This window comes from Nilaparvata lugens, chromosome 8 (assembly GCF_014356525.2).
Source record: "Nilaparvata lugens isolate BPH chromosome 8, ASM1435652v1, whole genome shotgun sequence".
In the NCBI taxonomy this organism is placed as follows: Eukaryota; Metazoa; Arthropoda; class Insecta; order Hemiptera; family Delphacidae; genus Nilaparvata; species Nilaparvata lugens.
The window spans coordinates 37,755,108-37,899,286 of NC_052511.1; the positions used below are offsets into that span (position 1 = coordinate 37,755,108).

Sequence of the window (144,179 nt, forward strand, 5' to 3'; positions counted from 1 at the left end):
GCAAGGAAAGTAAAAATGTGAGATTCTCTTCAAACTGTCATCAACTCTCATAAATAACATCAATGCTTGCCATTTGAATATTACTGACAGATTGAAATGAATCTGAGTGTATATAGTGTAAGTGTATACTGTCACAGACCGCAGTGACTCTATGTCAGCAGCTTCCTATTCATTAACACTAATGCTCCCCAGTCAACCAATGCTGACAGCTTGAAATGAATCTGAGTGTTGCAGAGTGTTTCAGAAGTAGTGTCGAACATTCTAGGGTATTGTTCCTGGATGATAGGAGACTACAAATGTCGTATTTGAAGTGACCAAAACTCAGCGGTTATCCTTATAGCTGCCATTTTGTTTTTATACGAAATGATGCATTGATCTGAAATTTGACATGAATATTTATGCTATAAAGACGCAAGTTTAAAAAATAAAATGAAAAATTTTCGATGTAAATTTTCAAAATGGCGGCCATTTTAAATTTTTGATTGCAAATTTATTTATTATTTATTATTTATTCGTAATATAATTACAAATCATATGAATATGATCGGGATAGAACAACAGGCATAGCCCATAACTATTCTGTTCCCAATTTTGATATATAATAAAATGTCCGAAAAAATAGGTTATGTTCTTACTGAGGAAATTTAAAGTTCAAAGTTCTGTCCAAGAATATATATTAGCTAGAAATTTTGAATTTAGAATTCCACGAAAAACCGTTCAGTTTACAGAAAATTTACAAGAGTCAAAAAAGTTAGAATATTTTATCAAGATTTCAAGGATACCTCATTTATTGAGATTGGTCAGAGAATAACAAATAAATTATTTTCGTATTGCATGCATGACCACTTTTCACAATTTAAACATCAATATCATATTTTTAATTCCAATTGTATTTAAGATGAAGCTTTGAAACTCGGTATGGCTCCAATTCAGATGATTTTACAATGTTTTTCAGATGATCTTCTTTGTTCATGATCATGCATGCTGTACGAAAATAATTAATTTCTCTGTTATTGTCCGATCAATCTTAATAAATAAGGTATTCTTGAAATCTTGATAAAATTTTCTAACTTTTTTGCCTCTTGTAAATTTTCTGTAAACTGGGCGGTTCTCGTGAAATTTTCAATCAAAAATTTAAAAAGTTTTGAAAATTTACGGTACATCGAACATGTTTCATTTCATTTTTCAAAGTTGAGTCTTCATAGCATAAATATTCATGCCAAATTTCAGATCAATACATTATTTCGTTCTTGAAATAAAAATTATTAAGTGAAAAAAAACAAAATGGCAGCTATAAGGATAACCGCTGAGTTTTGGACACTTAAAATACGACATTTGTAGACTCCCATCATCCAGGAAAAATACCCTAAAATGTTCGACACTACTTCTGAAACACTCTGTATAGTGTATGTGTGTACTGTCACAGACCGCAGTGACTCTATGTCAGCAGCTTCCTATTCATTAACACTAATGCTTCCTATTCAACAAATGCTGACAGCTTGAAATGAATCTCAGGGTATAGTGTATGTGTATACTGTCACAGACCGCAGTGAATTCATGTTGTTAGCTTTCCATTTATGAATGCTTCCCATTCAATTAATACTGACATTTTAAAGTGAACCTGAGAGTAATGTATGTGAGTGTGTATGTGTGTACTGTCACAGTGACTTATGTGAGCGTGTGCATATATTTGAATGCGTGGTGGTAAGTTAGGTTAGTTCGGCGTATTTATTTATAGTATGGCGTTCACCTGCACGCCAAACAGAATAATGAGTGGAGGGCGAATTATCGGCCAATTATGCGAGTCGGTCGTCGGTGTGTTGTAGACTGCTTGCTTTCTGCCCACACACACACACACACACACACACACACACACACACACACACACACACACACACACACACACACACACACACACACACCACACACACACACACTCTTGCCTACCACAAGGTTGATTAACCAGATAATGATCATCGACTGTGAGGCTGTGTCGCCGAACGGTGAAGGGCGAATACTAAGGTCCCTTTTTCACTTTTGTGTAGTTGAGAAGTTGATATTGTGGTAATTATTCATATTAAATTGAGTATTTTTATTTAATAAGGTAAAATCAGCAAAGAAAACTTCCTTGACTACAATGAGGTTGATTAACCAGGTAATGATCATCGACTGTGAGGCTGTGTCACCGAGCTGTTTGAAAGTGAAGAGAATATTGAGGTGTTGAATGGATTTCGAAAAAAGTTGTTACCAAGATCGAATGGGCAGAGAGAAAACTACCTTGAGTAACAGATGGAAACAAATTGGAAGTTGCATTTGTTCAAATGCTAATTAATAAACTATTATTATTGAACGAAATTCTCAATTAAATGCTGTAAATCACCCCGAAGACTTCTGCTACTCCAAATATTGACAACAGGGTAAACAGCTAGATGAAAATTCGATGAGTCCCGATGAATCCCGGGCTGACAAATAATTTTTTCCTACAGATACCTTGAAAAGTGACCATTTCTGCACCGATTCACTTTTACAGTGAATTTTTTCCGCTCTAGTGCGCAAAGTATTACTTTGCATACTCCAGATTTGCAGCATGACAACGCAAAATAGTTAGTAGGTTATATGGAGCACCAGTGCAGGAGAATCAAAATTAAGTTTGTAACACTGACTGTGGTATAGTGAGGTCCACGTTATAATATTTTTGCAGTGGAGAACGGTATTTCCTTGCCATTATGTGCCTTGATTAATTTAATTATTACTATTCAATTTTAAATAAATTAAGGTTTTTATTTACACAGAAAAACATTTGATGGATTTCAGGGAATTTTACCCATAATTACCCACTTTTCATATTCAATGGTGACTGTAGAAAAAATTTAATGTGAAATACGTGCGCAAAGTTCGTTTGCTGCACTCAAGAAACCATTATTCCGCACTCGCCTACGGCTCTTGCGTAAACGTTTCTTTCGGTGCAGCAAACTGTCACTTTGCGCACTAGTTGCACAAATAACTATTGTATAGTAGCGCTCATCGAATTTCCATCTAGCTGTTTACCCTGTTGTCAATATTTGCAGTAGCAGAAGTCTTCGGGGTGATTTACAGCATTTTATTGAGAATTTCGTTCAATAATAATCACCTTGAGTAAGCTGATTGATCAGAATGTGATCATCGACTGCGAGGTTTTTTCGCTTTGAAGTAAGGAAGATACTGATGAAGAATCTATTTATGTATTTATACAATATGCTGATTTCCACTGAGTCTAACAAGACCCATAGTGATAGAAAACAAAATAGCACTATACATGGTTAAATAAATAATAATAATACAGTATAAATGTGGATAACTCCAAATAAAAAGATAGATATAGAGAAAATAAAAGAAGAAGAATGATTATAAAAAAGGTAGAACATGTAATACAAATACAATTTTTTTTGACCAATACTTGCCATTATAAAAACTTTTTGAGATATACAAGGAACTTCAATTGCTGAGACCTACTTCACACAGGACATTCCAAAATAGAAATCATTAGTTACCTGTATTATGCTTATTCCGCTAATACAGTGCTTCTTAAGCATTAAGATACAGGCTCCTGATCATAATCCTCGAAAAGTACCAGAAAATATTAATACTGAAACTTTCTTTGCAATGGCAAAAGTAAAAATGTAGTATACCTATCCTATACCCTATGGTATTCTTTTTCTTTGTATTTTTCTTCTTCTGTTACATTTTCCTGGATATTATTTTTGTTCTTATCCTTATTTTTCACTTGTTCTTTTCATTTTATTTGTTGATTGTCTTGTACATAAATATCAATATAAATAACATACTTCCTGTTTTCATGAATAGTGTGTCCAGACATGATGGGATAATTTACGCATTTGTTTATTATGTCACTCAGTTTTGTAATATTATATCATAGTGTAGCTATGTAGTTCAGCTTCAGTTGAATTTCATCTGTGTTGCTTCAATGTAGGTTCATTTGGATCTTGATTTGTGGTAGATTTCCATATAGAAAAAAACTACTTGATATTGTCAAAACCACTGATTTATAAGAAGAATCTAGAATATAGTTTTGGCTTTTACATCATTATCAATCTCTAGTAAACTCTAGTTTATTGGAACTAGAACTACTGTAATGTACCAGAATGGTGAGTAACAACAGAAACCATATCATATCTCAAATTATTTTAATAAATTGGTGGTTATGACAATGTCAGCTCATTTTCATTCAATGGCAGAAATCATTTTAATGATCAGGTTTGCTTACTGTATGCAGTATTACGTTCCTCCTCTTAGTATCAGGTTTTTCTTGTGGTGGCTTATTTGTAATATAATCACTCTAATAACTATAGTGAGGTCCACGTTATAATGACAGTGGATGAAGATAGAAGAATAGCGATGCCGATTCTCTGCATTGATTAATTATATTTCTACACTGTCAAAAACATAATTGACATCGTTGTGGACCTAGAAAAGGATAGTAATACCGGCTTCGTCGAATGATTGACAAGGATACCAAAACCAAAGTTGATCAAATACTGTCATTATAACATGGACCTCACTATAACATGCAATACATATCAGAATAATGATTATCATTATATAATTACCAAATATGAAAATAACAGAATTTTTACAAATAGGCCAGTATTGAAATATGTTCCAAACAATAAGCATCATTGGCGTAGAAAGCACATAAGCTTCCGTGAAGACACCGGGGGTGATGATAATATGGAGTATAGAATAACCCTCACCAAAGGATAGCTCAAATTTTTTTTTAAATACCTTCAATCTGGTGCAATTTTCCCTCTACATTTTCCCGTAAAAATTACCCTCTTTGGTGCAATTCTATTTCAAAAACTAATATCTCAATCAAGATTTTTGTGAAAAACCTACCCACTAGATGGGAATTATTATTTCGATTTTCCCTTGATAAGCATAAGCTCATTCAACATAATAGCCTAAGCTTAGTTTCAACTTGATTCGCAAATTTTCCCAAAGTTTTCAAGACCAAAACCAAAATTTGGGGGGGATAAAAAGGTATTCCTAAATATTGGGGGGACGTGTCCCCCTTTTCCCGGTAGAAGCGACACCCTTGATCCACAATAAAGTATTATTAAAAATCAACACAAGAATAGACAGCCATTGCATAGTGCACCTCAACTCCACCATTTTATTCCCCCCGATCAAAAAACTCAATCGGATCGAGAAATTTAAATTGCAATGGCGTCAGTGTTCACCCCACCCCAAAAAACGGTCCCCTTCCGACCCACCATTGGTGTATAGCTCTATCCGAATCAGAATGGTCGTCTGCGATTGGTGGAGAGCTTGGTCGACCGAAGGGGAGCTGAAAATGTTGTTGAGCGAGAGTACGGGTGGCCCCTTTTTGGGCCGCGTTTTGCCCCTTGTGTGGTCCCCTCGTATTAATTGATAAATGGGTAGCTCGCGACAGCAGAGCGCTCTATCGGCGCGTGGCTGACACGAGTCTCAGTCGAGGGTGGCCGAAGATGGCCGTAGGTTGCCGAAGACACCCGAAGGAAGCACGTGCTACTGCTTGTGTGGTCCCCGTAGCAGGTGGAAGGTGACCACGTGGCTGTTGTGCGTTTCACTTCATTCTGGCAGCGTTGATTGAATGGGGAACATCAACGTTATTCATCCAGATTGCTGACAAATTGAAGACAATCTCTAAAACTGGCAGCATTGTTTGAATGGGAAGCATTGTTGTTATCCATAAGGAATGCTGACAGTTTGAAGTGAATTTCACTGTATGTTGTTGCAGCTGCTCTTTCAAAGCGGGATTTTTAAAGATGGGGTGGTTTTTAAAGATGTTATCGATTGTGATTTGTGAAGAATGCACGAGGATCCAAGATGTATATTGAGAGATGGTGTTTTGAGATGTTATAGGGTGGAACAAGGGTGTATGCTCATAGGCGCCGACTCCATGGGGCCCAAGGGGCTCGAGCCCCCCCAAAAATTTAGTTGAGGGGGCGGAGCCCCCCCAATAATTTGTTGAGAAGGATAATTACATTTTGCTTGTAAGTTTAAAGCATCGCGTGATACGCTACTATAAACTCTTTAAACAGTACTAAACCAATTACTCTCAACACAATGTCATACTGTGTTGTGCTTTTACGAACTTAATACGATGTAAAACTGAGTAAGTTTAGCCAAAGAGATGAGTGTTGAAGCATGAGGGTAAGGGGAGTCATAGATAGTTATAAGAATTTGGAACTGTGCTGCGACGCGAACCACTGTTATTGTTATTGTCTACTTGTTATTGTTATTGTCTAGAAGGCGTAGAGGGCGACGACCCGGTAAGTCAAACAACCCACCCCTCCCCGCACACTCATGCCAAAAATTGCGCCACTGCTCCTGCACTCACTCTAGCAGTGTGTCCAGCCGTAGTACATTTTGCGAGGGATATTTTGATAATTAGTACTTAATTTTTCCCGGGCTGGACACACTGCATTCTAGTCTGTCTTGTGTTGTGTAGTTGTGATAGTTGGCTAGTTGCTTCTTGCTTGTCAAGTGAGTTATGACACGGTCGCGTTCGCGTATAACCTAATTTCATGTGTTGACGTGTTGTTAGGGCTGCAATTGTTAGAATTGTGCACAGTATGTAGTGTTTTTAGAGTAAGTGTTTATTTTGTCGGCTTCTGCATTAGTGATTTTTTTTGTAGCCTATAATGGATAAATTCATCACTAAGAAGCCTCGCATTGACACTGCAACCCCGGCAAATGTCGAAACAACTGCTTCAACATCAGGCGTGAGCTTTTCACAGCAAAATACAAAACCTAATGACAAGCCTATTGGAGGAAGATCGTTCCAGAAGTCTTGGGTGACTAAATATAAATGGTTACAATATGACGCAACAATGGATAAAGTTTTTTGTCAGACCTGCAAAGAGGCAGAGGCCAAGGGCCTTCTCCAATTGACTACCAAGAAAGAAGATGCGTTTACTACTGTTGGTTTTTCTAACTGGAAAAAGGGATTGGACAAATTTCGTACTCATGAAAATACGTCTGTGCATAAGGAAGGAGTTTTAAAACTTTCATCTTTAGCAAAACCAAGTGTAGCCGCTCAATTAAATGATCAATTGAACAGTGACATGAAGAAAGCCCGTTTGGCTCTTGAAATTATTTTTACAACAGTTAAGTACCTTTGCCGGCAAGGTTTGGCCATAAGAGGACATGAAGATATTAACTCAAATTTTTTGCAATTGCTAGAACTTAGGAAAAAAGACGTTCCTGAGTTAAAAGACTGGTTGGGGCGTTCTGGGTATAAATGGATCTCACATGACGTTCAAAATGAGATAATTGATATATTGGGCAAATCTGTTGTGCGCTCAGTGCTAGATAAAATCAAGAATAGTGAACACTTTTCAATTATTGTGGACGAAACAAGTGATATATCGATTCATGAGCAAGTGTCATTTTGTGTTCGAACTGTAAGTGACGATTTAATAATCAATGAAGACTTTATTGGTTTATATGAGACTCCTAATACCGAAGCACAAACTCTTTTCAAAATTGTTAAGGACATTTTTGCGCGGCTTAATTTACCTATTGAAAAATTGAGAGGACAGTGCTATGATGGAGCGGCAAACATGAGAGGAAGATTTAAAGGCCTGCAAAAGTTACTTTTGGATATTCAGCCCCAGGCACACTACGTGCACTGTACAGCCCATAGTTTGAACTTAGCAGTGCAGGACAGCCTTTCTTGCCTCCCATGCATGAGGGATGTTATGGCCTTAGCCAAAGATCTAATAAATACAGTTAAGGAATCTAACAAAAGAATCAATTTATTTAGAACATACGCCTCGAAAGTGAAAATGATCAAGCCAATCTTCGACCACTTTGCCCGACCCGATGGACAATGCGAGCTTCAAGTATACAGAGGATTTTGAAAAACTATGAAGATCTCCTACAGTTTTTTGAGATATTTTCCTCAACAGACAAAACTGAAGCAGGTTATAAATGTGCGGGTTTTCTTGAATCTATGATACTGTTCAGGACTTATTTATTTTTGAATTTATATTGCCATGTAATGAACGTAGTAGAAGAAGTTAACGAAAACATTCAGAGCCCTCATCTAAGTGTAACTGAAGTGGAAGGCATGTTTAAAGGATTGATTAGCATTTTAGATGATAAGCGAGATGGCTTTGAGGAGTTTTGGAAGTCGTGCTTAAAAAACAAATTTTCACAAGTAGAAGAGCCTGTGATTCCAAGGAAACGGCGCGTTCCAAATAGATATGAAAACGACGGAGCCAGCTCACCACATAACTTCAACACCCCAAAGGACTACTTCAAAGCTCTCTACATCGAGGTGTGTGAAACGGTGCGATCTTGCATCAAAGAACGCTTTGAGTCCACGGGCTTGTCGCGGCTCGTTGCGGTCGAAAAAGAGTTTTTGAGTGTGTTAGTGGCGAACGAAGAAGGTTCAAGTTTCGAACAGTCGAAAGATTTTTTTAAAAATGACCTGGATGTTGAAAGGTTGCAAATACATCTAAACATGTTAGCCGATATTAATAGGCAAAATAATTTAAAAATGAAATCAATGCGTGATGTAAGGAAATATCTTTCACAAGAGCCAGCCATTAGAAAAATGCTGTCAGAAGTGGTTAAAGTGATCAAGCTTCTTCAAGTAGTGCCAATTTCGTCGGCAACGGCAGAACGCTCTTTTAGTGCACTCCGTCGACTGAAGACGTATCTGAGATCAACAATGGGACAGAAACGGCTGAACAATTTAGCAGTCCTTCACGCCCACCGTGATGTCCTGGACGAAGTTCACTTGAGCACGGTGATGAACGAGTTTATAAGCAGCAATGAACTCAGAAGGCATACTTTTTCAATGGTATAAGGAGAAGGACATTGGCCAATCAATGGATATGTATGTAAGTTAAACTGAATTAAATACAGTAATTATTTTATTCTTCATACTCTCTGTATTTTAAGTAAGTAGACCTAGGCTTTTTATCTTCTGAAAATTTGGCTTTTCGAGTAATATTAGATATTCTTTATGCTATTTTTAGTTCATTAATTTTGCTCATTTTTATTTTATTTTAGTGTGAAAGAGTAAAATGTGATTTGTTTCTGCCTATATTCTTTATACTGCATAATTAAATACAGCGTTTTAGGTCTTATAAATTCAAAATTGGTCCATGATTTAGGGACATTGGCCAACCAATCAATATGTATATATACATATTGGGTTAAATACAGTAATTTATTCTTCATACTCTCTGTATTTTTAATAAATAGAAAGAAGTAAGCTTTTTTCTTCCATAAATTTGACTTTTTGAAAAATATTTTATACCAGTAGTTAAATAAAGCATTTCTAGGCCTTATAAATTTAAAAAAAATTTGTTGGGGGGGGGGGTTGGCGGACCACCCGGTTAGGGCCCCCCCAATAATTTTGACAAGTCGGCGCCTATGTGTATGCTTCATTGAGGTTTGGGGGGAAGAATGTCCATACCTATACCGTACCGGTAATCATAAAAGTTCTGGTTGCCTATGGCTAATGTAACACTTATTAGAGTATCCACTCTTAACACAGAAAAAATGAAATTGTTAATTGTTATCATTTTATCAAAGTGTCTGTCTCATCGATAAAATATAGAAATATATTCACCGTCCAGTTCTTGAAAAAATTTTAAGTTCTGTGATAAAGTAATGGCACAGGGCTTACACACTCTGTAGACATTTGAAATTAGCACATAAAACTTATTTATTGTGATTTTCTGGAGTTAGGAAGTCATTTTCAATAGAGTCGTTATCCTGTATTGCTGGACATTTTGAATAAATTGGGATGTAACAAGTCCAGGAGCTTATAACTTAGAACTTTTAGTGCTCAGCAGTATCTAATTTAACACTATGAATTACCAGTGAATGAAATTGGTGATCTTTTAAGGACAATAAAATAGAATGAGTGAGAATACACATTTATTTTTGGGCAATTTCTATCTAAATTTGGGAAAAGAACAGTTTTGGGCTTTAAGCCTGTTGTTCCTCCCCCAATCATTCATAGTTGCATGTGAGTGATATTGTAATCTATGTATCAATGTATAAATAAATAAATAAATAAATAAATAAAATGAATATTCTATTAGACTACAATATGATCAACTAATAATAATCTATATACTACTAATTTTTAAAACTAATAATATAGGCTAACATACAGTTGAATCAACCTGATTCCGAAATAAAAATATTATGAATAAATGAATATTTGTCATTGTCTTCATAAATGGTACGCATGAATCTATAATTAATTTAATCATTTTGAAAACTATGTTACACTTAAGCTATCTACTGAAATAAATCTTCAAAGAGCAAATACACTTTTGTAAGAGACAGGAAATAGTTCTGCTATTTTTTGCAAATTGAAATTTAGTCATTTTTCGTGGATCCTAGAGATGTCTGTGACATAGGTTCAATCCTTAATACAATTTTTTGTTAATAGAAAGTTGAATGAAAAAGACTAAGAAATTGTCAAAAACCACAGATTTATTGAGACTTAGAAAGACCGGTTTCGGTTATTACACCATTGTCAATCTCTGATAAACCTGATTGCTTGACTTATCTCTGATTGATTATTATTGCTATTTATTGTTGTGTTTTCAAACTTCTTGATATTCCATAACATTGCATGAGGTCAATATGAAATTAGAATTTATAATCATAGACTGATAAACGTTTCTAATCTAGTGATTTACATACTTAATTTAACTTTCCAATGATTTGAAATCCCTCTGAAACTAAAGGTTCATCCATCTCTATATCAATAGAAAAATTATAGTCTAAACAAACATACCTTCTAAACTATAGCCTACTTAAACTCACTTGTAATATACTAGAACTCAATTTTTTATTTTTATTTATTTATTTACGATATAATGACACTGATGTAATAACATTGGTGGATTAAATAATAAGGTAGTCCTTGTGCTGTTTTCCTTCCAAATTTAGATGGTGACACTAGTGCAAGATAAGGTTAGTCTTTCACGTGTACAATCTCTATACAATTTTAGTACAAAATAAAAATGAAAACTATAAATTTTGAATTTTAATAGCTTAAATTGATGAATTAATAAGAAATATGCCACTCAATTACCACTTGAAACGATATAATTTTGAGTTATTTACGAAATTTTGAAATAATGAAGGAAACACACTTCAATTGAACAAATATATAATATCAAATTCACATTAATCCTCCTTCCAATAAAATGAGAGTTGAAAATTTATTGTTAATAATTATTCATATTCAGAATGTGCAATATCTAGCTGGTGTTCATAAATAATAGGCTTCTAATTATTAAAAAATATAGGTAACAAAAATAATATGATATGAAACTTCGTTCAATAAAATCAGAGGTGTAAATTTATTAAGTTTATTAATTAAATTTATTAATTTATAGTTTCATATCATATTATTTTTGTTACCTATATTTTTCAGAAGATTATTCAGAATGTGCAATATATAGCTGGTGTTCATAAAAAAAGGCCTCTAATTATTAAAAAATATAACACAAATAATATGATATGAAAGGAAATATTGCAGAGAGCTTGAAGCTAAAAGAATAAAACTGGAAAATAATAAATGCTCTTATCTCTAATTCAAGTTAAAGTTTCCTTGCCAGTTCAGGCAAACTCTTTGAGACAAAATACCGAATTCCTCTATCATGAGCTAGCTGAAAGAGAAAGTTCATTGTGCTCAAATGAGTCTCAGTTTGAAGGTAGAGTGAGACGGAGATATGATATAGATACCGGTAATCTGGTTTTAATCTGATCCCTCTCTGTTGAGCGCACTACTCAGTCTCATGGTCGCCTGCATACTTCAAAAATTTGTCAATCTGCGGTCGAAAAATTGGAGAATGCTACTTTGTTGCAGTTAATATAATCAAGTAAGGATATCTTCGCCTTTATCGAAAGATAGTTAACAATGGGTCAGACAAACATCACACAGTATTTATTATGAATATAATTTTTCACTTGCAAATATTTTTCTTTCAATTTGATTCTGCGCATTCGCTGGTCAATGCTTAGCAAGTCAACAAATAGATGGCATTATTCTTGAAATTTCTTAATCCAACCTTATATGCAGCTATTAATTCACCAAAGGTTTACAGTTTTTATACTGTTAATGAAATCCCAAGTAGGTGCTTGTGAATATTAATAATATTATTGAAGCTCACAGCTTATTACAGTCCTCAGAATATTTAACATCAGGAGATCCCTGGCCACTAGTTATAGAATTTGAAAACGTCATAATTTAAAACACGTCTAGTATGTACTATTAAATAATCAAATGAGTTATTGAATAATAACACATAAGTTGTATTGTACGCTTGTACTCCTTATACTTGAGAATCAGTTTATTTAGAAGTAATTATAATGTTCAATGCTCATGGTAAACATCAGTTTTATTATAAATAAAAATAGAAATCTAAGAATTTATTTAATGTTATTTTATTTATTGAAAAATAAATAAAAGATTTCTATTTTTATTTTAAAACAAGAGTAGCCCTAAAGAATAATACAATGAGTTTTATTTTCACAAATTCTCATTCATAAGTGTTTTTATCAATGTATAAAACTGGTAGAGTGAAATAAAAATAACGTAATATATACAAATTTTATTGTATTTATAAGTATTTATTCATTTCTCTTCCTTGTATAATATCATGAAAAACCAATCCAAAAACTGGGAAGATGAGTATAATATATCTATATATTTAGGCCTAATACACAACATCACCACTCTTCTTAATAGGATACACTTAGATTTTTAAAAAATTTTAAATTAAATTAAAAAAAACTTTTTTCAAATTATAGAATGTTTTTCAAGGGACCAGACAAAAATTTCAAATTATCAAGTTTCAAATTAGCGAGAGTTGACTGTAACAAGAGAAATTTATGTACAAATCCTGAGAGGATGAGATTGTGATAACATGATCATTTAATACAAATCCTAGGAGAATAAAAATATAAACAACCTGATAAAAGAAAACAGAATTCAGGTACAGAACCTACAGTATTTTGATTATATGACTCCATTGGCACCGAATCTATTATAGACCTAATTAACTGAGAAATTCGATCAAATAAATCAGTATTTGTTGATTAATGAAACAGATTTTACTAAAAATAATCAAATAGGATTTAATACATTGTTGATGTATTTATTCATATTTTTTATTTATTTTTATTCATATACAAATTCAATCCAGGTAAAAACAACAGGCATTCGCCCAAAACTGCTCTAAACCTTAATTTGGAATACACGGTCTAGAGATTATGTAAAAATGATAACTCAATTCGCTCACTATTTTGAGTCCAAAAAAATGTATCTCCTTCAGAATCGTGATATAATATATAAAATGTAGATGTATATAATGGAATGGTAAGCTACCTATTTTTTTTCTCTATTATTGTACTTAGAACATTTGATATTATTGAATGAAAAAAGAGTCTGTTGAGTTTATCAGAGATTGACAATGGTGTAATAACCGAAACCGGTCTTTCTAATTATCAATAAATCAGTGGTTTTTTGACAATTTCTTAGTCTTTTTCATTCAATATGAATAATTACCACAATATCAACTTCTCAACTACACAAAAAGCATTTGATATTAGTTTTTGTATCCAAAAAATGAATCTACTACAATTTTGAATTTATCAGATTACGGTAATCAATTTCAAAATACAAATCCAAACAAAAATTTTCTTTCACAATAATTGTGATACATATAAAATGTAGATGAATATAATGGAATAATAAGCTAGGTACCTATCTTTTCTCTATGAGTGTATTTAGAACATTTGATATTGGTTTGAGCCCCCGTCCCTGATAAAGGATCAGAAGATGCTACATAACGGTCCGAAATGGGCTTTACGCCTTGCCTGGCATGGCTGTGAATTGGTGTTGCCGCTTCTCTGCCCTCTGCCTCCCTGCCACCCTGCCTGGTGTGGAAGGTGGATTTTAGATGAACCGCGGACGCACCGATCAAGAAGAAAAAGAGAGATGAAGAAGAGTGGTGATTAGGTGGGAGGAAGAGAGCCTCTAATAAGAACAAAACGAACAAGACAGAAAAAAAGAATGAACCTAGGTGTTAGCTTGAAAGAGACAGACCTCAGACCGTGAGAAGAATCATCTCTTGCTCACAGCCAACTTTGATTTTCTCTCTCTACTCTCTCTCATCGGGCCACTTTCTCTCTCCCACGATACTTCTCATTCTTTGTGATCTCTCCTTCTCTGCTCATTCTTCCTCTCTATCACACCTATGTACATACAGCATCCTCGAAATTGTGCACCTCTACTTCCTATCGGGTTTCTTTGTTCTTCTTATGGCCATCAGTCGACCGTCGAAGGTTCATTTAACATTTTTGTAAATAGTTCTAGAACAAATAGAAAAAAGGAATATTGGAAATAGCGGACGAATTAGGGGAAGAGACAAATGAGACATGAGAGTTAACTCTGATCATACTCTATTAATTCATACAATGAGTACATCATTAAAATGATAGGGTGAGAAAAAATAAGGTAACCTTGAGCTATTCCTCTCCCAAATTTAGATAAGGTTACACATAGTCCGAAATAGGTTAAGTCTTGTAGTTGTTCACTTCACAAAATTTTCAGTCCTTAATTATTTTCACAACGTAGATTTTTAAATTTAGATGCCTCAAAACCAAACATAGAAGAAATATTTCACATTATTATCATTAAAATAGGAAATATTCACATATTAAAGAAATAATTTCGCAGGACCAAAAGATTATCAAAACTATCAAATTTCATAATGACTGATGATATTAAATCAGGTCTACCCTTTGCATGAGTTGGACGATTTTATTTATGTAACAAACAATACTGATGTGAAACCATTGATTGATAAAATACTAAGGAAATTCTTGTGTTATTTTTTCATCCAACTTTAGGTAATGACAGAGTTTAGATGACAGATTATATTAGAAATGACATGAGTAAAGGATATATTATATATTTGACATTTATGTGAAGAAGTTAGTTCTAAATAAAATGCAAATAACTTATTTAAGATTAAGAAAAAAATTACCATAAAGCTGCGTTTACACCAAAGTTATTAACAAAATGTTTATTTTTCCGTCCTTTATTGGATTGAACATAACTTATCATAAACATGATGTGCATATGTGTTTGTCAAGCTTCGTTTAATAGAATCGTCCGTCAAGCTCCGTCTTATAGAATCTATAAGGGCGGAAAAATGAACATTTTGTTAATAACTTTGGTGTAAACGCAGCTTTAGTCACTATCTCCGTAAATAGTTTACGAAGGTAGTGCTTTAGTCAACTCATCAAGGCCTATAATGCATGATGTTATTTTATCACCCTTCACATGAGTTAGAAGATGATATAAGATGTTATGAGTGAAGAACTTAGCTTACATTCAATATTCACTTTTCGTTTTAGGGCTAGTGATTATTGAAACAACTAAAAATGATCAAGTACCCTTCATTTTATTACACATTTTCAAAAGAGCCATTTTCAAGTGTGAATTTAAAAATTTAAATAAACTAAGTTACACTTGAAAATGACTTTCGAAGAGTTGAAACTATAGTTATGTTGTAATATTATGAAGGGTATTTGGCAATTTGTATTGTGTTTCCTACATTTAATATTTATGAATAGTTTGTTGTAGTAGAACAAAATGGTCTGATATGACGAATTGTACTGTATTCATTTTACATTGTCTCTTTTGAATGTAAGATTTTTAAATTCTGAAGTATCACATGCTGTGCGGGCTCTGCTCGATTATACAGCTTTATGTGACAAAAATTAAACTAAACTCAACTATGGAAAAAAATAAACTGATGTGAAAGATGAAGCGGACGATTTAAAAAAATACAATTTCAGCATGAGTCAACCTTAGCGATCATGTAATAAATAATTTTATTTTTTCAATCTTTTCTTAACGTAAGTTGGATTTTTTTTATGAATAATTTATAGAGAATTTTAAACTTGTTCATATCAGACAGAAAAGACCAAATACAAATTACAAAGATAAAAATTAGGGTTGAGTCAAACATGAAGAATTAATGATTGGTGTAACTATATCATTCTTGAACAAGGGTTATAAGATTGCTCAGAAATATTAGCATGTTAAGAAAAATTTTTATTTTACATTTTGTAAAAACTTCTAGAACGAACAAATTATACTATGAAGTAAAAAAATCAATAAAAATACAAACTGAGAAAGTGAATAGCGAAAATAGTACCGTATTGTGTAAATGGATAATATAATTAGAAGATTTTTTAGATAAGCATGACTTGAAAATGTTTTCAAAAATTGAGCATGAGTCAATGCAGATTTTGCTTATACTGAATTATATGTCAAGAAATTGAACCTCATCTGTTTTAGAACAATTGAAAAATAAAATAAATTATGGAATCAAATTACAATTCAGTTGAACGAATGAATTAAGAATTGTGAAAAATAGGCGAATACGATTGAATATTACTATATTTTACTGTTCACCTTGAACTATAATATTCAATTAATAATAATTACTAAGTAAAGAATATTAAAAAGATCAGAATATTGCAATTTTGAATTTTGTGGTGGATTTCTCTACAATGTTGTTCAGAATTCAAACAATCATGAGAGATTCAACATAAAATTTAAGAAGCAAATTGAGAGAGTACATTTTTATGGAAAATTGCTTGAAATGTTTATAGAGATTCCCAATTATAGAGTACGGTATACTTGTAGTGTAATATTATTGTTCACATAGTTCAATAGTTATAGTCGTCAAATTAGGTAATAATTTTGTGAATATCTTCCTAACGTATTCTTGGAATTGGTTTTTTTAATGAATGTTAATTAAATTCATCAAATAAGGGATATATCTTCACTATTTTGAAACCTGTACTCATGTGTCCATGTTTTGTTATACCTATGCCGAGAAAAACGTTGTTGAGTGTACTCAATAATTGTTGATAATTTTTCATTTTTTTGTCCTAATAGATAAAAAAATAGATGCAACATATAAATACTGTGAACAAACTGTACACCTGTTACTACTGGACTACTATCCTTAGATTTGGTGCAAACTGCATGTAAATTACTCCTGTAGAACATTTACAGTGGATATCAATAGTTTTGAAAAATATTTTATCACCATATTGAGCTCTAGGATGTACGTTCGTCAATTGAATTTTAACGCGGTTAATAACGTCAGGAACCAATTAACAAACTGGACGAAAATGCGATTACATTTAATCACAGTTAAGTTTAATATACTTACGTGCAACCGGACCAAGGATTGTTACATTGCATATATAATCATTGAAGTAATCCTAGGCGATGTACGTAGGTAATAAAATTATACAGCAGTATTATCCATAGGCATGATGTAAACATTGCCTATAATTTTATTACCTAGGTACATTGCCTAGGATTACTTCAATGATTATATAGGAATATAATTAATACAGCAGTATTATCCATAGGGATGATGTAAACATTGCCTATAATTTTATTACCTAGGTACATCGCCTAGGATTACTTCAATGATTATATAGGAATTTAATTTGATGATTTCCTATGTTGAAATTGATTAAATAAAACTAGATGAATGATGAAATAATTTTAATATTTGAATAACAAAATATTGAACTCTGGATAAATATGAAAATAAAACTGTTACAAGAGTGATAAACAGACTATGCTAGTTAAAAATATTGCATGTGGCAATCATATGATTCGCCACAATTATTTGTATTCTTTCATATTAATTGTATATTTCTTCATTGTTTTTATCTTCATGTATTTTAAATTGTATAATGTGTTGAAAATATTGTATTGTGTGAAGGAGGCAAAATGAGTTTCAGCCTGTCTCCATTAATAAAATTATTATTATATTCGACAATAATGTATTGAAATAACAAATTGAACAGTATATTGCTACAATAAAGCCATCTGAATATTGTAGAATATAATTATGATTATAAAACGAAAATTCAAATTAATATGCAATCAACCACCCTGACGGCATCTACAACTTCAAAATGTTGGCAACAAATGAATACCTACAGTGAGGTCCACGTTATAATGGCAGAATTTGATTAACATTTGGTGTTGCTATCCTTGTCTATCATTTGTCAAAGCAGATGACGCTATCCTTTTCTAGCTCAGTTTCCAATTCCCAGGTGGTTTTGTAACAATTTAGAAATATAATTAACTAAATATTTTATGCAATTATGAAATTTATTTTTTAATGATTGAAAAATATATTTTCTTGGCGAATAAAATATAATTGATCATTTCAATCAAAAATCAAGAGCTAATATTACATCAGATATACCGGTATCACTTATCCTCTATAAAATGCAGTGGCAAGGCAGAGAACCAGCAACACTGTTCTCCTATCTTTCCCCACTGCCATTATAACGTGGACCTCACTGTAGAAGGAAATTCGATGAGATCTACTGTGTTTAAATAACTGTTTTCCCTGTTGTCAATATTTTCACTTAATCAAGATGATTGGCAGCATATTTATTTGAAATTCCCTTCAACAATAAATTTCCTAATAGCATTTGTGCAATTGCAATATCATATTAATATCCATCTGTTTTATATGACTATTGTAGAGGGGAGTTGAAACACAATAGGATATACAGAGTGAGTAATATGTATAGGAACCCTTCAATAAATTCGAGAGTGTTGTAGATATAATACTGTAACTTCCAGGATAAGTTATTGGTCAAATAATCTACCTTTTGACGTACAACTGAATTTAATCCCCTCATAAGGGGGTGACTTAGGGGTTGTAACTCAAACATTTTAAATATAAACACCCATTGTGAAGTATATCATTTTAAAGGCCTTTTAAAAACAAGGAAGATAACATCAATAAAAGTGTTCTATGATATCCGTATCCAAAATGGCAGCTGATTAAACAAGAAATATTTGATCAAGTTCAATCAGCCGCCATTTTGGATAAAAGTATCATATAACATTTTTATTTATGTCATATTTCACGTTTTGAAAAGTCCTTTAAAATAGAATAGAATAGAATAGATTTTTATTCCTTTAAGTATAAAAACTATACAATCGGAAACGTCATAATCTTATAAGCATTACAATGATAATCTTACAATGATAATAAATCTAACAGACATTCAATAATAATCACATAATAGGCAATCAAAATATACAAGTCATTAAAGTTTATAATAGTTCACACTTATTTAAGATTTACTCTAAATTCAAATTTGATCAGAAGTAGCTACTAATAGTTGCATTGCTCATGTTGAGGAATTCAGTCAATGAGTAAAGCGGATTTTCTGTCAAAAGTGTTCTCATTTGACGTTTAAACTGAGCAACAGATATTTCTCTTACAGAAAACGGAAGCTTATTGAATATTTTTATAGAAATTACTCTTGAACTGATCTGAGTTCTCCTCAGCCTGGCATATGGTACTTCAATACACTGTCTGTACCTTGTATTATGCTGGTGAAAATTCTCCCTACGTAGGAAAGAGTCAAAATTCATTTTCACTTCCATAGCTAGTAAAAATACAAATAAGCTATAAATTGTCATTATTTTCTGTTCAACAAAAATTGGCCTACAAGGTTCTAAGTAGTCTGCATTACCAACCATTCTCAAAGCCTTCTTCTGAAGGAGCAAGATTTTTTGTACATCAGTAGCACAACCCCACAATGATAAACCATATGCAAATGTACCTTGAAAGAAGGCAAAATAGGTCATTTTGAGGTAATGCTGAGGTACATATTCTTTCAATCTGCGTAAAAGATATAACACTCGGCTCAGCTTGGAACAAACGTGATCAATATGTGCGCCCCATGTCAATCCTTGATCTAGATATATCCCCAAAATCTTCACACATTTTAAATTATCTTTATCAATTTGCCTCAACCCTAGAATTATTTGTTGCGTTTTATTGCTATTAAGAAGTAGATTATTTGCCCTGAACCATATGCTCATTTCATCCTGACAGTTGGACATTTTTTCTTTTAGAGCCAGGATATCAGTATTTACAGAAAACATAGATGTGTCGTCAGCATAACAAACTACTTTAGATTTGGTACAATAATCAATATCATTCATCATTATCAGAAATAGCAAGGGTCCTAGTATTGATCCTTGTGGTACACCATGACGTACAATGCAACACTTGGAGAATTCGTTATTAACATTTACAGTCTGCCTACGATCACTCAGGTACGATTGCAACAGTTTAAGAGCTTTCCCTTGCACACCTAAATAATACAATTTTTTCAATAAAATTTCATATTGGACAACATCGAACGCTCTACTCAGGTCATACAGGACTAAACCTGCATAGTTCTTTGAATTGAAGCAGTCTAATATGTCGTCCACAATCGAGCCAACTGCATCTATGGTTGATCTACCCGCTCTGAAACCGAACTGTGCAGTGGTAAGCAGGCCGTTGCTCTCAAAGTATTCATAGAGTTGAATGGAAATGATATATTCATAAATTTTACCGAATATTGGTGGAACAGATATGGGTCTGAAGTGCTCAGGTTGTTTCTTGCAACCTTTTTTGTATTTATCATAAGCAATCAGTACTGTATTCCTTAAACCATTCAAAGCAGGTGAGAGTTGATTCCACTTTTTAACTCTATCAGAGGAAGGCTTTTTAGTTTTTATAGGGCAGAAAATTTCAAATAGATTATGGAATTCATTAAAAAATAATTGAAAATTATTCTCAGCCCTTTCGTGTATAAGAATGCTCGGCCAATGGATGGTACATAGTTGAGACAATAATTGATTGGTTCCTATAGCAGTTATTGGTCTGAAACTATAAGATTTTTCATCTTTTGAATTAGTATGCCCACTTATATTCGTATTGGATCTCACTCTGAAAGATATGGCATCGTGATCGCCCAAGACCACCGGCTCAACAGCCACCTTGAACAAACCGGGGCGCAGGTCAGTTGCAACATTGTCCAAGCAAGAATTCATTCTTGTTGTCTCAAAGTTGGTCAGATACAGATTATGAGATTTGAGAAAATTTACCAACTCGGATTTTTTAGGATCAATAGACAGTATGTTTACATTAAAATCACCTCCTATAATAAAATGATAATCCTGCGTGTATTTAGTTAAAGATATAATAAGTCTATCCAATGCATCAAGGAAAAGGTTGAAGTCACCCCTAGGTGATCTGTAGAGTGTTATGATGATAATTTTTAATTTCTTACTCCTAATAGCAACAAATTCATGGTGAATCTCTCTACTATAAGCTGATACATCAATTACTTTGAAATCATTAACAAATTTGTCTGAAATGAAAATAACAACACCTCCATTCTTGAATTTAACTCTGCAAAAGGCAGAGGTCATCACAAAACCATCTATATTGACCAGTTCCAAATGATTCTCTTTCAACCAATGCTCAGTTAAGCAGAGAATATCATAATTATTATCATTAATACTATTCATTACATTTATTTCATTTACTTTATTACCTAGACACTGTACATTGCAAAAGAATAAGGAGAGAGTAGGAGAATCAAGATCATTAAGATCATTTAAATGGAATTGTTCATTGATAGGAACTGAGAGAGACCTAAAAAACTATTTTCATTATTTGATCTAGTATCAGGATTGGAAGAATTAACAGTTCTTGAGTAAACTCTGGACGTAGGAGTGTGGAGATCGTCGCTCACTCGGTGGAAATTCAACTCTCCAAGTCGAACACTGGAAGGTGTTCCATCAAGATCAATGATGGAATGTTCTACAGCCAATGGGGTTGAAGCTGGAGTCGCGCAGTCAGGGTCTCGGACTATCACGTCCTCGTCAACACATTTATGAATTTCCATTGGCATGGAAGGAGCATGTTTCAAGAGTCCATGATTTGTCACAATATTACAGAAAGATTTTCCAAGTGAACGCTTTCCTTTCCTTCCGTAGTGCAGGCCATGTCTCGTGAAGTGATGCCTTTGCATAACGCTACTGAAATTGTTGAATATCACCGTTGAAGTTCCATTGTAAGACGATATTCTATTCGAGATCGACAGATTAGTGAAGTGAATTTCATCATTATGGTGCGGCTTATCATATCTAGAGGGTATTGCGCTGATAATGATATTAGTGTTCAACCCCGCACTCAGAATCTGATCCAATGCCTGCTGTATGGTGAGATGACCTGGCTCATAACCACAAAGTCATTCGAACCCGCCATCACAATAATATAATCAGATTTAGTTAAATCTTTCACGAACTGCAATCCATTCGCAAAAACTTGTTTCAATTGAGCTCCTGGCAGACAATAAACAAAAATTTCAAAATTAGGGTACAATCTGCTCATAAAGTTTTGCATATTTCTCCCCTGGCTATCAGCAAGGACCACAATCCGGTTTCTCTTTGATGACAAGGAGGATGATTTCATGGAATTCGGCTTCTTAGAATGAGAGTCACTTCTATGCACGTGAGCTCTCACTTTGAATCTATGCCCATCAACAGGTTGGAGTGACTCGCCATTGTTATCTTGAAGCGAAGAGAAACGATTTGATGTTTCTACACCATAGATATCAGAACTTATTGATGATCCAGACCTAAAAGTTGACTTGGGGGTCTTGAACTCTGTTGGAATAGTTTTCGTCTTTTTTAATAACAGTAACTCGTAATCCAAATTTTTAATCATGTCAGCTGCTTGCCGTGCATCTCTCTCTAAAATATTTATGATAGCATCTTTCGATGAAATTTCTAGTTTCAACTCATTGACAGTCGCATTCTCTGAATTAAGCTTTTCCTTGAGCTCTCTGATTTCAGCATCAGCCCTCTCTTCATTACAAATCGAATCATCGAAATCACACTTCCTATTCGTTTTCTCTTTTAGAAGTGATTTTTCCAGAGTCATAATTTCAGCTGCCATATCCGTTAAATTTTTTGTCAGATCGCTGTTGACTTTTATTGCAGCGTCATATTTACTCAATAATGTCGTGACAACTGGTATTAAGTCTATAACCGCCTCTATGGAAAACTTCTCCGAAATGATTTCTAAACTCGCATGTAGATTGACGGCAATCTCAATCACTGTACTGTCAATTAAGCCCTCCTTTAAATTGTTGAGATTACTCTCCATCTGATTTTTAAAAATATTACGTTTATTCCGTGACATCATTATAATACCAAGTATATATAGGAAATTATATAGAAGGGAAAATAAGTGCCTAGAGGGCTTTCAAGGCAGGATGGAAAGGTAGCCCCTGACAGAGACGGGAAAAGAGGGTGGAAAAGTGATTGAGAATCGGAATAATAACAATTGAACTATTTAACGATGACGGAAAGTTGACTATGTTTTGAAAAGGCCTTTAAAATGGTGTACAATACAATGGGTGTTTACACTTAGAATATTCAAGTTACAACCCCTAAGTCACCCCCTTATGAGGAGTTGAAATTCAGTTGTGTGTCAAAAGATAGAGCATTCGACCAATAACTTATACTGAAAGTTACAGTATTATATCTACAACAGTCTCCAATTTATTGAAGGGTTCCCATACATATGACTCACTCTGTATAAAGTAGGCCTTTTATTTTATCATAACATGAACTAGCATTAATTCAATTTTGTTTATTTACTCTATTTACACTTGAAAATGAATCTCGAAGAGTTGAAACTAGTTGTGTTGTGATAAAATAAAATGGTACTTGATTTATATTCTATTGTGTTTCAATACTTTCAGTAGACCAAGAAATAAAAGCGAGTATCATAGAGGGAAGTTGTACTGTAGCCTCGGTAGGGCCAGTAAAAAAGACTTTCCAATTCCTCAACATTAATTTATTTTACAAATAATAATATTCTACAAACTAATAGAAAAACGTTGTAATTACGCTAGTTCAGTGGGCTTGATGTCAGTACTTGTTGCAGGCGCTTGGGTGGATTTTTGGAGCAGATTTTTCGAAAACCAAGATGGCCGCTCTCTGTCCAGCTCCACAATTCGTTTTCCCTGGAAAAGGTGAGGAAATACTTATTAGTTGCAATTCAATTTACAATCTAAGGTACGGTTTCATGGGCACTTATTAAATCATATCTATATTGTTCAATCTATAGGTTTAAGGTGGGCTGTCCACTGGAACCGATTTCGTCCGAACTAGCATCGGCCGAAAACTACCGATCTCGTCCGAACAATCCCCCAACAAAGAAAGCAATAGATTTATTTTATTTATTTATTCGTGGACAGAATCACAAATCATATAAATATGATTAGGAAGGAACAACAGGCTTGGCCCAAATCTATTCCATTCCCAAATTTTGATAAATTAATAAAATGTCCAATTGATGCTCGTCCATTGCAACAGGTTCATACGGCCGTGCACGGCCGTCTCCGGCCGATCAATTTTTTGATCCGAATTGAATGGGATTTTCCGGCTCTTTCCGGCCGAACTAACTAGTCGAGCTGAGACAACTAGTGTTCCTAACCTAAACTTGTTCCACAGTCTTGTTTGTTTTTGTTTTTGGAGTTTGTGTCATAAAGATGTTTTACAAGCATTGTTTTATTTTAATGACGGCTGAAAATTTAACACATCATCATACTCTATAATTGTGTCATAGTGTTCATCCTCAAATAGCCCTCCAAAGTCAGTCATCAAACAATATCATTTCAAGTTTTTAGGATAAAATACTTCTACTTTTGTTGATATTTAGTTAATGAATAAATATTTAATGATGATTTTTGTATGATGATATGAATAAATACATGTTGATTTAAACAGTTATTTTAATGTGTTAGGGAAATTATGAGTTAATCTATTTTGTTTCTAACAACAAAAAACTAAGAGAAAAAAATTCAATGAAAAAATGTAGAAAATTGTACTGATGTGGAATTAGAAAGTGGAAATAAATTGTGTTATAATATTGATATTGTGATTGTGGAATGTAATAAATAAATAATACATAATTAGTAGGTACTTTCAAGTAGCATAATCTCATCGAAAGCCATTCGATTCATAAAATCTTACAGACTCTGTATACACACAAAGAAGAATCATTTTCCCTACTAACTAGCTTGCCACTTCACTTTCTGGTAACCAGCCAATTACTGAACTGGACTGACGAAAACGGTTCCAATGGACGACCGTATTCGGCCGAGTTGACGGCCGGCAGATTCGACCGATCCAACGGCCGAAAGGATCGGTTGAAAAAGGTTCCAGTGGATGGTTTTACTTATAACATGTTTATAAGTGTCCTAGAAACCGGGAATTAATGTTTCAAATTGTTTCGAGATAATTGGCAGGTATTGCATGCATATTGTATAAGTTACAACAAAAAGAGATTGGTTGAGACATCCCTACTTGAACATTCAGCTGTGGAAAAACTTGAAGAATTTGAACTAGCCTCGATAAACACATTTTTAGATGGTTAAACATTTTCTATGAGCAGGTCATGTGGATTACAAACTATAATATTATGATATTAAAAATGAATTGAGGATACAACATGACAATAAGGATACATATTTAAATAAAATTATTGCTCACTTGCACAAAAGCCAGTTAAATTTTAACCGTGATTACCAGGGAATCCTTTTTTTTGAAGACCCTTCTCTGTTTTGTTCATTATTGAAATTTAAAAGGCTTTTGTGCAACCCGGACAATTTGTTCAATGTAAGATAGAAATTTCTCCTTGGTCCAGAATAGCGAAGACTTCGGTTGAAACTAAATCTTCTATTGAATTATTTAATCTACAATTATCAATAATTTACGTTCCCATCCGATGGTATATTATGTCACAAAATTGTGTCTTTTCGAGAATGTCCTTATTCAAAATTATTACCAATTGATTTATAACCAAAAACGGTATTAATTTAAGATGAGGTCTTATTAGAAGTGACTAATTAGGAAATAACTTGAACGATATCATAGAGAGAAAAGGTAAAATATAAAAATATCCCATGGTTTAGGCCGTTTTCGTTCCAAATTTCATTGTTAGGTCAAGCCGATAGTCAACGTAGTTTTTCCGTCAAGCTGTGTGGCGGTGGTACTCTCGCATACTATGCCGTTTATACCCTCTCACCAGGCCAAGACAGTACAGGGCCAAGCCACACAAAGCGTTTTTTCTGGCGTTTTCAGACGAAATTATTACCAATTACCCTAAATGTAACCATAAAAGCCCTTTTTAAATGAGGTCTTATTATAAGTAACTAATTAGTCAATAACCTGAATAATATCATTGATAGAAAAGGCAACATAATAAGATATGCCATGATATCGGGCGTTTAAGTTCCAAATTTCACTGTTTGTAAATCTTCACTGTTCACACGCAGTTCTTTTTCGTGAAGCTGTGTGACGCTGGTAGCCTCTCATACTATGTAGTTCATAAACTCTCACTAGGCCAAGACAGTTAGGACCAAGCCATACGAAGCGTTTCTAGGCGTTTTCAGACGAGTCGGCAAGGCAGGAAGCTCTCCGTTTGGGTGATTATCAGCTAATTCCCGAGCGCGTATCATTGGGCCATATGAATAAAACCAGAGCATATGCTCATGAGCATGAGCATGGAGCATAAGGTTTTGCTCATGAGCATTAGGTAGAAGCAGAGACAAGCAATATAGTTGAATTTTTTTTCAAGCAATATTTTTCCTTATGCTTATCCTTTATCTATGGTAGAAGCATAAGCATTTGCTCATTTTTACATGAATAAGCTTTACCTTATGCTCCTGAACTCTGGAGCAAATGCTCACGTATTTCAAAGATTTTTCATCAGCTGATTCGCCTTAGTGGCCTTACTTTGTTTTTATAGCTCACGTAAGCGCTAAATATGCAAGTATAGACACCGCTTGTGTTTGCGTCTTCTGCTCTGTTCTCTAGTCATGAATTGAGTTTTATGTTAGTTGTTTTGAATTTTGAAATAATTGCGTAGAAAATGTTATCTCTATAATAATTTTCAGCATAATCTTATAATCTCAATAGCCTTCTTATAATCGTCTACACTCTCATCTTCTTAAATGCCTATTTCCTATTCTGTGATGGCTATCTTTATATCGGATAGGTATTTTTTGTATTTATTCTTTTGTAGGAATAATGGTGATATTATATCATGGTTGAATCTAAAAAGTTTTATAGTCCTCAACTATTGGTTGTGATCGTATCTGGCAGAGTTTCCTTTTACTCACACGAATTAGTTGAGCCATTTTACTATGAGAAAAAGGTGAAAAGCTGCTCCAGACTAGACTCACCTTTTTTTAAGCGTTTGCTTCAAAAGTTGAGCAAATGCTCTAGTTTATTCATACACTTTTGAGCATAAGCTTTTACTTTTGAGCAAATGCTCAAACTATTTTTTTGATGAGCATGAGCAAAAGGTTTTGCTCACGTTTATTCATAGAAAATGAAGCATATGCTCCATATTTTAGAAGTATAAGCAATTGCTCAACTTTATTCATATGGCCCATTGAGTTGATTGGGTTGGAGTTCGGGAATCAGCTGATTATCAGCCAATCGGAGAGCTTCCTGCCCTGCCGACTCGTCTGAAAAACAGCTTCGTGTGGTTTGGCCCTAATAATCGAAAATAGTCAAAAGTAATCGGCTTGATATAACAGTGACATTTGGAGCATAAACGCCTTATAGCATGGGATATCTTCTGATGCTATCTTTTAATAGCTTTATTATAATAATCAGATGAAAAGTTTGTTCACCTCCCAGAATTCGTTAGGCTGTTGCTCCCGTTCACCCCGATAGAGAACGACCACTTCTTTCTCCACTGGCTCCAGACCTAATTCCGCCTGCACAGCATCTTGAACTTTCTTCGTCTCATCCATCACCTTGTTGTAGCAGTGAGCTGCAAAATAGAGATATTTATTATTAAAAATAATTCACAGGATGTTTCAAGGAATCTGAATCATATAACTGTAAAAAAGGATAACCAAAGAGGGTGCACTCTTCAAGAGCAAAAAACAACTAATATGGATTAAAAATACTAATACTACGATGGATATTACTAATTATAAGTAATACAATTATTTGTTATTTAGTAATAAAATTACTGAATGGTTAGTGCTAGAATAATATTTTTTTTATAGTGAGGCCCACATTAAAATGGCAGTGGAGAAAGATAGGGGAACAGCGCTGCCGATTCTCCATCTTGCTTCTCTAGAAGGTAGCTGATACCTGTATATCTGATGTAATATCAACTGTTCATTCTTGTTTAAAATAATCAATTATATTTATTCGCTATATAATGTTCACTAGAGAAACCTATTGTTTGAAAAGGATTGAGCATCAATAATAATATCTACTGTGTGAATATTTTGAATGATTGATTATAGAAGATTACTAGTACTATTTTGTTACTTTACTTGCCCTATTAACATAGGTAAAGAAAGTATTGCTTTCCGAAAAAAATTAAGTTATCACAATTTCTAAATATTACTATACGTTTCAAAGTCCCCTGAGTCCGAAAAAGTGGTTTTTGGGTATTGGTCTGTATGTGTGTGTGTGTGGTGTGTGTGTGTGTGTGTGTGTGTGTGTGTGTGTGTGTGTGTGTGTGTGTGTGTAAGTGCGTCTGTGTACACGATATCTCATCTCCCAGTTGACGGAATGACTTGAAATTTGGAACGTAAGGTCCTTACACTATAAGGATCCGACACGAACAATTTCGATCAAATGCAATCCAAGATGGCGGCTAAAATGGCGAAAATGTTGTCAAAAACAGGATTTTTCGCGATTTTATCGAAAACGGCTCCAACGATTTTGATCAAATTTATACCTGGGATAGTCATTGATAAGCTCTATCAACTGCAACAAGTCCTATATCTGTAAAAATTTTAGGAGCTTTGCCCCATCTATGCAAAGTTTGATTTTAGATTCTCAATTATCAGCCTTCATATGCAATTTAAACAAAAAATTTCAAGTGGAAAAGATTGAGCATGAAAATCTCTGCAATTAATGTCCAACATTCCACCTAAAATTGAAAATAAGCTTGAAATCCGAGAAAATGTGATTATTAAATAGCAAACTGTTGTCAACTGTTGGTTCTATTGAATCATTAACTACGAAGAGATAGCAGACCTTGTGTGTTTCCAGCGTTATTGACCTACTAGCCGTCAGGCTCGCTTCGCTCGCCATATCCGTCTAGCCAGGGGGGTCCGCCCCCTGGACCCCCGACTGGATCGTCCAAGAATGAGATCAGCAGGCTCGCTTCGTTCGCCTGCATTTTTCATTTGAGCATTTTTATCATATGTTAGGACAATCCAGTCGGGGGTCCAGACTAAACGTCTAGCTAAACGGATATGGCGAGTAAAGCGAGCCTGACGGCTAGTAATATGATATTCCCAGGATTGAAGTAGCAGTGCCCAATCAATTTTTCCGCGATAAATGCATTTGAATCTTCAACTTGGTGCCAACCTAACTAAGTCAACTCAACAACTTAATGCCAACCTGACAAAATTATTAATTTAGTTGCCAGTTAACAACTGTTTCGAAGAGGTACTCTATCTAGATTATAGTTCTATAGTAACATATGATATGAAAATTTCAATTATAATTAAGAGATTGGGAGAAGAAGAATATACATGCTGAAAGACGAACTTTAAACCCTTAAAAAAAACCCTTAGAGTTAAAATATTGCCAAAAGATTTCTTAGTGCGCCTCTAAAGGGCCAACTGAACATACCTACCAAATTTGAACGTTTTTGGTCCGGTAGATTTTTAGTTATGCGAGTGAGTGAGTGAGTGAGTGAGTGAGTGAGTGAGTCAGTCAGTCAGTGAGTGAGTGCCATTTCGCTTTTTTATATATAGATCACCAGCTGTCTCATATCTTTGAATAGTAGAGATGCGCGAGTACACTAGCGTCAGGTGATCAATTTTCATAACGGCAAGGAAAGTTGTGTGAGTGCACCACACCAGATTTTTACTTTCCTTGCCCTATTACCATAGGTAAGGAAAGTATTGCTTTCCGAAAAAAATAAGGTACCCCAATTTCTGAATTTCGATAAGTTTTAAGGTCCCCTGAGTCCAAAAAAGTGGTTTTTGGCTATTGGTCTGTATGTGTGTGTGTGTGTGTGTGTGTGTGTGTGTGTGTGTGTGTGTGTATATGAGTGTATGTGCGTCTGTGTACACGATATCTCATCTCCCAATTAACGGAATGACTTGAAATTTGGAACTTAAGGTCCTTACACTATAAGTATCCGACACGAACAATTTCGATCAAATACGATTCAAGATGGTGGCTAAAATGGCGAAAATGTTGTCAAAAACAGGGTTTTTCGCGATTTTCTCGAAAATGGCTCCAACGATTTTGATAAAATTTATACCTAAAATAGTCATTGATAAGCTATATGAACTGCCACAAGTCCCATATCTGTAAAAATTTCAGGAGCTCCGCCCCATCTATGCAAAGTTTGATTTTAGATTCCCAATTATCAGGTCTCAGATATAATTTAAACAAAAAATTTCTAGTGGAAACGATTGAGCATGGACATCTCTTCAATTAATGTCCAGTAATATTTTCACCTAAAATTGAAAATAAGCTTGAAATTTGAGAAAATGTACTTATTCAATTGCAAACTGTTGATTCTATTAAATCATTCACTATGAAGTGATAGCGAATCTCGTGTTTATCCAGCGTTATTGACCTGTCACCAGCTGGCTCAAATCTTTGACTTGAGATGCGCGTTTACACTAGCGTCAGGTGATCAATTCTCATAACGGCAAGGAAAGTTGTGTGAGTGCGCCACACCAGATTTTTTAGATAAATAGTTGAATGCAGCTTGCTGGGAAAATTTTGTGAATCAGTAGAAAATAGAAAAAATCTGGTGTGGTACACTCACACAACTTTCCTTGCTCATATTTGAAACTACGATCAAACTTCTGTATATGTGTATAATATAATTATTGTTTTCAGAGTACTTTTTCCTTAGAGTAAATTGTGAAATACGATTATTTTTTTAGTCGTAATTTTTTTAAAGTCGTCAAAACAGCTGTTCTACAGATGAAATATCTCGACTATGTGTTATTTTTATGAACTGCTCTACCTACCTACCTCATGCACGAGAAGGAGGTTACTAAGTCCATTTCTCAAGGATGGGGAGGACCCCCCATTAGTTTCCCAGAGAGGAGAATCATGCCAGTTGATAGAGCTGATAAAAAGCTATCCATTTAATAAATTTGAAGAAAATCGTTACAGCCGTTTTCGAGAAAACCGTGAAAAACATGGTTTTTTAGTGATTATCCGCCATTTTTCTCAAAAATATTACGGAGCTCCTGCAATTTTCCCAGAGATGAGACTCATGGCAGTTGATAGGGCTTATAAATAGCTATCCATGGTATAAATTTGAAGGAAATCGTTAGAGCCGTTTTCGAGAAAACCGTGAAAAATATGTTTTTTTAGTAATTATCCGCCATTTTTCTCGAGAATATTACGCAGCTCCTGCAATTTTCCCAGAAATGAGACTTATGTCAATTGATAGGGCTCATAAATAGCTATCCATGGTATAAATTTAAAGAAAATCGTTAGAGCCGTTTTTGAGAAAATCGTGAAAAACATGGTTTTTTAGTAATTATCCGCCATTTTTTACGCCATCTTGAATTGAATTTTATTGAATTTCTTATTGTCGGGTCCTCATGGTATAAGGACCTTAAGTTTAAAATTTCAAGTCAATCGGTTAATTAGGAATGGAGTTATCGTGTTCACAGACATACACACATACACACACACACACATACACACACACACACACACACAGACCAACACCCAAAAATCATATTTTTGGACTTAGGGGACCTTGAAACGTATAGAAAACTTGAAATTGGGGTACCTTAATTTTTTTTGGAAAGCAATACTTTCCTTACCTATGGTAGTAGGGCAAGGAAAGTAAAAACAGATCTACCGACGGCTGTTGGATGACGCAATGATTATAACAGCTGATTTTTATTTCTGTGTGTGGCCAGCTAACAAATCTTCTCCCATAAGAACTACATGTAATTTTTGAAGGACCGTAGGAAAGAGTCCTGAAGTCGGATCATAAATTTGATAGGCCATAAACCTGCTCCTGAACTTACAGGAAGAATATTTATCACAGTTGGTGCCGGTTGCACAAAAGCCGGTTAAATTTTAAACCTAATTATTTCCACGAGAACTAATCAGAGAAGCCTTTAGAAAATGTCTTTTTTAAGAGAAGTCTTTTTAAAATGGTCTTCTCTGAGTGGTTCACGTGAAATTAATCAGGATTAAAATTTAACCGGCTTCTGTGCAACCGGGAATATTGAAAGAATATTTAATACTAGTTTCATCCAGTAGCGTAGCCAGGGTTTTGAAATAGGTGGTTTGATCAAAAATTTTGGGCACCCTACAGACTTTTACTAGTGGAATTTGATAGGAAGGGGAGGTGTTATCTTGGATTTTAAGGCCTCTTTTTTCGGAAGGGGGTTGTAATCTGGAAAGTCCCCCTTTGCTACGCCACTGTTTTCTGGTTTCATATATTTGTAACATTGTTAGTAGGCTAATAGGCTAATTCTAGACTATAGAATAATATATTTTTTATAGTGAGGCCCACATTAAAATGGCAGTGGAGAAAAGTAGGAGAACAACATTGCAATACAACAAAAATAATACATAAATAATTGTTGAGCTTGGTGTAACATATATATGTATATCAAGGGATCAGAATTTTGATAAATCGAAAGTGATAGGAAAATCCCGGGCTGAGTGGATGTGAGACCGTTTCTAAAGCTTTCATCACTTACAATGCCTCTCTCAAGACCCCCTTGTTCATTATTGCTGAATGCACATCAAATTCTTTGGTGGTAGAACTTTTATCAATGAAATTTACGATTTACGCTGTCAACGAATTTTCTTTACTACATAAGAGTATGATAGTATTCACTACATCTATTAGCTTTAGTTCCTCAGAGTATGTTCTACGCTGTCACAGAAGTTTTCTCCACTAAAAAAGAATCTATGGAAATAATTACTATATCTTGTAGATTTGGTTCATCAATGTGAGCCCTATTTAAATATTTTATTTATTTTCATTTTTATTCTGTTTCTTCCTTCTCTCTTCTTTCAACTTTTTCTTATTCTTCTCCACCTCCTCATCCTACATCCAAAGTATGGACCAATAGCAAAATTTCTATCAAGGGAGCCATAGAGAAAAGATAGCATAAGAAGATATCCCATGGTAAGGTGCGTTCAGACTTTCGCTCTGCTCCGCAACCGAACGTCACTCCAGCAGAGCGATTGATGATCGACCAGGGAGCAACAGTGGTTCGACCGGGGAACGCGAGAAGATCTAACATCTTCCGTAACGTTCATGATGGGTGCGTTACGGAGGGAGGTACGAGGGAGGAGCGTGCTCGGTGTGGGTTGGAAGCGCGAATATGTGTACGCAGCTATACAGGGCGTTTACGTTCCACATCTCAAGCCGATTTTTGTCAACTCAAGCACTTTCTTACTTTACTTCTTCGGTCCTGCCAACGGTCCTTTGTCCGAGGAGTCGTCACGAATTGTATTCTGGATTAGTCCAGGTGTCCTGTTGTATGTTCTTCAACATACTCCGCAGATAGCAGATTACTATTGACTAAGTTAATGTCTATTATTACTGTTTTGTTGGGGGTGAGAGTGTAAGAACGACACAGTATGTGAGACTACCAGCGTCATATAGCTTCACGAAAAAATAACTACAAGGACTATATAGGCTTGAGTTAACAGTAAAATGTGGAACTTTAAAGCCCTATACCATAGGATATCTTTTTATGCTAACCAGGACTAACGGCTTCAGTTAACAGTCAAATTTGGAACTTGAACGTCCTATAACATGGGATATCTTCTTATGATCTCTTTTCTTTATGCCGGAACCTATCAAGTTCCTATTTATACTTACTACAAAGGTGCCCAGCTTCGTAGGTATTACCGCAGGTGTTGCAGTTTAGAAGATTGGTGCGGGGTACCAGAGGCTTCCAGTGCCACTTGGGAATTCCAAACTTGCGTTGTAGACGCTTTTCGATTGTGCGACGTGACTTAGGCACTCCCCACAAAATGCCATCCTGCATCAGTTGCTCCAGGCTGGGAGCTGCGAGTCTCTCGTTTAAACATTCAGCATTGTTGGCGATTCTCAGCTCGTGGAAGTTGACTGTAATAGGAAAATCAAGATAGAAACAAAGAAAAAATGAGATAAAATAAAGATAGACAGTATAATAGAACTGGGAGAAATTAGAATGGAGAGATAATAACTTGTTTTGTCAAAAACTGGACGATTTTGTTCAGGATACACATCTATTTGTCTACCATCGCTTGTAGAAAACTAGCAATCTCTGAATCAGTCAAAACTTGCCGATTGTTGGTCATTTTGTTTAAAAACCCAAAGAAAGTGGAGTCACACGTTAATGGGCTAACGTTATAGAGTGCCGAAACGATGCATTCTTTCCCTAAAAGAGTTACGGTAATTGGTCACTGAAGAAAGCTGATAGGGCACTGCAAACGATGCAAAACTGCTATACGCGTTATTGTTGACCTTTGTCAATATACAGAGTTATGGTTTTTAAAAAAATTGTCGCGCCATGCTCGAGGGTTGATAATGTTCTAAAGATGAAAGGGTAGGTGAGGTTTTTGCTTACAAATAGCAATATATTGATATTATTCAAAATACAGTGTACAGTTATTATCGTATAAAGGTGTTATATGCAATATAACCAGTCATAACCATTTTTTATTAAGTTGCAACATGCCATAAGGAAATAATTTTTATTTTTAGGTTAATCGCATATTATGTATTTTAACATCTCAACTATTATTGAAAAAACTATAGAGTTTAGCATACAAAATTCCAAAATTATGTTAATGAGAAGTCTATTAATAACAGATTATCATTTCCAAAATTATTTACCTGGTGGAAATTGTTGATAGAACAAAATTCTCAACGTTCGTTCAAGATTTCCTAGTGTTTGCTTTATATTGGAGATAAAGAGAGATGCCATTGCAATAAACTATATTGAGAACTAATTATTATTATTTATTAACTTATTTTTAATATTAAAAAATAATTTAATCAACTGTAAAGAAATCCTTTGGATTTTGGTTCATTTTAGGTTATCTTCAACTTTCAGGTTAGATTACTGAAGATGACTAGATGGCTTATGGCTAGAATGATGAGTGAGCACGAACAGTCGAAGCATGGTACAAGGTTTCAGAGAGCTTCCTTTCTTAAAGCAGCATTGAAGAAAAAAATTCTACGTCATAGAAGTTGACCAGCTTGGAGTTTACTTGAAACATAAGTGACAAAAGTGAGATTCACGTTATCGAGTCAGCATCAGATTGACATTGGTTTGCATCTTGCATCATCCTTGCCTATCATTGATAATAATTATTATACAAGATATCAATAGATGACTAAATCTTTTTCTATCTCACCAAGTTTGCCAGCTCGTTTGTAAACTTGGGCCCGGTTGCAGAAAATTTTAACCATATTTAATCTTTATTATTATTTATTTGAGATACATATGAGAGCACAAGGATAATATCCCATAATTGCCCTCTTAACACAATAATACAAGTGAAACAATTTAAAACAATCAATTGAAACAATCTTACGAGAACCAATAAGAGGAGCCCAATTCTTAAAAAAGCACAAGCGATTGCACAAAAGCCTGAAAAATTTAAACCGTATATAATTTCACGGGAACCAATCAGAGAAGCCGTTTTTCAATGAAATTGGTGATAAACCACGATTTTAATTTTTTGTGCAACCGGGTTTAAGAGTAATTTTCACCATATTTACGTTGAGATTTCGTTTAGTAATCTCCAGTTAACACTAACTGATGATTTTAACGAAAAAATTACGAATTCCATTCTACCAGTGAAAGCATGTAAAGAGTAATGCAGCATTTACTACAACAGATGGATTATAGAAGAGGAAATTATTGAATTCTACATTCAGGTTCAAAAAATTCCATCGCATCCATCCTTTCACACTTCATATAGTTCTAGATGATATATGGCAATAAGCTTGTTATTGATTTTGCACTAATAATACATAATATAACATAATAATACCATGACTGCAAAACAAAATATTGAAAACATATAGAAATAGACAAAGCTTCTCCAGACATCTGTGTAATGCATGCAATGAATAATCCACTTGTCAGCTGATTCATTATGAATAATTCTATATTCTGATAAATTCTATCTTCAGAGTAGATGATATTTATAGTGATATTGGAGTATGGAGGAATTCCTTTTCTTTTCATATTATCCTTAAAATGCAAAATTTCAAAAAAACTTGTGTATACATCCACGCACAGTTGAGAAAGGAATATCCATGCCAAATCTCATCGAAATCTATCAACGCGTTTGGCCGTAATCATGTTACATACATGAATTCATACAGACAAAAGAAAATCCAAGTTTAAACACTCACTACGTTCGGTCAATGGTGGTTATTATTGTTCACTTTCCGAAGAACTATAAAATGTCAACTCTGTATTCAAGCAATTTTAGAACTTGGGTACGCTCACAGACACAGTGCGCTTTAAAGCAGTTTCTTTGTAGAAGGTTGGCAATCCTTATTAGAAAAAAATGCAGCTGCAAGGCATCGAAGAAAGAAAGGAAGAAATAAAATTAGTGTCAGTGTCAGTCTGCCAGTGTTAACGAAGTGTCAGAAGCCCATTTGAAAATTTTACTTTTCATTTTTTAAGTTTAATTTTCAATTAGTGCGTGTCCAGCTTGTACCTCTAAATTGCTGAAACTCAATCCTTATTTGTAAGTATTTTTATAATTTTATATAATATTACTCTTGTCTAATAAGAGAAAGCTCTCATTGTAATTTCAAGGTTATGTCGTTATTGTGTAATTTTACAATTTAGTACAATCAGCGTATTTGTTGTAATCAAATTTGAATATTGGTTTGTAGTTGAATAATTAAATACTGCACAGTAGTCTAGGCACTGTACACGCATATTTGTATAACTAATAATTGATGTCATCTATTAGTGTTGCTAGCATTCGTACAATATGGCTTATAACTAGAGACCCCCTGGGTTGAAAAACTTGCTCATAAACTGTTGTATTGATTTCTGAAATCCGCAACTTGTAAATATACTGAGGTAATTAGAATTATTATGGAAACAACTAAATATCTCTTTAACAAGTAGGCTATTATATGACAGTAGGTTTTATGAGGATCCTATTCCAATTAAAAAAAAAAACTACTTTCTGTCGCTTCAAAACTTTTGTCCGCTAGGCTATCTTCATAATGGATTCAACTTAATTTTTTTTAAATAAAGGATTTCTAAAGAATATGGCGAAACCCGCACATCAATATTTCAAACTCTGTTTCACTGTTTCAACATCTAAATATACAAAAAAATTAAATAAATAAGTACCTACATTGAATAATAAAGTGTTGGTGAACATTAATAGCTTCTACTCACAAATTAAAAACTGAACAAAAAATTTGTCATAGCAAATTTTTCAACGTCATAGCAACTGCTATCACCAGTTGTAATTATTAATTACGTGTAGGCTATGTTACAAAAAGGCAGAAAGACGTTAACGAAAGCGAGTTAAGTTACTATAGAACTTATAAATTAAATATGTTTTATATCATTCAGCTGAAATCATGTGTCGACGCATGAAGTCTGACAGTCTGTGTGATATCTCCCAAATAGCATTAGCTTTGTTTAATGAATGGAAATATTACAGAAATAGCATGCAATTAATTATAGCTGACTAAATGATCAATCAGAACATTTTTTTCTCATGCACTTTCAATGTTAGCCTATCTTTAAATCCTGAAAAAGGACAAAGGAGTGAATCAATTTTGTTGTCCAACGAACTTGACCTGTAAAAAGGTTTAAAGAATACGTGTTCAAAATTTGAATCTGATTGATCTATCCTCTAAATTTATTGTAGAACATAATTATGAAAAGACGGTCAACGACTTTGGGCTTCAGTAAGTCAAAGGTGAGAACTCGCTAACGCTAGTTCAATTAATAAGTTATCTTTTAGGGTGTTCCTTACAATATGGGTAATAATAATATCATTCTTTGTTATGAACTATAAATGATGGTAGTCCTAGGTATCGTTTATTATTCATGCCAGTTCAATAGCTTTTCTAGAAATATTCAATTGTAAATACTGCAGTAACGCATCTAAAGCCTACTTCAATATCACATTCGTTTTTTTTTGAGGGCGATGTCAAAATACAAGCTCTAGAGATGAGCGTAGTTAATGAACGGAGAAGATAAAGGGGTATGATTGGGGATGAATAGATCTATTTATTATTTATTTATTTATAAAAAAAATAGTTATATAAAAGAATAATAATTGAGAAACAGAAAACATTACCTGCTTGTGCTGACATTACTTCATGCATTCTATAAACATATAGCTATATAGTCCTATAGTTATATTCAGGTTATATAGTCAGCTTCTAATTAACATTGATTCACTATCCATGTCTGTTATTAGACAAAGCAAATAGCTCTATTCTTTTCCAATTCCGCACCGTTGTCAAATAATTTGTATACTGTGTAGAAGTGGAAATATAATGAATTACCGAAATCTTTAATCTAAATTCAAAAAATTAATTAATAAATCATAGAAAATATTTTTTCGACAGGTTAATATGCTTGAGATTCTTTAAAACAAGGATCAACAACCAATCTGTAAATAATCGTTGTTAATCAACAAAATAATGATTTCAAAACTAAAGAATATTCAACAGATCAGATTTGCTGGGATAACTTTGGTCAAATCTATCCACTATAGAAGTCGGTCGGTGGAAAAGGAAAATTGGCAACAATGCCCTCCCATCATTTTCACAGAATTTATAATGTGGATAATTGGGCTCAATCACTTCCTCCGTAAACAAAGTCATAGTGCATTCTGGTGACGTCAGCACAGGTAGGGCTCCTACACCAATAACAATTTGTTGATTTCAGTTGATTTATATCAGCTAGTGTTCTCATTGGTGTTGGAGCCCTACCTGTGCTGACGTCACCAGAATGCACTATGGCTTTGTTTACGGAGGTAGTGGTTCAATGCCCTCAATTTGCTGCAATGCTCTCCCATCATTTCCACTGTTTTTATAACGTGAATTGTATTCTGGCTCGAACCACCGGAAAGGGGGTTTGAAACTTTTATTTTGAAGCTCATCAGGTACATAATAGTAGAACTGATCACATGCTGTCACCCTTCTAACGGGAATACCAAGCGACCGTAGCTAACACATTATTGACCGAGCGAAGTGAGGTCACAGATTTAAGGTCGACGGTTTGGTATTTCTCTTAATGTTTAAATATTAAAAAGTTCAAATGTTTATATTTTTATATGTTGCGCATTCACGGCGAAACGCGGTAATAGATTTCCATGAAATTTGACTGGTATGTTCCTTTTTTAATTGCGCGTCAACGTATATACAAGGTTTTTGGAAATTTTGCATTTCAAGGATAATATAAAAGGAAAAAGGAGCCTCCTTCATACGCCAATATTAGAGTAAAAATCAGACTATAGAATTATTCATCATAAATCAGCTGACAAGTGATTACACAGATGTGTGGAGAAGCCAGTATATTGCTGCATTTCCATAAGGTCTATAGTTTCAATCAGGTACTTGTGGATGAGAATACTGCGTGAGGTCTACTGTTCACAGAACTGCTAGTAATAGATCAGACAGATTCCCGATGGAAAGAACTAAGCTATAATAACCTCTCCAGAAAGTCCATGATGTGACAATTTCCATTGTTATTCATACAAAACAATGCTGATTAATAACACAATTGCTCTATTGTAATTATTGTGTAGGTACTAGCAGGTAACCCGTGCTCCGCAAGGGTACAATTAAAAACTTGACAAACTAAAAACTACTGAAATCTTGAGGAATTTAAAATAGATAGATGAAGAATGACTAGATAGGAAATAAAACCGTTGAATACATTATTTTATCCATGACCACTCTCAAGCAGAGTTAGCAAAGTATAGCAAACTGAAAGCATGACGAATTGAAAACTTGACAAACTGAAAACTTAACGTAATGAAATCTTGGAGAATTGAAAAACCGTCCTCGGTAAATTGAGAATCTGTATGTAAAATGTCAAGTTAATCAGTCCAGTAATCAAGCCAGTCAAACCAGTTCTTTCCTTTATATGGCAATTTATTTTAATGTAGGCTACATGATTTACTAGTAGTTCTGTGAATAGTAGACCTCACGCAGTTTTCTCATCCACAAGTATCTTATATCACCTGCTGATTCAGTTGAACCACAATTATTCACAGTTGAATCATAATTTACTCTTAAAAACTGTTATTTGTTTTCTCCAAGATCAAAAACTCACTTATGTTAATAAACTCAGTTCACGTTTGAATTTGTATCCTATATGATGTTTTATCCAGTTTTGTGATAATCTTTCCATCTGATGAAAATATTTCTCAACTATTTTAAAGTTATTTTTTTCAATCAAGAATATTGAAACCCTACCTTATAGAAATAGACACGGCCAGACATCTGTGTAATGCATGCAATCAATATTCCACTTGTCATCCGATTGATTGTGAATAATTCTATAGTCTGATTGATCCTATTTTCACAGTAGATTGATTATATATATAGTGATATCGAGTGTGGAGAAAATTCCTTTTCTTTTCATATTATCTTAAAAATGCAAAATTTCAAAAACCTTGTGTATACATCGACGCGCAGTTGAAAAAGGAATATTCCTGCAAAATCTCATCGAATTCTATCAACGCGTTTGGCCGTAATCGCGTTACAGACAGACAGACAAAAGCAAATCGAGTTGAAACATAGACCTCACTATGTTCGCTCATTTACTCATATGATGGAGTATTGTGTAAATTACTCTAAATTGTCGCCCATATTTGCTCATTATATATTTTTTATCATTTCTATTAAAAATAGTCACTAGGACTAACCATTAATTTTGTTCTCTTATTTCTTATCCTAAAATATGAATTTTTATTGCTAAAGTCTTCCAGTGAAGCCTACAGTTCCAATCTATAATTTCACTACTTTGAATTCTTCCACTACAACTCATTAAAGAAGAAGCTTATTTTAATCAACTTTATTTATTTCAATAATTCCCTTTAGTATGGTTATAGATTTCAACAGTTGGTATTAATTACCTTTATCAAATAAGTTTCAAATGTTTTTTCTCGCAATTATAACCCAGAATAAATAGACAAAATGCATCTGCCATACTTGAAATTCTATTGAAGTAACTACATTGAGATTATTCAAGTTAACTCATTTCATTACGGTGCTTTAAAACACAGTTCTTTTGCAGAGAGTATAGATTGTAACATTCATAAGTTCTGTTGAAAAGCATGTCGTGGAAACACGTGTCAAACCACAAAGAAAGGATACGCTAGATTGTCACTCACTCACTCCTCTACATTGTTCTCTCTCTCTCCCTGCTTAGTCTACATTGTCTCTGTTTGTCTACATTGTCTCTGTCTCTTTTTCTAGATTGTCTCTGTCTTTGCTAAACATTCAGAACGTTTCAAAAACCTTCAAAAATGTATACCGACAAAGATTCTTGGTATAGAAAATGGACGAAAATATACTAGAATTTCCAGAAGTGTCACCCATGCTTCGTTGAACAATAGGACGTGAAGGAACTTGAAGACAATAATTGTGACGCTTCAATACCAATTCATCTACATTCTGGGCCTTTCCATCATTCAAGCTTTTGTATAAAATTCACCGTTTCTCTATTTGTATAATTTGTTATAGACAGAGGCGTCTTGAAGATTGAATTGTTTGGATAGTCAATGCTTGTCAGAAATTTCTTTGAATAGGAAACCTGTATACCTGTTGAACTATTAATATATGTTCTAGGGTTGAGCATATATTTATGTATAATATACGCACATGTGCACAGCTTTTGAAGTATTGTCCATACAAAGTCGAAATTCTCTGAAAATAAAACAAAAAGATGTTGACAGTTGAAGGTTTGAAATCCTTTCAAGGTTTGAATAACCCAAAAATTTACTCTGTTGATTCTTGGTAAAACGGGAGTATTTTCTATTACTTTAGTGTAGGTACTGTAACTAAGTGCATTTCATAGCTATTTTTTTATTACTAGTAATAATTTTCTCGTATTCACAGTTTTGACATTGCAAAATGGAATGAAATTCACTGCGTAATTTATAATAGAATGTAGAGAGTATTTCGACATAGAAAGCAACATCGGAAGTAGATTATTTTGTTACTATCTCATTAACAACTCATTCAACCATCAATACTGTGTCAAAGATCCTCTGATTAATAAGCAATGCCTTTTAATCTTCTATATAATAAGAGAGAGAAGGGTTGTGTTTGTTCGCATCAGAACATGTCAACTTGTAGATTGCATACCGGAAAAACGGCGATGATTTAGATCTCCAAATTTTGCACATAGATTCTAAAAATATCAATCTCGTGCACCTTGAAGCACAAATTTCAATTTTCTTTCTAGATTTTCCAGAATTGATGTTCACATTTCATTCATGGGACATAAATACATACCATATAGAACTATAATCTAGACCTCTTCAAAAGAGATGGTTAAAATTGGCAACTAAATTAACAACCAGTCCAATTTTGTCAGGTTGGCATCAAGTTTAGGAAGGTTTCAGATCAACATGATATGAATTCTGTCACTTTATTATGTTATTACCATGTTGAGGAACTTATCTTTACTATAATAAAGGGAAGAACTGGCTCTGGCTCATACACGTACGGGATAGGGAAATTATGTTTGACGCATCATCACGCCTAAACTACTAGACTGAAATTTTGTATATAGATTCTTAATTAAACGAGGATGGTTCTAGGCCTCTTTCAAACTTTTCAAGATCACACTCGATCAAGTTTTCAGTTTTACAAGTTTTAAAATAGACCCTTGCGGAGCACGGGTTACCTGCTTGTATAATTAAAAAAGGATATCTCTAATCTGTTTACATGGCACCAGTTTACGGCAAACTCCATCCACTCAATGCAATCAGGATAAGAGCAATGGTACTGTACCGATATTTAGCGGAAAAAGGATTCTTTCGAATTATTTCAAATGCCATTTTGTTTTTTCTTGCTTATCCGGCTACTTGGACTTACATACGGTGGACTTTAATAAGAACTCATTAAGCATGTACTATCCTAAGAAGCAAAATTCAACCATTGACTTTCCTACTATCTGCTACCTCTATTCTTCAACTTGTATTTGTTACTATCAATTGTGTCGCTAAACTGTTAAATTTATCTGCTACTCTTATTTGTCTAACATTGCGTCTATATAGATGTTATTCCTCTGCTACTATCCTGCATCTTTATTCATTCATCCTTTATACAATAAGTACATTATCAAAATGATAGGTAGAAAAATAAGGTAACCTTGTGCTATTCCTCTCCCAAATTTAGATAACACATAGTCCGAAATAGGTTAAGTCTTGTAGCTCTTCAATTCACGAAATTTTCAGTCCTCAAGTATTTTTACTAAGTAAATATCTAATATCGGGGATCGAGCTTCGCTCTGGAGTACAAAAGCATAAAAAATTTATTACGAAAGATGAAATTATAATAACATTCATAGTTCATACAGAAATGTGCTATCTAATCACAGTAAATTGAGAATAATTCCCAGAGGAATGCAAAAATTTCCCTCACAAAGGCCCGGTTGCAAAAAAGCCGGTTAAATTTTAATCCTGATTAATTTCACGTGAACCAAATCAGAGAATACCATTTCAAAAACATAGATCTACTGGAATTAATCAGGATTGAAAATAGGCCTAACCTGGCTTTTTTGCAACCGGCACTAAGTACCTGATTGAATGATTACAGAAGTTCAACAGCTGAGTCATGATTTTGACACAGTCACACCAATATTACTACAGTAAGGTCCACTTTATAATGGCAGTGGATAAAGATAGAAGAATAGCGTTGCCTATTCTCTGCATTATTCAATAAATTATATTTCTACATTGCCAAAAACAGATTTGGCATCGTTGCGGAGCTAGAAAAGGATAGTACTCAAATCAAATCAAATTAGCTTTATTCCTCAAAAATATACATTACAGGAAATTAAACACACTTTACATAGATACAGGAATACCCCTACAAGACTATTCGTCTGTGTGTAGGGGTGAGTTCTGGGTAGCCTGAAATATATCAGGCTGCTAAGTTAAATAAAGTAATAAATTAAATTGTGAGGAGAAAAAATAAATATTAATATTCGGTTAATAAATAATGAGTTAGATAACTAACTACAAAGAAATTATATTTACTTAAAATATAAATAGAAGTAATTTGAAAAGTTAATGGAAACATTCAAAAGGAATGCTAGTAAAAAAAATAAATAAATAAAAATAGATAAGGAAAAAAAATTAAAAAAATGATAGAACATGATAGAGCAGGGACAAGCGGAACCTCAGGTAAGATTTTGGAATTGAAAAAAAATATATATGAAGGGATATGAATAAGAGAAATGGAAATATCTGGGTGTATTCCAAGCATCGTAGAGGATGATAGATTAATGCCAGTACATTGACCGAAGCAGGCTTTCAGACATTTCTGTGCCAAGGCGGTATAGCCACCCCTCCACCATACGCTTGAAATGCCGGCACACTGCATACCTCCATACTGATTCTTATCTCAGCCGGTAGATTCCTGTACAGAAGTTGAGAAAGATAGAAAGGGGTTCTCAACTCCAGTCCATGAGCCACCCGCGGCGTCGCAAGTCCATGGTTGACTCTAAATCGTGTGGGGTAGGTGTGAGGAATTTCGGGTAGAATGTTATATCTATTTTTTTTTAGAAAGAGCAGTAGAGATTTTATGTAAAGTTGTCTAAAGGTTCGAACCCACTAGAACGTACCAGACACGGACCGTGTCAGACCATGCCAGGCACGTAAAATAACAACTATGCCCACTACAACGGATCAACAGCGTTCTATGCCAGTACATTACGCGTATGGTACGCGTATGATGCCCGGTCAGAAGTTGTTGGGGGAACGCGTCAGTTAGCAAGAGAATGTAGCGGTGAACTGGTTACCAACGCGGTGCATGCGCGGTTACAACGGGGTTTGCAGGCGTCACGTGCCATGCAAGGAGCGTTCCGTCTCAGACAAAATATACTGGCCGACAAATGTTGACCTGGACGTGCATGGCACGCTCCGTGCTTGGCCGGCGACGGAACGGTCTAATGGGTGTATTACATATCAAATGATGCAAAGAATATTTTTTTGCATGTGTCGGTACGGGCACGGTCATGGTATGATACGTTCTAGTGGGTTCGAACCTTTATATTTAAAACAGGAAATTCAGTAAATAATCCAATTGTTGGGTAGTGCTGTTCCTTTTTCAAAACTGCTTTAATTATTTGTCTTTGCGACACCGCAAGCGGCTCCAAGAGAGTAGCGTGCAGACCCCCCCAGACAAGAACGCATACTGGATGATTGACTGGACGTAAGCGAAGTATACAGTCTTACAGTGCGCCTCACTCAAAACATGGCCTAGCTGGGAGAATGCATACAATAACCTTCTAAGTCTCTGCTTCACAAAACTGGATATGCGGACCCCAACTCAAACCACTATCAACTATAATACCTAAGTACTTGTACTTATTTAAAAAAGTACTTGTACTTATTTAAAAAAGTACTTGTACTTATATAAAAATCTAGAATTTAAAAAAGTATAAATATAGGTATTGATATGAAAGAACTAGCAAGATAGTAGAAGTACTTATTCTACTATGAATTGAATAGCAAGGTTTACACCACTTACTGAGGTCTAAATGATACGAGTACTGTAATTATAATAGTACCGTTTTCATTTGAAAATTTAATATATGAAGTTTATAGTAATAACTAACTATCTATCAATTAAATTTATTACAGAATTAAAATTTATAGTGGAGTAAAAGAATATCTACTGAACTATTGATTTGGAATATTGAGTTACTGATATGAATGTAGGTATAGAGAGACAACGGGATGGAAGTGTAACTAGGCTACTGTAATCTTATCGCCGATTATTATTATATTATTATTGTTTTCTTCAAACTGTACCGGTATCATGCCCTTCTGTTGTTTTCGAGTAAATAATTCTAACTAACTGCTAATAACTGCTAACTGCTAATTCTAACTAATACTAACTGCTTTGTCGAATGATAGACAAGGATAGAAACATCAAAGTTAATCGAATACTGTCATTATAACGTGGACCTCACTATAAGTAATAGTAGGTATTGCTCACTTCCATCATCCACAGACGACAAAAATTCCAGCTGTTTTTCCAAGGACGTATTTATCCCTTTAATGTCCTTCAGCGAGTTATCCCAGGGTTGAGACCTGGTGCAATCGAATTTTCATATCATAAACCTACTTAGTTCCAAATTTCGTGAAAATCGTTAGAGCCATTTTCGAGATCCGGAGAAAAACAAATATATAAACATCTAAACATATAAACAGAAATTGCTCGTTTAATAGTATAGGATTCCAATACTTTGGAAAACAATAGAATATTTGAATCATAGTAACGCATTAGAAAAGTAACTTTTTCATCTCCAATTCAATTCGGTTCTTCATATTCAATGTTCTGGTTTATTCAAATATAAACTTCAATATTAACCATCTTTATTTTTACTTTCCTTGCCCTACTACCATAGGTAAGGAAAGTATTGCTTTCCAATAGTTATTTGTATATCTAGAGTGAAAAGTACGACTTTTTCTCCCTGAGGGAAAAGTTTGAAGCCCGAGGCGAAGCCGAGGGCAACAATTTTCCTGAGGGAGAAAAAGTATTTTTCACTCGTGATGTACACAACATTTTTCCTCCATCTACATTTTTTTATAGAAACTGCAAATAAAATTATTTTAATAACTTACGTATTGGTGACAATGTTTCCTAACAACATAACCTAAAATCTAAAACTTTAAAACCGGCCGTCTGATTGGCACTGCCGATTGCGCTACCTATCGGCTAAAGTTGTAACAATCAGCTGGGTGTTTACCAAAAATGGCTGACTCCAGATTACGCGGTTCAAATTTGAATTGCAGATCAAAAATATTTGTTGGCTGGTATTTTGAATAGAATAAGATATTTTTAAAATTGTATAAATTTTTATCGTCTACTTATATTAAGAATATAATATCATACAAACATATATTTCATGAGTTGATCAAATTTCTGGTTGTGGTATTGAATTCAGTTGACTCAATGACAGACACCTCTTTATGCTTTCTCATCTGAGCTTAGACCTTCTAACCTATTATAATGTAAGTTTTTAAAATAGAGATGCTTCCCATGTTATTTAAATGGAGACACTTTTACTCCCTAGGGAGTTTTTCTGTTTTTTACTACCGAGGGCGAAAAAGTGACACTTTAGTATTATGTTTCAGGGAGTAAAGTAAGTACTTTAGCCAGTAGGTGGAGGAAAAAATAATTAAGGTACCCTAATAGTTTTCCCCTTCATAGTAGGTCCCCTTCAAGTTTTCTATACGTTTCAAGGTCCCCTGAGTCCAAAAACATGATTTTTGTGTGTTGGTCTGTATACGTAAAAAAAATATATATATATATATATATATATATATATATATATATATATATATATGTGTGTGTGTGTGTGTGTATGTTCCATTCTCCATAACTCCATTCCTAATTAACCGATTGACATGAAATTTTAAACTTAAGGTCCTTATACCATGAGGATCCGACAATAAGAAATTCAATTATGTTTGAGGAAAAAATGGCGGATAATTACTAAAAAACCATGTTTTTCACGTTTTTCTCAAAAACGGCTCTAACGATTTTCTTCAAATTCATACCATGGATGCTATTCATAAGCCCTATCAACTGGCATGAGTCTCATTTCTGGGAAAATTTCAGGAGCTCCGTAATATTCATGAGAAAAATGGCGGATAATGACTAAAAAACCATAAACGGTCATTTTAAAATGACCGAAACATGTTGTGATAAAATATTTTTAAAAAAGGGTACTGAGATTTTTATTTTCTTTATATTTATATTACGAGTAGCCCTATACAGGAAAGAGCTAAAAAACCATGTTTTTCACGGTTTTCTCGAAAACGGCTCCAACGATTTTCTTCAAATTTATACTATGGATAGCTAGTCATAAGCCATATCAACTGGCATGAGTCCCATTTCTGGGAAAATCTCAGGAGCTCCGTAATATTCATGAGAAAAATGGCGGATAATGACTGAAAAACCATGTTTTTCACGGTTTTCTCGAAAACGGCTCTAACGATTTTCTTCAAATTTATACCATGGATAGCTATTCATAAGCCCTATCAACTGGCATGAGTCTCATTTCTGGAAAAATTGCAGGAGCTCCGTAATATTGAAAAATATTGAGAAAAATAATAGTTACTAAAAAACCATGTTTTCGCGATTTTCTCAAAAACGGCTCTAACGATTTTTTCAAATTCATACCCTGTATAGTTATTTATCAGCTCTATCAACTGGCATGAGTCTTTTTCCTGGGAAACTAATGGGGGATCCACCCCATCCTTGAGAAATGGACTTTGTAACCTCCTTCTCGTGCATGAGGTAGGTAGAGCTTTTTATAAAAAGAACACAGTCATAGTCAAGATATTTCATCTGTAGAACAGCTGTTTTTACGACTTTTAAAAAATCATCGAATTTCACAATTTACACAAAGGAAAAAGTACTCTGAAAACAATTATAATATACACATATACAGTAGTCTGATCGTAGTTGCAAATATGTTGCCGCCAATCGTCATTATGTTATTCCCATAAATTATTCTCGTTTGAGAATGAGGCTTGCAGTTCAATGAGCAAGGAAAGTTGTGTAAGTGTACCACACCAGATTTTTATTTTCATAACTTCACAACAGGTGCTTTTGTCAGAATATAGGCTACTGCTGGACGTAAAGGTAACATAATAGTATTTTAGCAAATTATGTGTTGTTTGTGGGCACAAGAGTCCGAGAGTCCACTCAACTGCTCAATACAAATAACTGTAACATTTACAAATAACAGTTACATTACTGGACAGATACGAGTATTAACAGGAGGAAAGTATTAGCATAGAGAAACCATAGCGTAAGTAGATATCCCATGGAATAGAGCGTTTATGTCGCAACTTTTACTGTTATCTCAAGCCGATAACTGTCGATTATTGTAGATTTTTACTGTTTTGGCCGGGTGAGATTGTATGAACGGCACAATATGAGAGACTACCAGCGTCACATAGCTTTATGAGAAAGAACTACGTGGACAATCGGCTTGAGATAAAACACAAAAAGTTACGACATATAAACATTCTGTACCATGGGATATCTTCTTATGCTATCTTTTCTCTATGGTATTAGTTCGTTTAAAAGTCCACGGTTGAATTTTGTTACTCTGGATTCTCAAATCGGTTAAGTTACGTCGTTACGTCCTTCAAGCAAAAAACAGTCCACCTAGCAACCGCAATACATAACAAAGACTATGATAAGAAAGTGTGCTGAGTTTGCTTAACTATCGGAATAGTCGTGATGCGGGTCTCAATTATTCTCCTTCTCAGTTAATGTTTGGTCGACATGAAATGAACAAGGTGAAGCACTAAAAATGCGGGACAGATCAATACCTAATATTACTCAACAATAGAAGTGATAGTAGCTATTGCCTGAAGTAATAGTAGGTATTGGATAGACTCCTATTTTTCAGGTGGAGAAATGATCCGACTGGTTCTATCAGAATTAGATGAACACTTTATGAATACTTTGATAGAGTGAAAGACTTTTAATCTCAACTTATTTATTTTATTACCACGTAATAAATAAGTTGAGATTAAAAAGTCTTTCAACTCTATCAAAGTATTCATAAAAGTGTTCATCTAATTCTGATAGAACCAGTCGGATCATTTCTCCACCTGAAAAATAGGAGTCTATCCAATACCTACTATTACTTCAGGCAATAGCTACTATCACTTCTATTGTTGAGTAATATTAGGTATTGATCTGTCCCGCATTTTTAGTGCTTCACCTTGTTCATTTCATGTTGCCCAATCACTTTTAATTCTCCAGCTTACAGTGCTACAAATAAACAAAGCCATAGTGCATTCTGGTGACGTCAGCACAGGTAGGGCTCCTACACCAATAAAAATGTGTTGATTTCAGCTGATCTATATCAGCTAGTGTTTTTATTGGTGTAGGAGCCCTACCTGTGCTGATGTTACCTGTCATGCACTAAAAATTTTAAAGACCCAAATCCTAAAGCAAGTAAGTACAAATTAATACATCCATCGTAATCCCTATGTTAATCTCAATACTATTTTTCCATTTTTCTCTATCTATTCATTTTTCATTGTCTTTCAATACTTCACAAAAATTGAATTTCCAATGTACGCTCCTCAACCAAGAAAATTATAATCTATCAGAAATATAATTTGAATAATATTTTATGAAATATTCAAGAATTGTATATTTCAGTGGCATTTTCAGTTGGTTCACCTTGTTTCAACAGCTTTGTGATGTTTGACCTGGCCAGCAGATGTTGGAATACTCGGACACCATTCTGTAGGAATGATAATACTTCTGTGTTATCAAACTTTTACACAGCTATCACTCCCACCGTAATCCCAAACCACAGGACACTCATAATGCCAAAGATACGCTCTGTTCACGGATGTAGTGGCTGCAGCTGCTTATTTCCAGTTGTCTAACCTGTTTTGCAAATTTCCAGGTGCACATTGAATATTGTTGCATACTTAAGAGTCACTCTGAGTTGCTACTGAGTTGCTATTGCTCAGTCAATACATTTCCGCTATCAAATTTGAAAAGTAATTTCTCAGTGGTTCGTTCACCTGTTAGTGCTTACACTGCTATTCATTCTTCATTCATTTGCACAATGATCTGATATAATTACATCCCAAATAAGTGTTTTAAAATCAATTAAATTAATCAGTCTAGTTTGCAATTAATCAAATTAATCAATTTCACTTTTATTTAAATTGATATAATTACATCCTAATTGAGTGTTTTACAATTAAGTACAAGCAGAGTACCGGTAGCCTATAGTAACTACATTCTCTGAATACAGAATACTCTTTCTGAATACAGAATCCCGGTCGTGTGTTGATGGCAAGGATATAATTTTATATCCTTTTCAGAGAATCGACAATTATTTGTTGAAACACCGCCGTTTTATGAAGTTACATCACAATATTATATCATCGTTATTCTAATTGCATTCAATCTTTATTCTCATTGATCAATTTTTATATTCGTTGAATTCGTTGAATGAGAAGCGTTCATATTTATTTAGAAGGGATGTTGCCAGCAGTTTAAAGTGAATATTTCACCCGCTGGAAGCCGACTACCTGCCCTTTCCACTTTGAACAGTCAGCAACTAATTCATGTTGTCGGAAGCATGTAGTGGGGTGATGATGATACACGGTTATGCATTTTTTGGGGGAGTTTTTGTGGGTAGGAAATAGTTTTGACCAGGTGAATAGTTTTGGGTGATTGATGAGTTCCTAAATACATTATGAAACTATGTAGAACCATAGTGTTTGCAACACCTTCCAAATATGAAGAATTTTTATATTTCATGTTGAGTTTCATGTCGTCTGCAACTCATACCCAATATGAAAAGTATACTTTTGAAATGGCAATTTACAATCGGAATATGCTGTAGAGATTGATTGATTGTTTGATTGATTGATTGATTGGTTGATTGATTGAGTACTTTATTTATGAGATGAGAGGTTTCCTGGACACGGGAAGTGATTACTAGTGGCTCTGGCAAGCTGAGCTTCAAGATTGTGATAAGAATGCTGCAATATTATTGATATTGTTCAATATTGAAAGAAGTGATACTGTTTTCAGTGTGATTTAGTGATAATTATTTATCCATTACACTAGAATATGTAAGTAATTTTTCAATACATTTGTGATATTATTAGACTATATTCAAGTGTTTTATTATTAAAAAAAGTCTTCTAGTAACTTGTATATCAGAAACGGGTAATTTTGATGATGCAAAATGGATGATGATGGTTGAAAAATAGGCTTTTCCCAGTCGAGAATATTCTTGCCTTGCCATGGTGGTAAGCTACTAGTATCTTGTTAGAAGACAGTTAAGTTTCTCTTCTCATCACTCATCACAATAATTATAGATACAATAAAAAAGCAGTTACTCTAATACTTACTTACTTACTTACTTTCCGTGTCCAGGATCACCAGTCTTCTATTTTTCTATATATTTCGCTCCCAAAATTTAGCCACCCGGAGGACTTAGTCGTTGCTTTGAAGGAGGTCGTCATGAGAGCAGTTTGTGTCAAGCAACTCGCACTGCAATAGGTGAGTGTAGTTTTGTTCCAGGCCGCAGTCGCAGGCAGCATCGTCCTGAATGTAACCCCAGCGTAGTAGATTTGATTTGCACCTTGTGACTCCTGTGCGTAGTCGGTTTAAATACTTCAAGTTGTGAAAGGGAGTTCACTACCACAGCTAGCACTTTCTTTCAGTTCCAGGAGCGGATTTTGCAGTTCCTCCTGCCATAGATCCAACCTTCGTTGTTCAGGTGTTGTGGTAAGAGGTACTGATGACTGGATGAAACTCCTTCTTGACTTGAGCCTTGTTGCCGTTGGTTGATGGTGAAACAGAGGGTGTCTTTGGTCGCTGATTTGTTTCCTCCGTTCCACTTCTGCTGCAACAGTTCTGCGAATGGGTGGTGGTGCTATTCCTATGATTGAGGAAATTTTACCAATGGGTGTGGGCTTGAGACAGCCTGAAATTATTCTCCCACTCTAATAAAAATAACTTACAGTTGTGTATTTAGGCCTACCATGTTCTGCATTACTGTGCATGAAACCGGTATCAACTCATGTTTCGAATATATCCTGAACCCAAGATCCTGTAACATAAAGAAATACTATTCTGAATTATAAAAGTTCGATCACCTTCGAATAATTGATTACTGAACCCTCAGGTAATCTACCGTATTGTTTGAGGAAATTTTAGGAATATTTCGTTATCCCTTTATGTTACAAGCACAATGCAATAGCATAACTTGCCTGAGACAAATACCTTTCAGTGCATATCAATTTTCATATCAATAGTCATTATATAATTATATCATCCTTATTTAAAGAGTTTGACAAATTTACGACAGAACTTGATTTTGTGGCTTAGGCCCGACTTAACATTAAACACTGGTGTGCCTTTTGAATGCTTGCTACCATCGGACTACCCCCGTAGAGGGTTGAGTTTTGGACGTTGAGCAGAGCAGAGCAGAACGGCCTCTCGTTTAACACAGCCTCGACTGTTTCGAAGTGTATTTACTAAAGTGTTTAACATTGTTTTTCCAATGTATTTCTGAACTAATAATTTATTCCCAAGTTATAAGTGGAGTTGTATTTATGCAGTATTTCTGAACTAATAATCTAATCCTGTGTTACAAGTGCAGTTGTTTCTTCTGTGGATAATCTACTAAATGTCTAAAGGTATAGACTCGTACTTTTCGCCATCCAATTCGTTTAAAAAACGTGAACGTTCAAAAGTGTCTCCAGAAGTTAATTATAGGCCGGGTAAAAAGCGTCTAGAACTTGTGACAAGTGAAATGGATGAGCAAAAGTTTAAAGTGTTATTGGATGGACTGACGGCCTCGGCCATGTCTATGATGATTGTTTTTCAAATTATTAAGATTTCTTTCGAGCAAAGTCAACATACTATTTTTTTCACATTCTTTGTACATGTTTTTTGCGTTGTTTATATTATAAATAAAATCATCTTTCTATTCTATTCTATTCTATTCTAGTCATTATATAAATCAATTACATTTCAAGTATTTTGATGGCTTCATTTTCTTCGGAATGAGACTTTCGTCAAGGTTTGAAGAGTCGCCAACAGCCGCAATCGGCTATGGTACTGTACATACATATATGGCTTCATATTGTATGGCTTCATATTATACATATAAGTCTATTTTTGTGGGACATTTTTTCAACTACTCACTGAGTGTTGAAAATGAACCCTGTCCGAAAGCACTCCACACACATGAGTAGTTAGAAGAAAAAAGAACTTACTAATTCCTCACAAAAATAGACTGTAGTGTTGAAAATTATTATCAATATGTTTGGAAATTTAAATACGCTATTCGCAATTCGTCATGAAAGATCAAACTAAAAAAATTCCTTAATAAATTCTTCAGGAATGTATCTTTGTTTCTCAAATTCCGCGGATATCTACCTGGAAAATTTGAAATTTTACTCTGGAAAACCGGGAATTACTCATGAATGTTTTATTTCAAAATGGGTGGCCACCCTGAATTAACCAAATAAATCAATTTCACATTAATTTAAATTGATATAATAACATTCTAATTGAGTGTTTTACAATCAAGTACAAGCAGAGTTGCCTATAATAACTACATTCTATACTCTCTGAATACAGAATCCTGGTCGTGTGTTGATGGCAAGGATATAATATTTTAATATCATTTTCAGAGAATCGACAATTTATTGTAGAAACACCGCCGATTTATGAAGTTACATCACAATATTATATTATTGTTATTCTAATTGCATTCAATCTTTATTCTCATTTGATACTTATTCAACTTTTTATACTTTGTAAAACTCGTTGAATATTTCGCATTACCGTCATTTAATCTTAACTAGTAGTTCAGGGAACAGTAGAATTCGCTACACTCACTAAAATCACTATTGACACACGCCCGCCTATTCACACACAAACACACATACAAATTGGATTTAGAGTATGATGATATAAATGCAATAGGATCGGTGGTGGACGCTGATAAATAGAAGTTCTTCAAATTTTTGAGCTAGGATGCACGCTTAAAGAGATAAAAAATCTGAAACTTGAAATGTGGTCTTGGGGGAGGGGGGTGAATGATTGCGTAATAAAAAATTCAAAATTTTCATTATGTGATATATGAAATAAGACCACCTTGGAGCGCTGGAAAATAAAAGTTTCTTACCCTTTTGAGCTAGGATGCACGGCTAAAGAGATAAGAAATCTGAAACTTGAAATTTGGGACTTTTGGAGGGGGGAATTATCGAATTCTAAATTTTTAAAAGTTTGAACATGTGATTAATGAAATAAGACCACCTTGGAGCCCTGAAGAATAACGGTCCTCCACACTTTTGAGCTCGGAAGCACGGCTGAAAAGATAAAAAATCTGAATCTTGGATTGGGACTTGTAAAAAGGATCAAATTCCAAAAATCTGGTGTGGTACACTCACACAACTTTCCTTGCTCATTGAACTGTAAGCCTCATTCTCAAACGAGAATAATTTAGGGGAATAACATCATGACAATTATTGGCGGCAACATATTATTTGCAACTACGATCAGACTACTGTATATGTGTATATACAATATGTGTATAATTATTGTTTTCAGAGTACTTTTTCCTTCGTGTAAATTGTGAAATTAGATGATTTTTTTTTAAAGTCGTCAAAACAGCTGTTCTACAGATGGAATATCTTGACTATGACTGTGTGTACTTTTTATAAACTGCTCTACCTACCTACCTACCTCATGCACGAGATGGAGGTTACAAAGTCCATTTCTCAAGGGTGGACCCCCCATTAGTTTCCCAGGAAAAAGACTCATGCCAGTTGATAGATCTGATAAATAACTATACAGGGTATGAATTTGAAAAAAAATCGTTAGAGCCGTTTTTGAGAAAATCTTGAAAAACATGGTTTTTAGTCATTATCCGACATTTTTCTCAATAATATTACGGAGCTCCTGAAATTTTCCCAGAAATGAGACTCATGCCAGTTGATAGGGCTTATAAATAGCTATCCATGGTATGAATTTGAAGAAAATCGTTAGAGCCGTTTTCGAGAAAAACGTGAAAAACATGGTTTTTTAGTAATTATCCGCCATTTTTTCCGCCATCTTGAATTGAATTTTATTGAATTTCTTATTGTCGGATCCTCATGGTATAAGGACCTTAAGTTTAAAATTTCAAGTCAATCAGTTGATTAGGAATGGAGTTATCGTGTTCACAGACATACACACATACACACACACACACACACACATACACACACACAGACCAACACCCAAAAATCATGTTTTTGGACTCAGGGGGACTTGAAACGTATAGAAAACTTGAAATCAGGGTACCTTAATTTTTTTTGGAAAGCAATACTTTCCTTACCTATGGTAATAGGGCAAGGAAAGTAACAATTATAAAATCTTCAACATGTGATACATGAAATAATACCGCTTTGAAGAGATGAGAAGAATGAGCCCAATTTGAACCTGATCTGATGAAGTGTTGAAAAGTTAGGTTGATTTTTAGGGTAAAATTTCCGAATAATGGGCCGCCATCTTGAAACGGGGATAAATTTAAAAATTTAAATGCATACGTTTTTGCGCCTTGTTTCAAAGTACTTGTGTACCAAATTTTATCCAAATCGGACCATAACTGCGACTGTAACTGCGATACAAACAAACAAACAGACAAACGCCGATTGACTTGAAACACATAGAATTCGCTTCGTTCATTCAATTAGTGTATAAGCCAGTAAATTTTGTAACATACACAAATAAAGAACTGTAATCTAATACAAAACCTCTAAAACCTATGAGACTTGTTTGAAGGTCAACTAGTTAGTTACTTGTTCGAATTTTCTGCAGGCATTCAATTTGTACCAGCATTGATGCACTTGCAGATTTGCACCAACAGGATATTTCTTCCTTGAACGTCTGCCCTTGGTCAGCTGGCATTCAAATGTGAAAGTTTTATCTGCTCATATTAATATGTAACAACCATACTAGCACTGTAACAATTTTTTGGCGATGAATGTGGGTCATATAACGGACAGGTGAAGCTTGCCAAATTTCAAGTCCGTTTTCTATTTCGCTACATCTGTCGTCCGTTTGTATGATCGGAGTGGGTTCGGAACGCTGCATGACAAGTGCGAAGGGTCGAAAAAAACCCAGCAGTAATGGGTGTTTAACCTAATTCAATAGAACAAGGAAAACAGTACACCAATTGGCAACAAATACAAATTTCAGTTGATTACAAACTCTTGTCATCAAAGTCTTTAACCATCAAATGCATCGTAGCAATGAGTCTATATACACTTTCATGTCACAGTATAGTCACATGAGATCTTAAGCTGCGTACACATATACGCGCTTCCAACCCGCACCGAGCACGCTCCGCCCTCGTACCGCCCTCGTTCCTCCATCGAACCATAGTCGCTCCGCCCCCGCACCCATCATGAACGTTACGGAAGATGTTAGATCTTCTTGCGTTCCCCGGTCGAACCACTGTTGCTCCCCGTCGATCATCAATCGCTCTGCTGGAGTGACGTTCGGTTGCGGAGCAGAGCGAAAGTCTGTACGCACCTTTGAGTAGGATCCACGTTATAATGGCAGTATTTGATCAGCATTGGTGCTGCTATCCTTGTCTATCATTCGACATAGCAGGTAGCGCTATCCTTTTCTAGCTCTGCAACGTTGTCAGATCGTTTTGTAACAATGTAGAAATATACTTAACAAAATATTCAATCTCGATTATTAAAATTTATTATTTTATCATTCACATTCATATTTTAATAATAATAATAATAATTTATTTATTTGATCCATAGATTCATATACATGAATATAAGATCTTGTCAAACATAAATTTACACAAAAAATTGTCATGTACAGAGTAAAAATTTAATAAATATAAATATAAAAATACATCAATTAAAATGTATTTGGGCAGGCACTATAAACTATAGTGAGGTCCACGTTATAATGACAGTATTTGATCAACTTTGGTTTTGCTATCCTTGTCTATCATTCGACAAAGACGGTGGTACTATCCTTTTCTAGGTCCACAACGATGACAATTATGTTTTTGACAGTGTAGAAATATAATTAGTTAATGCAGAGAATCGGCATCGCTATTCTTCTATCTTTATTCACTGTCATTATAACGTGGACCACACTATAGAATGTTATATCACAGTTGGAATTCAAAAATTCTTCTATAGAGTAATAGGGCCTTTCTACTAAATAACAAAATAATTTCCTTTTTAAAGCTTTATCAGAAACATCTTTGGCTCCAGCAGGAAGCTTGTTGAATGAATTGACACCCCCTACAAAGCATGTTTTATATGACTTGTCTGTTCTACATCTGTTCTACATCATCTGTTCTACATCATGCAACATCTGACTAGTGTATCAAAACTGTTTATCTGTGACAGTTGAACATAAGATGACATGTTCTTTTTTATGTACAGAACAGAGCATAGGAAAAAAAAGGTTCGAGGTCTAGTTACGTTAATTATTGGAGCAACAGAAGAGCGAGGTATTGATTTTTCAAGTAGATGAAAAACGATTGAAACTGCCACGCTCAGTTGCCATGATTACTCGCAATTAGGAAGTGTTGCTATGACAGTAGAGCTAAACAAAAATCAGCTGGTGATTATCGGTTCACAACAGGTGTGGGACAGATAACAGTTTGTTGACACTATCACAGTTGTAGGCCTCTCGCTATCAGTCAACTATACAGGTTTAGCAAAGGGTCACAGTCCAGTCGTATCAGAACAACAGCAAAATAGAAAGTGTTTGCACTTAGTGCAGGGACACACGATCCGGCGACATCGCCGTCCGGCGTTTTCGCCGGACCCGGCGGCAATTAGCATTCAGAACACACGACAGACGGCGAAGCTGCCGTCCGGCGTTTCGCCGGGCCAGGCGGCAATTATTTCCTATTATTATTATTTTTATTATTGTTGGGGATGAATATTTCCTTCCTGTAGGACAGTCGCTGTTCAGAAATGACACTGTCAAGACGGAAGAAATTGGCTGCGATATCTCTGCTCCACCACAGGAGAAAGAAGAAGCACACCAGAAACAGAAACATCTGGGTTCATCCAATAGTAGAAAAAAGACTGTTCCATGGTGCATTTATACTCTATTTCTGCTGCTCAGGGATGACCAGAACAAGTTTTTTAATATAATGTAATATATATATATATATATATATATATATATATATATATATATATATATATATATATATATATATATATATATATTATATATAATTATTTAATACTGTATATTTTACTTTACTATAATATTCTTATTTTAATGAACGTTTATACACATGAGATGAAGATAATATAATATTATTATAGAATGCAATAGATAATAGTGAAATTTTGCAATGTAGAATTGCAATAATTATACATGAATAATGAAAAATGTCTCAAGCCCCCCACTTTTCCTCTAATATAATTAAACTTATCATAGTTTTTCCTTTCGCTTTCTTCCAATTCCTCAAGTCAGGATTCAGAACAGAATAAATTTGCCGCCAGCTATCTCTGGTTTTGTTTTTGTCTTGTATATTTCTAAAGATCGTCCCAGATTCCAGGCTTTTCAGCAACAAGGCTGATGAGTAGGTCCATGTCTACGTTGTCAGCACACATGACAGGAACAAAAAATTGGAAACTAGACAGTAACAAAAAAAATTATACTCGACACTGAACGAAAAAAGGGCAACACAACCAGTTGAATCAGGGTTGAATCAGTGTTGCAAACCCTGCAGAAGAAAAATATCGTAGCAGCTACCCTTACAACCCTACCCTTGTACCCTTGTAACCCTTCCCTACCCATTTGTAACTTTACAATGTTAATAAATAAAGAAGTGGCATGGGTGGGGACAGCGCCGTCCGGCGTTTTCGCCGTGTCGTGTGTTCATCTCCATATAGTACAATGCCCTGCTACTGCTTTCCGGCGGCAAAACCGGACGGCGAAGTAGAGAATACCCGGCGATATCGCTGGGTCAATTTCTCGCCGGGCCGGCGTTTTCGCCGTCGCCGGCGTCGCCGGCGTCGTGTGTTCTGCCCCATGCCTTCCGGACGGCGATGTCGCCGAATCGTGTGTCCCTGCACTTACCTGTTACTTGTATTCTTACTTTATTTATTTATTTATTCGTGGATAGAATCACAAATCATATAAATATGATTAGGAAGGAACAACAGGCTTGGCCCAAATCTATTCCATTCCCAAATTTAGATAAATTAATAAAATGTCCAAAAATAGGTTATGTTTCTACTGTATAACGTTCAAGTTCAATTTATTATTGCATCTAGATCAGTGTTCAAGTACTTGTTATTCAATTACTACTAATGGTTCATTTTGATGAAACTCAACTTGCTCACAAGCTGTATACAGACTAACTTGAGTTACATACAATTCGTAGTTACACACCACGTGCGCTATTCATCAGCTGATGATATGTCTATGTAATGTATCTAGTCTCATCATGTACACTGAATATAATAGGACGTAAGGATAAGTATAAAAGGACGTAATCTTTATGAAAAATAAAAAATAATACGTTCTTAGTTTGACTATATTTGTACCAATAATGTATAGTAATGTGTGTGTTTATCCAATCAATGTATGCTACCATTGGTTTACAGCTGAAAATGCCTTTAAGTAATCAGACTGGGCCACCAATTTATTCCTCGGAGTGAAATCCTTAACAATAGACCATGAAAATGTCGAAACTCATTAACAATAGGCGACCACTGAAGGGTCACTAGAACTTCTACCTGTTCATCCATTGTTTTCGGCCCCGTTTCCTTTCTTTTACCCCTACCAACCTTTTCTTGACAAATGAAATATATAATTGATAATTTTGAACAAGAATGAACAGATATACCGGTATTAGTATCCTCTATAGAACTACAGAAAATAGAATACAGTGGCAAGGCAGAGAATCGGCAACACTCCCATCTTTCTTCACTGCATTATACGTGGACCTCACGTTATACCTCACGCATGCTTGAGCGTGAGTAATAAAACGGATGATTTTTTGCTACGGTGCAATCATTATAATCTACTCTTCAATTTCACTTTCCATTATGTAACCTTGTGTAACTTACCTATTGAAAAGTGATAATATTGTACAGTATTCCCTGTTATACTGTTGAACGAGTATTGAAAAGTGATAATATTGTACAGTATTCCCTGTTATACTGTTGAATGAGTATGGTTTGCCAAATTCAAAACAACCGGTAGCCTTGTAAATCAACTTACCTTCAAAAATACAATGTAGCGACACGTTGACCTTACACAACAACCAACAGGCCGAGAAGCAATAGTGAAATTCAATACAAACATTCAGCATTGGTTGCAGGGGAATGCTGATAATATTAAGTTAATCTTACAGTATAGCTGTACCTGTACTTTGTTCAGCAAGCTGATTCTTTCATGTAATAAATGTTTCTTCTTTTAAGTCTATTCAAATAAACTAAACTTGAATTTGAATATGTTATTTTAACGATGATCATATTATGCTCAGCAACACCACCCTACCAAACAATCTCTTGACCCTTGACTAATTGAGTCTTGACCGCTTGAAAGTCGCGGAGTAACCGCGCAGAGGTTTCTTCCCGCGAAACAACTGTGTCACTTTTTTGAATCTGTTGTTATCGATTCAATGGAAAGCAACTGCCTGCAAATTCAGTCCTTCGTGATATACGTGTCTGCATTTTGAAGGGCTTCATCGCATTAGATCATATTCAGCTCACTGCGCTGTCATTATCCATGAAAACGGCTCTGTCTGCTTTCAAAATGGAAACGGTGAAATAATTAAATAGAACCCGAGTCAACATGCTATTTTTTTAATTCCAAATGACTCATTAATTAATGACCGATAATAATCATATAATTAACTAATTTCAGTAATCAATGACAGATGTTTAATTGGTAATTAATATCATTAATTCACTGATAATCATATAAATAATTAATTTCAATAACCAATGATCGAGATATTTTCTACAGTAAGATTCACTTTATACGGTCAGCGTTCCTTATAAATGACACCAAGGCCTCTCATTTAACCAATGGTGACAGTTTGGAGTAAATCTCACTGTAGGTACAAAAGTGGCCAGAACTCATCAATATCGATAGCCATAACTCATATCCGCTTCATTTCTGCAGTGCTAGATTAATATTGTTGAGGCGAACTATCAATAATTGACCGAGCGAAGTGAGGTCTGAGATTCAAGTCGACGGTTTGGCATTTCTCTTGATGTTTAAATGTTTGAATGTTTATATGTTGCGCATTTACTACGAAACGCGGTAATAGATTTTCATGAAATTTGACAGGTATGTTCCTTTTTTAATTGCGCGTCGACGTATATACAAGGTTTTTGGAAATTTTGATTTAGAATTTGGAATTTTGACAAGGATAATATAAAAGGAAAAAGGAGCCTCCTTCATACGCCAATATAAGAGTGAAAAATCAGACTATAGAATTATTTATCATAAATCAGCTGACAAGTGATTACACAGATGTGTGGAGAAGCCTGTCTATTGCTGTATTTGTATAAGGTCTATAGTTTCAATCAGTTACTTGTGGATGAGAATAGTGCGTGAGGTCCACTGTTCACAGAACTACTAGTTTAACCACCAGCTGTTTATACTAATTTGATTCTTGACTAGAATTCAAATATAATTTTAAAAGCTTACAAATTCTCAACCAGAATTCAAATGTAATTTTTAAATCTTTTCAAACTAAGAACAAATTATAACTTCCATGGGCCTTTTCACTTTGATATAATATCGTATGTTAACCATGATTTGTTTTGTATTCCCATTTTTGTCACTCAAATTATCCACATATTTTCTATTATTGTATATTATTTATATATTTTTTGCTTGTATCTCTTTTTCTATGTTATTTTTCTGTATTTTTCCAATATTGTATATTATCTACATATTTTTTGCTGTTGCCTGTTTTTCTATGTTATTTTTATGTAAAATTGGTGTTGTACCGTTGGAAGTTGAATAAATAAATAACTCTTTGATCTTGAAAATTGTGATGAATTGAATACTATAACTTCAGTAGATATTTGTTCATTCACTATTATTGAATACTATAACTTTGGTAAATATTTGTTCATTCACTATTATGACTTCACAATAATATTATTATTATGATCATGTTCAAATATTAGTTCTGGATGACTAATGAATCACATTGATTACGAGGCAGTTGTTTCAATTTGATAATCAATTGCTATTTTTATACTAATTTCACAACTCTGAACTCATAATGAAGAACACTTTGTTTTGTTTACTAACTCATTATCAAGAATTGAGAATTTTATTAGTCATCAGTATTCAAAATATGGACTTCTTCAATACAAGTTATAACACTACAATAATATACATTATTACAATAACAGCAACAAATACACAAGTAATAATAGGAGTTAATTCAACTCATTCTTCATTATTAAATCATTGATTCATTTTCAAGGTCGAAGAGTTTTTACATATTTAATTTAAAAAGTTTTTTCAATTATTATAATAATTGAAAACCAATTTTCAAAATGGAGACATTCATTTTGTAGTTTTGAAAGTTTTCAAATTTATATTTCAATTCTAATTATGAATTACTCAATTTTCTAAAATGTATAGACTGTAATTCATGGCGATACTGTGGTAGACTTCCAAATTGAATAAAAAGTCTTTAAATTATTACATGCACAACACGAAAATTCTCTAAGTGTGTGTGACAATTTCAAGTCTTTAGTTAAATTTCAATTTTAATTTAAAATTCTGCGGTAGGTCTATTGGATTCCGATATAATTATTGGCGTTGTAATTTAAAAATAGTTCATCATTTGCTACAGAGTAATGCTTTGTTTCTTATCATACTTTGTGATAAAACTATTTTGTTATCTCGCAATAATTTCTACCAACTTTATTTCTCCTTTTTCACAAACAAAAACTATTAAATTGTTCTTATCTGTTTGCAGATTCCTGATCGCCGCTATCATCTATCTCTCTCCTTTGCCGACTTTCCGTATCATAACATTGACCCATTGACTTATCACAAAAGATAGTAAGTATCACCACTGGTAATATTGAATGGCAGACTATTTCAGTTGAGATTCTGACCGGGATGAAAAACTGATCTATCAATTATTCTGTTTGAAAGTGGAAAATTAGTCTGAAAGGTTTATCTTCAATTAACCTCCAATTTCTCCCTAGTTTTTATCACTTATTAGCTTTCTCTTGTTGGAAGTTGTGATAGCAAGGTATTGTGTATTGAGATAGTTCGATTTATAACAGAGAGTCGCAGAATATTGGAATATTTTCAGTTTCATTCATCTTGCTCCAAGAAAACTCATTTGCCTTGAAAATTGTGTTATCAAGGTTATCGTATTATTATGAATCTTGTCAGTTTTATATACAAACGAGGGTTGTTGAAACTCAAAATTATTTATTCAATGATATACAAAATACAATACATTAATATTAATAATTGGGGAAGAACCAACAGGCACAAGCCAAAACTGTTCCTTCCCCTAATTTCGATTTATACACCAGCTCAAAAAGTGAAAATAATTGGAGTTTTGTCCACTTCGTCCAAAGAATCAAATTGCATCATTTGTACATCATGTACCTAATTATGTTGTGTCATATTTTGCAACAGCTGGAAAAACTATTTTAATAGCAATTCTTATTCAAACAGAAAACTCATAATATCTCTCAGTAAGATGGAGATAATTAATATGATAATTGCAGTCGCAGAAATCAAGTTATAACCATTTTTTTAGTAATTATGATTTTATTGTCTTTTCCTGTTAGTTGACCACGAATTCTGGTTAGTGTGGTCAACTTAGTTCCTATTTTTTTTTTAATTATAATTTGCTATGTTTTTGTGAAAAGAAATCAATACATTTCAATTTTCAAATTTCAAAATCTTGAGTTTAGTTGATAGTATTAAGTTTAGTATTATAGTTTAAACTATAAATTTAGTAATGGTTGAAAGTTGAAAAACAATATTGTGGTGTTTTATGGAACAGTTATTATCTTATTTGAATTTTCCTGTTTTCAAACACTTTCAAAATTGATAATGAAATTGTTTTGAAAGAACGGTATCAAAGATCTGTCTAACCAGTCTTGCGCCATGAAGCGTAACCTTGGATTTCTATCGTTCACTTTAATATTGCAAAATTGATAATTCTCTGCTCGTATCAGCATTTACATGTATACTTTTTTTTAATATGACGACACATTGTTTCTATCTCTGTTTAATACATGCAATTGCCTGTATTGCCTGTTCCGATTGAAACTCTTTGTTTCACATTACTAACCCTCTAAAAATTTACTTAAATCTCATCTTTTTTGAAATGTTGATTCTATTCCTAATCTTCTTGAGCCTTCAAAATAGTGTGTATTGCCTGTTTCGTTTGGAATTCTTATTTTCACATTACCAAATCTCTCAAATCTACTCAAATCACAGTCATCTTCTCCTATTCCTAATCTAAGCTTTAAAATATAATATTATATACCATTAGATTCTAGATTACCATTTAGATTCTCATGCCTATGGATTAATATTTCCATCTTTGCAAATTAACTGATATTGTTTTGCAGAAAATGGCCTACACCTGACGATTACGAAATTTATCTTTTCACTCACTTATTTATTTGTTCCCATGAAGTGAGTTTGGAAAATTAACTTCACATGTATATATTTCTCGAATACTTTTAAGATGCATTTACACCAAAGTTTTTAACAAAATGGTAATAACTTAATTTACATAGATTCTATTAGATTGAACATAACTTATCATACACATGATGAACATTATGTGTTTGTCAAGTTCCGTTCAATCTAATAGAATCTATAAGGATTAAGTTATTAACATTTTGTTAATAACTTTGATGTAAACCCAGATTTAATGATTTGAGTTCTTTATATCTTTACTATTTTCTCGATCTTTTATATTTTTGTTATTTGATTTATAACTTTGTTTTTTTTTCTTTAATGATCACTTCTTCCAGCTTTCCAGTTTCACTAATTGTTTGTTTTTTGTTTTACAGAAAATGGCGTACGCTTCAATCGAAAAACTGAAAGAATCATTGAACAAGGTGTCTCATTTCAATAACGGCATAAACATGGCCAACATCATATCTCATGACGATGAGCTACAGCGATACGAAACTCTTTACGACAACACTGATAATGCTAATGATTATCTAAGATTATTAGGACTTGAGCCGGTTGAAGACATTGTCCGTCCCACTTACAAATACCATGAGGTAAGATAAATAGGAAAATTTACCGAAAAAAGAGTGTCCAGAAAACCAAGTATGAGTTTCGAAAAGAATTCATGATAATTTGATTGTATGGTATGACTAGCCGTCAGGCTCGCTTCGCTCGCCATATCCGTCTAGCCTGGACCCCCGACTGGATCGTCCAAGAATGAGATCAGCAGGCTCGCTTCGCTTACCTGCATTTTTCATTTGAGCATTTTTATCATATGTTAGGACAATCCAGTCGGAGGTCCAGACTAAACGTCTGGCTAAACGGATATGGCGAGCGAAGCGAGCCTGACGGATAGTAATATAATATTCCCAGGATTGAAGTAGCAGTGCCCAATCAATTTTTCCGCGATAAATGCATTTAAATCTTCAACTTGGTGCCAACCTAACAAAGTCTACTCAACTTAATGCCAACCTGACAAAATTATTAATTTAGTTGCCAGTTAACAACTGTTTCGAAGAGGTACTCTATCTAGATTATAGTTCTATAGTAACATATGATATGGAAATTTCAATTATAATTAAGAGATTGGGAGAAGAAGAATATACATGCTAAAAGACGTACTTTAAACCCTTAAAAACAACCCTTACAGTTAAAATATTGCCAAAAGATTTCTTAGTGCGCCTCTAAAGGCCAACTGAACATACCTACCAAATTTGAACGTTTTTGGTCCGGTAGATTTTTAGTTCTACGAGTGAGTGAGTGAGTGAGTTAGTGAGTGAGTCAGTCAGTCAGTGAGTGATTGCCATTTCGCTTTTATATATATAGAAGATAATGTTGTGGTATTTCTCCATAATTAAAAGTAAATTCGTATGGCTTTTGTTGGTGGGGAGTCCCTTGCGGGAAGGTCCCACCGCCTGAATATATAATTTAAGCCGTCAATGGGCCTTACGACTGTCATACTTCAGCCGGGACCGACAGTTTAACGTGTCCATCCGATAACACGGGAGTGATCTGTATAAAAAATACAGAATGTTCATGACCTCCCTGCCAATACTCTAGAGCATTGTTCCTGGGTGAAAAACATATTCAAATATCATATTATTCAAATTGTCCGGAAGTCTTCAGGTACTCACACAGCGGCCATTTTGCTTTTTTCACTTATTATTTTTTTCTCTGAATAATGGTTGAACATACAAAATTTAAACTCTGCACAATCATTTATTTTACCGAGCGAAGTGAGATCTAAGATTCAAGTCGACGTTTTGGCATTGCTCTTAATGTTTAAATGTTTATATGTTACGCATTTACGGCGAAACGCGGTAATAGATTTTCATGAAATTTGACAGGTATGTTCCTTTTTTAATTGCGCATCGACGTATATACAAGGTTTTAGGAAATTTCGCATTTCAAGGATAATATAAAAGGAAAAAGAAGCCGCCAATATTAGAGTAAAAATCAGACTATAGAATAATTATTATTCATCATAAATCAGCTGACAAGTGATTACACAGATGTGTGAAGAAGCCAGTCTATTGCTGTATTTCCATAATAAGGTCTATAGTTTCAATCAGGTACTTGTCAACTGTTTTAAAATGTTAACAAACTCAGTTCACGTTTGAATTTCAATTAATTATTTCATAATATGATATATAATTCATCCAGTTCCGTGTTGATCTTTTCTGTCTGATGAAAATTAATTTTTTAGAATCAAAAATATTATAATTTCTCCAGCATTATCTAGTTCATTTGTTTATTTTTATTCACCTATTAACTTAGTTTTTTCGAATGTGAGAATATTGATACTGATGGGCACGCATAATAATGCCATGACTGCAAAACAAAATATTGAAACCAAAGACCTTAAAGCTGCGATTAGACCAGATTTATTTAAAAAATATTAATAACTCAATCCTTTTAGATTATATTAGATTGAACATAACTTATCATACACATGATGAACATATGTGTTTGTCAACTTCCGTTCAATCTAATAGAATCTATAAGGATTAAGTTATAACCATTTTGTTAATAACTTTGGTGTAAACCCAGCCTAAAGATGCATACTTCGCAAGCTATAGACCTATGTGGCTTCTCCACACATCTGTGTAATCACTTGTCAGCTGATTTATGATGAATAATATTTTATAGTCTGATTTTTACTCCAATATTGGCGTATGAAGGAGGCTCCTTTTTTCTTTTATATTATCCTTGAAATGCAAAATTTCCAAAAACCTTGTATATATGTCGACACGCAATTAAAAAAAGGAATATACAAGGTTTATACGCAATCAAAAAAGGAACATACCTGTCAAATTTCATGAAAATCTATTACCGCGTTTCGCCGTAAATGCGCAACATATAAACATTTAAACATTAAGAGAAATGCCAAACCGTCGACTTGAATCTTAGACCTCACTTCGTTCGGTCAACTAGTAACAAATAGACAAACCTACGAAAATATTGTGATAATTTTCAAATTCATAAAACAAAATGGCGGCCATTTTAAATTTTGTTTCTTAAATAACTCAGAAACCGTTGGTTTCACAAAAAATACAAGAATAACTTTTTTTAGTGAATTTAATTACCTATCGATTGGTACCAGACGTTTAAAGATTGGATCAGAATGGCAGTATGGCAATACTGCAAATTGGAGATATGGCAGCCTTAGTGATAGGTGACCAATGAAAGTTTGTTGCAGTGTAAATGCAACATATAATAGAGTCGCCTCAATGATGCAACAATCTCTATTTGCCGCAAATAGTAAGCGATTTTAGGTCATTTCAAACGGTAAAATAACGTTACATAACCCTCTAAAAGTGGGTCACAAACCACTAAAGCTGCCATATCTTAGTTGATATTGGTCCAATCTTGAAAAATCTGGTACCAATCCATAGGCAATTAAATTTACTAAAAAAAGTAATTCTTGTAATTTTTTGTGAAACCAATGGTTTCCGAGTTATTTAAGAAACAAAATTTAAAATGGCCGTCATTTCTTTTTATGAATTTGAAAAATGATCATAATATTTTTGTAGCTTTGTCTAGTTGTTATAAATGATTGTGCAAAGTTTAGATTTTGTATGTTCAACCATTATTCAGAGAAAAATGATAAGTGAAAAAAGCAAAATGGCCCCTCTGTGAGTAACTGAGGATTTCCAGACAATTTAAATATGTTTTCTACCCAGGAACAATGGCCTAGAGTATTCGTAAACACCCTGTATAGTGGTATTGACAACATCAACTTCGTATCCTTCCAATAATGAATGATTTGAGTGTTTCTACATTTATATTTCTGGATTGAATGTACCGACTGCTTTGGGTGACTGCTACTGTGCACTCTTGAATGAAAACGTCTTGAACCTATTGTGAGGTCCACGTTATAATGGCAGTGGAGAAAGATGGGAGAACAACGTTGCCGATCCCCTGTTAATGCCTTCTATAGACGGTATTACAGGTTTATTGATGTCATAATAACTGTCCATTCTCGTTCAAAATAATCAATTATATTCTATCAAGCAAGAAATTTATATTTCTCAATAATTTCATAATGAATTTTCATAATTAACCCTAAAGAGACACACTGGGGTGTTTCACACCCCGGGGATTTCTTTTCTGTTCTGCAGTTGACAATATCAAACAGATGGGAATTTTTGCCCAGTCTGAATTAGGTTTGAAGCATTGTCAACTGCTCTCCACCACTTCCAGTCAGTAATAGCATTCTAAAAGGTCACCAGCTCATCTTGTTCTTCGTTTGGGGTGTCTAACACCCCAGAGTGTCTCTTACATAGGACTTTTATCAAATACTTTTTCACAATGATTTACTTGTATTGACCACTACGAATGTGGTATGGGATGATGGATCAGATTGAAATAAATGCTATGATTTTCTACAACTTGAGGTTCAAAACAATAAAATGAAGAGAAATGAGTTTTTGATGAAGTTGTTGGCAATGATTCTCTCAAATCAGATTAGGAGCTGCAACACTCAGGCGGAACATATACGTACTTCTAAAATTAGTATAAATATTGATAAGCAGTGGTTTACTTTCGATTTCTGTATGCACTTGGAACAAATTATTAAGAAATGATGAAGTATGGCTAAGTACTTTTTTCTCTATATTTTTCAAAGAAACATGCAAAATTAAATTGGGGTGTTCAACACCCCAGTGTGTCTACTGTGTGAGCATAAAGTAAGTGTGTCTCTTTAGGGTTAAGATGAAATATTTTGTTAATTAATTATTAATTCTACATTGTTTAAAGACGATCTGGAAAAGAGCATAGCGAGAAAGTGATAGCGCTATCCGCTTTGTTGAATGATAGACAAGGATACCAATACAATCGCCATTATAACGTGGACCTCAATATAGATAGAGGTGATCTAGTTACCTTCGCAACAAAACCGAAAAATCCTGAATTGTAAAATCTTCCAGTGTGCAGTATAGTTTATTCAGATTGTGCCATTTTTGTTAAAAACATTTCCTTGGTTTCTTTGAGGGTGATGCTCACATGAGCTCTAGGCTTGTGCGTGGGTGATGAGGCGGATGATAATATATTGATTGATTGCTTTATTTACTTAGTATTAGTTTCTTTGATCTGTCGACACTCTAGTGGTTTCTTTTCTCTCTTTTGTTAACATATTTAATCTTACTATAGTTTCTATAGTTTTTGTAATTTCTTGTTTGTATTTTCCTTAGGCTCACGATCAGACAAAAGTCTTGTGGGTCATTTGATTCTTTTTATATTTTTATGATGTATACAATTTTTTTTGTTTTTTTTCAATTGTTGTCAAAGTGAAGAAGAATCAATAAATTTATTATTATTATCTACGCAGATTACAATATATAAGTTACTGGCTTATGTACTTATATGCAATTACTTACAATACAGCAGAGTTTTAGATGAATTTACATAATATAAACTGAAATGATAATTATTGTACTTGCTATTTAAAAAAATGTAATTCATAAATTACTTTAAAGCAATATTGTTCTGTAACTACATAAATTGCCGGAGCTTTGAACATAATAATATGTGTATGAATTGGCTCAGTAGTCTTATAGGATTTTATTCTTGACGACATCTAATGTACATTAAATTGTATTTATTGGTAGATTAACGTATTCTATTCATATATCAATGTCCATTCTTTGGAAAGAATTCACAGTACATCCTTTCCAATAACTCTCTACCAAATGTGAGTTATGAGAGATGAGTGAACTTTCAGTAACTTTAGATGGGTTCCGAACCACCAGGATTCGATTTTTAACTCATGAATCATATTCAGAGGAGTTGGCTGAAGTGATTTCCATCGCAATGGGGTATGATTCTGAACGTATTTAATCAATAGCTCATCAGCGCTAACACTGAGTCAAAATAATATAACGTGTTTATTGACATTCCATGTAAATGGAATTTCAATATTCCATTATTGGAATTTCATTCTAGTTGAAATTGTAGTTTTCAAGAATCGACGATTTCGTTTCTATTATGAATAGAAAATGTTGAGTTTTATTGACATTTTATTCATTTCTTATTGAAATTATAGTTCTCCAGAGTTGACGATCTCGTTTGTATTATGAATCGAAAATTTGAAGTTTTATTTAATTTTCAATTGAAATTGTTTTTTTTCAGAATGGACGACCTCGTGCTCCACGGGGACGGGGAAGATATTTGGAGGAGGCCACTGAAGAGGCTGGATATTATAATAAGCAGAAGAGGAGGGACGAAAATTTGAAGCGACAAATGTCTGAGGTAATTCAACCGATACTTGTTGAGAAACCGTATAAACGGGAAGCAAATTCAAATTTGATTAATTAGCCAAGAAAATATCACAAATCACATAGCTGTAGATGGTTCAGTCACTAGAAAAAGCTCGGTTCCATTATGGCCGATTATGCAATTCCAAGCTTTTTCTCGTGACTGTTTTCAACTGAACCATCGATAACTTTATACAATTAAGTGCCGTTTGCATAGTGCCAGTTCAAACCAAATTTCATCTTAAACTGGATTAAATCTATATCAAGTATCATTTGTTATAATGTGATTCATTTTGAGTTTAAGTCAACAACTGATTGAATTCAGTGTGCAAACGGCCCTAATTCTCACAATAGCATAGTCATCATCATCTTCACTTCAGGGATTAGGTTTATTAATGAACCTCTTCCGGTACCCATCTCTTTCTTGGTCTCCCTACATCTCTTTTTCCTGTAGGTCTATAGTTTTGGACTACAACGGGAATTCTTCCAGGTGGCATTCTATCCAAATGACTGCACCAGTTGCGTCTATTTTGAATAATTCTTTCACGTAGAGGAGCAACCAATAAATCCTGTCTTATATCAGTGTTTCTTATTCTATCAACTCGAGTGCAGCCAAATACACTCCTTAGAAACCTCATTTCTGCAGATTGAATTCCCAAAATTCTGGTCCTACTAGTCAGGGGGTTGTGCGATAGGCCAGTACCCTATCCATGTAAAAAGCCAACCACTTGCAGTACCCAGAACAGCCTCGGAATGGACAATAGCATAGTTTGAAATCTATTCATTATGGCACTGATAGTAGAAGAAAAGATTGCACGCCAGCAGTGAGTTTCATTCAGAAAACAAAAATAATATTATTAATGGCAAATGACATAATTGAATTCCATTTCATGGAGCTTTAGAAAGCGTTTTTGTTTTAAATGTTGTCCGGAGTTGTTTATGCTAGAGTGAGATTAGCTTTTTTCTTCTTCTTCTTCTTCTTTGTTTTGTTTTGTTTCTAATCAGCTAATCAGTAGATATATTTCTGGTAACAGATGTTTTGATGTTCATATGAGTATAATATTTTGGATTTGAGTGACATTTTTAATATTTTTGGTGATTGTGAAGGAAGATTTTTGTTTGTATTTTTATTCTGAAATTGATTAATCTGATAAATTCAAAATTGTAGTAGATACATTTTTTTGACTCAAAATAGTGTGTGAATTAAGTTATCATTTTTACATAACCTCTGGAGTGTATTCCAAATTAAGGTTTAGAGCAGTTTTGGGCGAATGCCTGTTGTTTTTACCTGGATTGTATTTTTGAATATGAATAAATAAATAAAATACCCGTTCTTTTTCAGGCGGGAATCGATTCCTTCGCAAACAGCGATCTGAAACAGTATTTTTTAGACACTTATAAGGAGAAGGATGGTGAAAATGAGGACTATTACTTCCAAGACACGGAATCATCTACTATTTCATCCGAGGACGAACCTTTAGCTTGGGTGAAACCCTCTAATTCCAATGACAATTTCAGCGGAGGTACAAATAATTGGGGAACTGGGTCGAGATATAATAGCGACGTCGATAGCAGAGAAATAAATGATGGACTTTCTTCGAAGAGTTCTAATAGTAGTTCAGTTGAGAATGAAGGGGGAGTTAGAAGACGTGTCAAAACCGAAGTTTACGTTCCCCCTCATGCTAGGCGACTGGAAGGTTCACTGAAAACCGGAGTTTACAAACCTCCAAATCCTAGGAAAACTGAAAACAAAAGTTCACTTCATGAACCCAGAGTTTACATACCTCCACACGCGAGGGAAACTGAAAACGAAGGTGAACCCGTAGCGGAGGCCTCTGTTGTAAACAATGAATACGCGGAACTGATCAAGAAAGCGGAAGAAAAACGGAAATTGTCGCAGAAATCTTTCGCGATGCCGGTCACGCGGAAGAAATCTGCGTCGGAATTGTTGGCCGATCCCGGCTGGGACGACAAGCCGAAAGTGGAGAAGCCTGTCCCGCGGTGCAGGAATGCCGTCGTTTTGCAGTTTTTGAAGAATTTGGCCCCGGAACGTAAGGCGGTCATGATTCCGGCGGGAGCGGAGCAGGAGAATTGGGGTGACATGGGAATAGCGTCTGGCAGCAGTAGCCCGTCCAGGGAGCCTACACCAGTTAGTTTCCTCTGGTGAGTACATTGATAAATATATTGGTAGTCTCCAATTCTTTATCTGTACCTGTATTTTAAGGGTTGTGCGGCAGAGAGGACTTAGAGTCCTAACTTTGCCCTTTTAATGAAGGCAATTATTCAATTCAATTATTATTCTGGGGTATCTCTGTATTTTTGTGGTTAAGTGGTAGAGTAAACATTACTGTTCAAACTTCGCCCCGTCAACAAATCAGTGTCAAACAAGTCATTCTATTCTATTTTCAATTTCATCTAAAATTATTATTATTAAACGAAAATCCAAATTAATTGTCGGTCAGAAATGCTTACCCTTACACCAAACCAACAATCTCTGGATAGCAGTGCTCATTTTATACAAAACCAAAGCGGCCAGCCAGTCTACAGATGGAAATAAATTGGAAGTTGCATTTGTTCAAATGCTAATTAACGGATAACTATTATTAAACGAAAATCCCAATTAAATTCTGTAATTCACCTCGAAGACTTCTGCTACTGCCAATATTGACAATAAGGGTAAACAGCTAGATGGAAATTCGATGAGTGCTATTATACAAAAATTATTTGTCAGCCCGGGAATCGAAAATAATTCTTGTATAGTAGTGCTCATCGAATTTCCATCCAGCTGTTTACCCTGTTGTCAATATTTGCAGTAGCAGAAGTCTTCGAGGTGAATTACAGCATTTAATTTCGATTTTTGTTTAATAATAATAACTAGTAGTTCTGTGAACAGTAGGCCTTACGCAGTATTCTCATCCACAAGTACCTGATTGAAACTATAGACATGGAAATACAGCAATAGACTGGCTTCTTCACATATCTGTGTAATCACTTGTCAGCTGATTTATGATGAATTATTCTATAGTCTGATTTCTACTCCAATATTGGCATATGAAGGAGGCTCCTTTTTCCTTTTATATTATCCTTGAGATGCAAAATTTCCAAAAACCTTGTATATACGTCGACGCGCAATTAAAAAAGGAACATACCTGTCAAATTTCATGAAAATCTATTACCGCGTTTCGCCGTAAATGCGCAACATATAAACATTTAAACATTCCAACATTTAAGCATTAAGAGAAATGCCAAACCGTCGACTTGAATCTTAGACCTCACTTCGTTCGGTCAATAATAATAATAATAATAATAATAATAATAATAATAATTTCAATTTCAATTTATTTTCAATTTATTTCATTTAAAGTTACATAGTATCATATACATACAGTGGTTTTTTGCTCCTCTAGCTTACAGCTAATTGAGGAGTATTCAAATTTCATACTACATCATAATAGTTACCGTATACATTCTATAAATACTACAAATGAAAATTTTTGTAAAGTGTTCAATAAACTAAATTGAAAGTCTATTATAGTTTCTATCTGGGATTTGATATTAAAGTTCTAATTTCTACCACTTGAATCACAACATTAGTCACTCTATATTCTACTAAATCGGTGATCAACCTTGCAGACATTATTGTCTCTTGCATTTAGGTGGCTTTGAACAGCTGACTAGCTGAACCAACATGCACATCAACAGTATTACAATACACACACAGTCATAGAATACAAAAACATAACCTATCCTCCAAAAAACCATTTATTATACTACAAACTGTAATATACACTCATTTTCAACTGCTTCTAAAGCACTTTTTGTTTACAATATTAAAATTATTCTTATTATTTATTCATCCATAGTTTTTTCTTTTCCATTTCCCATTGTACAGTGCAGTTTATTATTGTCTACTATGTGCAAACTAACCTATCTACTAACTAACCTATTAGAATATTAACAATAATCTTCAACATATCTTTTCATTCAAACAATTCCTATAAAATAATTCTTAAGTTTAGTTTTTATTTCATTTCTTTGTAAATTTTTCAATTCTGGTGGCAAATCGTTCAACAGGTAAGGGATTCTGTATTTTAATAGGTTCTTACCATAATTATTATTATAACGCTGTGCTCTAAATAGCCTATTTCTCAAACCATAACTTATTTCGTTTATTTCCCTTAATTCATCTTCAAAATAATGTCTGGACAAATCAGTGTATTTTGCGAGAGATTCTGGTGTCATAATACCCAATATTCCAAGCTCGACTCCATTAAATAATGTATTTGCTACTCTTCTAACTACATCATACAACGGCTGTCTCAAATACACTGGTGCTAAACTATGAATTGTAATACCATAGAATATTATACTTTGAATCATAGAGAAATAGATAATTCTTTTAATATTTATTGGAAAACAGTGGCTAATTCTAGAGCATTTGTATAAAGCAGCTTTCATAATTCGCAGCATCCTATTATTGTGTGAATTGAATTTCATGTCTGCATCAAAAACAACTCCTAGATGCTTAATATTCTCACTGAATTCCAAATGCTGACACCTGCATGTGTTCTCAAATTATTATATCTTAGACATTCTGCTTTATGGCAAATTAATTTATAATTGTACAAACCTACGTTAATTCTAGGATTTCTAAATATAATTACCTTTGTTTTCTGTGAATTTATCTTGATACCGTTGTTGAAAAAATATTTATTAGCCAAATTGAGATCCTCTTGCATGTATCTTATGCCCATTATTAGATCAGTGTGTGTCATATATAGCAGGTTGTCATCTGCATACTGCAGCACCTTACTTTTGAAACTGAGACTAGCTAGATCGTTTACATACAGATTAAATAGAACAGGAGACAAAATGCTGCCCTGAATAAGTCCACAGGATTGATTATAATCGGTACTAATATATTCACCTATACTAACATGTATTTTTCTATTTTCAAAATAGTTTTCAAACAAGTTGAATAGCTTTCCACGAATACCTATTCTATTGATTTTTTGTAGCATAATTTTATAATTAACCAAATCATATGCTTTTGTCAAATCTGTTTCAACAGTTATGACAAATTTATTGTCATTTAAAGCTTCAAATATAATTCTGTTAGTTTTTCTAATAAATCTATTGTTGATTTTTTTGGAATAAACCCATATTGAGCATCATTATGTTCTGATTGATCAGGTATTGATTCAATTGCATACAGATGAAATGTTCTAGAATTTTCATAATTACTGAGATTGATCCTATTGGCCTATAAGAACCTACATTTTTCTTTGTTCCATTCTTGAAAATTGGTCTGAGATGTGTTATTTTTAGACGCTGAGGTATTTTTCCTGTTTCAATTATCCTATTAATCAAATGCATCAGGATCAGCTTTAGATAGAAAATGTTATTTATTATATCTTTTGGCCTAATTTTGTCAGGTCCTGCAGATGATCTATTGTTTAGTTTGTTAATGATACTATAAAGTTGATGTTCTTTCATTTTTTTAAAATTCATACTCATCCTATCCCCTATTGTATAGTTACCTTCTTTTAATGTGGTATTATATCAAAGTGTTGCCCGTTCATTTCTGTTGTAATTTCTTCTATTTTTTCTTTAAAGCTGTTTTTAAATTTCTCTGTTAGGTTCATAATTTGATGATCTTCATTGATATTGAAATTTAACTTAATTGATTCCTTTAGAGACGGCCTATTCTTCTTATTTATAAAATGATTGATGATTTCCCAAATTTTCTTAGTATTGTTGGAGTTATCATTGAAAGCCCTATAATAGTATTTCCTTTTCTCATTACGAATCATGTCTGTTAACTTATTTCGTATGTTTCTAAACTGATTTCTCAAATCCACATTATGTTTATCTCTTTTAACCATTTGCCATAAATAGTTCTTTCTCTCTATCATCAGCTTAATTCTATCATTGAACCAGGAATTATGTAGTTGCTTAGTTTTTTGTTTAACCTTTATGACACTTTTAGCATATATATTTTCGAACCTCATGACTATATCATTATAAATATCTGATGTTCTCTTAAGTCTAGAATCGGCCACCAATTTTCAGTTTGAATCAATTCATTTACTCTCCCCGTTAAAATGACACTTTTATATTCATTTTCCATAGTCTGGTGTGTACCATCTGTACATGTTTCTAACAATTTGATCCCTGTCCAGTAATGGTCTGCAATTTTGCTTTCAATCAAAAATGAAATATAAGAGTTGTTAGGATCTAACTTTACATTAACATGATCTAGGCATGATGATACAACTGTGTTACCATATGTTTCCTCTCTAGTTGGCTTTTGTATAGTATTGTATAAACCATAAGAGTAGAGTACACTTATATAATTATTCGAACCATACATATCTGACAGGTAACTATATTTATATCTCCTACCATGATAATATTTTTTCTTGACTCATTCTTTCTGATGTTAAAAGCCTCTCTAATTCTTCATTAAATAAATTCACATTTTGATTAGGTGGTCTATAAATAGCTATGATTATTATTGTCGTATTTCTATCACAAAACTTGAAAGATATTAATTCAGCAGACACAAAATCTATTTCATTTTTCTCAACTTTAATACCTGCTTTGTAAAAAATTCCCAATCCACCTCCCCCTCTCCCATCGGACCTACATTTAAATAGACTTGTAAAACCCTGAATTCCATACAAATTTGTTTCTTCACTATTAATATTAATTTCGCTAAGCACAAGAATATCTATTTCATTGATTATACTGTTAGTTTCTGCTCTCAATGTATCCCAATTTTTTCTGAGTGATCTAATATTGGTGCATAAAATATTTAGTTCATTCACTGTCTTGTTCTTCTTCAAAAATTCTTTGGACTGATCCAAGTCTTGAAATACTCTGAAATCCCTGTCGTTATTTAAATCTTCTTCATTTAATTGAAAAATTTTGATTTCTAGAAAGTTTTATGGTTATTTTTTATTTATACCTATAATATTACTGTTTGGTAGATTTATTAGGGAGAAAAGATAGTAACTTACCTTATTGAGCTACTAATTAAATTGTAAATGTAATATCCTGGCCTTGAGAACTTTTAATTATCTTTATATTATTTTTTCTAAATCTTCAAACCTTATTATTTTTATTGCTCTAGCTGTCTCATCTTTTTAATCATTATTCTGTCCCCATTCATCCACAGAAATTTGTATTTCTTTGTGATTTTCATTTCCTTCACTTTTTTGAATAGATTGTTGAAATAGGGGGTAAGATGGTCATTGAAGTAAATTGATTTGACTGTCTTGGTCTCGTTGAACATGGACGTGGTAGGTCTAATCGCCCTGGCCTTTTTAACTATCATATCCCTCACTGATCGAGAGCTCAGCTGTAGGATAGTTGGGCTTTCTGCATTCTTCGACGGCAGGCGATGAGTAGTTATGTCTTCTCTTCTCAGTTCAATATCCATCTTCTTCATAAGCGTGAGTATTTTCTCTTTCAGATCCTCATTCCTCGAAAACGGAATACTGGATATGATGATGTTTCTGCTTCTTCCATACTGTCGCTCACATTCCAAGTCCACTCTTAAGTCATCAATATCGCTTTTTAAGATTTCTGTCTTCTTTTTAAGGTTTTTTATTTCTTCTAAAACCCCCCAATTTTCTCTTCAATTCCGGTGAACAGCTTCTTCATTTCCTCCATTTTTTTCACCATCACTGCTTCATGGTCACTGAGCATCTTCTCCACTAGGCGTTTCAGCATCAAATGTGTCCCATCGGTGAGTTCTTCTTCAGTACTGTTTTTCCTTGGTCTTGCTGCACCCCTACATTGAGGACACTCCCATTCTGCTTTTTTTGGGCACTTTTCGCCTTCCATGTTGACTTAGATACCCCCGAACAGTGAAAGTGATATTCCAATTGACACTTACCACAAGCCACACAATCGTTATCAATCGGCAAAGCCTTATCGCAGACTGAACAATCCATATTTAATCTATTGATAATATTTCACTGAATAACAGTTAAATTCTAAGATTGTTGGTTAAAGTTTTTGTTTTCCTAACCTCACTTTTTCGAAATCTAGGCTTACCGACTTCAAAGTTCCTGTGACTCGTAGCAAATATTATTTACACAATAATTATCAAGTTCTCTGCCAAAAAATAACTTAAAACATTATTATTTTTCTTTCAACTTTTATACTGAAGCACTTATTTCTCACTTGCTTATTCTTACGCTATTATAATAGTCACTGCCTTTGTGATGCTTTATTATAATAATAATAATAATAATAATAATAATAATAATAATAATAGATTAGCATTTGAATAATTGCAATATCACAGTAATTTCCATCTGTTCATCTAAAGTTTTATTTTATACTAGCTGGTAACCCGTGTTCCACAAGGGTTTATCTTAAAACTTGACGTAATGAAATCTTGAAGAATTGAAAATAGGCTTGTAACCATCCCCGTTTAATTAAGAATGTATATGCAAAATTTCAAGTTAATCAGTCCAGTATTTCAGACGTGATGATTGTTAAACATAATTCCTCTATCCCGTACGTGTGTAAGCCAGTTCTTTCCTTTATTATAGTAACTTATATCTAATTACTATATCCTTTTTTCTTGTGAAATGAGTGACATACACATAACCTCTCGAACTTCTATACTAGTAAAAAATGGTAGAGAAATAGTACAAGCTAAGCTTAGTTTTCCTCTTTCAGATTATAATATCTATTAGTATGGATCATTTTAAAACTTTTATTGATAAATGATTTTTTCAAGCTGGTGGCTCAAACTAAAATTAAACCACATTATAACAAATGATATGGATTCAATCCGGTTCCAAATGAAATTTCGTTTAAACTGGCACTGTGCAAACGGCGCATTATCTTTAATTTCTTTGTTTGAAGGGTTGAACTTTGGAGTTCGACTCAAATTCTTGTAAAGAATGCTCATTGGGAATATATCTCTTTTATTTTTATATGAATTTGAAAGTCTCATAAGTCACGATTCTAGTGAGATCAAACGATTCTTGTTTGTAAATTTACATCTAAAAAAGATATTACTAAAAAAGATAATAATAATAATATATTTATTACCATCTGGTTCACAACAAACATTGGTCATCGTCACAAGCATACAAAATAATACAAAATAATTAACAATACAAAAGTCTACACAGCCAAAACACAATCACATCTAAAACCCACCTATTAAACAAGATCACAAACTAAGTATACACAGCCTAAACATACACAACAGTAACAGATTTACATAGACTGTGAAATTTTATAAAATTCAGGTACCTTGTAAAGTCCACCTCTTATTAGGCCTTTCCTAACTCTATCTTTATATTGGGTGGCATCTAGGTCTCTTACCAATGACGGAAGGGCATTATAAAATCTGAGAGATTGGGCCCTGAAACTTCTCAATGATGCGCTGGAAGAGCACCATTCGACACCTATATTACTTGCCCCTCTTGTATTGTATGTATGCCTATCAGAGTTGAGGCTGAATTTATCCAGGTTCTTTTTGACATAACACAGACATTCCAGGACATACATAGAAGGAAGAGTCAGAATTTTATTCTCAATAAACAATGGTCTACAATGACTACGTGGCTCTTCATTGTTTAATATTCTAATGGCTCTCTTCTGTAGCAGGAAAAGTTTACCAGCCAAAGGACTATTTCCCCACAAAATTATACCATAGGCTAGGTGACTGTGAATAATCGCAAAGTAACACTATTTACACATCTTTACACACCTAGATACACTATTTACATACTAGGAAATTGAATAGAAATAGAAATCGAAGTACCCTCTTCTTAAATTATTTACTCACTCACTACATGTTTCGGCTATGATGCCATTATCAAGTGATTTAAAATAAATAGCCGAAATATGTTGTGAGTAAACTTTTACTAATTTAAAAAAAGGGTACGTAGATTTTTAGTTTTATTTCTATTCAAGTGTAGCCCTAAAGAAAAAAGACAATTTGATGGAAAATTGAAGTATTTTATATTTAACGTTTAATGGATTCATTGTTTTTTCAATTTAGTATTGGTTTCAAGTCAGTATTGGCTTAATGGCATGTTTGTATTGTACATTCATTATATATCTTAATGAACCGAATTCAGGGACACCAGGTTAGATGTATAAGCATTGTAGGTCATCGTATTTGGTGACTCTAAAGTACCCAACATGTTTTGGGTGAAATTAATCGAAAAATCCAACATATTATGTCGATCTGCAATGTTGTACATTTTAGATTGTACAAAGCTTGTACAAGCGTGTTTGACAAACCTATAACCGGCCTAACATTCAACCTATACTTACTTAACCTAACCTAACCTGATCTCATAAATTCGGTATAACGTGCAAAATCATTATTGTGCATGCTGTATATCAACCCAGATTTGATGTAGCAATTTTTATACATTTTTATGGTGGAAAAATAAAATTCATTATTAATATGTTGAATTTTTGTGATTTCTAGTGACAAGACACCGGTAGCTCGCCGCCTCATTGAGAGCTTCATTCCCGATGAATCAACTTATAGCTTCGTTCCCAAGGAACCGAAGCCGAGAAACTACTTCTCACTGGGAGATTTTATCGTGGACAAGCCTCCCAAGAAGAAATCGCCAAAATAACGACAACCTACATTCATACTTAATTAAGGTATTATTATGGAGCTCCCTAACAATGTGATATTTATGATATTCGAATGGTATTTTTGTGAGGAATGTTTGTAAATTGATGTATTTCAACAGAATGTAACATACGGCTGTATGTTTTTTTCCTGTTATTCAACATTTGAATAGTGTACCTAGGTGTTGATTCTAGTTGTTATATTGTATTTCAGGTAAATACAACATTCAGCTGCATATTTTTGTAAGAATTTCAACGGAATTCATTATACCAATTTTATTTATTATTAGAATATCTTTAATATGTTAAGGTCTATTAGTTGAGGATATTATTCTAAGGCTAGTCATTCATGCCACGGTAAGGTTTTCTCTGGTTGATTGAAGAATAACTCATCTTTTAAATAAAATTGAAATAGCCTATATACTGAATTGCAATCAAAAAGTGTTTTCATTGATTAGAGACATTCGATAAACTAAAAACTAAACTACTAAACTATCAGAATAAAAAATCGCAGTTGACCTTACACACTTATAAAGAATTGTCTTTAATAATAATACTCAATAACTAATTAGAGACATTCGATAAACTAAAATATCAGAATCAAAAATTGCAGTTGAGCTTACAAACTTATAAAGAATTGTCTTTAATAATAATACTCAATAACTAATTTAGGTTTACGCACAAGCCTAGAGCTCATGTGGGGTTGCAAAAAAAAATAATACAAAAATTATCGCCATTTTGTATTTTGTGTGTGAAATACTCATACTATCCAAATTGAGGTATTTTGGTTTTAGGATTTTCTTCTAATGCCAGTAATTTACGTCACGGTTTACTAGAGAGTTAATCTGTACAGGCTATCTGGGCACTAAAGAGGAACGTTAGGCTATACGTTGTTTTACGTTTATATACGTACAAAAACGTACGTTTTTGTATGTTTTTTACGTTATTTCGTTTTTGTTAGGCTATACGTGGAAGGATGGCCTGCCTTTTAATTGAAATAAAACTGAACCAAATTGCGATCACTTAAGTGGACTTAATTTAGCGATTTTTTTGGATTGATTATGAAATGCGATGTAAGACTAACGATTGTTGATTGAAATTATGTTGAACTGTAATCAATCATGTTTTCGTCCATTAGAGACATTTATTGAACAACAATAATATGTTTTTTTGTTCAAAACGCTGAAAGTCAGATTTCTGCAATATTTTATTTAATTTGTCTATCCATAGATAATAGATACAATTCAGGTAGAACAACAGTAGCCCAAAAAATACCCCATAATTTAAAAAATCGCAAAAAATGTGAACAAAAATAACAAATTTCAAAAAATAATAAAATTGGTTGAACATTGGTAGTCGAATTAAGGAACTGTTAAATTACGTTATTTGTATGTTTTCTGTTGTCATCATGTTTGATAATTATTTAGGACTATGTTATTTTTCATACATAATTCATGATTGCTTGTTCTTATTTTCATCCACAATTCATTATTGTTTGTTCTCTATTATGTGAATAATTACACTCTCCACAAGTAATAAATAGTATAAAGCAAGTAAAATACAGTCTAAATCAAGGTGTATGTTATCTCTTACAGTTTCATTTATAATTTATTATCATTTGGTTCTCCATTATGTAAATAATTACTCTTCATAAATCATAAATTGTATAAAACATGTAAAATACAGTCTTGAGCAAGGTGGATAGAATCCCTCACAGTTGAGAACAAATTATTTAACTAACTACAGACTAAAATAGTCATCAGGTCAGTTCAGTGGCCCTGAAATTAATCAGTAGCGACCTGAAAACTCTCACACCATAGCTGAGCCAGCCAGGCTATAATTATTATCATTACAGACAGAAATATGTTGAGAAAATTATTTGACAAGTTAAAGCAAACTTATTTATATACTTATTTATTATTGATTTATTTAGCGCCATCCTACTAAGCTGATTTATAGAAATTGAAAATTGTTATTGAAAAAAGAAAAAGAAAATACAATATTACATAAATAGGCTAAATGTATGTCAAATTCTAATGCAGTACAATGTTTTATCAACACATGAAATTCTTTTTGTACAGCAAAATTTTTTCTTACAAATAAACCTGAAAATGGAAAATTATGTTTGGAAAATCTTACTCTCAATGTGTTAGTGTTTTAAATTCCGCTGATTTTCCCTAAGTCCTCTTGAGAGTTAAATTTCTTACAAATTGGAATAGTATTTGTATTTAATTTGAAACGGAAATTTTGTAGTGAATTGTAATCGCCTCCCTAAATATTTTGGGATACCTGAGTATAACTGAAATTAAATTTTGTAGTGTATTGAGATTTGTAAATTTTTGAAAATACTTGCGAATATCAACTTACTCATATTTAAGGATGTAGGCTATTTGTGATGAAATGAGAGTTTTAAAAATATCAAAACATATCACATTGTTGGGAACTACTCCAATATTGAACACTGTCAAATATTATTGATGACTTATTACTACTTATTGTCGTAGCTGTATGATACCTTAGTTTTCTATAATGAAGAAAACAGCATTTTCTTTCACAAAAAATGGTTGTTCGATGCAAACAAACCCCGAATTTGAGTTTCGGTGGTAGAGAAAGCAGTTCGTCTTAACCCTGAAAAATAAAAAACATTGTAGCGGTTTCTATTAGATTTTAAGAAGTAGCCTGGTGATAGCAAAGCAACGCTTTGAATTTCTCTTCTTCAACATACAAAGGTGGTATTATATGGTTTAATCATATGAACAATGAGTTTACGACTCAAGTGAGAAACTCAAGTTTGTGACTCAAGTGAGCAACTCAAGTGAGCAACTCAAGTTTGTGACTCAAGTGAGCAACTCAAGTTTGTGACTCAAGTGAGCAACTCAAATTTGTGACTCAAGTGAGCAACTCAAGTTTGTGACTCAAGTGAGCAACTCAAATTTGTGACTCAAGTGAGCAACTCAAGTTGTGACTCAAGTGAGCAACTCAAGTGAGCAACTCAAATTTGTGACTCAAGTGAGCAACTCAAGTTGTGACTCAAGTGAGCAACTCAAGTTGTGACTCAAGTGAGCAACTCAAGTTTGTGACTCAAGTGAGCAACTCAAGTTTGCGACTCAAGTGAGCAACTCAAGTTTGTGACTCAAGTGAGCAACTCAAGTTTGTGACTCAAGTGAGCAACTCAAATTTGTGACTCAAGTGAGCAACTCAAGTTTGCGATTCAAGTGAGCAACTCAAGTTTGTGACTCAAGTGAGCAACTCAAGTTTGTGACTCAAGTGAGCAACTCAAGTTTGTGACTCAAGTGAGCAACTCAAATTTGTGACTCAAGTGAGCAACTCAAGTTTGTGACTCAAGTTTGCAACTCAAGTTCGCAACTAAAGTTTGCAACTCAATTGAGCAAGTTTGCGTTGCCGTCACCAGCTGCTTTCAATTTTGTAACTCATGTTTCAATTGTTTGATATTTTATTCTTATTGTCCATCATTTTTATTTTATTTTGTAATGGTGGATGCGCTTGCAAAATTGGTGATGCTAGCTTGCAGAAGCTTGCAAATATTGGTGAAATATTTTAAAAGTGAGCTAGAAGATTTGTAAGTTTGATGGTTTGCTAAATGAGGTGAAATTATTTCTGTATTGGTCACTGTTTGTAGGGCAAAGTGACATTCAATTTGAATGTGAGCAGTAATTTTTATGCATAGCATCAATTTCTCCCATTCAACCAATGCTGACAGTTTGAAGAAATGTAATTGATTTAAATCACCTTGCAAGGAGATGAAGAAAATCTTATTAAAATATGGAGTTTATTCAACTTTCAACGGTACAACACTAATTTTATATAGAAAAATAACAATAGAAAAATAACCAAACGCAAAATATTGATGTTTAAGAACTTTAAGTTCAGAATAAGAGGACATCTCGCAGCTATATTATGATTTATTTATTCCTCTTTCAACGGTACAACACCAATTTTACATAGAAAAACAAGCAAAAAACGAAATGCATTGAATACAATATTAGATAATAGAGTGGGTTTGGGGTTTATGCTACTCCATTCACAAAAATTAGAGGCTCGGATTTCAAGAAATGTTATTGATGTAAATCACCTTGCAAGGAGATAAAAAACCTTATTAAAATATGGAATTTATTCAACTTTCAACGGTACAACACCAATTTTACATGGAAAAATAACATTAGAAAAACAACCAAAAAACAAAGTACAAACAAAACATTGAATACAATATTAGAGAATAGAGTGGGGTTGAGTTTTATGTTCCTCCATTCACGAAAATTAGTGGCTCGAATTTCAAGAAATGTTATTGATTCAAATCACCTTGCAAGGAGATGAAAAAACCTTATTAAAATATGGATTTTATTCAACTTTCAACGGTACAACACCAATTTTACATCACCTCGCAAGGAGATGAAAAAACTTTCATAAAATATGGAATTTATGCATATCGAAAAGAAATTTTCAATTCTCTTTCTAGAATAAGAGTAGAAAATATCAAATTCAGGATTCAATGTCTTGATTCAAATTCTTCACAATACTAAAAAGGTCTTGAATAAAAGTTGACACAAATTTATTGAAATAACGAGATACCAGTTCCGATAGAAAGGAACTCCGCGATCGTATTATTGGCATGTGAAATCAGATCCTAATGTGAAATCATAATGTGGAACTTGCCAAACAATTGAATCGTGTATTTTTGAATTCGATAGATGTGAGTGAAATAAGTGATCCCATTTTTCAGATTATCTAAAAAACTATCAGACTATCTAACTAAGGTGTAGGTCTGGTCGTGGGTTCGAATCCCGCCTCAAGTTTGGTTGTTTGATCACATCCCATCGCTCAAACTCCTACACTGAAAGAAGAATAATGAGTGTGAATGAGTAAAAGAATGAAGATTCATGTTTGAGAAAAGTAGATAAATAATGATGGGAAGGAAATAAAACCATAGAAGATGGTTTGTAAAACAGGTTTGCAAAAGGCAAGATAATTAATTAATTGATAAGTATAAACAAGGAAAGAAATATTATTTGCTATCTGGTATCAAATACCCTGAATAGTTCTACTACTGCAAATATTGACAACAGGGAGAACAGATAGAAGAATTTTCGATAAGAGCTTAGATCGTTAAATGATCAGTTTATATTCACTAGCACGTGAATAAATGCAATATCTCATTCATGATTTTTCATTGTGAATGATGCCCATGTCGGCTTTTTTGTGTGTGGGTAAAGGAAAGCGCTTTCTACGCGCAATCAAAAGCTCATTTCAAATTAAAATAGATTTGTACAAATTCATGCATACAATTACACAATATTAACAGAAATAGAAGTAACAGTACAAAATACAGAAAATGAGTTGGAATAGAACTATGAACAAAAAGGATTTTTTTTTTGGAAACGAATTCTGCAAAGTATGAAGAATTATTTATCAGAATGAAAATTGAATGAATTTAGAATTTCGATGGTTTAATAATGTAATATAACTACATCTCCTCTTTTCAAAAAAACAAAAATATTGACTGTCATAAATCTCTATATATTTCAAGTAATCATGCACACTAGAAAGAATCTCTATAGCTTGAATAAAATATCAAATTTTTAATATTCATGCTTATAACACCAGGAAAAAAGACCTCATTGATATTCCATATCAACGTCTTGTCATAAGCATGAAACACTATGACAGCATAGGCTTGAGAATGTACAATAAGTTGCCATTGGATATCAAATGTTGTGAGAATATTGTTATTTGTTAAAAAATTACTTTTTGAGTGGCTGGTTTTAAGACCTTTCTATTGTTTGACAGAGTTTTTCGATTCTACTTGATGTAATTTATTCTACTTTGTGACTTTAAACTATTGCTTTGACTCTGTTATTTTGTAATTGTATTACTATGACTTTGTCAATTACATATATTGGTCTACGACAATAAAATCTATTTATTTATTATTACATAAATCAGCGGTGTTTCCACGGGTGTATGTCACTCACTAAAGAGGTCTGCAGTTTTAAATTAGTTACCGTATATTGAAACACATTTTTGAATAAATTGATATAAATGTTTTATCACAGAAGAGAACATCAAATGAAAACAATAACTAATGAAAACAGCTAATGAAAAACGACTTGATGAACAAGCCGTGGTCACTTACACAATGTATAGGACCTTTATCAAGAGCCACCTTTAGTGGATGACGCACTCCCGTTTCTACAAATGAAAATTGTCAACTCTTAGATAAGGATATAAAATAATATCCTTCCAATTAACACACAACCGGATCAGATAAAGATATATTATAAGAGATGAGTAGATCTACAGCTTAAGGAGGGTTCTAAACCATAATAACGAATACCTGTTATGAAACGAAATTGATAGCAATTAATTTGGATTTTAGTGGAATTATCATGAAACATTCCAAGAGAAGAATTGAAGGATACATTTGAATAGAAGTTTGACTAGCTCAGTTTTGAGGCGATTTTGCATGTTACTTGTGCACGCTCCCATCACCAATTTTTGTAATTTAGTTATGTATTATTTTAGGTATTTCTCAATAATAAATAAAAAAAATACGGTCAATTACTACTTATTTGTTTTATTTATGATTGATTTTTGATCGAAAAATATTTTGCAAGCCGCATCCACTCTTTTATATTATAATATCTAATACTAGTTTTAGGATATAGATGTATTTTTCTCTGTGCTTTATCTAATATTGAAATAAGAGTAAGAGAAAGCGTAAATGAAGGCGAATTTTGATTGAAAATGAACAAATTAGGCAACTAATAAATGATTGTTGCCTGTCTTTAAACAATATTTGTAATGTGATATTTAAAATTACACATTGTTATAAATCATGTAATAATAATTGTGAATTGCCAATGTAATAATAATTGTGAATTGCGTTGGCAATTATATAGTATGTAATTCGGAAGAATCTGTACAATATTTCGGAATTATTTGCTTGAAATTATGGAATTTTTGGAAGGTTCAGAATTGCATTTGCTGAAAGGTTACACTAAAAGTCACTGAATTATTATACAGTGGACTTTTAAAATGAATTATCATATACAACTGAATTATTGAATTATTATATACAATATTGGACTTTGAATTCTAATTTAATAATAATACTTCAGTTGCCGATTTTGAGAAATGGAAAATTATGACAAAAAAAAATTGTAGAATTGAAGAAATTTTATGATATGGGATGATTATTCCCTTTTTGTAAACGTATTTTATCTTGAGCTATTAATAATAATAAAAAAGAGGAGAGAGAAAAATTCCGAAATATTCACTACTTATTAAAACTTATGTTTTTATAATTGATAGTATTTTCACATATTGTGTATATCATCAACTCACAGTATGAATAATTCATAATTGCTTTAATTGCAACACGTTAATTGCTAATGTATTATTTTTTTAATCAACAATTTCTTCTCGACTTAATTTTTTTTTTTGGTGGTGGATTTCATCAATTTATTACGATTTAATATGTTTTTGTTGTATTCTATGAGTTTGAAATAAATATTTGCAATCGAAGAAATAACGATCAATTAATAATTACTGAAGTCGGAGTTAGGCTTACTTTTCTACTTATTGCTAAGTTTCTTAAGATAAGGAAGGTCCTAAAACAAAATTGAAAATTAACCAGTTCCTTCTCAGATATTTTTTCAAAATTGATTTCGAATTCTTCATTTGCTATTACATAATATTCCAAAGCATAGCATCATTTAAATACTCATTTTAAACATATACAGAGTATTTTTAATATATGAGGGCTATTCACGATATTGAGTTATCCAGCTAAATTCGAGCTATATGCTGACTTGAATTAGCTGAAATTGGCGGATCCAAGATGCCAGACCAAAATTTTGAGCCCACAAAAAATATATTTTTAAATTCCAATAGGATACCCAATGAATCTCTCAATTATCCTTGTAACAGAAATATTAAGCAGTTTCCATAATTCTTGCTCAACCTTTATATTTTATATTATTGAATATTTATGTTATATTAATACATGTAGGCCATATTGAAATTAATCTTATCAATATCCATGACATTATACCTATTAGCCTACTTTCAGGTTTTCCAAGTACACTTTTCTAAATCCGTCTTTGTTTACAGTAAACAGTACTTTTTCAATATTCACATTTCTAGAAGTAATTAGTAGACAAAATAAATAAATGCTCAATTATGAAGAAGTATGGAAATTTATCATAAAAAGCGAACAATTGCATGATTAATGATAACAATAATAATGATGCAATTAAAAATAAAATTGGAAAAAATTGACCCGGGAGGGGTCGCGTCTGGTCTTTTGCATACAGTCATATATATAACTGATCAAGGTCATTTCTATGCACTCATGAAGAGTTTATCATACTAGGTAACCTAACCTAATAAATAAATAAATAGTACTTTCAAATTGAATCATCCACTATATATTGTACTAGTCATTTCTCTGCACTCATGAAGAGTTTATCATACTAACCTAACCTAACCTAATAAATAAATAAATAGTACTTTCAAATGGAATCCTTCACTATATACTGTACTACGCCACTAGTTGACGTCTCATTTCCGTTGCCTCAGTCATTGGTACAGACGCGTCTTGACAAGTTATTTATTTATCTATTTATTTATTCATTCACTGATACACAAAACACAATTCATTGAAATGATTGGGGAAGGACCAACAGGTAAAGCCCAAAACTGTTCCTTCCCGAATTTCGATTCATACACTAAGTTCAAAAAGTAAGTTATATGTTTCATTCACTTTTTATTTATTTATTTATTATTCACAATGGAGACAACGAGTTTCCCCAAATATGTCTCCTTGACAATAAAAATTGTACAGATACAAATGAAAAAAAGAAAAATAATATGAACTTATGCAATAATAACTAATACAAACAAAAATACCACCTAATTCAAAAATGAAAAAAATGAAAAGATTTCAAATACTTATGAAAAAAGTAGAAATAAAACAAATTGAGAATTTAGTGCAAACATGATCGAATACACCTAGCGCGACCCAGTATAAAATTTATATAAAATATTCAATATTCTTCTTAAAATGTATATATTTAGGGCTCTTAATTTCTTATTTGTAAAATAACATCTCAAAAAGGGTACCGTACTATGATGTTATTTTACAAATAATAAAGATAGTTATACTTGTACATGTTTCACATAATCTTACTCTCCCCAACGGTGACCGGAACTTTGGGATCAGGAATTTTGGGACCAACTAGGAAAAAGAGGAATTTTGGAACCAAGTCTGTGGTCTCTAACTGCAAGATGATTAGCAAACAATAGTCGGCCCTTTCGACAGATTCACACGCTTCTGTCACTGAATGAGAACCATTCATAGATTCATTTTTAGAAATAGGTCTGTGTACTGAGGAAATAAACAATCTATTCTCATTACAGACATCTTTAGAAGGCCTCTTTTCCAACATGTTATTAGATCCAAGTTTCTTGATCTAATGAAAACCAGAAATTCATATTTTCCTGATCAAGTAGCAGAAATAATAATTCAACTTCAAATTCTGAATAAATAGATATAAGTATATTGAATGAATATAATTGAAAGTATTTAATTTGAATTGAATTAAAATTTATTTTTTAAAACCTGAAGATGGTGTGGATCACTGAGACTAGTTGTTATAATTTGTATTTTTAATTTATTAATTTCAAAAAAGTGTACTACAATTCTATTTTATGAATAAAAATAAGTAGGGTAGCCATGAATTCATACATTTTAAGGAGATAATTGAAAGTATATTGAATTTATACAGTTCAATAGGCCTGCAACTGACTCGCTGATTCTATGAGTTCAAAGCCTTTGTATTGAAGAAAAATGTCCAACAACTTGTTGGAGACACCTGATTCTACCTTGGTGGAGACCCATTCTCTCTTGTGTCGGAACCTTTAGACCCAAAATGTATTGGTCCCGAAAAGTACAGGTCCTAAAGTTCCTAGCACCTTTCCAATACAGTTGAACATTCATTGAGTTATGTAAGCAATGTGAAATATAAAAAAAAAATGAAAAAAATTTGTGTTTTAGGAGATGAAAGAAATCTTTAATTCTCACAAATACAGGCCTGTAGATGAAAGAAATCTTTAATTCTCACAAATACAGGCCTGTTTCAAATTTCTACATTGGGGCAGAGGCTTCGGAGGCACTCCTAAATTCGCCTTATAGATGAATATTTCCTTTGAAAATGCCAGCATATTATTTCACATAATCATCCATATAATTATTTTTTCCCCCACACAATATTAAAATAATAAAGTTATAACTGCCCAGTGAAACCCTTAAGCGCCGTTGAGCTGAAAATTATTATTATTATTTGTATGTTTATACTGCAATCACATATTTTTTTTATATTTTACTTTCAATTCCAAACAATGTTTAAGTATCATAATTCACTTAATTCAAACCAGTGTATTTAAACTGTCTGATTTAGTTGGACTCCTCCCTGCACACGGACAAGTCATCCACGCAGGGAGTATATTCTTTATTTACTATTGTTACACTATTATTTTGTAAATATGTCTTTTTGATGGAAAAAAAATATATCAATAGAATAGAATAATGTTTTATTGTAGCTACTTCTGAGGTCATCCAGAAGCATTACATTCGTCACAAATTGCATCAAAATTTAATCACATGATTCTTGATCAACTAAGATCTTGATGAAGCGAATGTCAAATGAAGTAGTGTATTTTTGTTATTACATTAAAATTTAATAGAATGATACAATATTTGACAGTAATATTGACACAATTCAATAATTTAATATAAAATAATAATAGAAATAATAATTATTAACTAATAATTAATTAGTCTTCACTAGTCCTGACAGTTCGGTAGTCAAAAGATGGATTGTCTAGTCTAAGTCTAGTTACAACACTAATAGGTAATCAATTTTAAACAGTCCAGGCCAACTCATAAAACTCTCATTGAATGTATAGAGGCTATTTTTAAGTTTGTCAGTGATTAGATTTATAACTCTTTAGAACTCTCTAACTCAGACTAAACATCGATTGCCAGTTCTTATCTGGCAGTCGATGTTTCGTCTGAGTCTAGTTACAACACTAATATGTAATCAATTTCAAACAGTCCAGGCCAACTCATAAAACTTATTGAATGTATAGCTAGGCTGTCTGTAAGTTTGTCAGTGATTAAATTTACAACTCTAACTACTGTATAAGCTGTTTGTAAGTCGGAACAGGCAATAGCCTAATCCTTGCACATAAAGGTGCGTACAGATATACGCGCCTCCAACATGCTCCGCGCACGCTCAGCCTTCGCTCCGCAATCGCTCCGATCATGAACGTTACGGGAGATGTTAGCTCTTCTCGCGTTCCACTCTTGCTCCCCGGTCGATCATCAATCGATCTGCTCGAGTGACGTTCGATTGCGGAGCAGAGCGAAAGTCTGTACGCACCTTAAGATGATGATGATGTATAGAGGGGATTTCTAATTAGAAAACGTTTGAGCTTATTCTTGAAAATGTGATCTCCCAAACTTCTAAATTGTTCGGGAAGTGAGTTGAATAGCTTTACACCAACAAACATAATTATTTTGATTAACATCTATCTATTATATCAAATCTGCAGATCTATGCACTATTGTTTATGTTTTTGAAGGGACGGATTTGAAGATCCAAAGGTTCAAAGAACCTCACACGTCAACCGAAGCTTATTGTGTGTCCCAAGTATGTTAGTTAGGCAAACCAATTCCTTTGTCCTTTACAAGTTCCAGGAGTTTTTCCCCTATACTTACATCCCATTCCTCACCTGGTTGCTTGCAGCCAAACAGAGCCCTTCTTCTAGCCCCAAGTCTTACGAAATCAAGTATGATATGCTTGACAGTCTCTTCAGACTGATTACAAAGCCTACACATCTGACTTTCATTTCTGAGTCCAATTGTGTGGAGATGTTTCCATAAGTGGCCTAATCAGGTCCAAGTATCAGGGCAATCAACTGCTTGACCTGACCAGACCACTACCTTCTTAAACAAAGCCATAGTGCCATACTGCTTTGTTTACGGAGGTAGTACCCAGACTCTTCAGCACTATTACAAACTAACACATCTTATTCAAAAAAGTCACTTTTTAAACTATTGTTCAATCCATTATATTTTGGAAATAGTTGCAATAAAATCTTGAATTTTATCGTATTCTGATAAGACTACTAATTAGGAACAGATGATGTTTTGTTTCTAATAGTTAGATATTCATTATAATCAGATTTTATTGTACTCTCACATATTACTGCAACAGGTTTAATCCACCCAGCGCAACCCCTCGTGTGATTTTCACTTGCTAGGGTTAAGATTCAACATGCTATGCTGTTTTGGACTTGACTAACATTAATACATTTATTGTATAAGTTACCTGTATCTCATTCTCAAGTATTGATCATTTTACAACAATATTTCACTTTTTGTGTGTCACATTCTCAAATATTGATAGTTCTACAACAATATTTCACTTTTTGTGTGTCACATTCTCAAATATTGATAGTTCTACAACAATATTTCACTTTCTGTGTGTCACATTCTCAAATATTGATCATTCTACAACAATATTTCACTTTTTGTGTGTCACATTCTCAAATATTGATCATTCTACAACAATATTTCACTTTTTGTGTGTCACATTCTCAAATATTGATCATTTTACAAATGTTTCACTTATTGTGTGTCACATTCTTAACTACTGATCATTTTACAAATATTTCGCTTACCGTATTGTGTATCACATTCTCAAATCTTGTTCATTTTACTAAGGGTTGGAAAATAAGGGTTTTGACTCAGGATGAAATTCCTCAATTACCGTGTCTGTACTCTAAGAATTCGATAAAAACTGGTCAATTTTATTCATTTATTCAGAATCATACAATTTCTAGAAAAGTACCACAGGCTGAAGCCCAAAACGGTTCCAATTCTAATTTATACAACAGTCCAATCCAGGTTATGCCACTTTCACATTTTTGAGTTATACTCCAATTTACAATCTAAACAATCACATTTCAAATTATTCAGATTCAGAAATACTTCTAAAAAGAATTAAATGATTAACAAACAATCAAAAACGGTTAAAAAAACCATAATCTATTATTTTGTAACAAAATGTTGAATTTGAAACAATATTATTCTATTGGTATTGTTGAATATATGGTTATTGTAGAAGCATATAATGTATTTAAGGCTTTATTGTTTGTAACTTGAATATTGAAGTCGATGTTGAGTGTTTCCATATTTATAGAAAAGGTGTGCTGTGCTTTCGATCACTAATTTTCTACGTTGATAAAATAAACGCACTTCTCTGAATATTTTGTGTTTTATTTTTTGGAATTGAAATATTGATCCTCTATCCAGTATTAGTTTTTAGTCTCATATCTTGCTTTTGAACGCAAATAGTTCTATGTATTTGTATATTTATGATGTAATTATTGAGAATAGAAATTCAATTTGATTCAATCACTAAGATGATTCTCCAATCATCATGAGTGATTAAGAAAATTATTGATCCTCGTCAATCCTTCAATTGAATACTTACTTACTCCCATGGCCATCTACAGGGTGTTTACGAACTCTCTACCAATATTCTAGGGCATTGTTCCTGGGTAGAAACATATCTAAATATCATATTTGAATTGTCCGGAAGTCTTCAGTTACTCACACAGCGGCCATTTTGCTTTTTTCACTTATTTTTTTTTCTAAATAATGATTGAACATACAAAATTGAAACTTTGCACAATCATTTATAACAACTGGTCAAAGTAACAAAAAATTATTATAATTTTTCAAATTTTTAAAACAAAATGGCGGCCATTTAAAATTTTGTTTCTAAATAACTCAGAAACCGATGGTTTTACAAAAACATTACAAGAATAACTGTTTTAGTAAATTTAATTTCCTATCGATTGGTACCATATTTTTAAAGATTAGACCAATATTTAACTGAGATATGGCAGCTTTAGTGGTTGGTGACCCACCTTTAGAGGGTTATGTAACGTTATTTTATTGTTTGAAATGACCTGAAATCGCTTACTATTAACATTCAATGCAAATTGTGATTGTTGCATCATTGACGTTACTCTATTAGCATGCCTTGGTTTGCACTGCAACAAACTCTCAGTGGTCACCTATCACTAAGGCTGCAATATCTCAGTAAATATTGATCCAATCTTGAAAACTCTGGTACCATTCGATAGGTAATTAAATTTACTAAAAAAAGTTATTCCTGTAAAGTTCTTGTAAAATCATCGGTTTCTGAGCTATTTAAGAAACAAAATTTTAAATGGCCGCCATTTTGTTTTAAAATTATAATGTTTTTGTAGCTTTGTCCAGCTGTTATAAATGATTGTGCGCAGTTCCAATTTCGTATGTTCGACCATTATTTAGAAAATAATAATAATAAGTGAAAAAGCAAAATGGCCGCTGTGTGAGTAACTGAAGACTTGCGGAGAATTCAAATATGATATTTAGATATATTTCTCACCCAGGAGCAATGCCCTAGAGTATTGGTAGGGAGACTCGTAAACACTCTGTATATATATTATTTGGCTGTACGTTGACCAGATAATATAGAATACATCTGAATAGAATCTATCAAATAAATAAATAGATAATATTATCTATATAGAATATATCTGGTCTAAGGTCCGCACCAACAAACTGTCTCCACGTAGCTCGCTCCTCAGCATCTTTTTCTGTCGCTCCAAGCCTCTCCATGTCCGTCTTAATCTGTCGTCACCATTTCTGTCCTTCAATAATTCAAGGATGAAATTAGTTAAGGTTTGAAATTAACTCACTTCAACTGATTATAGGCAATTCGTTGAAAGATATGTGAGCTTCATTTTTTGCTGAAGATGAAGCCCACATAATCCCCACAGGCTTGTGCATCGGTGATAAAAAAGATATTCCTTGAAGAGGATTGATGAATTTAGGTGAGTGCCAAATCACCGAGAAGTGATTAAGTCTATAATACTTGAAGATTGGTAACAATTGCTCAATTTGGTAGAGTAGTTTTTTTAAATACCTATTCAAGGTATTTCAATATTCAAAAATAAATATAGCAGGGTCCACGTTATAATTAGTACACAGTACTTGATAAACATTCGTGTTACTATCCTTGTCCATCATTCTTAAAAGAAAATAGTGCTATCGTACCTAGCTCTGCAACATTGCCAGATCGTTTTCTAACAATGTAGAAATATAATATAATTAAAGAAATATTCTATCTCAATTATGAAGATTTACTAGCCTATTTAATCATTGAAAATATATTATTTTCCTGACAAATAAAATATGTAGTTATCCTCTGTAGAAGTTTGTAGAATCAACCATTTAATTGTTGATTTCTCTTTAAAGCAGAGTCTATTGCCTATAGTGAGGTCCACGTTATAATGGCAGTGGAGAAAGATAGGAGAAAAACGTTGCCGTTACTCAGTCTTGTCAATGCCTTCTATAGACGGTAGCTGATGCAGGTTTATTGATGTAATATAAACGGATCATTATCGTTGAAAATAATCGATTATATTTTTCAATAATTTGATAATGAATTTCCATAATGAATTACGATAAAATATTTTGTTAATTAATTATCAATTCTACATTGTTAAAAGACGATCTGGCAAAAGAGCAAAGCGAGAAAGAGATAGCGCTATACGCTCTGTTGAATGATAGACAAGGATAGAAATACCATTGCTAATCAAACACTGCCGTTATAACGTGGACCTCACTATAGTTATTATAGTGAGGTTTACGTTATAACGACAGTGGAGAAAGATAGGAGAATAGCGTTGCCTAGGTACTTCTATAGAGGATAGCTGTTTACATATTTTATTTGTCAAGTAAATAATATATTTTTCAATGATTAAATAATACATTTTCAAGTGGTAGTAGTTCTTTGACTGTTGTTAGGTTAATACCATGATCTAGTACACAAGTAACACCATATCCATTCACAAGATAACGACGGTTAATGTTTGACGACAGATCGGCGGTTACCTTGAATCGCGGTCAAAGTTTGACTCAGCAGTTATAACCGAGTTACAGCCGGTGCACTCAGCCAAAACCTCATACATCAATTTGTGGAGATTGTGGATATATAGGGCTTAGGGTTTTAGATCTCCCACGTAGACTACCAAAATAGTACCCACCTTAAATGCATTGACACACTGATAAAATCTAAATTCATGTAGAGGTTGTATTTTTTAGGAACTAAAACGGATTGTCTTGTTCTTATATTAAGCTCAAAACTACCGTATCTCTTACTACTCTAGCTGGTCACACACCGATTAGTCAAGACAAGACTAGTCACGTTTAGTCACAATACTTCACTTAGTTGCTGATGGAGTCATGTCTTATTGCAATGACTAATCAGTGTGTGTTGCGTCATAAGCAGCAATGTGAAGTATTGTGACTAAACGTGTCTAGTCTTGTCTTGACTAATCGGTGTGTACCCAGCCTAAAACAGGCATACATTACATTTCATCTATGAACATCATCTTAGATAATAAATGTAGATAATTTATCTACACATCTATTAACATTACATCTATACATATTTGTATCATTGTTTTATTTGTAGCCTACACTATTTTTCGCTGAGGATGATGTCCACTTGAACCGTAGGCTTGTGATTTTTTTTTTTTTTTTTTTTTTTTTTTTAGATTACGTCCTAAAGACTCCAGTCATGGAGTATAAGACAAGTCATGTTATTACATAATATTCTAACACTAAGTAGTTAAACCTAGTTTAGGTTTGAAAGGAATTCTTGTACACTATAAAAAGCTTTATCAACTAAATATTTTTTCATTTGTTTTTTGAAAATCTTCAAATCATCATTACTTTTCAAGATTTGAGGTAGCTTGTTATAAAATTTCCTACCAATATAATCTGGTTTTTGTTCAAATAACCTACTATTGTGACCCTTATATGATAATCTGCTCTGTTTCGCGTATTATACTCATGAACATCTGAATTCTGGATCACACCACTCTTTTTCACATGCATTACAACTTCATATACATACAAAGATGGCACAGTTAATAGACCAAGCTTTTTAAATAAAGCCTACAAGAGTCTAACCTATTCACTTTCTCTATACATCTGAGTGCCTTCTTTTGAATCTTAAACACTCTGTCCATATTTTGTTGAGATGAATTACCCCATACTAAAATAGCATACCTAATATGAGATAGTATAAGTCCATGGTAAGCAGTTAACAGTAGTTTTTTATCATTCAGCCTAGCAAGCTGCCGCAGGACAAATACCCCAGATGATATCTTATTACATATCCTCTCAATGTAAGGATGCCATGTTAATTCCTATCCAATAAAATTCCCAAGAATGCTACTTTCTCTTCTTGGTCTAATTCATTTTCCTCTACAAACACATTTATTTCTCTATCCTCTACTGAATTATATTTACTTTTGAATTGTAGGAATTGACATTTCTTACTATTTATTGTTAATTGCCTTTGCTTCAAGAATTGGACAATTGACTGTACTCCAGTAAAAGCATTTATTTCTAGACTATCTAATAAATAATTGTTAAAGATAAGCGATGTGTCATCAGCAAACAACAGAGCTCTGTGATCTTTTAACTCTTTTGGTAATTGGTTCACATACAACAGAAACAGTAAGGGACCCAGAATTGAGCCTTGAGGTACTCCAGCCTGGACCTCCAGTTTTTGAGATTTAATTTTTACTATTTCATTCCCATCCACCTTGGTAAGCTCAACACACTGGTTTCTACCTATGAGATATGATTCAAACCATTTTAGTTCTATACCATTCACACCTACAGTTTTTAGTATTTCCAATAATATTCTATGGTTCACACAATCAAAAGCTTTGGATAAATCAAGAAATATTGCGGCTGCCTTCTCACCTGAATCTATTATATCTATTAGTCTTTCAACAAGGGATACTATTGCAGTCTTAGTAGATTTCCCTTTCTGGAACCCATGCTGTTCATCACATATGAAATTAATTTCTTCCAGGTGCATCAATACCTATTCAAAACTACTCTTTCAAAATTTTACTTATTACATTTAGAATACTAATGGGTCTATAATTTTCAACTCTTTCAGAATCACCGCTCTTGAAAATTGGCAAAATTTTTCCTTGTTTCAGATCATCAGGGAAAATACCCTGCTCTAGTGAAGTATTAATTGGCTAATGGGATGAGTAAATGTTTTCTTGAATTATTATTGTTTTTCAAGTGTGGATAGCTAAATCCATTTTTAAAAATTTGAATGCTTATTCTTAGCAAACAATAAGGAATAACAGAACCGTACAAATTTAATCGTTCTAGGAGTAGGCCTATTATTCAACTTATTACATAAAAAGAGTCAATAATTCAATTGTGAAACATTGAAACATTCAACGTTGAAGCATTGAAATATGTTTGGAAGTGAATTTATTATATAACAAAGTTTATTCTCATTTATTTATTTATTCATGGAGACAACAGGTAAAAACCCCATTTTGCCTCCTCCACACTATACAATAATTTCCAACATAATACAATTTTCAATAAAAAGAAGATAGAAAATATGAGAAAATAAATTATAAAAATAGCTAATTATAAAATTATGAGAATGAAATAAGACGAAAAATAGAAGAAATATTAATATATTCTTATATTTATCATCTAACACTATATTCTCATCCTATTATATTAAGTGAGTGATTTCTGTATTTTTATATCCGGTTTTTTATGTTCAACGGATCCTGAAAACGCCTCTAACGATTTTCACGATATCTGGAACATAGTAGGCTTATGATATAAAAATTCGATTGCACTAGGTCTCATCATTGGGAAAACTCTCTGAACGACATTAAAATGATAATTCATCCTTGGCTGAAACAGCTGAGACTTTCGTCATCTGCGGATACTAAAAAGTGAGCGAGTGACTCTGTGGAAAATCACAATATCGCATCCCGGAATTCATAAGCTGACGTATTAGGCTATAGCCAGCTGTGAAATATAAACACGATCATTTTAGAGAATTGTGTTCTGTTTATCAAAAAATAAAAATAACGAGCGAAGCTCGGTGCACCGATATTTATTAATAAACAAATAAACATGATTATTCAGTAGAGAATGGAATAAAAAATATCGTTTAAATGTATATCATGTATCTTTGGACAACTTTAACTTTTATCAAAATTTTTGGAGAGAAATAGTACAGGATCAGCCTAGTTTTTCCTTCAATGTCATAATTATATTATGATTGTTATATTTCGTACAATGAATAAATAATGTAATATATAAACATCCTAATTGATGTTTATTTTAATGCTAAATATTATTTATTCATTTGAATTCAAGTTACCTTCATCAAAATGTCATTTATCATTCAATAAAACTTCATGTTATTGTAGGCCTACTAATAATACCTCATCAAACAACCTCAAAAAATACTCAACGAACAAATTCTGTCTTCCACAAATAGAGAAAAACGACCAAATTAGCTTTCATTCTAATGACGTCATAAAGAACCCTTATTAGAATAAATAAGAAGCCTGCCGCCCTGATTTTTTCCTACAGAAGATTTCTCAGATGATGGATGGAAACGATTTTACTTCGTTACCGAAGTAAGTAATGCTTGGACCTTGAATTTTGCATAAGAAACAATTGAGCTTGAGGAAATTATCTTCAAAGCAGGAGAGAATTTAATATAATTTCGTGAATATGAGTCAGTAGTAATTTGGATGGATGTAAGATGTTTCCAGACATCTAAAACAATAATATAGGGCTATTTTCATCAGTGTTGAATGTACTAAATCCCAATGTTTTATAACACTTATTAGTGTGGAATAGAACGTAATTTCATAAACAATATCAATTCTCATCCCAAGAGCCATTAAATATTTAATACCTATTTCTCACTTTGACATTATGATATACTACAGTTAACTATGTACCGTATCATAAGTTTTTTCCATTTACCAATGTATCAATAGATTTAGAATCTATATCGTGAATTCGAGTTCCTATTTGGACTCATCAACCCCCGCAAATGCTGCTATCTGCAGAGTTAGGAATCACATGCATTACAAACTGTTGACCAATTAGGAGAAAGTGGGCGGAGTTTAAAATATTACCCATCATGTGCTGCCATCTACGATTTACATTACAAACTACTGCCCAATCAGGAGAGAGTCGAGAGTAAATTTGTTAACAACTAGTGCTGCCACCTAATGGTAGAATTCAGAACTGGGTATTGTTCACGCTTTCGACCAATCAGGAGAGAATAGGCGGAGTCAAAAGTTGATTTGTCTATAGTGACCGTGTTATAGCAGTCTGGTCATAAAGAGCCTTGTTTTCTATTGGCTGCTGTTTGCTTTGAAATACATTTTATTGTAAGATTTTTATATTTCTCATACACTTTTCTATATATGTTTTTCTTCTAGCAAGATTTTTCATCCATGAAATCAATTGAAAATACTTTCCAAACATATTTTCCAGTCTATCAAGTATGATAATTATAAAATGATTGCAATAAATGTTCAAGAGGATCCAGAAATCACAGAAATGTTATCTTATCATGAAAATCAACCTTCAATTTTGCAATTCTAATATCAAGTAATATCTTATTTCATTGAAAATTCAAATTTTGTTCATAATGCAAGCTACTGAGGTGAAGACTGAAGATCTATAGTGTGGTCCACGTTATAATGGCAGTGTTTGATTAGCAATGGTATTGCTATCCTTGTCTATGATTCAACAAAGCGGATAGCGCTATCTCTTTCTCTCTTTGCTCTGTTGCCACATCGTCTTTTAACAATGTAGAATTAATAATTAATTATCAAAATATTTCATCTTAATTATGAAAATTCATTGCCTATGAAATCATTGAAAAAAATAATTTTTTGCTTGATAAAATATAATTGATTATTTTAAACGAGAATGAACAGTTAATATTACATCAATCAACCTGTATCAGCTTCCGTCTATAGAGGGCGTTGACAGATAGATCGGCAACGTTTATCTCCTATTTTTTCCACTGCCATTATAATGTGGACCTCATCACTATAGGAGGTGTCTTACTATTCATCCAAGTTTTTCCTTTGACTATAGAATTCTTTCTATAGTCAAAGGTTTTACTCACTATACTTGTTCGTTGTTACTTACTTAAGTGTTAGTTACTATTCATATTCATCAGGGAAACACATAACAGGGTGGGTGAAAAGTCCGAGTATGATATACAATGTACGTGAACGATTCTCATTATAAATTTCATATGAGGGAAAACATACGTTCAAATTTTTTGCAACAAAATGCCACTTTCTTATCATCTACCGACGTTTTATATCCAACAATCTCAACAATATTAGATGAATAAACTCTAATCTTAGAATCTCACCCACTTCCTCCATTAGCAATATTAGCAACGTAGTTCCCAACAACAAACACCATAACATTAGCCAGAATCTTTCAAATAAATCAAACCTGAGAAATTAGCTTGAAACCTCTATTTTCTTATTACGCCTTCCTGAATCCAGTGAGAGTCACTGACAAACTGTCACCATTCCTTATACACCTCACATCAGTGCTCCTCATTCAACTAATGCTGACAGTTTTACGTGAATCTCGCTACAGCAGTACATCGCGAAATTGGCAAAAAAACTGAGAGAGAAACAGCAACTCTTTTCGAAGACAGAAAACGCGAGAGAAGGAATTCTTTTTTGGAGTCGTGACGTTATTGTTATTCTTTCTCTCCCTGTTTTCATAGGGCACGTCGTTTCCTTTCAGTTTCCTTTTTGTTGTCATTTTCGCCTTTTTTGTGCGGTGGCTTTTCACAAAAATTTTCCATTCATTTTCACACCAGCGGGCCACTCTACTTTTCTTCGACTTTATCTCGTTTTCCTTGTCAACTCCACATTCATTAGCTTGCCTTCCTATTTGGCGGTACTGTATATTTTTCGATATTTCGTCACCTTTTTCAAGACAGGATACTGTTTGAGGAAACAGTGTTAATAAAAATAGATGTTCAAGTTGATAAGTTGACTGGTAATTTCTTATAACGTTCAAGTAAATAAGGTGACTAGTAATTTCTTATAACCTTTCTTTGAGGGTCAAGTGTAAGAGAGGGCCGACTTCGCCCTCCTAGGTCAAAAATAAAGGCAGTCATTCTATTCTATTCTATTCTTTTCTATTCTATTCTATTCTTTATCGAACATTTTCAAAATATATGGGTTAGAAACCCCGCGCGATGATTCAATCAATCTTTAAGGTTCCTTTCTATCCTGATTGATTCAATTCACTGGATCCTACCTCGTTACATACTACAAATGGTGAGATGCTCTATCAAATTGATAAATAATTAAAAAACTCAATCGAAAGCATGACTCTATTAGACACACAATAAGCTTCAATCAATCATATTTATTCATAAAATGTACAAGTACATTGAATATTGTCACATTACACATGTTGTCACATTAAACAGAGAGAATTAAAAGAACAAACCAACACACAAATACAGTCAATGACGAAATCGCACAAAGTTACTCCTCAACAGATTCCTGAAAGGAGGGCAAAGACATTCTCACCAGATAGTCCTTCAGATGAGCTTTGAAAAATCGTATATTCCTATAGACTTCAAATTACTGGGTAGTATGCTGAAGTATCTATCACCCATATAAGTTGTCCTCTTTTTAAAGATTTCCAAGTTATGTCTTTGAACAATAATTCTTCCTGATCGAGTGTTATGACAATGTGATTTACTATTTCTTAGTTCAAAGTCAGTAGATTTTCTATAGTACCTTATAACATCATTAATCTATTGCCCATAAATAGAGGCTTTGAAGCTGTTAAAACTAGAAAGTTATTACAAAATTACTTAAATTATTCAATTTCATTCTCTTGCCAAAATTGTTGGCCTTGAATTGTATTTCATAATTAATTTTATTCCTTATGAATAAATTCCTTGTTTTCATAATCTGACTTTTATTGGCTACATTAGCATAATTCCTTCTCTGTCGATTATTGAGAGAGAATGCTGTACAGTTACTCGAAGGTTAGGCATTGCTAATATTCTATTAATTTTAGAAACTAGGATTCTAACAGAAGCTTTGAATCCTTGAATCCGACTCTTCAAAACTTGACTCCATTGGTACTTCTTTTTCATACAATTCACTGGTCATTTTTTATAATACACTGATTCAAAACTTTGAGATTAATATGAACATCTTTAAATGCATTCGAGAATGGAAATTAATTTTGATTCCATTGATCAAAGGTCTAAATTGTGAATGCCACACCTCTAAGCTAGTGAGGGAACTCTTAAAATAACACTGTTGTATGTGAATTTGTCTGAAGGGAAACAATGACGATATCTCAAATCATTTTCATGTGTTCATTCTCTGTAAAACGGTAGCAACAATTTTTGTGAACTTGTAGCTGGAAAGCTTCAATACCATGTAGGCAACGATTCCGCGTATTCCAACAAAACTTGAACAAAGTTGGAAATTCTCCCGATTGAAAATCAAACACAAATAACCTATTGAAACACTCTTCTACGTGCTAGTTATGAATTATTTATGAAATTAAAGTTTTTCATTCATTCTCAAATTGACTTTCAAATTCAATTTTATCGATTTCACTATGGGTTCTATTTTTGGTTTGATTGATGCGATACAGTGTTTGACTTTTCTTTTCATTTTATTTCTCTGTTTTATGATGGTAATAATATTGCAATATTGTGTTTAAAATTGTAATTGTGTCATGAAAGCACGATGTTCAATATGATTTGAGTTTAAAAAATGTTTACAATAAGTTTTCTTCAGTTCAAAAGTATGTTTTGTTTGACTGTTTATAAAAAGTTCTCGTGAAGCACTAAGAATCCAAAAACTACTCCCATATCACATATTCTACTCAGTTGATTGGCTTGGTTTTCATTTTGAAATTGTACAGACGACTGGATTCTCATTTTCATTAATTAATAAACAATTTTCAGAAATAAAAATACATCGAGAATTCGATAAGTATAAAGGAAGACTAGAGTGTTATAAGCACTATTAGAGGTGGCTGTGTTATAAGTCTTTAGCGAATTTCTCAAATGGCCGTACTTTTACAGGTTGAATCAATTCTAATTTCCAATTTTATTGAAGAATAATTTCCGGAGAGAATACAAATTTCTCAATTTCAAAGTTTGAAGCAGTGATTTGAACCTTATTTGAATAATAAAAGTTTATTTGATAATTTCTCCTCAAGCCTTCAGCAATTTGTAATATTCCAGTGATGAAATTAGAAGTCAATGTTGGGGTGAATTAAAACTTCCATGATGTGGGCGAAAGTTGCGTCTCCACACATTTCATAGGGTTTCCGGTTACCAAAATTTTAAATATTTAAGGACAAATTTTGTGAAGTGAAGAACTACAAGAAATAACTTATTTCGGACTATGTGTAACCTCATTTAAATTTGGGAGAGCAATAGCACAGGTTACCTTATTTTTCCTACCCCTATCATTTGGATGATGTACTTATTGTATCAATGAATAATAGAGTTCAAGATATTTATAGGTTTCAATAATAACACAGAAAGACATGATCTTTGAATAAAAGTCTTTGAACTTCTCTCAATCATCTCAACAAATTCAAATTACAACATACTTATATACGACGAATATACAATTACTGAACCTAATTGGGCTTTTTGATTTCGGTTTCTAAAAATAGAAACTTATTAGAGGGTGGAAGTGATACTCTATAATGAGTAACTTGTTCTTCTTTGGGAGTAGCTTGCAGTAATTCTAAAAATATGGAAATAATGACAGTGGAAATAAGTGAATCAGAAATAAACTGGATGTGAATTTTTCGCCCCCGTTGATAGAATACTTTTATTTGGATGGAAATTACAAGGTTGAGAATGATTACAGAATCATTACGAGCTAGAATAATAATTAACTGATAGCCTACTCTTTATTTGGCATGAAAAGATACAAGACTTCTTTCGGAAGATAATTTCTATTTAATTTGATATAAGGCTACTTCTGTATTACTTTAAATCTATTCATTGAAAGCATAAAGGAAGTAATTACTTATATTATCTGTGTTGAAAGTTAGAGTTGAAGTACTGTATGTCAATTTTGAATGAGTGAGCTTTAAACCCAGCATTGCTATTTTTGGTCATTGAAATCATTCCGTTGAAAATAAGTTTGTTCTAAGCTGTGTAAGGCTAGCTACACACACATCGATTTTTGTTCGTACGATATTTTGCTGTCCTTATAATTCCTATAGGATTAAACAGATGATGTTTGTCAAGCTCCGTTTGATCTGATATAAGGACGGCAAATATCGAACGAACGAAAATCGATTTGAGCTACCACCCAAAAGGGAAAAGAGATATAGGTAGACCTAGAAAAAGATGGCAATAGAATACATAATATGTAAATATCGGGGCACCGAGCTTCGCTGGTTATTTTTATTTATTGATAAACAGAACACAATTTTCTAAAATGATCGTGTTTATATTTCACAGCTGGTTTTACGTCATCTTAGGAATTTCGGGGATGCGATATTTTGTTTTTTCACATACTCACTTTTTTACTATCGACAGCTGTTTCAGCCAAGGATGAATTATCCTTTTAATGAGGTTCAGCGAGTTTTCTCAAGGATGAGACCTAGTGCAATCGAATCTTTATATCATAAACCTACTATGTTCCTTAGGACAGTCATGTTCAACAAGTCCTTTCTTGTGACGGCTTGTGGATTGTGGAACACATTGCCTGTTGAGCTGAGGCGAATTGAGGAACCTCGTCTGTTTGGCGCTGCTGTTTTCAGGTGGATCAGGGTTGGTGTGGGTGGCTGGACCTAGCACATGGTTCATTGGCCAGTTTTTCTTTCTTTCTTCTTTTTCTCAAATCAATTCGATATTTATTATTCCTCTTTCTTCCTCTTCTTCTTCTTCTCCTTCTTCTTTTTCTTCTTCTTTTTTCTACTTCTATTTCGTCTTTTGTTACATTGTATTATTTTCTATTAGTTTTAATTCTTTAATTTCTATTCATATCTCAATTATAATTCAGGTTTCGTTATTTTTTTTCTCTCCATTGATTATTATTTTTGTATTTTAATAATATTTATTTACCTTGTTTGTAATATTGTATATATATTTCTTCTGAATTTGATTTGTTTATCTAGTTATTATTTAGCGTTGTATTAGAGGGTTGAGTATAAGAGAGGGCCGGCTGCGCACTAACTCCGCCCTCCTACCTAAAAATAAAGGCAGCTATTCTATTCTATTCTATTTTATCTTCCAAATTTCGTGAAAATCGTTAGAGCCGTTTTCGAGATCCATTAAACATAATAACCAGATATAAAAATAGCCAGATATCAAAATAACCAGATATAAAAATAACCAGATATATAAATACAGAAATTGCTCGCTTAGTATAATAGGATAGCTGCTAAAAATGTTCACTCTATAATGTGAAAATAAACAATTTTAATTTTAGATATACCGTGTGCTGTAATAGATTTGATCTATACTGTTGTGAGTCGGAACAAGCAAGAGCCTAAACCTTGATGGAGAGAAGAAGAAGAAGACAAAAATCGATGTGTGAGTGCAGGACTCAACTGTAACATGATGATTAGATTATTGTCAGTGATTTAGGAAATCTTCTAGAACTTCATAACTAGGCTTCAATACTCGTAGATGTACAATCGTTTTGCTGAGAGTGATGCCCACATGAGATATAGGCTTGTGCGTGTGTAATGAGACGGATGATGATGAGAGATGAGTTGACCTACAGCTTAATTAAAGTAGTTTCCGAACCACCTCGTAGTCCATCTCATTGCATACAAAATGTTTTGACCAAATTTACAGTCACTAAAGTTGGTCATGGTTATTGGGTCGCTGTGAATAGGTTTATATGGTTTAATAGGTTTATATTATGCTGGGAAGATAAATCTTTAACGTCAATTCCTTATCGGGACAAGTAAAGCCCATGTTCAGTGAGAACGTTGAACAGTTTAGAGAGAGAGAGAAAATTATGAAGAGGAAGAGGAGGGAAGAAGAAGAAGAAGAAGGAGAGGAGTAAGATAAGTTTAAGGTAAAGGGTTTGGTGAACGGAAGCCCTCTGAAATGTGTGGAGACGCAATGCATTAGGATTAGAAACACCCCTAGCGTTTTGTGTCATCGGAATTATTTGAATATTCATGACAACAAATTAGCTGCAATCCTACATCAGCTGGCTACCTGAGACAGCTACAAAATACTTCCCATCCCTGGGAAATTTATCCCAAAACTGTCGTTATTGTCCTTCCAACCTCTCCTGATTCAGCCAATAATCGTCATCCATCAAGGTACACTTGCGATTGCAAAACTTGTGTCTCGGTAGATTTATTGATTTCAACAAATTCCTAGTAGTTACGGGAGCATAGTTTCTCACTTGCTCTAGCATTGAGCTAACAAACTCAAACTTCAACAAATAATGTATTTATTTTTTTCATTTTTGAAGAAAGCACTGACCGGGAGAGAAAAACTAAGGAGACTCCTTGTACTATTCCTATCGCAAACTTGGATAATATTTTATAAGTCTGAAACGAGGTGATAATTCCACTTTTCTGAAATTTAGTCCTTTTTCACTCAAAAGCAACAAGAACTAAGAATTTTGAATCTTTAAAATTGAGAAACTGGATAATACACTCAAATTTATTTATTATTTTTATTTTTCAAGAAAGCACTGACAGGGAGAGAGACACTAAGTATACTCCTTGTACTATTTCTCTCCCAAATTTAGATCATATTTTATAAGTCCGAAATGAGGTTATAATTCCACTTTTCTGAATTTTAGTCCTTTTTCACTCAAAAACTAAGAATTTTGATTTTTTATGATAGAGAAACTAGATAAAAACCAAAATATTACACTCGAATCACTATTAATTGAAAAATTATTGTGAAAAAATAATTTAAAAGGGTACCGTACTGAGATTTATATTTTATTTATATTAATGATTCACTTCCGTGATAGGGAAAAGTACCATAATTCAATTTTCTGGTTGAATCTTGAAGTAGGCTATCTCAATATATGTTTTTGGATTGAGAAAGTTCATCAGAACACAACTCAAATATAATAATACATTGACACATTTAAAAGGTGCAACATAAGTCCTTACTTTCTGAACTCAAAGAATCTACCTTGAATTTGAAATTGTAATAATGTATCAACCAGCAACTCAGTAGTCAGGTGCGAAAATAAATTATTACTGAGTAATTTTATTCAAAACCATTGGAGTACTGAGAATTTCTTGATAGAAACGACGCAGAATTTTACTTAGTAGGTTTTCCAACCTGATTTAATGCGCAATTAGCGTTGATGCGCATGTGCTTTTCCGAGATTTCCCGGAGCAAATATTTGTTTCGCTGGGAAAATCTATAATCAAATTAATTTTCATCTTTGCTTTGATAATTGCGAGGTTTATTTCAAAGCTAATAAGCAGGGAACACGTGAGCCGCTTGCTTACCCTATAGACCATGTTGAAAATACACAGAATATATACATATACTCACACTATATGGTTGATAATAATTGGTTGATGATTGGATTTTGGATCCAATATGGCCTCATTTTATCGAGAAGTGGATTTAATTCATTGCTTGAGAGGAATTTATTTGAATACAATCTGCTATGTAGGTATAGGGGTGAGCATCAATGGTTTCAAGAGGGAGCTTGAGGTTGCAATTATTGAAAGATTCAAGGACAAGCTCGAAATAACCATCCATAGTTATGTGTTCAATATTGAGATTGTGTTGTGTTTATTAGATTATAATATCTGCTGCCACGAGACTGCCTCACTGATCATTCAGTTGAGAAATATATTGTTCATAAATAGTGGATATATTCGTTTTTATTAGTATCGCTGACAAGTGAACATAGTATTTAAAATCAAAAGTTTTCTAAGATGTTGTTCGTAGGGCTTTGTTGAAGGTAAGATTACAATATTCAGGAATTTCTTCAATGTTTGATTCCATTACGAACTGCTTGTTAAATAATCACTTTTGAACAACTAATTACGACATAGCAGTCAGGTATGTCAATCAGGTTGTCATACCTGAGTCATCACCTGACTGCTATGTCGTAATTAATTGTTCAAAAGTGATTATTCAGGAATCATTGATGAATCAAAATGGTTATCCATATCACACGAAGATCTAATCATATCAAAATTCAACTGATGTGTTTTTTTCAACACTCATTCAAATGACAGGTTAACTATTTAGATTTTATTCATACACTTGAAGATAAAACATCATTCTCAACTATGAATGATAGGAAGAGGAACAACAGGCTTAAAGCTCAAAACTTTTCCTTTCCCAAATTTGGATAGAAATTGTCCAAAAGTAGGTTATGTTTATCACTTCATGAGTTTTGTCCAATTTTGAGTCCAAAACATATTTTTATAAACTTAGAATTTAGATAAGTTGAAAACCAAATTAATCCCCATAATTATCAACCAAATCAACATTTTAAACCCGTGACGGAACTGTTGAGTGAATATTGTTGTTTTCTTGTTCTCCCTTCAATTGAAACATCTAATGATAAATATAAAGTTTAGTGAGATTCAGATTATAACGCCAGCATCTGATTATAGTATTGGTTTGCTATGCTTATCTGTGATTGGACAAAGCTGATAGTTCTTGCCGTTTCGAACACAAATCTCTGTTGCCAGATTTACTGATTTTATTCAACAATGCGAAAAATGTTTGTGGATGAAAAACATACTTATTGCCCTTACTATTCATCTCCTGAATTTTGATTGAAAACTAGGCCAAACAAGGTTATGCTCCTTCAACACTTTTTCAAACACAGATTGTCTGTGTGCTATGAAGAAGTACAATTAACTAGCAAGATATTCAATAGATATTCATAAACATTTATTTGATAATTGAAAAATATATTTGAGATAGAATTGACCATAATTAATAAGATTCAACAATAATATTAATATCTGATCAGATTTACCGGGATAACTATAGAATCACAGATATCCACTATAGAAGGCTGTAGAGAAGCGAATAAATTAATATGTGATCAGATCTACTTGGATGACTTTAATCACAGAAATCTACTATAGAAGGCGGTGGAAAAGTGAAAGTGACAACAATGCCTTTCTGTCATTTCAAGTTAAGAGGAAGCAGTTATGTGATTAATGGACGAAACTCCAGGCACAAATGTGGGTCAAGAGGCTGAGTCGAGGGCGGCCGGTCGCCAGGCGCCTAGAGGCGATTTGGCGCCCCTTCCCTCAACGGAAGGACCTACAAAATAAAGGCCAGGAGTGGAAATCATGTAGGTCAAGAGTTTGCGGGTGGAGAAACCAAACCTCACCACTGCTCAAAGAAGGGTGGCCATTTAGAGAAAACGTCTTGGAAGAGGTGACGCTTTGACCCTGCGAGGGGAAAAAGAAAAAAGCTAAGAGTCCAGAGATGGGTGAAACTCCAGGCATAAATTTGGGTCAAGAGGCTGAGTCGGGGGTGGCCAGGCGCTCTAGAGACAATTTGGCGACCTCTTCCTCAGCGGTCCTACAAAGAAGGCCAGGAGTGGAAAACACGTAGGTTACGAGGACCAATCAGTCAGAAGAGACTGCCTAGCATATCACACTGGTTTGCAAGAGACTAGGGGCAAGGAGAAGGGCTCTATTGGCTGCAAGCAGCCAGGTGATTGATAATAAGTTAGTATAGGGAAAAACTCCTGGATCTTGCAAGGGTTATTTTCAATCCAGTTTTATATTTCGACTTCTCCGGATCCTTACAGTGTGGTCGTTCATGTCTTTTGATATTAGGAATTTGCGCATAAAAGAATTTAATCTTCAGCAAGCTCTCGATCTCGCAGAAAGATATCGGTTGTTTATTCCAGTTAACGCTTATTTAGAATTTACAAGTTAAATTTGACAGCTCCAGAAAACTATTGTCGAGAGCAGGAAAGGGCAATTCTGCACATTATTGATAATAGAAAATGTCCGAAGAGTTAGCAACTACATATCCGAATCTTGCTTACATATTTTATTGGTTTGCCTTTCTAACGTACCTGGTAACACAATAAGATCCGGTTGACGTGTGGGGGTCTTTGAACCTTTGGATCCTTGAATCCGTCCCTTCAAACATAACATAACATTATGTGATTAATCTGTTTTAATCATTGCTCCATACTTCGTGAGTGATTAGATGAATGAACATAATGTAATTATAAGTACCGTATTTATATCAAGAATAATTTGAAATGTTCGAATCACTGCAATCATTACATCTATGAAGATTTAACATCAGTAACCTTATTCACTCACAACATTTGCTCACTCACACTAACACACACACAAACATACACAACTATGTCATGATCCATTATGGCGTAACCTAAGTTTCTAACTCACTCAAACTTAACCAAGTTCTCTCTCTCACAACTTCTCACACATACAATCACATCTTTCCACTACCTCACTCTCTCACTCTATCTTTTACTCGCACTCACCAGTACTCTCTCCTCCTCTTACATTCTCTCTCACTCTCTCAATCACACACAAACCTAGTTGGTGGGTTGACAAACGCAATCAACATGACGACTGTATGTTGTAGACCGACCCTCTAATTTCAATTCGCTAGTCACAAACATACATCCATTGCCTGGCTAATCTTCTCTTCACGTCAATGTAGTAAATATAGATTTGCATGTGTATTTATGTTGTTATGCTCTGCTGCGATCGGTCGAATAGGGGTGAAGGGAAGGGAGGTAGTAGGGGAGGGAGGGAAGGAAAGAGTTTGGGTGGAGAAAGATTGTGATATTGTAGAGGATAATCAGATGAGAGAAAAGGAGATAGGTGTAGTGGGGGAAGTGGGAAAAGAAGATGAAATATAGTAGTAGTAATTTAGTGAAAGTAGTAAAGAAGTAAAGAAGATGGTAATTTTGAAAAGAAGATAGTCTAGTCAGAAAAATAGTAAAGATGAAAAAGGTGATTCTATTGAAATAAAAACACACATATATTGTCAAATTCTAGTTTTATTTGGTACAGGATCATAGTTTCGTGACCACATAGGTCATATTTTCAAGCTGACTGTAATTTTATTCGTTTATTCAACAATGATAAAAACACATAAACATTAATAGATTAAGAATGAAAAAAGAAAATGAGTGTAGTGGAGGGAAGGAAGAGAAATTTAGTTGGAAAAAAGGCAGATGAGTAGAGTAATTTTGAAAAGAAGATAAAATAAGTGTAGTAGAAAAAGTGGGAAGAGTAAGAAAGATAAATTAAAGGTAATATTGGAAAGAATGTAACAAAAATGAAGATTAATGTAGTGGAAGAATATTAGGAGAGACGAAAAACGTTTTTTAAAGTAGGGATATTGATATTATGTGATTTATTAATAGTTAATAATTTCATAATTTTGATTAAGTGTTGCCTATTTTGAATGAAACACCTTGTAGGCATAGTTATCAGAACCACAAACTTATCACGTAGGATACCAATATACCGGTTTCGATTATTATATCATAATAATACCATTGTCAATTAACATTGTTAATCTCTGGTGAAAAAGAAAAGAGCAGTACAGAGTAACAGAATATATATAGCGTGTGACATTTTGACACATTTACCTCTCAAATAAGAATTATGTGCTCAATTATAATAATTGATTGTCAGTGAATTAAAAAAAGTTCAAAAATATAAAACTATGCATATGGAGAGAACCAGTAGTTTTGAAGGTAGCAGGAGAATAATAATAGTAATCAGCCAGCAAGCGAAATGCTTGGTGGATGAATGACCAATCAAGGTGAACGCCTGCTATTGGCCTAGATAAGCCACTCCCACAATTGGCGGCTCTTTCAAACTTCAGATGTCACAGAAATGGCGGCTCATACAGCTGATATAGCGATGAGAATGAAATGCTGGTTTGAGAGGTAATTATCAAAGATTACAAAGTGGGGGAAAAAAAATGTGAAATAATTATTTATTAGAAAAATGTATCAATACAATTCTTGTAAAAATACAACACACAAATAGTTACTATCGAAAATTGATATCAAGGTGAAATGAAAGATATGTTGTCAGTTCCACATAATTTATTTGAGCTAAACTAAAGACTATTTAAATGTGGTCCCAAAAAGACCACCTGCCTTCAGTGCATCAAAACTATAATTTGACTTAAATCAATTATTTGAAGCTGACAACATCTATTCCAATCCACCTTAATATGGAGAAGTTTCTCAACATCTCTGTATCTAGTGTAAAGATGGGAGAAATGGTTTTCATAAAGCCGTGTGCACACTGAACAAAATGTTCGACAAACATGTTTGTTGAAAAAGTTTGGGCAAATTTTATTATGTTTGACAAACAATGTATGCCCGTGGCCAGTGTGGACGCTTCACCAACCAAAATATTTGTAAATGGGAAAACAGGTTTTATGTCTTACACCTGTTTTGCAGCTTTCAACACTGGAAATGTTTTGAAAAACAGTAATTTTTGTTTGACAAACAATGATTGTCCAAACTTATAAAAATGTTTGTCCCTGAGCCCCTCAACAAACATGTTTGCCGAACGTGTATGTCGAACATTTGTTCAGTGTGCACACGGCTTAAGAAAGGTCGATTTAGAGCAATGAACGCCGAGTTTGACTATTAACAGTCTTATTTTATAGAAAGTACATCAGATCACACAAATATTCTAGAATAATAGTGCTCCTATACTAACAAAATCGGTCTCCCAAATAGTCATTCAAAAATCATTCTGAATCACTCCTAGACGTTTTCATACATTCTCAGAACTGCCAGTACCAATTCTCTAGCCAACCTTGAGGGAATGGTTAATGAGAGCTGTGCTGAAGATCAAGTCAACCGATTAATTTGTCACTGATTTCCAATATGGCCGCCACTTGATCAAACATGACGTCACCTTGCGTAAAAGTATGTTTGGATAGCGTAGTCGTGTGCGTATTTGCAAGCACTAGAATGAATTACTCTATTAGCTATCGGAGATTAACTTCAAACTGTCAGAACAGGAAGCTGTGGTGTTATTTATATAGGGAGTAATGACAGTATGAGTGAATAATGTAACAGATTATTATTAATCTATTCATGAATACAATTACAAATCATAAATTTTAAAAAAATTTTGTTACAATTAAAATCAAATAAATTTGAGATCTTAAACGATTTAAAATAAATTTTTATACAATTATTTATATTCAATAAATATTTGACTGGGCGAGAGCAACAGGCCTGCTCTGCTCTCAAATTTCACAAAAAAAAATAGTAACATATTATCACTGACTATTCATTATCAGTATTCAGTGTAAACTCACTGTAACATAATGTTATCAAACCAAGAAGACATGTATAATATGATTCAAGTCACACTTTGAACAGGCTATCAAATTCTTCAGCCATGAAATTATTTTTTTGCCGACCCCTCTCCTTCCCATACCTTGCAATTTGCACTGTTGATGGATATCATAACGTATGATGTTTCCTCATGATGTATGATGTTTCCGTATGCTGTATGATGGTTCCTCATGATATGCCACAAGTACTGCAACTTTCTCACTGCTATACTATTCAGCAGCTTTCTTTCTTTACCTATTCTACTAAAAAGTCCAGTATCAATCACACGATCAATCCATGAAACCCTCAAAATCCTCCTATACAGCCACATCTCATAATCATTCCGAATTAATCCTAGACGTTTAGAATTGTAAATAAAATATTCCCAATCTCTTCGTTGCAGCTTCTGTCAGTGTCCATGACTCCACTCAATACAGAAAATCATAGCAGCGCAACATTCTAATTTCATTATTCTATTTATTTATTTATGTATTCATCTCACAACAATGACAAAAAAATTTAATCATTCAATGATTGGAAACGGAAAACAGGCTTATATTCTATATATAAGCTATACAGGCTACTATTCCATTCCCGAATTTTCATTGCATATTAGTCCAAAAGAGGCTAGGATTCTTCAGCAGTTCTATAAACTAAATTCAACCGTAGATCTCTAATTTTGAAGATTGAAGATTAACAACAAGCTATGTTATGCTGATAATAACCTACAAAAATATTCTTAATTCATATTTATACAATGAGTACATTGAGTACAAAATGAAAGGGATAGGAAAAATAAGGTAACCTTGTGCTATTCCTCTCCCAAATTTAGATAATTTAGAAAACAGGCTTATAGCCCTTACTATTCCATTCCCGAATTTTCATTGCATATTAGTCCAAAAGAGGCTAGGATTCTTCAGCAGTTCTATAAACTAAATTCAACCGTAGATCTCTAATTTTGAAGATTGAAGATTAACAACAAGCTATGTTATGCTGATAATAACCTACAAAAATATTCTTAATTCATATTTATACAATGAGTACATTGAGTACAAAATGAAAGGGATAGAAAAAATAAGGTAACCTTGTGCTATTCCTCTCCCAAATTTAGATAACACATAGTGCGACATAGGTTTAGTCTTGTAGCTCTTCAATTCACAAAATTTTCAGTGCTCAAGTATTTTCACAAAGTAGATTTTCAAATTTAGATGCTTCAAAACTAAACGTAGAAGAAATATTTCACTATATTGAAACTAAAATAGGAAATATTCATATATTACTTGAGTTGATAATTTAGAGTAGGTACTACAACAGCGTAATAAAGAGTACTACTACCTACAATTCCACTATCAATTATAAACTTCAAACAATATTTATTTACAAACTACAAACATTATTAATTTACTACGATCTGTACTATGACCACCTCTATCAGCTCCCCTAACTTTATTTGCAATATGAATCAGATCAGAGGTAAAAGTGGAAGAACAGGAATTATCCGCTCAATATATCGCCAAATATCAACACTGTGATTACTGTACCAAATATGGCAAGCCTTACATTCTACACAACACACACTCACGGGCTGTAATGACTTCACAAACACTCCAAAACTCACGGGCATTCCAGCGAGCTGTAACTATATACCGTGAGTTAAGCATTGATTGAATGGGCAGCATCGATGCTATTTATGTCAGTTCAAAGTGAATTTGAATGCAGCCTCCGGTAAAATGATGCTGCGCTGATTAGTGAACATTGAGAGAGACAGAGATAGAACTCTGAACAAACATGCACAGCCGTTTGCACGCAGCTCTCCTGTGTTCATCAATATTGCAAATTAATAAATCTAATTAAGTTGACAAAAGCGACATCAGCAATAATTGTTTATCTGTGTGTGATCTCTGATTATCGTGGTTAGGGCCTTTCCACAATGAATTAGGTAACTAATTCTGTCTGTTCAGCTCTGATCATGATGTGTTGAAGCCTACATCAAGCGTGCACTTTTGAGAAGGAATGAAATGCTTGTCAACACTTATTGAGATGTATACTTTGAGTTGAGTATTCTTGAATTTCGTGATGACTGGGACTGTCATGTTTATCGAATTCAGAACACTTTTTTGACGAATTAAAACTCTTGTCATGAGTTTATATCAGAATTTTGAGAAGAAATAAGATGATGGACAACTTAAAGAGAATTAATGGAGATGTAGTGATTTATCTCAAAGTTACGTAAGCTACAGGGTTTTCGAGAATCTTGACAAACAACTGGAGAACTTCAATGTCCCATCAAGGCTTTAAAACCTATTGACAACTTTCATGCCTATGAGTTATGTGAAAATTATAACGATTTCATTATTGACTGTAGCATGATTTTGGATCTCAGGGCTCAATATTGTAAACAGTCACAACGACAAAACACAGATGAAGCAGCAACAATGATACTGTTATAGCCTACAACAAGCATTGACAATGATTCATGCGATAGAATGCATGCTTTAGTCAGTGAGTTAATAGTTCATGATTCATCATAGATAATGGTAAGAAAGTCGTCAATAAAGTTTAAAAAGCTTGGCCAAAATCAGAATTCACTTCTCAATAATATAAAAAGGAATATACTTGTGAATATCATGGTAACGTAGCAAGTTCTTACATTTTACTTGAGGCTAATAACTCTCAAATGCTTACATCAATCAACTTCAAATTTCAACAAATATCCTTTGTTAAGCACAAATTATAATGTAAAAACACATCATGGCCTTTTCGGAAAAAAATAATGTGATAGTCTATTTATGAAATGCAATTATAGTACCCTTTGAAATTAATAAAATAATAGATTAAGAAAACAAATTATAACAACTAGTTTTAGTGTTCACACCATCGTCAGGTATTAAAAATAAATGTCAAATAATGAATTCATACATTTCAAGAAGATAGGGCCTAATGTGATATAGTCATATTATGGAATATTGTGAATCGACTCCAACCAGACATTACAATATTTACAATACAACAGCCAACAGAACATGAACGACATTTCAATTTCAGGCCAAAACATAATTAAGAAGTCTAGTTCTAATAATGTACATCCAACATTGGAAGAAGTAGGAAAGTATATTGTAATATAATAAAAGTGAATCTTTGAGAATTCATGCAATATAATAAAATATAACACGCACATATTCAATTTGCCAAAAATGCACAGGGAGATTGTAATCACTGATGCAGAAAGACGACAACGATCTGAGAGAATGAAGAAATATTGGGCTGATCGAAAAGCCAGACAGCTTTAGAACCGAGGACGATTTTTGTTGACTGACTCAAGTGGTCCAATGTGGCCAAAAAAGATGAAAATAAAATATACTCTGTTCTCCTCATTCTATTCTCGATTAAATAAGACAGCGAGAGTTTAATTTTAGTAAGAAAGCTCAGTAAGTGCATTAATTTATAGTAGTGAGAAGTCAATTTTTGAGTTTCCTTACCAAATCACGCAAAATCATAAGAAATCAGTGGGTGTAAGAAGTCCAGAAGACCAGGTACTATGACGTATTATTTGAGGGGGATGACTGGAGTTATGGGGGTATTCAAAGGTAGCTCGGGGGTGGTTTAGGGTTGATAGGAAGGTTGGAGGGTAACAAGAGATAGGAGAGGGGTGACAGAGGATTGGTAGAGTGTGATGAGAGGAGGAGAGAGGGTACTGTTCAGGGGAGATAGGTAAGACTGGAGGAAAATGGGGGAGTAGGTAAGTTGAGGGAGGTATAATATGGTGAGTAGGTAAGTTGAGGGAGGTAAAATAAGGGGGGTAGGTAAGTTGAGGAGGAAAATAAGGTGGCTCCCATGCAAAAGGTTGCAAGGGGGGTGAATAGAGGGTACAAACTGTGACCAGGGGTGGCTCCGAGGTGACGAGGGGTGACAGGAGGCCACGGGGGTGCAATTGGGGGCGCTGGGGGGCAGTTAATAATTGCGCCGGCCCCCGTAGGTGGGGGTGTTCACATAAAACTCGGCCGCTGCGCGGATCGTCTCTCATCTCGTGATGGTCTCCCCCTTCTACTGTACGGCCGCCGTCTTCCTGTGCCTAGCGGCTACTGCCGCCGGTAAGTTACCCAAAAAAGTTCTCAAATAACTAATAAAATATTAAAAAACTAACTTTTATTACCAATTTCAATTATAAACGTCATCTAGGAAGTGTGAAAAATTACTTTAAAATTCGATGGTCATTTTTGAAATCATTCATAAGTAAAACTACATAACTAGGAATTACTCTTGATTTTAATCTATTGCCGTGGAATAATTTTCCTATTGAGAGTAGAAAACTACCTGAAAACTTGGGAATAGAAGTTCGTTTGACAGATATCTGACATAGTTACTTTATTTTTCAATGATTGTCATTATGAGAAAAATGCTTTTAATTATCATTAATTTTCCTCAAAGTTTCTCTTGTTGGATGTAAGAGTTCCTAAGGGTGGAAAGTTTACCTCCATTTCTGTCAATTCAATAAATAAAATCCATCTAGGAAGAGTGAAAAATTACTTTAAAACTCGATGGTCATTCATAAGAAGTAAAAACTATAAATAGGAATAATTAATCTTGATTTCAATCTATTGTCGTGGAATAATTCTCCTTTCGAGAGTAGAAAACTACCTCAAAACTTGGGAATAGAAGTTCGTTTGACAGATATCTGGAATGATTACTTTATTTTTCAATGATTGTCATCATGAGAAAAGTAATGTACTTTTAATAACATTCAAGTAATTTTTCTCCAAGTTTCTCTTATTGTAGGGTTTCTAAGGGTTGAATGTTAAAATTTTACCATATTGACTTGTAGTGAGAGTTTCTAAGGGTGAAAATATCTCGACAAGATATTTCTAGAAGGCTTTGGAAACGTCTGTAGAAATGCTTTTCCTAGTTTACTGAGAAGCTATTCTTGAAGAATTTATTCGATTCAAAAATGTACTTTGAAGGCTTCAAACTTTTCTTCAGATCATCTACATTCATCATTATGATTGGTAAATGTGATCTCCACTAAAACTTACATACTGTTTACAATAAGTTGTTAGAAATCCAATCTAATATCTTAATAAATGTTAGATACTCTATTGTATTGAAATTTAGTGAATTTAGAAATTCACAAACTCAGTCAACGAATGTGATATTCATGATTGTTAGTTTAAATATGAACAATTTAAGTCAAAATTAGTTTTTTGTGTAAAGTACTAGATTTTTGGATTCTCCTAGTTCTGTTATGATTGTTAGATATACAGTGTATTGAATCAGGAATTTACGCTTGTCATAGAAGAAAGTTATACAGTTGGAAAATTATTTCTGAATTCTGACTCACCTCTATATCTTGAAAATTTAATGGATGTAAGAGTTAGCCGAGGAGCAGTTATTCAAAAGTATCGGGTGGTAATAAATTAATTATCTTATTCTGGTGATGAAGTTTCATCTTCAGATGCATGAGTAGACTGATAAGCATTCTCAAGAGAAAGTGATGTCCTATGGTGATTCTAGAGTACACCCATCAAAATTTTAAGTGCAGCCCACATAGCTAAAACGTTAGTGATATTATTATTCAATTTTCGCATTAAACTCAGAAACAAACTGTTCTGTTTCAACAAAACCTTTGGAAATAAACATTAAGCGGAACGAGGAAATCTGAAGTCGTTATAGGCCTACATATTCCACGATTCGTTGACGGTTAGTTAGCTTTGGGGAATCTAATCTAATTTTTTATAAGTTTTCCTTTTCTTGTAGGGTTTAAAGGATTCAAGTTTATAACTTATTGTATATTTATAGCTTGTGACATCCATTTCTCATATATTTTTCTCTATAAATTTGGTACTTCGGGCATCCTATTTAAATTTGATGTATCCGGATTTGAATTCTCCACTTCCAAGTAGTGTCTAGTTCAGTGAGCCTGATAAGAAAATAATGCTTGCGATGGTATCTTTAACTGATAGGATAGCTTAGTGAAAACCTACTCCATGAGAATCAAGTCCAGTTGATTTGAACTATCAGAAAGACGACTTCAGTCTTCCCAACTCATATTCCAGAAAGAATAATAGAAGGATACATTAATTTTAGAGTTAGAAAGCTCTGTTGGATATTATTTTCTGCAATAATCAGATTGCTAGTGAATAAGAATTGAGCACAGTGGAACGAAACATACCAAACGATTGTAATGTTTTTGCATTTGTTAATTTACGAGTAATAATGAGCTCCTTGTCTTGTATTTGAAAATATTTTGAGACACTTGAATAAATTATATTTTCATAGTTCACTTTTCGGTATGAATCCAAGAGAAAAACTCTACATTTCAAATAGCCATGGAATTTAAAAAACCTCTCAGCATTAATTATAAGCAAAAAATTAGGACATCATTTATCGATAGGTTTTAGTAGATTACAGTAGAATAATCCATAGTGTATTAATGTATTAATTCTAGTGAAATGAGTAAAGTTGAACTTCTGAAGTCGTTGAAGTTTTAATAAATGAAGTTAAAGTTGAGCTTAGCTAAAAATCTAAAATTATCAATAGTTTCAAATTAATTTCGAAATCTTAATAAAGGATCCAATGATAATGTAGAAACACAAAAGCTGTAAATTTCAAATAGTGAGTAAGAGTGTGATCACATTGATGAAGCTTCTCCCAAACCCGTTGAAATTTGTCAAACTAGTTTCCCTTTGTAAAATTTCGAAATAAGTCGAAAAGTTTTGTGAAATTGTTGTCATCAGGCTTTCTCCACTTCACATTCACAGCTGACGATGAATCACAGGAATAAGTCATGCAAATAATCGCAGGGCTGAGTCGCACCAATCATAAATCAAGTCCTCTCATCTCGATAAGTACGCAAAAATTTCCACTCTGAAATTTTTCTGAATCTGCTCAACTAAGCTGTTTTCAGTTTGTTGTACAAAAGAGCAGTGAACAGTCATCAATTTGATAGGAATTTTTATAACAATACCGAGTTTGTTCTTTTGTGAAACCTATAATATTCAGGGTGATAAATATTATTGTTAGTTCAAAAGTTTTTAAATGCTGTTAGACTCACCTCACTATATACGGTATGCTAATCATTAACTCGTAGCTCCATAAAGCCTGATTTTCACTAGTAGACTAGAGATAGTGGTCGAGTAACTGCCATACTAACTCTACCGTGTTAACTCTACTCTACTTATTTGGTCGAGTAACTGTTTTCACTACAATTTGAGAATAGTAGGTAAAGTGTGTTGTCTAGTGAACAGAACTAACCTTAAAATGTCAATACTTTTTAATAAAATAACACTTAAACCCTTATTAACACTTTAATAAATTAATACATTTTTACTATTAAAAATTTTTATTATTACTTTGCTTAATATTATCACATAATCTTGTTAATTTTATTGTGCTGTATACTTCTAAAATTTTGTACTTTTGTTAACTTTATTACTGTTATTATTTTGTGATTGTGGATATGTCTTTAAAATTATTTGGTAAATAAATTTCTATTTCAATTTTTAATAATTAACTATACTTCTTAAACTTGATTGCCTACGGCACGACTATACTCTCCTAGCTCAAGACTGTTTTCATTAGCATAGTAGTGGTAGAGTAGAGTGAGAAGCGGTGGTGGGGGAAGGCAAGTGGTAGAGTACTATCCCACGGTGCTATCCCACTCTACTCTACTAAGAACTGGTACTCTACCATAAACGTTTTCATTGGTAGAGTTCACAAGATAGTTAGTACTTGCCCAGGGAACTCTATCACTAACACTACAAATGAAAACCAGGCTTAATTGTGTATTCCGCAATTGAATACCGATATCGTATGCCAAATTTGCAAATGATTTTGCTGTGCTGTAACTATATTATTATTAGCGTATGGCTTGGATCGTGGGGAGTCCCTTAGCAAGTTCCACCTTGCCGACATAACCATGATCTCCCATGAAGGAGATTGCCTTTTTCCATTAGATTGTTGCCGCTGAGCACCTTTAAAAGAACTATTGCTGGATGGCTTAAGGTTAGAGGGTTTTACCATAGAGAAACAATAGCGTAAGTAGATATCCCATGGTATAGGGCGTTTATGTCGCAACTTCTACTGTTATCTCAAGCCGATTACTCTTGATTATAGTCAATTTTCACTGTTTTGTTGGGGTGAGAGTGTATGAACGGCACAATATGAGAGACTACCAGTATCACACAGCTTCACGGGAAAGAATTACATGAACTATCGGCTTGAGATAACAGTAAAAGTTGCGACTTAAACGCCCATATCATGGGATATCTACTTATGCTATTGTTTCTCTATGGTTTTACTCAACAGATGAGTATCTAATTGTAATGATTTTATAAATGTGACAAATTGACTCAATTATTTCAAAAATGAAAATATTGTTAAACTGACGATGTCTATTGTAAACTTGTTTTATTCTATGAAAAATAAAGATCTTGTATTCTTGTAAAAAAAGAAAGGAAAACTGTGAAACGTATTCTTGATTTTCACATGAAATTCATTTAAAAGAAGTTTCTTTTAATTCTAGAAAGCCAAAAACACAAAACAAAACAACATAATCATAAATCATATCACTAATCTACGACCGGATAAAGTTTAAAATTATGCCCTATAACTGATAGTCTAATAACAAGATAACTAGATTTCTTAATAAGAAACTATAAGAATAACGAACAGTCTACCCAGGAAATCGGATCATCCCTTCAACCTTCAAATTCATTCATCATTACCGACAAAAATAATTGATATAGCAACTAATTATTCATAAAATTGATCCTGATCAACTGAAAAACGCCCTAAAAAAGCCCTCGATATTACACAATAGCTCCTTCCTGGAAAATCTCTGACTTCTCCAGCTCCCATTCAAACCTTCCCCGAAAACGAAAGAAAATACGAAGCTAACTTGATTTTCAGCAGTCAGGAGTCTATTTTCTGAGGCGAAATTTTCACTGTTTCATAACCTATTTCCAGTATTTGGCGAGGAGATGTTTGGTTGGTTTTTATGTGGGACGCTTGGTTGATTCGCCAGCTTTTTCCGTGCAAATCGCATCAATTCCTGACTGTTCTTCGATTTGAAAGGTTGGCAATATGATTAGGTCTCATGTTTTCAGTGTTGTTCAGAGTTCATCATAGTCGCCGCATCAGAATCGATAGTTGATTAGTGTGTTGCTTCTCTATTAATCGAGTTACTTTCAGTTAAACTTGACCGGGAGAAAAAGGTGAGGAAGATTGAGTGAGAGAAAGAATAAAAAAGAAGTGAGAAGAGTAAGGAAGCGTGAAAGATAGAAAGAGTAGAGAGATGAGTAAGCTCTATCTCAATGTTTTGTCTGGTCAAACTTGACTGGGAATCAATGAGTGAGAGAAAGATGGTAAAATAAGTCAGAAAAAATAAGAGGGAGTAAGATAAGAGAGGGCAATGAGTAAGGAGAAGATGGAAAAATAAGAGTGGGCAATGAGTAAGAGAAAGACCGGGAGAAAAAGGTGAGGAAGGTTGAGTGAGAGTAAGAATAAAAGAGAAGTGAGAAGAGTAAGGAAGCGTGAAAGAGAGAAAGAGTAAAAATATTGAGTAAGTCTCTATCTCAATGTTTTGTCTGGTCACACTTGACTGGGAAGCAATGAGTGAGAGAAAGATGAAAAAAAAGTGACAAAAATAAGAGGGAGTAAGATAAGAGAGGGCAATGAGTAAGGTGAAGATCGAAAAATAAGAGTGGGCAAGGAGTAAGAGAAAGATGGAAAAATAAGAGTGGGCAATGAGTATGATAAAGATGGGAAAATAAGTGAGAAAAATAAGAGTGAGTAAAATAAGAGAGGGCAATGAGTGAGAGAAAGAGGGAAAAATAAGTTACGAGAATAAGAGTGGAGATATGAGTGAGAGATCATCTCAATGGTCAAACTTGACTGTGATGCAAGATTTAATGAGGAATGAGTAAGTGAGAGAAAAACTAAGTAAGCAATATGAACGATTGAGTGAGAGAAATATAAAATGAGCAAGAGAAGTGTTTCTCTCAATGGTTCCGAGTAGTTCTCACCAGATACACTCGAAAACCTGCTTCAAACTTGTATGAGTTTTCATTGAGAAAACTGTTACCTAGCTGCAAGGTATGATTCATTTAACCCGCTATTTCCACAGCGTTTCATGTGGGTGTGGAACAGAATGATCATTGTCCTAGTAAATGTGAATGATTTGTAATTTCAACACCTATTATAAAGGAATAAAAGCATCATTCATCGGTAGATCACAAAATTTCAAATGATATTACAGTGGAATAATTTATTGTCGCTAACAGAAAAATTTACTTGGAAAATGTGAATGATTTGTGATTTCTGATATTACATGATATGTAATCTCTGTTAGCGCTTGTACCATGATTATAGCAAAGAGGATAGTGTAGATTCTATTCATCCATGATAATGGTTATAGTTTTGTTGATATTTATTTAGTTAGTTTTTATATTATTAGTTTTGACTTGGTCTATAGGAAAATCACCGTATGTATTGCTGTTTGAATTATTGTATGAATATCGGGGCACCGAGCTTCGCTCGTTATTTTTATTTATTGATAAATAGAACACAATTCTTCAAAATGATCGTGTTTATATTTTACAGCTGGCTATACGTCATCTTATGAATTTCGGGGATAAGATATTTTGATTTTCCACAGACCGAGTGCGTCTCACTCACTTTTCATTATCCACAGACGATGAAAGTCTTAGCTGTTTTTCCAAGGATGAATTATCCTTTTAATTACTATGTTCCAAATTTCATGAAAATCGTTAGAGCCGTTCTCGAGATCCGTTGGACATAAATAACCATAAATAAATAGAAATAACCAAATATAAAATATCGGGGCACCGAGCTTCGCTTGTTATTTTTATTTATTGATAAACAGAACACAATTCTCTAAAATGATCGTGCTTATATTTCACAGCTGGCTATATGTCATCTTATGAATTTTGGGGATGCAATATTTAGATTTTTCACATACTCACTCGCTCACTAACGTTTTTACTATTCACAGCTGTTTAAGCCAAGGATGAATTATCCTTTTAATGACGTTCAGTGAGTTTTTCCAAGGATGAGACCTAGTGCAATCGAATTTTTATATCATAAACCTACCATGTTTCAAATTTCGTGAAAATCATTATAGCCGTTTTCGAGATCCGTTGAACCTAAATAACCAGTTATAAATATAAATAACCAGATATAAAAATACAAAAAATTGTTCGCTTATTATATAGGATAACCAAATAACAAAATATATACAGAAATTTCTTGCTCAATATAATAAGATACTTTCTTGACTGTTGACATGGACTATCAGTATTGGACTATGACAGTCGTCAAATGACTTGTTGTAGAATGGTTTGAAATTTACCAGCCTATAATGATTGAAAATCAACTTCTACCATCAATCCTGGCTGCTACCAGAGTCATAATCTTAATGAGAGGAAGCAGATTGACTCATTTGACTGGAGTCCATGCCTTCTTCCTCCTACAAGTCCATTTCCATTGTCATTCTACTTCTTGCATCCTACTGTTCAATAGCTGTGTAAACACTTGTTAACAGCTTGACTCTTGCAACTTATACCTCCATCTTCCATCATTTGTGTCTTGAGTTGCATACAACTTCCTAGTTGAATGGAACGAAGCACATAAATTGCATGCAACAAGGCAGACTTATTGTGGTCTTCTCTCGAACAACTTGAAAGCTAACTTTCTCGCATTTCATTCTTATCATTATTCTGAATAATGTCATAGAGAAACGATAGCATAAGTAGATATCCCATGGTATAGAGCGTTCATGTCGCAACTTTTACTGTCCTCTCATGCCGATAGTTCAAGTAGTTCTTTCCCGTGAAGCTTTATGACGCTGGTAGTCTCTCATATTGTGCTGTTCATACACTCTTACCCGGTCAAAACAGTGAGATCGACAATGATCGTCAGTAATCGGCTTGAGATAACAGTAAAAGTTGCGACATAAACGCCCTATACCATGGAATATCTACTTACGCTATTGTTTCTCTGTGATAATGTCTTGTGTCATTATGGAAGAGGAGTAGATTACATTTCGATCAACAGTTTGCATGAAATACAAACTGTTGTGTTTCTACTTTGGATTTTGAAACGTCATCAATTGAAGGTCCGCCATTAGAGGGTAGTCGATAAACCAATCAAATGTCACACGGGAACAAATGTTAGTTGACGAATGATTGATTTCATTTGAATGTTCTATTGACGTCTGTTGCCAATTTGTCGTTCCAAATTGAAAAAGCTTCGGTTTCTTCAGAGAAAAAATGCGTAACTGAAATACATACTTTCCCTGTAATAAAGTGGTTTGCTGTCAAATAATTCACTACAATTTTTCATGGAAACTATCTTTTCCTGTTCAGTAATGGCTTCCTGGAAGCGATTCATCCTGTTATACTGTCAAATTGAAAATAATTTTCCTGAATTCTAATTATCGTTTCAACCTTCAACAGACACACTTAAAAAAATTGTAACACTTTTTGTGTTCTCATCTTACAAAAATCAACTGTGTAGCAACTACACACCATCAAAAATATCATCACTATCACTTTCTTCATTTAAAAATCGCAAAATATCGTCATCTGTGAGACTCATTTGGAGAAATCATAAAACTACAAGCAGTTTACTTCAACACAGCACGCACAAAAACTTCAAAAGACACACTGGGGTCCGGTAGACCCCAAACGCACAAAAACATGCAATGTCTCGAAGGGCGATTGTCAACTGTTGGAAATGAGTTGACAGATGACTGGTCAGTAGTATCAACCTAATTTACAGGGGAGTCAAAATTCCCTAATGGGCATATTCATAGAGAAATTGGAGAAATAATTTTTCGTGGGGTCCTCTAGACCCCAGTTTGTTTTTTAAAGGTTATTTTCAAATTATCGAGATAATTTTCGTTTACCCCTGAAATCCCGTTTGATGACATCACAAAACCTGATTCTAGACAACTTTAGTGAATCAAAGCCAATCAGGAGCCTGCTTCCAGTTTTGTTCTTCATCATAGACAATACAAGTTAGAATAATGACTTTAATGAGGTTCAATGATAAAGTTCATAATGTATGGAATTCGATTATCGTATCTGTATTAAATTAAATTTTCTGTGTTGCTGTCAAGGTGTTGTTGTTCAGATATTCTTAGGCTAAGCGCACACCAGTTAGTTGAGACAAGGCAAGACATGATCAGGCACGTTTAGTCACAATACTTCACATTGTTGCTTATGACGCAACTCACACTGATTAGTCATTGCAATTAGACATGTCTTCATAAGCAGCTATGTGAAGTATTGTGACTAAACGTGTCTGGTCATGTCTTGTCTTGTTTTGACTAACTGGTGTGCGCCTAGCCTTATTGAATCAAAACAACTAAACTTTATACTGCAAATCAACACTGATAGAATCGAAATTAAGTAGTTTTCATTCAATTGACATTAAGCCCCCAGTTTCAAAAACACTTATTGAAACTAATGAACTTGAAAATTAACTATTGAAATTAAATCTATAGATTCGATGGTTCATTCGATTTTTTTTAATAAGTGTCTTAGAAGCCGGGCCTAATACTGTCAAATCCCAGTTCTCTTTAAGAAATTCCACAAAATAATATTCATACACCTCACAAAATTTATCTTTTGGATAACATATTGGCGTTTCATTATGTGATTTCGTGATTAGTGATTTGTATATCACAAAATCACATAAGTAATCATGAATAATCTGTAATCTGAGCTTTCTGGTGTGATCACAATCAGTCTGTATTTCATTCATAAAATACTGTTTTTCTCTCAATCTCCTTCCATTTATTCAATGGTATTCACTATTTCAATGGAGTTTAGACTACCATACATTTGTTGATATATAATGAATAAACAATTTATCTATCCCACACAGAAAATATCCGCCTCCTGTATTACATTCAAGCCTGACATTTAGCTAGCTGGGGTCACTTGTTGTCAAACACTCTTACTGTTTGTGTATCGATTGAAATCTCTCAAATCGTAATTTCCTTCTTTTACTCATTTGAAACAATTAATTAGTTGACTTTTTCACTGCTTTTGACCAAACTCCTTTTTGTGGTCTGAACGCAATAATAGGAATGAGTGGTGTGAGAGGAAAAGTGATTCTTTGCAGCCTGCAATCAGTGCACAAATGGTCACTTTTCAGGGTATCTGTAGGAAAATCAAATTTTCGACCTTTTGCGACAGTTGAGATTTTCGGCCAAATGGGATTACCATTAAACTTTTCGATCATTTGGGATTCGACCATTTGGGAAAGTAAAAGTTTCAATTCTACCATTTGGGATTCTTCAATTTTCGATATTTTGCGACAAAATAATAATTTCGACCAAATGGGAATCGGTCATTTGGCATGCCACAAAACTTGTACTTTCCCAAATGGTCGAATCCCAAATGATCGAAAAGTTTTAATAGTAATCCCATTTGGTCGAAAATCTCAACTGTCGCAAAAGGTCGAAAATTTGATTTTCCCATCTGACCGATTCTCAAACAGTCGAATCTCATTTGATAGAAAAATGTTGTAGTTCGTCGCAAATGATCGAATCTCATCGGCTAGATGGGATTCGACCATATGAGAAAGTATACTCTTCGACCTTTTGGGATTCGGTCAGATGGGACCCCACGCTCCTCTGAGCTTCAAGATTCTCATTCCATTTCTCAATTTGATTTATGACTTACCATCATTTGATTTATTACTAATTATATTGATTTATGACGAATCATAATCCAATTTGATATTCATTAATCTATAGAGATATCTCGTCTGAACACTGAAGAAGTGAAATCGAATCAAGAACAACAGAAATGTTGTGAAGTATATTTATAGCGAGACCCATCTGCTCAAAAATGGGAATTTCTCCATTCATTCATGCAATTTTAATTGAAATTCAGCATTGAGTTAGTTGTATTTCAACTGAACGTTGTATCCAATTCAAGACGATGGCTTCATTGTACTCTCGCCAAAAATTCGCTTTACCTGTTTCTCGTATTGCTGAGATTGTTCTCCCCTTTTGGTGAGATTGTTTTAATTGGAAAATAATCAGAGCCCGGAAGTTCACAAACGAAATTGGAAGTGGCTTTACGTTAAAGTTCCAATTGAAGTACGACAAAATTTCAGAATAATTCTCAGTGAAACGGAAAGTAGTTTCAATATTGTTCACTGGATTCTGGATAAGTAAATTCATGAGAGGGAGAAAATAGGATATTCTGGAGAAATATCGGGAAAATTGGTCTACTCATTTATTCAGAATGCCATCCAATAGGCTCCCAATATTAGCATGGGAGTACAAACCCTGAGGAGAGCGAGGCATAGGGACACCAAAAAGAAATGGATCCTTGTAAAAAGATGAGATGATGAGGGAGAGAATTTCTAATTTGAGGAGGCTCTTGTGAGTTTGAGGTAGAGAGGTGATACCTCTCCGCTATTTGTTCATCTTAAAAATATGATCCAACTGATCAATACAGTATCTTAATGAAAACGGACCGTATAATAAGATGTCATTATTCCACAGAAATTTTACTTATTACCTGATAATTGGAATATCAATATTAGACTATTTATTTTTGTGGCATCCTTTTGTCAAATTGGAATTTATTCTGACCAATGTAAAACCTTCCAGTTATAGGCCTACGTTGAATGCCAAGCAAATATCTAGCATACCGTTCCATATTAAGCATTATTTTTTAGCAAATGTCTAGGTTACCGTTCAATATTTGTAGTAATCTTTTGTATTGGGTTGTATTTCCATTTGTTAATTAATTCTCCGTTTCTAGTTCATTACGAAATTGAAGTTTTTTTTTGTAAACTTTCATGACTGACTGATTTGTAGCTACTATAATGGCAAATAGAATTTGAACTGAATTGTCGATACGGTAACAAAAAGTAAGATTACAGTGAGATCATAATATATTATTATCAAATGATTAGCAATGCGCTTGAAGAATCATATAATACACATATTATAAGTTAAGAATAAGAATAAGAATAAGAATCTTCATTGACCAATAAGTACATAATATTATACAATAGGCTTTGTCACTTTGTGAGGGCGCAACACGCGACCCAGTCAAACATATTACAAAAATTAAGATTACAAATCAATTACCAGTCCAGTTATTTATGTCAGTTAGATTAAGATACTCTTCAGTAGAGTAAAAAGCACTTTGCTTCAGCCAATAGGATATTGCTGGGATAAATTTTTTTGTTGGCAGGATCCTGATTGTGCGCGGCAATTTGTTAAACAATAAATATTGCTGATACCTATGGCTTTTTAATGATTTGCTTAGTCTAATAGGATGGCGTAACTATGTTATCCCTGTGTCTAGTTAGATGTGCATGCTGATGATAGTGTTGTTTGAAATCATTTATATATTTTTAACATAAATTAGGTTACAGTAAATGTACATAGATGTAAGAGTCATAATATTCAGTTCAATAAAGCTATTTTTACAAGTTCCATCACTCTTCAGGCCAACTATGCAACGAATAGCTTTTTTCTGCCATACGAATACTTTTTTCATCTCACTACTATTACCCCACAGTCGAAGTCCATAATTAAGTTGAGAGTGAAAAAGACCATAATAGGTAAGAATCAAGACTTCCTTACTAACGTTACATTTAAATTTCCTTAAAAGAAACATGACTCTGGCCACTTTTTACATAAATATTCTACATGACTAGTCCAGGTCAGCTTGCTGTCCAGCATGATTCCTAATAATTTCACTGGCTTTAGGTACGGCTGGTGTTCAATATTTAAATTATTACGAAGAGTGAAAATTATATTCTCTGTTTTGCCCTCATTAAGCTAGATTAAGCTGTATTATCACGTTACAGCTCAATGTGAATATTATGGGAGACTTATTGCAGACCTTGTTTGAAAATTTTCTTCAAATCTCTATTGATTTTTTAGTTTTTGTAAGTGAGAAAATCTTGAAGCTCATTTTTGGTAGCTAACGGAAAATCTTAAAAAACGTATCAATATTCTAAATAAAGAATTTTGAGCAGCTTACATACCTACTTCACAAGGAAAACTCTTTGAATAATTTGCTTGCTCAGTTTGAGGTTTCACACGCTTGTAGCGAGTTTGATATTTTTCTTTAAAACCTCTCAGGTGGCGAATTTCCATACAGCTGCTGGCTCTTATTTTATGCACAAAGGTTCAAAATAGCTGAAGATATATTAAGAATCACTTTGAACTGACAGCATACCTTATGAATAACTCTAATACTTCCCATTCAAACAATTATGTCAGTAGGAAGGGAATCTCACTATAGTGGTCTTCAAGTTATTGATTTTGATGCTGAGGCGTTGGAAAGATTGGTTGTTTGATCTTTTATTCAGTCTAGATCGATGACTAATACTTTGAAACATGTAGTTTAGAAAAAAGTTGGAGATAAAGGTATCGGAGCTGATACACTTCACCTTACCTAGGTTGTGAAGTAACCTGACTCAACCTTACACGATTATTTATAATATTGTCTGATGTAATATTGTATGGATAATTTCCAAGCCTACATAAATCTGTTTCAAACTCTAATTATACTCGTATTCAATGAATTTTACTATAGTGAGGTCCACGTTATAATGACAGTGATTGATCAGCAATGGTATTGCTATCCTTGCTAAGCAGATAACGCTATCTCTTTCTCGCTTTGCTCTGTTGCCAGATCGTCTTTTAACAATGTAGAATCAATAATTAATTAGCAAAATATTTCATCTTAATTATGAAAATTCGTAATTATGAGATTATTGAAAAATATTATTCCTTGTTTAATGAAATATAATTGATTATTAAATTTGAAACGAGAATGAACAGTTGATATTGCATTAATAAACCTGTATCAGCTACCGTCTATAGAAGGCATTGACAAGAAAGAAGATCGGCAACGTTTTTCTCCTATCTTTCTCCACTGCCATTATAACGTGGACCTCACTATGGAGATGGAAGAGTCTCCAGATAATGAAATGATGATCTCCGTTTCACTCACACTGCAAATCCAAAAGAGCGATTCAAATTAAATTTATAAATTCAGAGAGAGTTGACTGAAATGTGATTTTGAACTGTTTTCAAAGAGTGTAGCCTATTGCATTTCGAAAACCTCTTGATTTGTTGACTAATTCTCTCAAGCCTGCTATATTGGAACGCGAATTCGAGAGTAGGCGTCGAAAAAAGTGCATAGGCTACACCAGTTAAAACTCCTCGTTTTTGTGCTTTTGAATTTCCAGGAATTCGTCATTCAATAGAGTCGTTATTAGGTCACGTATCGGAGCCAGAAGGTGAATGGGATTTCGAATAACGTTTACGAGAATAGAATGACTTTTAATACAAATTTTTTAGGGCTGCTTAAAGTATATTGAAACACAATACAATATTTTTATTGTGATCCAAAAGATTAATTTGGTTGGGTGAAAGAATTGATACACATTGTGAGGAAGATACTTCATTCAATAGTTGAATGAGCGAAGCGGATTCTAGTTTCAAGTCAATCGGCGTTTGTCTGTTTGTTTGTTTGTTTGTACCGCAGTTACAGTCGCAGTTCACAGTCGTTTGGATGAAATTTGGTATACAAGTACTTTGAAACAAGGCGCAGAAACGTATATATTTCAAATTTTAAAAATCATCCCCGTTTTAAGATGGCGGCCCTTTTATTCGGAAATTTTACCCTAAAAATCCACCCAACTCTTCGATACTTTATCAGATCAGGTTCAAATTGGGCTCATTTTTCTCAGTATTATTTCATGTATTGCATGTGCAAAATTTTAAAATTATTGGAATTCTAAGTTTTTTCATAGTCCCAATCCAAGTCTAAGATAGTGCTTATTCGTTCCGAATATTGGCGATCAGCCTGACTATTGTTATCTTATTTACAGCCATCCTGAAAGGTTCTGTTGTAGTCTTGGAGAACCAGGTACGTAGGTTTTTCAGCCATGATATTCTCCTTCTCCCTTGTCCTCTTCTGCCATAGATCTTTCCTTGGAGAACAGATTTCAGCAGGCCGTATTTTTCTTCATTGCGCATGATATGGCCGAAATATGCAAGCTTCCTGCTCTTGATGATGTTCATCACTTCCAAATCCTTATCCATTCGCTCCAATACAGCTTTGTTGGTCACTCTGTTCATCCATGAAATTCTCAACACCCTTCTATACAGCCACATCTCAAAAGCCTCCAGTCTTTTTTCAGTTGACTTGGTCAATGTCCATGACTCCATCCCATAGAAGAGTATTGAGAAAATGTAGCAGTGGAAGAGTCTGATTTTGATGTGCATATTAAGGTTGTGACTCTTGAACAGTTTTGAACCGTGTATCCTAGCTCAAAAGTGTAAAGAACTTCTATTTCTCAGCGTCCTCCTCTGATCCTATTGCATATATCATCGTACTCTAAATCTAATTTGTATGTGTGTTTGTGTGTGAATAGAGGGGAGCGTGTGAGTAGTGATGTTAGTGAGTGTAGAGAGTTCTACTGTTCTCCGAACTACTAGTATAGACTAGCCTGATGGTTCATTGAGCATGTTGTTTCATCGAAAACATAATTACATGACAACGAAAGTTTTTATTAAATAATTCTCTGAAAGTGAACTCCTTTCACAGCTATGAAAAGACAAAGAATATTAGCCCTGTCTCTTCATTTGCTTATACACTTTCACTATAATAACACTTTCACTTCATTTGCTTATACTTGCTTCTATAATAATTATCCTCCGCTTCCATACTCTACATTCTTTATTTGATTAGACCAGACTGCGCAGTTTACAAAACAAGTGTATCTCGACTGTGAAATCAAATCTATTTTGTTAGAAGAGTATTCGCTATTCGGTCAATCGTGTGACCCGTAGTCGTCTGCCAGTTGGTTGAAAACCTCGCGAATACAATAACAGAATATTCTCATGACCGTTTTCCATGAACTCTGATCGTGAATTATTTTTAGACGGCAAAACGACAGGGGCGATCGTTCAGTCACCTCAGTCTGGAGAGACGCTGAATCTTTTGTCCCACAATAACACAGGAAACACAGGAGAAAAGTGTCGAGAAGAAGAAGAAAATTGGGAAGAAAAAGAAGCAGAGGAAGAAAAATGTGAGGAGAGGTAGAAGAAGAAGAGGATGAAGGAGAAGTGTAAGAAGGAGAAGTGTAAGAAGGAGAAGTGTAAGAAGGAGAAGTGGAAGAAGGAGAAGTGGAAGAAGGAGAAGTGGAAGAAGGAGAAGTGGAAGAAGGAGAAGTGGAAGAAGGAGAAGTGGAAGAAGGAGAAGAAGATGAAGAAGATGGAGAAGAAGAAGAGAAGAAGAAGAAGAAGAAGAAGAAGAAGAAGAAGAAGAAGAAGAAGAATGAATGCTGAGGATGAGAAGGAGGAGGAGTAGGAGGAGGAAGAGAAATAGAAGGAAGAAGAAGAGAGAACGGAAATGAAGAGAAAAACGGAGATGGAGTTCTCGAGGAGGAAGAGAATAAGGAGAGCAGAGAAAAGAAGGGAAGGAAGAGAAGAGTTATGGAAGAAGGTTAACTCGATGAGGTCGATGAAGAAGAAGAAGAAGAAGAAGAAGAAGAGGAATACGGAAAAGAGAGAGAGGGAAGGAAGAATAATACGAAAACAAATATGAAAAAATGTGATCAAGAAGAAGGAGAAGAGAAGAAACAGGGACAGAAAAAAGGAGAGGAACAAAAAGAAAGACAATATGATGATGGTGACCAAAGATACAGTATGATGGTGACCAAACAAGAAGGTGTAAGAGGAAGTGAGTGGAGTAGAGAAGGAATATGTTAATGATGGAAGAGAGGAAAAGGATTAGATAGAGAGGATGATAGAGGAAACAGGAAATATGAAAAAATACAAAAAAACAGGACAAAATTAGGATTAGGTCGTGGAGAATGAGGATGACAGAGAAAATATGGAAGAAAAATACAGAAGAGGAGGAAGGAATGGCAAATAATGAGAAGGGAGGAAATCATCGATAGAACAAGATATGAGGATGTAGAGGAGGGAGGGATTTCGAACAAGAGATAATTCTCAGGATAGGGAGAAAATGATGGAAAAGTTGATGTGAATAGAAGATGAAAGTCTATGGAAGTAGGAGTGAGAGATTAGAAATGTAGAAGAAAGAGAAGATAAGTAAAAATGGGTATTCTAGATTTGGAGAAGGAGATAGAAACAATGCGATTTTGTATACAAGACTATCAAGTGGAAGATAGAATAGAATAGAATGTCTGTCTTTATTTTTGACCTAGGAGGGCGAAGTTAGGGCCCTCTCTTACACTTGACCCTCAAGACGGTAGAAGATAATAGAAAGGATGATGTGAAAAAATTAAGTGGATGTGGTTGACGTTAAATCAAGTTGCAAAACATGGATAGCACAAGATGTAGTAATGCATTTGAATACGATGAAGATGAAGGAATTAATAATAAATTAAATATAGCATTGGACAAATTCGACATTTAAGAGAAAAAGGGAAAACTCTCTTTCGATACAAGTAGAGATGAGTAGATGAAATTGAAGGTTAGATAAGACTAGAAAAAATAGGAAAAGGAATAGAAATTGAAAAGTGATAAAGAAGGCACGATGAAAATAAGAAACTATGAAGGTAATGAAATGTCTGAAAGAAAGAGGAAAGAAAAAAATCAAACTAGGAAGGAATAGCAAAACTGGAGCATGAGGAAAGACGGAAATAAATAGTACTGGGAGAAATTTGGAAAAGGATTAGAAAAAGTGAAAAGTGAGAAAGGAGGCACAATGAAAATAAAAAAAACTATGAAGGGAATGAAATGTCTGAAAGACAGAAGACAGGAAAAAAATTTCAAACTGGAAAGGAATAGCAAAACTGAAGAATGGGGAAAAGAAAAGAAAATTGCCAAGAAGAAAGAGGTAAACTAGAACGAAAAAAGTAGTAATGTAAAAGACGGAGAAGAAAGAACGAGAAATTGGGGAGACAGAACAAAGAAAAAGAACAGTAGACTATTTTTCACTCGTGAATTCTATTTCTCTCCGTGAAGCCCTATAATGTAGCCGGGGGCGTCCATTTAAGGGTGAGAGGGTCAGGGGTCTCTCAATAGGTTCTCAATATTTACCTGCTTCGAATTTGCCCTATCTGTCTCCTCGCCAACTGACTTCTGACTTTCAAGAATATTGCCACATTCACTTCAATCTGTCAGCGTTCATTGTATGGGAAGCACTGATGCTATTTATGAGAAATGCTGACAGAGGTGAATCTCACTTTAGTGAAATCTCCATAAGTAGTGACGTCATCACTATATCACTATGTGTAGTGACGTCATCACTTCATCACTATATCACTATATGTAGTGACGTCATCACTTCATCACTATATCACTATATATAAAAATAGAAAGAAAAATAAAAATCTCAGTACCCTTTTTTTGAATTATTTAATCACAACATGTTTCGGACATTGATGCCATTTTCAAGTGATATGAAGTAAATAAATAAATACTGCTAGATGATTCTTATTTTGATCATATATTATTAGTATATGTTGAAAATGGCATAAATGTCCGAAACATGTTGTGATTAAATATTTCAAAAAAAGGGTACTGAGATTTTTATTTTTCTTTCTATTTCTATAAAAGTAGCCCTATACAGGAAAGAGATAAATGAGACACTATATATAAGCATAGAGGAAAGATAGCGTATCAGTTGTCTCTGATATGAGTCTGCAAGACTATATCACTATAGTGAGGTTCACGTTATAATAGCAGTGTTTGATTAGCAATGGTATTGCTATCCTTGTCTATCGTTCAACAAAGCGGATAGCGCTATCACTTTCTTGCTTTGCTCTGTTGCCAGATCGGCTTATAACTATGTTGAATCAATAATCAATTAACAAAATATTTCATCTTAATCATTAAATTATTGAAAAATATATTTTCTTGCTTAATGAAATATAATTGATTCGAGAATGAACAGTTAAATATCGTGGACCGAGCTTCGCTCTGGAGAGAAAAAGCATAACAAATTCATTACGAAAGAAGAAATTATAATTACATTCATACAGAAAGTTCTATCCAATAACAGTAAATTGAGATTAATTCCCAGAGGAATGCAAAAATTTCCCTCACAAAGGCCCAGTTGCACAAAAGTCGGTTGAATTTTAATCCCGATTAACTTCACATGAACCAAATCAGAGAAGACCATTCCAAAAAGACGGCTTCTCTAAGATCCACTGGAATTAATCAGGATTGAAAATAAACCGGCTTTTTTGCAACCGGTACTAAGTACCTGATTGAATGATTACAAAAGTTCAACAGCTGAGTAATACTTTTGACACAGTTCCACACACATGAACTCGTTCACTCACTTCCATCACCGACAGACGACGTTATTATCAGCTGTTTTTCCAAGGACGAATAATAATTATCCTTTTAATGTCCTTCAGCGAGTTTTCGCAGGGATGAGACCTAGTGCAATCGAATCTTTATATCATAAACCTACTATGTTCTGAACTTCGTGAGAATCGTTAGAGCCGTTTTTGAGATTCGGTGAAATACAAATTTATAAACATCTAAACATATAAACAGAAGTTGCTCGTTTAATAGTATAGGATATTACATCAATTAACCTGTATATCAGCTACCGTCTATAGAAGGCATTGTCAAGACAGAGGATAGGCAACGTTGCTCCTCTATCTTTCTCCACTACCATTATAACGTGGACCATACTATATAAGTCTTCAGGTCATATCAACGGTCAAGGTGATTGATTCTCTCGTTGCCTGTCTTTGTCACCCTTTTTCTTATTTTCCCCCTTTTTTCTTATTTGTAACGAAATCAATCTATCGGACACATGTGTTCTTCTTGGAACTGGGAAAAAAGTAAAAAGTGAGATGAAGCAATCAGGGAAAAAAGCTCGGAATCACCCTAACTACATCGGAATTCACTTCATACTGACACCATTGATCGAATGTGATGTAGTGATATTTTATTCAAGGATATACAAACGTGTATGAGGTATGCTGACCGTTTGGAGTGAATCTGACAAAGTAGATAAGGTGAAAAAGGGAAAGTCGCTTTCTATTCCTATCACTTTCTAGACTTGAGTTATCCATGCAGCTTTGTTTGGTGAGGAAGGTGACAAAACTCCTACTTCCAAGATTGTTTACTTGATGACTTGATTATGAAGATTTTGTGGTATAAAAGAGTATAAAGTGGGTTCTCAAGTTCCAAATCTGCCAGATGAAAGATAGGTATTACAATTTTATTTCATGTTGGTGTTCATCAACATTTGTGGTATGAAATAGATGTACAATTTGATATATTTTAGTATTTTTTTCTCTGACATTTTTTTCCGATCATTACTTTTTGAGATATGAGCGCATAAAGTTGAAATTTTTGAGACAGGTCATTTCAAATTCGGTAAGAGATAAATGAATAACATTTTGAGGATGAATTCTTCATGGTATTGTTGATTGAATAAAACAAAAATTTTATGAAAATATACATTTTTGAGGAAGTTATTTGATGTACCAGAAATAACTAAGAGTTATTTTTGGTGATTTTTCGTACATTGATTAACTTTCTCAAAAACTGATATTTTCAGAAAATTTTTGTTTTATTCAATCAACAATATCATGAAGAATTTTTCATTGCTTTATCTCATACCAAATTTTTTTCCGATCATTACTTTTTCATATATGAGCGCATAAAGTTAAAATTTTTGAGACAGGTCATTTCAAATTCGGTAAGAGATAAATGAATAAAATTTTGAGGATGAACTCTTCATGGTGTTGTTGATTGAATAAAACAAAAAAAAATCAAAATATACATTTTTGAGGAAGCTTTTAAATAATTTGATGTACCAAAAATAACCAAGAGTTATTTTCTTTCGTACATGGATTAACTTTCTCAAAAACTGATTTTTTCAGAAAATTTTAGTTTTATTCAATCAACAATATCATGAAGAATTTTTCATTGCTTTATCTCTTACCAAATTCGAAATGACCTGTCCCAAAAATGTAAACTCTTTGCACTCATATCTCAAAAAGTAATGATCGTAAAAAACTTTTTCCTATGAAAACTTTTGATAGCTTGATACTATACAAATCGAGAAACTCACAAAAGTATCACCAGTAGAAAGAATTTTTAGCCTTTTGCACAGCCTTAAAATGATAGCACAGTATGAATGAAAATGAGTACCGAGAAATCAAACAATTTTATTGAAAAATGTTATTACATAGAAAATACACATATTTATCAGCCGTCAACTAAGTAAATTATCATTGTCTGATAAACTAAAAGCTCTTCAGCTAATAACAACTATTATCTGCTGATTAAAATTTGAATCAACGAAATAGGAATATTGTTATGGAATGAAAATTAGTAGCCTATCCAGATAGTAGTAGCTCCAGCATGCACGCACTCCTACAATCTACAAATCCCATTTATAATTCATCCGTTTATCAAACGATCTTTTAACCCATTCATGAGATCGACAATTAGTATAATTGAGGTGTATAACGAACTACTATGGAGAATAATTTTCTAGGCTCAATTCAACATTGGAGACTACTTCTCCCAAGAGAGAAAGAATCTGTCTTTTTGCATGAGTCATGTGACAGGTAAACATTTTATCAAAACGAGAAATTGTTTCTGTTGGATGAAATTAGTTCTGTAAACAGACATGAGTTGAGAATTTCAGTTGAACCCATCAAAATAACATCACCATTCATGTTGTTCAAGTACTTAGATGCCTTTTTCAGATCAAAACTCAAGTATTTGACTTCCATACACAAACAACACTATTCCATCAACTCAGTCTAAATTCAATATTTGATACTGCAAAGGACCTGGGAATTTCCCCTGATGTATCTTTACTCATAAAATAGTAATAATATATTATTTTCCGTAATATTTCATTACAAAATTATTATGACACACACAGTAATACACAGAATGGAATATAAGAATAATAATACATATAACTACTAATAATACATGATAACTACTTTACAGTACATTACAAAAAATAATTAGGTTGCCCTAAGGTTACAAACCTGCTTTGAGATGAGTAAAATGAGTGAAACAAGTGAATTTCCGATTGCAAGTGTAATAAATATCTTCAAAAATTATATCCAACATTTCTGTAATTATTTCCAGTGAAATTAATGAGCTTCAAAATAGATTTTACTCGTAGCCACATCATTATAACTATTGTGAAATTATCATCAAATAACTTAATATGTTATTATCCAATTATCGAAAATAGTAGGCTACATTGGGACAGAACAAGTTAGGAAAATGACTACTAATATTGAAGCCGAAAACAAATGAATCAAATCAAATAATCAAATTTATTCACTCGAAATCCATACAAAAGCATAAAACGACAAGTTACAAGTGAACAAAATACTACTCACAAAAAGTACAGTATGCTACTGTCGGCGAATAGGAGCACTACCTCCATAAACAAAGCCATAGTGCATGACAGGTGGTTGATGGTAACGTCAGCACAGGTAGGGCTCCTACACTAATAAAAACACTAGCTGATTTAGATCAGCTGAAATCAACAAATTTTTACTTTCCTTGCCCCAATACCATAGGTAAGGGGAAGAATAGCTTTCCGAAAAAATTAAGGTACCGTAGTTTCTATACGTTTCAAGGTCCCATGAGTCCAAAAAGTAGTAGTTTTTGGGTATTGGTCTGTATGTGTGTGTATATGTGAGTGTATGTGTGTCTGTGTACACGATATCTCAACTCCCAATCAACGGAATGACTTGAAATTTGTAACTTAAGGTCCTCACAATATAACACGTCAATATCTGACACGAACAATTTCGATCGAATGCAATTCAAGATGGCGGCTAAAAAGGCGAAAATGTTGTCAAAAAAAGGGGTTTTCGCGATTTTCTCAAAAACAGCTACAACGATTTTAAAAAAAATTATACCTAAAATAGTCATTGATGAGCTCTATCAACTGCCACAAGTCACAATATCTGTGAAAATTTCAGGAGCTCCACCTCATCTATGCAAATTTTGATCTGACTGACTGACTGTGGGTGGAACAGGGTGAGTGACTCACCCTAATTGGCAGTGCCTTAGGCTGGTTTGCCTTATGACTGCTCATAGCATTAACAGAACTGAAAATTTTGGGTTGCTCCTAGATAATAGACCTTAAGTGAATTTGGCTTTTTTTTTTTTGATATAATATAATATGTTTCACAATATGAAGTTTTGTAATATGGAATAGTTGTAAAATGCATCACCGAATGATTGAATAGTCAGTTATAATATTGAATATTTGTAATATATTTGTATCTATGAATATTCATCTATTTTCCATTTATGTATATATTTGTTCATTTGACAATTTATTTATTCATAAATTTATACATTTCATTTTTTTTCTTGCCAAATTTACTTTTTTGGGAGAAGTGTGATGGAGATGGGTTCACCTCAGGGGAATACGAGCTGTTTACAATGGTGACCTTAACGTCA

The 144,179-nt window shown here is 33.7% G+C and overlaps 4 protein-coding genes across 5 annotated transcripts in view; 3 read left to right on the forward strand and 1 right to left on the reverse strand.

Moving 5' to 3' along the window:
• The first annotated feature begins 8,044 nt into the window (after positions 1 to 8,044).
• On the forward strand, positions 8,045 to 8,857 carry LOC120352854 (zinc finger MYM-type protein 1-like). Its single transcript, XM_039435140.1, has one exon. The coding sequence runs from the start codon at positions 8,045 to 8,047 to the stop codon at positions 8,855 to 8,857; it is 813 nt and encodes a 270-aa protein (XP_039291074.1).
• Positions 8,858 to 23,793: 14,936 nt separating this feature from the next.
• On the reverse strand, positions 23,794 to 35,105 carry LOC111052048 (39S ribosomal protein L32, mitochondrial). The gene is made up of 4 exons (XM_039434678.1): positions 34,845 to 35,105; positions 33,843 to 34,091; positions 27,661 to 27,803; positions 23,794 to 23,979 (listed from the first exon to the last, which is right to left on the reverse strand). The coding sequence occupies exons 1-4, from the start codon at positions 34,933 to 34,935 to the stop codon at positions 23,860 to 23,862; spliced, it is 603 nt and encodes a 200-aa protein (XP_039290612.1). The 5' UTR covers positions 34,936 to 35,105; the 3' UTR covers positions 23,794 to 23,859.
• A 1,455-nt stretch (positions 35,106 to 36,560) lies between these two features.
• On the forward strand, positions 36,561 to 84,969 carry LOC120352731. 2 transcript variants are annotated; one of them, XM_039434680.1, is made up of 6 exons: positions 36,561 to 36,718; positions 63,739 to 63,824; positions 65,816 to 66,034; positions 71,610 to 71,729; positions 73,077 to 73,897; positions 82,209 to 84,969. In XM_039434680.1, exons 3-6 carry the CDS (start codon positions 65,819 to 65,821, stop codon positions 82,360 to 82,362), a joined length of 1,311 nt encoding a protein of 436 aa, XP_039290614.1. In that variant the 5' UTR covers positions 36,561 to 36,718; positions 63,739 to 63,824; positions 65,816 to 65,818; the 3' UTR covers positions 82,363 to 84,969. The 2 variants fall into 2 exon arrangements, with proteins under 2 accessions (XP_039290614.1, XP_039290615.1); XM_039434681.1 differs by lacking the exons at positions 36,561 to 36,718; positions 63,739 to 63,824 and adding an exon at positions 63,871 to 64,020.
• Positions 84,970 to 120,702: 35,733 nt separating this feature from the next.
• LOC111059747 overlaps positions 120,703 to 144,179 on the forward strand; it is a 75,032-nt gene continuing 51,555 nt past the window's right edge. The window contains exon 1 of the mRNA XM_039434682.1: positions 120,703 to 120,807. Coding sequence (XP_039290616.1) covers positions 120,747 to 120,807 — 61 coding nt within the window. The 5' untranslated portion in view covers positions 120,703 to 120,746. The remainder of the gene's footprint in view (positions 120,808 to 144,179) is intronic.

What these genes read in the sequence shown, in the direction of transcription:
- LOC120352854 (XM_039435140.1), top strand. Translation starts at nt 8,045, where the DNA reads ATGAACGTAGTAGAAGAAGTTAACGAAAACATTCAGAGCCCTCATCTA.
- LOC111052048 (XM_039434678.1), bottom strand. Translation starts at nt 34,935, where the DNA reads ATGGCATCTCTCTTTATCTCCAATATAAAGCAAACACTAGGAAATCTT. An exon ending in CTATCAACAATTTCCACCAG is followed by an intron (nt 34,092 to 34,844) that starts GTAAATAATTTT and finishes TTCCTATTACAG; the next exon opens with TCAACTTCCACGAGCTGAGA. An exon ending in AGCCTAACGAATTCTGGGAG is followed by an intron (nt 23,980 to 27,660) that starts GTGAACAAACTT and finishes CACCTTTTCCAG; the next exon opens with GGAAAACGAATTGTGGAGCT.
- LOC120352731 (XM_039434680.1), top strand. Translation starts at nt 65,819, where the DNA reads ATGGCGTACGCTTCAATCGAAAAACTGAAAGAATCATTGAACAAGGTG. An exon ending in CCACTTACAAATACCATGAG is followed by an intron (nt 66,035 to 71,609) that starts GTAAGATAAATA and finishes GTTTTTTTTCAG; the next exon opens with AATGGACGACCTCGTGCTCC. An exon ending in ACACCAGTTAGTTTCCTCTG is followed by an intron (nt 73,898 to 82,208) that starts GTGAGTACATTG and finishes TGTGATTTCTAG; the next exon opens with TGACAAGACACCGGTAGCTC.